At 46.0% G+C, this 144,179-nt stretch overlaps 1 protein-coding gene across 1 annotated transcript; it reads left to right on the top strand.

Annotated features, from left to right (window-relative positions):
• The first annotated feature begins 40,149 nt into the window (after positions 1 to 40,149).
• Positions 40,150 to 90,818, top strand: LOC138664538 (uncharacterized). Its single transcript, XM_069751363.1, has 6 exons — positions 40,150 to 40,208; positions 88,004 to 88,060; positions 88,138 to 88,212; positions 88,530 to 88,725; positions 88,880 to 89,042; positions 90,014 to 90,818. The coding sequence occupies exons 4-6, from the start codon at positions 88,653 to 88,655 to the stop codon at positions 90,816 to 90,818; spliced, it is 1,041 nt and encodes a 346-aa protein (XP_069607464.1). The 5' UTR covers positions 40,150 to 40,208; positions 88,004 to 88,060; positions 88,138 to 88,212; positions 88,530 to 88,652.
• The last annotated feature ends 53,361 nt before the right edge of the window (positions 90,819 to 144,179 follow it).

Consider the following 144,179-nt stretch of genomic DNA (forward strand, 5'->3'; position numbering starts at 1 on the left):
TTTTAGGAGATCCCATAATCTTGATCACAAAAACGTAATGGGCCTTAAAGAAGATCCCATAGTATTGATAAAAAGAATATATACTGTATATATGCATAGATACAACCTGGTAGTTGGTCATAGAAGCATGTTCCCTAGAATTGTATTCTCAAGGCGGATGGACAAGTCGGAATATCCAATAATATGCGCACCTAGACCGCCATCTGTCAGGCTCAGATATAGGCTCCTGCATGGAGTCAAGCTGGTATAATGACCCAAAAGCATAGTGGGGAGTGAGGAAACGCCCCACGCGTATCGCTGCTGCAGCAGCTTCGTCAGGGGTGCCCACATACCCAACACACATCCTCCATCCCATAGTTCCGTGTCCATATACCCATTATGACATCATCTTCGCCATGGCAACCATTCTGACATCATAGTCACCATGGCAACTTATTATGACATCATCATCACCATGGCAACCATTATGACATCACCATTACAACCTATTATCATATCATCGTCATCACCATGGTAACCATTATGACATCACCGTTGCCATTGCAGCCTATTATGACATCATGGTCGCCATAGCAACCATAATGACATCATCTTAGCCATGGCAACCATTATGACATCATTGTTGATACACACACATACACACATACACTTGTTTTATATATATAGATAGACTTGCTGAAGAGACCTGCATTGCCCGGGCATAGTAACTAACTGTGGTTAGTTATAACAAATTATAATGATTAACCTCTATCCCATAGTCCTGTGCCCATATACCCACCATACATATCCTCCATCCCATAATCCCATGCCCATATACCCATCACACGTACTCCATCCCATAGTCCCGTGCCCATATACCCATCATACATATCCTCCATCCCATAGTCCTGTGCCCATATACACATCACACATCCTGCATCCCATAGTCCCATGTCCATTTACCCATTCTCCATCCCATAGTCTCGTGCCCATAAACCCATCATACATATCCTCCATTTTAAGGCTAGCGGAATGCACCAAATAATTAGAGAAAAGGAATAAGGTTCGCAGCCCGGGGTCATTGAGAAACACGTGATGGTGTCTCTGCGGTGTAGGATGTTTTGATCTCCCCGAGTTCATTCATCCTTATGTCTATAGTCCTTTTACTAGGCACTGCTCCTAATAGCCAGTTTCCTACTCCACACTGATGAGGGGCAAATACCCCGAAACAGCTGTCTGTGGATGGATACCATGTTTTGGCATAGGTGGTTTTCCTTTATGGATGCTGCCCTTGCGTGGTTGTTCCTTCCCTGTGAAAGACTTGGCTATTTATTGCTTGCGTTGAGAAACACGTGATGGTGTCTCCGCGGCTTTTCTACATGCATTTGCATATTTCCCATAAGGGATGGGGGCAGTGTTGTGGATCACTGCGTTGAGAAACACATGATGGTGTCTCTGCGGTGTTGGATGTTTTGATCTCCCCGAGGTCATTCATCCTTATGTCTAAGGTCATCTGGCGTAGGCACCCTATTACTCTCCTTCTTGGTCAAATAGCCCTTACACAGCCTGGAGGTGTGTTTGGGGTCATTGTCCTGTTGAAAAATAAATAATGGTCCAACTTGTTGTGAATTCTGTGGCTGAATTCACTCCTGTGGTCACAAGTGGTACTGCAGCTTCTGAGCTTCCTCCCTCAGGTGTTCTGGTGAGCTCGTTAACTGCTTCATTACTTAACTCCGCTGATGCTGCTATCCTTGCTCCTTGTCAATGTTTCAGTGTTGGATCTGAGCTTCTCCTGATTGTTCCTGTGACCTGCTGCTCTGTATAGCTAAGTGCTTTTTGCTTTTTTGTTGCTTTTTTTCTGTCCAGCTTGTCTTTTGTTTTGCTGGAAGCTCTGAGACGCAAAGGGTGTACCGCCGTGCCGTTAGTTCGGCACGGTGGGTTTTTTTTGCCCCCTTTGCGTGGTTTTGCTTTAGGGTTTTTTGTAGACTGCAAAGTTCGCTTTACTGTCCTCGCTCTGTCCTAGAATATCGGGCCCCACTTTGCTGAATCTATTTCATCCCTACGTTTTGTCTTTTCATCTTACTCACAGTCATTATATGTGGGGGGCTGCCTTTTCCTTTGGGGAATTTCTCTGGGGCAAGTCAGGCCTATTTTTCTATCTTCAGGCTAGCTAGTTTCTTAGGCTGTGCCGAGTTGCCTAGGTAGTTGTTAGGCGCAATCCACAGCCGCTTTTAGTTGTGTTTAGGATAGGATCAGGTGTGCAGTCTACAGAGTTTCCACGTCTCAGAGCTCGTTCTTGTATTTTTGGGTATTTGTCAGATCACTGTGTGCGCTCTGATCGCTAAGCACACTGTGTTTCTGGATTGCCTTCATAACACCTGTCATTAGCAAACATAACAGTACAAGGAGCCAGGATAGCAGCATCAGGCGGAGTTAAGTAATGAAGCAGTTAACGAGCTCACCAGAACACCTGAGGGAGGAAGCTCAGAAGCTGCAGTACCACTTGTGACCACAGGAGTGAATTCAGCCACAGAATTCACAACAGTATACTGGATTATGGGTTTGTAGCCATGGCAACCCCAACACGACCACATCATGCAGATTATGCAACACCAGAAAGCGAATAACTTCCTGATGTGCAGGAGCCATGCACATGGTCAGCTGGGCCCAGTATTGAGGTTTATTCTTGGCCAAAGGTGTAGCATCAATTCCTCTCAATGGAATAGGACACCGCAAAGGCTCCAAGAAAAACCCACAACGTTTAGCATAATCCAAATCCATCAGATTCAGGGCAGCGCCCGAATCCACAAACGCCATGACAGAAAACGACGACAAAGAGCATATCAAGGTAATTGACAGAAGGAATTTGGACTGTACAGTACCAATGACGGCAGACCTAGCGGACCGCTTAGTGCGCTTAGGACAATCAGAAATAGCATGAGTGGAATCACCACAGTAGAAACACAGACCATTCAGACGTCTGTATTCCTGCCGTTCAACTCTAGTCATAGTCCTATCGCACTGCATAGGCTCAGGTTTAACCTCAGGCAGTACCGCCAAATGGTGCACAGATTTACGCTCGCGCAAGCGTCGACCGATCTGAATGGCCAAAGACAAAGACTCATTCAAACCAGCAGGCATAGGAAATCCCACCATGACATCCTTAAGAGCCTCAGAGAGACCCTTTCTGAACAAAGCTGCCAGCGCAGATTCATTCCACTGAGTGAGTACTGACCATTACCTAAATTTCTGACAATATACTTCTATATCATCCTGACCCTGGCACAAAGCCAGCAAATTTTTCTCAGCCTGATCCACTGAATTAGGCTCATCGTACAGCAATCCGAGCGCCAGGAAAAACGCATCGACACTACTCAATGCAGGGTCTCCTGGCGCAAGAGAAAATGCCCAGTCTTGAGGGTCACCGCGCAAAAAAGAAATAATAATCAAAACCTGTTGAATAGGATTACCAGAAGAATGAGGTTTCAAGGCCAGAAATAGCTTACAATTATTTTTGAAACTTAGAAACTTAGTTCTATCTCCAAAAAACAAATCAGGAATAGGAATTCTTGGTTCTAACATAGATAGCCGCTTTTAGTTGTGTTTAGGATAGGATCAGGTGTGCAGTCTACAGAGTTTCCACGTCTCAGAGCTCGTTCTTGTATTTTTGGGTATTTGTCAGATCACTGTGTGCGCTCTGATCGCTAAGCACACTGTGTTTCTGGATTGCCTTCATAACACCTGTCATTAGCAAACATAACACCAACTAAACGCAAACCGGATGGAATAGCATGCCGCTGCAAGATGCTGTGGTAGCCATGCTGGTTCAGTATGCATTCAATTTTGAATAAATCCCCAACAGTGTCACCAGCAAAGCACCCCCACACCATCACACATCCATGCTTCACGGTGGGAACCAGCCATGTAGAGACCATCAGTTCACCTTTTCTGCGTTGCACAAAAACACGGTGGTTGGAACCAAAGATCTCAATTTTGGACTCATCAGACCAAAGCACAGATTTCCACTGGTCTTATGTCCATTCCTTGTGTTCTTTAGCCCAAACAAGTCTCTTCTGCTTTTTGCTTTGCACTAGAACTCTGTGTGGCATTGACCTGGTCTCTAATCTGAGCTGCTGTTAACCTGCAATTTCTGAGGCTGGTGACTCGGATAAACTTATCCTCAGAAGCAGACGTGACTCTTGGTCTTCCTTTCCTGGGGCGGTTCTCATGTGAGCCAGTTTCTTTGTAGCACTTGATGGTTTTTGCCACTGCACTTCGGGACACTTTCAAAGATTCCCCAACTTTTCGGACTGACTGACCTTCATTTCTTAAAGTAATGATGGCCACTCATTTTTCTTTACTTAGCTGCTTTTTTCTTGCCATAATGCAAATTCTAACAGTCTATTCAGTAGGACTATCAGCTGTGTATCCACCACCACCAGACTTCTGCACAACACAACTGATGGTCCCAACACTATTTACTGTATAAGGCAAGGAATCCCATTTATTAAACTTGACAGGGCACACCTGTGAAGTGAAAACCATTCCCGGGGACTACCTCTTGAAGCTCATCAAGAGAATGCCAAGAGTGTGCAAAGCAGTCATCAAAGCAAAAGGTGGCTACTTTGAAGAACCTAGAATATAAGACATAATTTCAGTTGTTTCACACTTTTTTGTTAAGTATATAATTCCACATGTGTTAATTCATAGTTTTGATGCCTGCAGTGTGAATGTACAATTTTCATAGTCATGAAAATATAAAAAAATATTTAACCCCTTACCGGCATCGGACGTACTATACCATCCGATGCCGGCTCCCCTGCTTTGATGCAGGGCTCCGCAGTGAGCCCGCGTCAAAGCCAGGACATGTCAGCTGTTTTGAACAGCTGACATGTGCCCATAATAGGCGCGGGCAGAATCGCGATCTGCCCGCACCTATTAACTAGTTAAATGCCGCTGTCAAACGCAGACAGCGGCATTTAACTACCGCTTCTGGTCGGGCGGCCGGAAATGACGTCATCGCCGACCCCCGTCACATGATCGGGGGTCGGCGATGCTTGTATATTGTAACCATAGAGGTCCCAGAGACCTCTATGGTTACTGATGACCGGTGGCTGTGAGCGCCACCCTGTGGTCGGCGCTCACAGCACACCTCCATTTCTGCTACATAGCAGCGATCAGCAGATCGCTGCTATGTAGCAGAGCCGATCGCGTTGTGCCTGCTTCTAGCCTCCTATGGAGGCTATTGAAGCATGGCAAAAGTTAAAAAAAAAAGTTTAAAAAAATGTGAAAAAAATAAAAAAAAATAAAAGTTTAAATCACCCCCCTTTCGCCCCAATCAAAATAAATCAATAAAAAAAATATCAAATCTACGCATATTTGGTGTCACCGCGCTCAGAATCGCCCGATCTATCAATTAAAAAAAAGTATTAACCTGATCGCTAAACAGCGTAGCGGGAAAAAAAATCCAAACGCCAGAATTACGTTTTTTTGGTCGCCGCGACATTGCATTAAGATGCAATAATGGGCGATCAAAAGAACGTATCTGCACCAAAATGCTATCATTAAAAACGTCATCTCGGCACGCAAAAAATAAGCCCTCAACCGACCCCAGATCATGAAAAATGGAGACGCTACGAGTATCGGAAAATGGCGCTTTTTTTTTTTTTTTTAGCAAAGTTTGGAATTTTTTTTCACCACTTAGATAAAAAATAACCTAGTCATGTTAGGTGTCTATGAACTCGTACTGACCTGGAGAATCATAATGGCAGGTCATTTTTAGCATTTAGTGAACCTAGCAAAAAAGCCAAACAAAAATCGCGGCGGCCATTTTCCTGAAGCCGAGATCTAAATCTGCGAACTCGGTTTCAGGAAAATGGCCGCCGTGATCTCCATCTGCCATACCGCCTCCTCATCCCCGTACCTCTGTCGCCGCCGCACCTCTGCCGCCGCCACACCACTGCCGGTAAGTCTGCATTATGACTATAAGACTCTTTTTTGGGGGGGAAAAAGTGCGTCTTATAGTCGGGAAAATACAGTACATCCTCCATCCCATAGTCCCTTGCCCATATACCCATCATACACATCCTCCATTCCATAGTCCCAAGCCTATATTCCCATCATACATATCCTCCTACCCATAGTCCCGTCCCCATATACCCATCACACATATCCTCCATCCCATAGCCCTGTGCCCATATACCCATCACACATCCTCCGTCCCATAGTCCTGTGCCCATATACCATCATACATATCCATCCCATAGTCCCATGCACATCATGCACATCCTCCATTCCATAGTCCCATGCCCATATACCCTTCCTACATCCCATAGTCCCGTACCCATATACCCATCATACATATCCTCCATCCCAAAGTCCCGTACCCATATACCCATCACACATCATCCATCCCATAATCCCGTGCCCATATACCCATCATACATATCCTCCATCCCAAAGTCACGTGCCTGTATACCCATCACACATCCTCCATCCCATAGTTCCATGCCCATATACCCATTATGACATCACCTTCGTCATGGCAATCATTCTGACATCATATTTGCCATGGCGACTTATTATGACATCATCGTCACCATAGCAACCATATGACATAAACGTCACCATGGCAACCATTATGACATCACCGTCACAATTGCAACCTATTATGACATCATCGTCGCCATGGCAAACATTATGACATCATATTCGCCATGGCAATCTTTATGATATCATTGACAGCATGGCAATCATTATGACATCATCATTGATACACACACATACACTCGTTTTTTATATATATACTAGTTGAAAAGCCTGGTGTTGCCCGGGTTTAGTAACTAACTGTGGTTAGTTATAACAAAATATAATGATTATCATCCATCCCATACTCCCGTGCCCATATACCCACCACACATATCCTCCATCCCATAGTCCCGTACCCATATACCCATTATACACATCCTTCATCCCGTAGTCCCATGCCCATATACCCTTCCTCCATCCCATAGTCCCGTACCCATATACCCATCATACATATTCTCCATCCCATAATCCCGTGCCCATATACCCATCACACATCCTCCATCCCATAGTTCCGTGCCCATATACCCATTATGACATCATCTTCGCCATGGCAACCATTCTGATATCATCGTTGCCATGGCAACTTATTATGACATCATCGTCACCATAGCATCCATTATGAGATAACTGTCAGCATGGCAATCATTATGACATCATCATCGCCATGGCAACCATTATGACATCATATTCGCCATGGCAATCTTTATGATGTCATTATCACCATGCAAAAAGGTCAGGGGGATCTTAGTACAAGTACTGTAGAGTTCTCAGAAAAAAATCACAAGATGTATGTAGACTAATCCGAGGACTCAAAGGTAATCCAAGCAAAATATATTTATTAAAGTCACAACCGATCATACAGGATGCCAGGGCATCCTGTATGATCGGTTGTGACTTTAATAAATATATTTTGCTTGGATTACCTTTGAGTCCTCGGATTAGTCTACATACATCATTGTCACCATGGCAATCATTATGACATCATTGTTGATACACATACACTCGTTTTTTATATATATACTAGCTGAAGAGCCTGGCGTTGCCCTAGCATAGTAACTAACTGTGGTTAACAAATTAGAATGATTATCATCCATCCCATAGTCCCGTGCCCATATACCCATCACACATATCCTCCATCCCATAGTCCCGTACCCATATACCCATCATACACATCCTCCATCCAATAGTCCCATGCCCATATACCCTTCCTTCATCCCATAGTCCCGTGCCCATATATACATCATACATATCCTCCATCCCATAGTCCCATGCCCATATACCCATCACACATCCTGCATCCCATAGTCCTGTGCCCATATACCCATCATACATATCCTCCATCCCATAGTCCTGTGCCCATATACCATCACACATCATTCATCCCATATTCCCGTGCCCATATACCCATCATAAATATTTTCCATCCCATAGTCCCGTGCCCACAAACCACGAAAAACCAACAGGAAAGGGTACACTATTGTCGATATCCAATAAATTCACAAGAAAGGGGTGCCATACCTAGTCTATAATAATAACCACATGAAAAAGGACATAGGAAAGACTAGACCAATGAGGTATGCACACCCAGATATAAAAAATTAGACAATGAGTCTAAAAACATTTAAAAATATGTGAAACACCAAAACCACATCCCCACTATTAGGAAACATACACCTTAATAAGGCAAGAGCCTGTTCAACCAACAATATACAAATTGCAGAGCCTGCTACATAGATGAATGCCTATGAGAACCCTTGCTCATATCAGTGGGTAAATCCTAACAGTCCAGCTACCAGTCACCAAAATTGTAAGGGAAATGTACCTAATATGCATTCAAAAGAGCACTCTAGATAAATGCCCAATATAAAGGGCTTTCGGGAGATCCCATAATCTTGATCACAGAAACGTAATGGGCCTTAAAGGGAACCTGTCACCCCGTTTTTTGAGATTGAGCTATAAATACTGTTAAATAGGGCCTGCGCTGTGTGTTCCTATAGTGTATGTAGTGTACCCTGATTCCCCATGTATGCTGAGAAATAACTTACCAAAGTCGCCGTTTTCGCCTGTCAATCAGGCTGGTCAGGTCGGGAGGGCGTGGTGACATCGGTGGTTCTTCCTCAGCTTTACGTTGGTGGCGTAGTGGCGTAGTGGTGAACAAGCAGCGCGCGATCTGCGCTGTAATCCCTTGCATCGGTGGGGGCGGCCATCTTCCTGGGGCCGCGCGTGCGCAGATCGAGTGCTCTGCTGCACGGGGCTTCAGGAAAATGGCCGCGGGATGCCGCGCGTGCGCATTAGAGATCGCGGCGGCCATTTTCCCAAAGCCGAGATGCAAACTCGGCTTTGGGAAAATGGCCGCCGCGATCTCTAATGCGCACGCGCGGCATCCCGCGGCCATTTTCCTGAAGCCCCGTGCAGCAGAGCACTCGATCTGCGCACGCGCGGCCCCAGGAAGATGGCCGCCCCCACCGACGAAAGGGATGACAGCGCAGATCGCGCGCTGTGTCTTCACCACTACGCCACTACGCCACCAACGTAAAGCTGAGGAAGAACCAGCGATGTCACCACGCCCTCCCGACCTGACCAGCCTGATTGACAGGCGAAAACGGCGACTTTGGTAAGTTATTTCTCAGCATACATAGGGAATCGGGGTACACTACATACACTATAGGAACACACAGCGCAGGCCCTATTTAACAGTATTTATAGCTCAATCTCAAAAAACGGGGTGACAGGTTCCCTTTAAAGAAGATCCCATAGTATTGATAAAAAGAATATATACTGTATATATGCATAGATACAACCTGGTAGTTGGTCATAGAAGCATGTCTCCTAGAATTGTATTCTCAAGGCGGATGGACAAGTCGGAATTTCCAATAATATGCGCACCTAGACCGCCATCTCTCAGGCTCAGATATACAGTAGGCTCCTGCATGGAGTCAAGCTGGTATAATGACCCAAAAGCATAGTGGGGAGTGAGGAAACGCCCCACGCGTATCGCTGCTGCAGCAGCTTCGTCAGGGGTGCCCACATACCCAACACACATCCTCCGTCCCATAATTCCGTGTCCATATACCCATTAAGACATTATCTTCGCCATGGCAACCATTCTGACATCATACTTGCCATGGCAACTTATTATGACATCATCATCACCATGGCAACCATTATGACATCAAGATTACAACTTATTATGATATCATCGTCATCACCATGGCAACCATTATGACATCACCGTTGCCATTGGTGCCTATTATGACATCATGGTCACCATAGCAACCATAATGACATCATCTTAGCCAAGGCAACCTTTATGATATAATCGTTACCATGGCAACCATTATGACATCATTGTTGATACACACACACATACACACATACACTTGTTTTAGATATATATATAGATAGATTAGCTGAAGAGACCTGCATTGCCCAGGCATAGTAACTGTGGTTAGTTATAACAAATTATAATGATTATCCTCTATCCCATAGTCCCGTGCCCATATACCCACCATACATATCCTCCATCCCATAGTCCCATGCCCATATACCCATCACACTTCCTCCATCCTATAGTCCCGTGCCCATATACCCATCATACATATCCTCCATCCCATAGTCCTGTGCCCATATACACATCACACATCCTCCATCCCATAGTCCCATGCCCATTTACCCATCATACCCATCCTCCATCCCATAGTCTCGTGCCCATAAACCCATCATACATATCCTCCATGTTAAGGCTAGCAGAACGCACCAAATAATTAGAGAAAAGGAATAAGGTGCGTTCGCAGCCTGGGGTCCACCGTGCAGAGATGGAACCTGCTGCTAAGCAATGACGAACTATATGGCGGTAGAATGAGGTTACACACACGGGTTAGCTTCACCCTGTGTGAAAGAAGCGAACCCTGTTGTGTCACAGGGCCGCAATACCGCATGTAACAGAAATAATAATAAAGTAACAGGAGAGTGCATGCAGTGCTGCACTGGTGGACACCACTAACCACCCAGACTTGGTTTAGGAAAGCGCGGAGATAGCGCACGACGGTCACAGTAATAGACGCTGTTTGTGTACTAGTGTTGGTAACAAGTCGGGAGCTAGATTACAATCATCCTCCTTACGCGAGTATTCAAACACAAGGGAGGGGATGTTTAAAGAGCAACTTTCACTCACAACATACACAAGAGTATACTAGCGCATGGCCGTGTGGCCATACGAACCTTTTATAGCTGCAGCAAGTTCAGGACCTTCCTAGAGGACCAATGAGAACTGCTACAGTAACTGAGCAACTTCAGGACCTTCCTAGAGGACAAATAGGAGCTGCTGTAGTACCTGAGCATGTGACCCAGGCCTCCACTAAGTGGTCTTCGTTTGGGCATGCTCAGAAGGGAAAAAGCAGGACTTAGTCCCAGAGATGTCTGCTCCCCGCTGATCAGTACAGGCTACAATGGCAGAGCCTGAAAAGGCAGCAGTAACCCTTTGCACAGAATCAGAATGAGTGAGACGCTGGGACTGATGTCTCCGCTGAGCAGGCTCCACTGCGGCTGCTGCAGAATGGGAGACTGCAGCAGACATGGTTTCAGATTCCCTCTGTGCAACGTCGGGAACTCAACTCCTAATGTGACCCCCCCTTGGGCCTCGCTATGCTCAAAGGCTGCAATGAGCAGCGGAGCCCGAATGCGCTCTACAGGTTCCCAGGTTCTGTCCTCAGGACCGTGGCCCTTCCACTCCACCAGATAGTATTTTTTGCAATGTACTACCTTGCACCCCACGATAGCATTCACCTCGTACTCATCCGTGGACGAACCCGATGTCCCAGCAGATGACTCAGAAAACCGGGACATATAGACGGGCTTTTAAGAGGGAAACGTGGGAGGTGTCGGTGATACCAAGGTGCAGAGGAATATCCAAACGGTAGATCACAGGGTTAACCTGTTCCAGAACCTTGAAAGGATCAATGTAGCAAGGTCCAAACTTAGTGGACTCAAGTCGCAGCCTGATGTTACGGGCAGAGAGCCACACTAAGTCGCCAGGAGCGAAGGTCGGAGCGGGGCGCCGATGAGCATCGGCAGAAACCCTCATTCTCTCCTTGGAAGCCCGAATGGCATCCTGTGTGCGGTCCCAAATGTCACATGCCTCCACTTCCCAGTCTGCCACCCTGGAATCAGTGGATGACACGGTCATGGGCACAGGGACACACGGATGCTGGCCGTAATTAAGGAGAAAAGGAGTCTGCCCAGTGGAATCGGCTATGGCATTGTTCAGAGCAAATTCTGCCCAAGGTAGCAAAGATGCCCAGTCATCCTGCCTAGCAGAGACAAAATGTCCCAAATATGTCACCAGAGTCTGGTTGTTCCTCTCTACCAACCCATTCGTCTCGGAATGATATGCAGAGGAGAGATTTAGTTCTATGCTGAGTAGACGACAGAGCTCTCTCCAAAACCGAGACGCGAACTGGGGACCCCGGTCACTGACAATTTTACCAGGCATGCCATGTAAACGAAAAATGTGTTTAGTGAACAACGCCGCCAAGGCCCGTGCAGAAGGTAACCGTGGAAGCGGCACCAAGTGCACCATCTTAGAGAAATGATCGGTGACAACCCAGATAACGGTGCAGTTACGAGACTTGGGTAAGCTCACCACGAAGTCCATCCTGACCATCTCCCAGGGCCTGTCTGCCACCGGCAGGGGGTAAAGTTGCCCAGCAGGCCGTTGCCGAGGAGACTGATTCTTCGTGCAGGAGACACGCCCGAATATAGTCCCCAAAGTCACGGGCCATATGCGGCCACCAGTACGTCCTCGCCAAGAGCTCAGATGTCCTCTTGGTCCCAAAATGTCCACCCACCCTGGACGAGTGAGCCCAAGAGAGAACCTCCGGTTGCAGATTAGATGGAACAAAAGTCTTGCCTGGGGGCACAGATTCTAGCGAAACTGGAGCCACAGCTCTCAGGCTCTCAGAATGGACAATAAGCCATGGCTCCTCCTCCTCAGATGACACTACGGAGCGAGAGAGAGAGCGTCGGCATGAATGTTCTTCTCCCCGGAGAGAATGGAACCGGGAGAAGAACAGGGGCCATCTAGCCTTGCGAGAATTCAGCCACTGGGCAGTCTGTAAGTACACCAAGTTCTTGTGGTCTGTGAACACTTGGAAGGGAAAGCGAGCTCCCTCCAAGAGGTGTTTCCACTCTGAGAAAGCCAACTTCATGGCTAGCAACTCCCTGTCCCCGATGGAATAATTCCTCTCCGCTGGTGAAAAGGTCTTGGAGAAGAAGAAGAAGCAAGGATACTTCCGACCTTGAGCATCCTTTTAGAAGAGGACTGCTCCAGCACCAACGGATGAGGCATCCACCTCCATAATAAATGGCTTATCTACATCGGGGCGATGTAGAATGGGAGCACTAGTGAAGTGTGACTTAATCGAGAGATAGGCCTTGGAGACCTCCTCCGACCACAACTTGGGATTTGCTCCCTTCTTGGTGAGGGCAACCAAGGGAGCTGCCAAACTTTAGAAGTGTGGGATGAACTGGCGATAGTAATTAATGAACCCCATAAATCGCTGCACCGCTTTAAGAGAATGGGGTTCTTGCCAGTCCATCACATCCTGTAGCTTGGCAGGATCCATAGCCAATCCCTGGGCAGAGATGATGTAGCTAAGGAAAGGCAAGGACTCCTGCTCAAACACACTTCTCCAACTTGGCGTAGAGGGAGTTTGCCCATAAGAGGTCGAAGACTTTGCGAACATCTCTCCGATGGGAGTCAATATCTGGAGAGTAGATGACAATATCATCCAGATAGACTATGACCGAGGTGGTGAGCATCTCCCGGAAGATGTTGTTCACAAAGTCTTGGAAAACGGCTGGGGCACTACAGAGCCCGAAGGGCATCACCAGATATTCATAGTGCCCATCCCTGGTGTTAAAAGCCGTCTTCCATTCGTCCCCCTCACGGATGCGAATCAGGTTGTAAGCACCCCGCAGATCTAACTTAGTAAATACCCTTGCTCCGCATAGCCTATCAAAAAGTTCAGATATCAGGGGTAGTGGGTATTTATTCTTAACGGTGATGGCGTTAAGACCCCTGTAGTCTATGCATGGACGTAGTTCTCCATTCTTCTTCTGCACGAAGAAGAACCCAGCCCCTGCAGGTGACACTGACTTCCTAATGAATCCTCTTGCCAGATTCTCTTGAATGTACTGGGACATTGCCTCCATCTCCGAAAGTGATAACGGATAGACTCAACCTCGGGGAGGCTCTGCACCAGGCAAGAGGTCAATAGGACAGTCATAGGGGCGGTGAGGTGGAAGAGTCTCTGCAGCCCTTTTGGAGAACACATCCGCATAGGACCAATAGTGCTAGGGGAGAGAGGAAAGATCTGCGGGTACCTCTGTAGTAGCAACCTGAACGCACTCCCTCTGACATCTACCCTCACAGGATTTACTCCATCCCAAAATTTTCCCTGAGGACCACTCTATATGAGGATAATGATAACGAAGCCATGGTATCCCCAACAGGACCTCATCAATTCCCTCAGGAATGACTGATAGGGAGATAGTCTCCTGATGTGATGGAGACATAGAAAGAGTGAATGGAATGGTTTGATGTGTAATCTGTGAGGGTAGTGTCGACCCATTTACCAGTCGAACGGTCACAGGTTTGGTGAGCATCACCAGGGGAATTGTGTGGCGCTGGGCAAAAGCAGATGACATGAAATTGCCTTCCGCTCCGGAGTCCAGGCAAAGCTCTACCATAAGAGTGGATGGGCCTATAGTAATTGTCCCCTTGAAGGACAATTTAGAGGAAAACGTCTCTGTGTCTAGTGTACCTCCTCCAACTACCACTAGACGCCGACGTTCCCTTGACCGCTGAGAACACTTGGAGGCAAGATGTCCTGACTTCCGGCAAACATGACAGACCTTAAGTGCACGAGCGGGCCGGAACTTAGATCCCGCACCCAACACCTCTACGGCCTCATGTGACTCGGACGCCTGGACAGGAGATTCCTGAGGTTTGGCGAAGGTGGGAGCCAGCCGAAACCTCTGCCTACACTGGGCTCGCTCCATCCTTTGCTCGTGAAAACGAAGGTCTATGCGGGTTGACATAGCTATAAGCTCCTCCAGTGTGGCGGGAATCTCCCTAGTGGCCAAGGTGTCCTTCACATGGTCAGCCAGCCCTCTCCAAAATACCGGGATAAGGGCTTTATCCCACCATTAAAGCTCAGACGCTAATGTCCGGAAGTGGACGGCAAAATGGCTGACCATGGACGAACCCTGAGTCAATGCCAGCAGTTGGAGTGCCGTATCATTTGTGACTTGGGGTCCTAAAAAGACCTGTTTCAGAGTGCTCAAAAACCGAGGAGCACTCTGCACCACATGATCGTCGCGCTCCCACAGCGGCATAGCCCACTTCAATGCCCTGTCCCACAGCAGAGAAATTATGAATCCCACCTTTGCCCGCTCTGTGGGAAAACGTGCAGCCAGGAGCTCGAGGTTTATACCGCACTGGCTCACGAAATCCCTACAGGATTTACTGTCACCAGAGTATCTCTCTGGCAGCGGGAGGTGAGATAAGGTCGGAACAGAGATGGCAGTGGGTAAAGTTGCCGCAGCCACGCTAGCAGCCTGTTGTGAATTCTGTGGCCAAGCTCCCTCCTGTGGTTGAGAGTGGTACTTCGGCTGGTTCTGTCTATGAGCTTCCTTTGGTGGATGAGAGTGGTACTGCGGCTTCTGAGTTTCCTTCCTCAGGTGGTGAGGTTAAGTCGTTAGGTGCTGCTCTATTTAACTCCACCTGGTGCTTTGGTCCTGGCCTCCAGTCAATGTTCTAGTATTGGTCTTGCTTCCTCCTGGATCGTTCCTGTGGCCTGTCTATCCTGCATAAGCTAAGTTTTGCTTGTGTTATTTTTGCTTGCTATTTTTTCTGTCCAGCTTGCTTTATTGGTTTTTCTTGCTTGCTGGAAGCTCTGAGACGCAGAGGGAGCACCTCCGTACCGTTAGTCGGTGCGGAGGGTCTTTTTGCCCCTCTGCGTGGTTGTTTGTAGGTTTTTGTGTTGACCGCAAAGCTATCTTTCCTATCCTCGGTCTATTCAGTAAGTCGGGCCTCACTTTGCTAAATCTATTTCATCTCTGTGTTTGTATTTTCATCTTACTCACAGTCATTATATGTGGGGGGCTGCCTTTTCCTTTGGGGAATTTCTCTGAGGCAAGGTAGGCTTATTTTTCTATCTTCAGGGTTAGTTAGTTTCTCAGGCTGTGCCGAGTTGCATAGGGAACGTTAGGCGCTATCCATGGCTACCTCTAGTGTGGTGTGTTAGGATTAGGGATTGCGGTCAGCAGAGTTCCCACGTCTCAGAGCTCGTCCTTTGTTTTTGGTAATTGTCAGGTCACTTTGTGTGCTCTGAACTTCAATGTCCATTGTGGTTCTGAATTACCTGTTCAGAACAGTACTGGAGGCCCAAAGTACTAATGCTTCTCAATAGAGGGAAAAGAGAAGTTCTGAGACCATTTTTTTTCTTTGCACTGTGTTCTGTCTTTCTTTTCCCCTTTATATCAGGGTGATTCAGAACACAGGTGTGGACATGGACATTCAAGGTCTGTTCTCTTTGATGGATAATCTCGCTATAAATGTACAGAATATTCAAGATTTAGTGGTTCAGAATCCTATGTTAGAACCTAAGATTCCTATTCCTGAGTTATTTTCTGGAGATAGAGCAAAGTTTTTGAATTTTAAAAATAATTGTAAACTATTTCTGGCTTTGAAACCCCGCTCCTCTGGTGACCCAGTACAACAAGTTAAGATCATTATTTCTTTATTACGTGGCGACCCTCAAGACTGGGCATTTTCCCTTGCGCCAGGAGATCCTGCATTATGTAATATTGATGCGTTTTTTCTGGCGCTCGGATTGCTGTACGACGAACCTAATTCAGTGGATCAGGCAGAGAAAAATTTGCTGGCTCTGTGTCAGGGTCAGGATGAGATAGAGATTTATTGTCAGAAGTTTAGAAAGTGGTCCGTGCTCACTCAATGGAATGAATGTGCGCTGGCAGCTATTTTCAGAAAGGGTCTCTCTGAAGCCCTTAAGGATGTCATGGTGGGATTTCCTATGCCTGCTGGTCTGAATGAGTCTATGTCTTTGGCCATTCAGATCGGTCGACGCTTGCGCGAGCGTAAATCTGTGCACCATTTGGCGGTATTATCTGAGCATGAACCTGAGCCTATGCAGTGCGATAGGACTTTGACCAGAGCTGAAAGGCAAGAACACAGACGTCAGAATGGGCTGTGTTTCTACTGTGGAGATTCCACTCATGCTATCTCCGATTGTCCTAAGCGCACTAAGCGGTTCGTTAGGTCTGCCACCATTGGTACGGTACAGTCGAAATTTCATTTGTCCGTTACTTTGATCTGCTCTTTGTCTTCCTATTCTAAAGTATAAAAGTCTTGCACTCAACTTCAGTCTCATTGATTAGTGAAGTTTATTGATGCAAGGTAGCACTAGAAACGTTTCAGCTCATATAGAGCTTTCATCAGTCACGTGCTGGGCCTTAAGAGTGTGTATCGGACATGTCACGGGTTGATATATGGGACATATATGGTACTGCCAAAAAGGGTTGGAAAGATGAGATGGTGGTCTTGTGTTTAATGCTTAAATTACAAGATAGAAGAGCTCATAACAATAAGTATCTCTGGAAAAGATCAGGGGCCTCAAAGTAATCAGCATAAGAATATGGGCTTCTATGCATAGTATCCGTAGAAAGAGGTGATAGCCTCAACCCTGGCCGAGTAGAAGCAGGGGCTGCTGTATAGAGCCGCCTGTGTGTGGGAAGCGTCCCCTGAGACGCGGAGTCCACCGCTCGTCTCTGCACCACAGATATAGCAGTGCACACGGTGTTCATTTGTATATGTCTTCCTATTCTGTCATGGCATTTGTGGATTCAGGCGCTGCCCTGAATTTGATGGACTTGGAGTTTGCTAGGCGCTGTGGGTTTGTCTTGGAGCCCTTGCAGTGTCCTATTCCATTGAGAGGAATTGATGCTACGCCTTTGGCCAAGAATAAGCCTCAGTATTGGACCCAGCTGACCATGTGCATGGCTCCTGCGCACCAGGAGGATATTCGCTTTCTGGTGTTGCATAATCTGCATGATGTGGTCGTGTTGGGGTTGCCATGGCTACAAGTCCATAACCCAGTATTAGATTGGAAATCAATGTCTGTGTCCAGCTGGGGTTGTCAGGGGGTACATGGTGATGTTCCATCTCTGTCTATCTCATCATCCACCCCTTCTGAGGTCCCAGAGTTCTTGTCTGATTACCGGGATGTATTCGATGAGCCCAAGTCCAATGCCCTACCTCCGCATAGGGATTGTGATTGTGCTATCGATTTGATTCCTGGTAGTAAGTTTCCTAAGGGTCGACTGTTTAATTTATCTGTACCTGAGCACGCCGCTATGCGGAGTTACGTGAAGGAGTCTTTGGAGAAGGGTCATATTCGCCCGTCATCGTCACCATTGGGAGCAGGGTTCTTTTTTGTGGCCAAGAAGGATGGTTCGCTGAGACCTTGTATTGATTACCGCCTTCTAAATAAAATTATGGTCAAATTTCAGTACCCCTTGCCGCTGCTGTCTGATTTGTTTGCTCGGATTAAGGGGGCTAGTTGGTTCACCAAGATAGATCTTCGTGGTGCGTATAATCTTGTGCGTATTAAACGGGGCGATGAATGGAAAACAGCATTTAATACGCCCGAAGGCCATTTTGAGTACCTGGTTATGCCATTCGGACTTTCTAATGCTCCATCAGTGTTTCAGTCCTTTATGCATGACATCTTCCGAGAGTACCTGGATAAATTTCTGATTGTATACTTGGATGATATTTTGGTCTTCTCGGATGATTGGGAGTCTCACGTGAAGCAGGTCAGAATGGTGTTCCAGGTCCTGCGTGCTAATTCTTTGTTTGTGAAGGGGTCAAAGTGTCTCTTTGGTGTTCAGAAGATTTCATTTTTGGGGTTCATTTTTTCTCCTTCTACTATCGAGATGTACCCTGTTAAAGTTCAGGCCATTTATGATTGGACTCAGCCAACATCTCTGAAGAGTCTGCAGAAGTTCCTGGGCTTTGCTCATTTTTATCGTCGCTTCATCGCTAATTTTTCTAGCATTGCTAAACCGTTGACTGATTTAACCAAGAAGGGTGCTGATGTGGTCAATTGGTCTTCTGCTGCTGTGGAAGCTTTTCAGGAGTTGAAGCGTCGTTTTTCTTCTGCCCCTGTGTTGTGCCAACCAGATGTTTCGCTTCCGTTCCAGGTCGAGGTTGATGCTTCCGAAATTGGAGCAGGGGCTGTTTTGTCGCAGAGAAGTTCTGATTGCTCGGTGATGAAACCATGCTCCTTCTTTTCCAGGAAATTTTCGCCTGCTGAGCGAAATTATGATGTTGGCAATCGAGAGTTGCTAGCCATGAAGTGGGCATTCGAGGAGTGGCGTCATTGGCTTGATGGAGCTAAGCATCGCGTGGTGGTCTTGACTGATCACAAAAACTTGACTTATCTCGAGTCTGCCAAACGGTTGAATCCTAGACAGGCTCGTTGGTCGCTGTTTTTCTCCCGTTTTGACTTTGTGGTTTCGTACCTTCCGGGCTTTAAAAATGTGAAGGCGGATGCCCTGTCTAGGAGTTTTGTGCCCGACTCTCCGGGTTTATCTGAGCCGGCGGGTATCCTCAAGGAAGGAGTAATTGTGTCTGCCATCTCCCCTGATTTGCGGCGGGTGCTGCAAAAATTTCAGGCTAATAGACCTGACCATTGCCCAGCGGAGAAACTGTTTGTCCCTGATAGGTGGACGAATAAAGTTATCTCTGAGGTTCATTGTTCGGTGTTGGCTGGTCATCCTGGAATCTTTGGTACTAGAGATCCTTTTGGTGGCCGTCTCTGTCGCGGGATGTGCGTTCTTTTGTACAGTCCTGTGGGATTTGTGCTCGGGCTAAGCCCTGCTGTTCTCGTGCCAGTGGGTTGCTTTTGCCCTTGCCGGTCCCGAAGAGGCCTTGGACACATATCTCTATGGATTTTATTTCGGATCTCCCCGTCTCTCAAAGAATGTCGGTCATTTGGGTGGTTTGTGATCGCTTCTCTAAGATGGTCCATTTGGTGCCCTTGTCTAAATTGCCTTCCTCCTCTGATTTGGTGCCGTTGTTTTTCCAGCATGTGGTTCGTTTACATGGCATTCCAGAGAACATCGTTTCTGACAGAGGTTCCCAGTTTGTTTCGAGGTTTTGGCGAGCCTTTTGTGCTAGGATGGGCATTTTTTGTCTTTTTCCTCGGCTTTCCATCCTCAGACAAATGGCCAGACTGAACGAACCAATTAGACCTTGGAAACATATCTGAGATGTTTTGTTTCTGCTGATCAGGATGATTGGGTGTCCTTTTTGCCTTTGGCTGAGTTCGCCCTTAATAATCGGGCCAGCTCGGCTACTTTGGTTTCGCCGTTTTTCTGCAATTCTGGGTTCCACCCTCGTTTCTCTTCAGGGCAGGTTGAGTCTTCGGACTGTCCTGGTGTGGATACTGTGGTGGATAGGTTGCAGCAGATTTGGACTCATGTAGTGGACAATCTGACTTTGTCCCAGGAGAAGGCTCAACGTTTCGCTAACCGCAGGCGCTGTGTGGGTCCCCGACTTCGTGTTGGGGATTTGGTTTGGTTGTCATCTCGTTATATTCCTATGAAGGTTTCCTCTCCTAAATTTAAGCCTCGTTTCATTGGTCCATATAGGATTTCTGAGGTCCTTAATCCTGTGTCTTTTCGTTTGACTCTTCCAGCTTCTTTTTCCATCCATAACGTGTTCCATAGGTCATTGTTGCGGAGATACGTGGCACCTGTGGTTCCATCTATTGATCCTCCTGCTCCGGTTTTGGTTAAAGGGGAATTGGAGTATATAGTGGAGAAGATTTTGGATTCTCGTGTTTCGAGACGGAAACTCCAGTATCTGGTTAAGTGGAAAGGTTATGGTCAGGAAGATAATTCCTGGGTCTTTGCCTCTGATGTCCATGCTGCCGATCTGGTTCGTGCCTTTCATGTGGCTCATCCTGGTCGGCCTGGGGGCTCTGGTGAGGGTTCGGTGACCCCTCCTCAAGGGGGGGTACTGTTGTGAATTCTGTGGCCAAGCTCCCTCCTGTGGTCCAGAGTGGTACTTCGGCTGGTTCTGTCTATGAGCTTCCTTTGGTGGATGAGAGTGGTACTGCGGCTTCTGAGTTTCCTTCCTCAGGTGATGAGGTTAAGTCGTTAGGTGCTGCTCTATTTAACTCCACCTGGTGCTTTGATCCTGGTCTCCAGTCAATGTTCTAGTATTGGTCTTGCTTCCTCCTGGATCGTTCCTGTGGCCTGTCTATCCTGCATAAGCTAAGTTTTGCTTGTGTTATTTTTGCTTGCTATTTTTTCTGTCCAGCTTGCTTTATTGGTTTTTCTTGCTTGCTGGAAGCTCTGAGACGCAGAGGGAGCACCTCCGTACCGTTAGTCGGTGCGGAGGGTCTTTTTGCCCCTCTACGTGGTTGTTTGTAGGTTTTTGTGTCGACCGCAAAGCTATCTTTCCTATCCTCGGTCTATTCAGTAAGTCGGGCCTCACTTTGCTAAATCTATTTCATCTCTGTGTTTGTATTTTCATCTTACTCACAGTCATTATATGTGGGGGGCTGCCTTTTCCTTTGGGGAATTTCTCTGAGGCAAGGTAGGCTTATTTTTCTATCTTCAGGGCTAGTTAGTTTCTCAGGCTGTGCCGAGTTGCATAGGGAGCGTTAGGCGCTATCCACGGCTACCTCTAGTGTGGTGTGTTAGGATTAGGGATTGCGGTCAGCAGAGTTCCCACGTCTCAGAGCTCGTCCTTTGTTTTTGGTAATTGTCAGGTCACTTTGTGTGCTCTGAACTTCAATGTCCATTGTGGTTCTGAATTACCTGTTCATAACAGCAGCCTGAACAGCTATTGCGGTAAAATCTACAGCTGAGGTTGCACGCTCGAGAGCCGCCAACCTGACCTCCAGCAGCTGGATGTACCCCTGCAATCGCTGTTCGTCCGTCATTACTTAGCCAGACCCTGGTGCTAGTATAATGTTAGGGCTAGCGGAACGCACCAAATAATTAGAGAAAAGGAATAAGGTTCGTTCGCAGTCCGGGGTCCACCGTGCAGAGAGGGAACCTGCTGCTAAGCAATGACGAACTATATGGCAGTACAATGAGGATACACATACGGGTTAGCTTCACCCTGTGTGAAAGAAGCGAACCCTGTTGTGTCACAGGGTCGCAGTACCGCACGTAACAGAAATAATAATAAAGTAGCACGAGAGTGCATGCAGTGCCGCACTGGCAGACGCCACTAACCACCCAGACTTGAGTTAGGAGAGCGCGGAGATAGCGCGTGGCTCCGCACTGGCGGTCACAGTAATAAACACTCTTTGTGTACTAGTATTGGTAACAAGTCGGGCGCTAGATTTCAATCATCCTCCTTACCCGAGCATTCAAATACAAGGGAGGGGATGTTTAAAGAGCGACTTTAACTCACTTCACACACACGTAAACTAGCGCATAGCCGTGCGACCGTGCAAACCTTTTATAGCTGCAGCAAGTTCAGGACCTACCTAGAGGACCAATGAGAGCTGCTACAGTAACTGAGCAACTTCAGGACCTTCCTAGAGGACCAATAGGAGCTGCTGCAGTACCTGAGCATGTGACCCCAAACCTCCACTGAAAGGTCTTCCTTTGGGCATGCTCAGAAGGGAAAAAGCAGGACTTAGTCCCAGAGACGTCTGCTTGCCGCTGATCAGTACAGGCTACAATGGCAGAGCTTGGAAAGGCAGCAGTAACCCTTTGCACAGAATCAGAATGAGCGAGACGCTAGGACTGACATCTCCACTGAGCAGGCTCCACTGCGGCTGATGCAGAATGAGAGACTGCAGCAGACATGGTTCGAGATTCCCCCTGTGCAGTGGCGGGAACTCGACTCCTAACACTCCATCCCATAGTACCGCGCCAATATACCCATCACACATCCTCCTTCCCATTGTCCCCTGCCCATATACTCATCATACATATCCTCCATCCCATAGTCCCGTGCCCATATACCCATCGCACATCCTCTATCCCATAGTTCTGTGCCCATATACCCATTATGCCTTTTAGAATCTGTTTTGCTTTTAACCATCCGCCATCTTGTTGTGGTTTCTGGCTGCTAGTCTTTTTCCCCTGGTGCTGGGTTGTCTTTGGTCAGGTGATTGTATCACCCTTTATTACCCAGCACCTGCCTCCCAGTCCTTGCTGGACAACAGTGTTAATCCGCTGGAGTTCTGGCTAGATGCTTTGATAGCTTTCTGTGTTTGATATTGTGCAGTTCTGGGACCCCCAGTTCTGCTATCCTTAGTTTCTGTTTTCTGTTGGTTTCTGCAGCATTCTCTGTATTTTCTATTAGGAGGTGACCTGTTTTTATACCCAGTCCTTAGATCTTTTAGGGACCTCCTTCCCCCTATCTATAGGTCTTCGCTTGAGATTAACCTAGGATCGTCGGTGGGTCTATTCGCAAGGAATGGGTCGCTCACTCATTCGTAGGGTATCAGCCTAGTCTCAGTGCAGAGTCAGTTTTCCCTTTTCTATCCTAGTTCTGTGTTGCAGTTCTGTAACAGTTTGTCCAGCCACAAATATAAAAAAAAAATATTTTCCTGGATTCCTTGAATATGTGCAGCATCCAAGAACTTGCTCAACGCTTGCAAGGGTTAACTTTGGAAGTAGCCGACCTGCAACAACACATGAGTAATTACTCTGGAGCACGCAATGAAGAACCTAAGGTAGGATTACCTGAGGTTATTTCTGGTAAACGGCAGGAATTTTTTACGTTTAAAATGCATGTTTACTATATTTTCGGCTTAGACCCAGATCCTCAGGGAGTGAATTACAGTGTGTGGGGATTATTATGTCTTTATTGCGAAGTGAACCCCAAATCTGGGCATTTTCATTACATCCTGATGATCCTTGTTTGACATCAGTAGAAGCATTTTTTTCTGCTATGGGGTTGTTATATGATGATCCTGATTGGGTCACATCAGCTGAGGCAGAGCTCAGACAGCTTAAACAGGGTTCTGTTGATGCTAAGAGTTTTTGCACCCCGTTCAGATGATGGTCCGTTAAGGTCAGGTGGAATGACCCAGCGCTCAAGAGTCAGTTTTTAGCAGGTTTGAATGAAAGAGTTAATGATTTGCTCATTGCATATCCTGCACCTCATACTTTGTAAACTGCTATGCAGTTAGCTATCCGTGTGGATAGAAGTTTGAAAGGCAGAGAAAATGAAGAGAAGGCTCTTATAATGCTGGACCCAGTCTCTCAGGATAGCCCCGTCAACAGCGGTGAACCGATGCAACTTGGGGCGATGTCCTCTCATTCCCAGAAGAGGGAGAAGAGGTTTTCTGAAGGGCTATGCTTGTATTGTGATAAGGCTGACCATTTTATTAAGCAATGTGAGGTTCTCATAAGGAAAGAAAAAAAAGAAGGTCAGTAGGAGTAACACTCCAGTTCGTATTGCGTTTCTATTGTCCGCAGGAGTTTTTTTTTCTGGTAATACCACATATCATGGTCATTCCATTGCTTTTCAGGTAATGATGGATTGTGGTTCTGCACTTAATTTGATTGATCAACAATTCCTAGACAAATATAAGTTTGATTCTGAACTATTGTCATCTCCTATTCCTGTTGTGGCTATTGATAACACTCCTTTGGAACATGGGTGTATTTCTCGAAAGGTTACCAGGTTCCCACTTATTGTGAACTAGATGGTGGCCCGACTCTAACGCATCGGGTATTCTAGAATATGCATGTCCATGTAGTATATTGCACAGCCACGTAGTATATTGCACAGCCACGTAGTATATTGCACAGCCACGTAGTATATTGGCCAGTCACGTAGTATATTGCCCAACCACGTAGTATATTGCCCATATTGCCCAACCGCGTAGTATATTGCCCAGTCACGTAGTATATTGCCCAGTCACGTAGTATATTGCCCAGTCACATAGTATATTGCACAGCCACGTAGTATATTGCCCAGCCACATAGTATATTGCCCAGCCACATAGTATATTGCACAGCCACGTAGTATATTGCACAGCCACGTAGTATATTGCACAGCCACGTAGTATATTGGCCAGTCACGTAGTATACAGCACAGAGCCACGTAGTATATTGCCCAGCCACATAGTATATTGCCCAGCCACGTAGTATATTGGCCAGTCACGTAGCATATTGGCCAGCCACCTAGTATATTGCCCAGCCACGTAGTATATTGCCCAGTCATGTAATATATTGCCCAGCCACATAGTATATTGCCCAGCCACATAGTATATTGCCCAGCCACATAGTATATTGCCCAGCCACATAGTATATTGCACAGTGACGGAGTATACAGCACAGAGCCATGTAGTATAGAGACTTAAAATAAAAAATAACCATATACTCACCTTCCGAAGGCCCGTTGAAGTCCTGCTATACTCACCATCCACCGCCTTTCCCGCTCCTCGGGACGCTCCGGTGACCGCTCCATTGCAAGCGGCAGCTTCCGGTCCCAGGGCTGGTATGAGCAGATCCTATGATGACGTCGCGGTCACATGACCGTGACATCATGGCAGGTCCTTGTCGCATACAATCCTTGCCACCGGAACCTGCCGCTTGCATGGAGCGGTCACCAGAGCGTCACGTGGAGCTGGAAAGGCAGCGGATGGTGAGTATAGCAGGTTTTTTTTTATTATTATTATTTTTAACATGACATATTTTTACTATTGATGCTGCATAGGCAGCATCAATAGTAAATAGTTGGGGACACACAGGGTTAATAGCAGCGGAAACAGAGTGCGTTACACCGCGGCCCGTTACCGCTGCCACTAACCCTGTGTGAGCGGTGACCGGAGGGGATTATGGAGCGGGCACCGGGCAGTGAGTGCAGGGGAGTAGGGGAGGGACTATTTGGACTGTGCCCATCACTGATTGGTCGCGGCAGCCATGACAGGCAGCTGCCGAGACCAATCAGCGGGATTTCCGCTACGGAAGTTGAGGACAGACAGACGGAAGTACCCCTTAGACAATTATATATATAGATATGGAACATCAGGAATGTATAGACTTGTTTGTCCTTGCTAAATTACCTTGCCCAGTCGTCCTGGGTTTACCCTGACTAAAAATGCACAATCCTTTGCTGGACTGGTCGTCTAGTACTATAAGGTCCTGGGATCAGGGGTGTTAAGGTAATTGTTGTAATGTTCACATTGCTGCTGTTGTGAAGAAGGAGCTACCTGAAGCCATTCAGGATTTCTGGAGGGTATTTTCGGAGGTTGAGTCGCAAGCTCTACCACCCCATAGAGATTACGACTGCGCTATTGAATTCATGTCTGGATTTTCGGGAGATTAAAAAGATCATTGTGCGCAATCCTTCCCCGTTGCCGCTAATTCCGGATTTATTTAACCAACTAACAAGAGCGAAGTGGTTCTCTAAGATTGACCTTCGTGGGGCATATAATTTGCTGCGGGTGAAGGAGGGCGATGAATGGAAGACAGCCTTTAACCCCTCTCTGACCTTAGACATACTATCCCGTCGAGGTGACCTGGGCCTATCAGACCCTCGACGGGATAGTACATCATAGCGATCGGCTGCACTCACGAGGGGAGCGCGGCCGATCGCGGCCCGGTGTCAGCTGACTATCGCAGCTGACATCCGGAACTATGCTGGAGCAGTCACGGACCGCCCTCGGCACATTAACTCCCGGCACACTGCGATCAAACATGATATGGTATAGGGAAGCATCGCGCAGGGAGGGGGCTCCCTGCGTGCTTCCCTGAGACCCCCGAAGCAACGCGATGTGATTGCGTTGCTGCGAGGGTCTCTTACCTCCTCCTCCCTCCAGCAGGCCCGAATCCAAGATGGCCGCGGCATCCGGGTCCTGCAGGGAGGTGGCTTCACTGCGCCTGCTCAGAGCAGGCGCCGGGAAGCCTGGAGAAGTGCATATCAGATTGCTGATCTGACAGTGCACAGCAAAGTGTAAGATCAGCGATCTTACACAATAACATGATGCCCCCCCTGGGGCAATGTTATAGAGTAAAAAAAAAAAAATTTCACATGTGTAAAAAAATGTAAAAAAAAATTCCAAAAAAATTCCCAAAAAAAAAAAATACATTTCTTTATCTAAATAAAAAAAAAAACAATAAAAGTACACATATTTAGTATTGCCGCGTCCATAACGACCCCACCTATAAAACTATATCACTAGTTAACCCCTTCAGTGCACAGCGAAAAAAAAAAAACGAGGCAAAAAACAATGCTTTATTCTCATACCGCCAAACAAAAAGTGGAATAACACGCGATCAAAAAGACTGAGATAAATAACCATGGTACCGCTGAAAACGTCATCTTGCCCGCAAAAAAAGAGCCACCATACAGCATCATCAGCAAAAAAATAAAAAAGTTATAGTCCTCAGAATAAAACGATGCAAAAATAATTATTTTTTCTATAAAATAGTTTTTATCGTATAAAAGCACCAAAACATAAAAAAAATATAAATGAGGTATCGCTGTAATCGTACTGACCCGAAGAATAAAACTGCTTTATCAATTTTACCAAACGCGGAACAGTATAAACGCCTCCCCCAAAAGAAATTCATGAATAGCTGGTTTTTGGTAATTCTGCCTCACAAAAATCGGAATAAAAAGCGATCAAAAAAGTCACGTTCCCGACAATGTTACCAATAAAAATGTCAACTCGTCCCGCAAAAAACAAGACCTCACATGACTCTGTGGACCCAAATATGGAAAAATTATAGCTCTCAAAATGTGGTAACTAGGGTTGAGCGAAACGGGTCGTTCATTTTCAAAAGTCGCCGACTTTTGGCAAAGTCGGGTTTCATGAAACCCGATCCGACCCCTGTGCGGGGTCGGCCATGCGGTACGCGACTTTCGCGCCAAAGTCGCGTTTCAATGACGCGAAAAGCGCCATTTCTCAGCCAATGAAGGTAAACGCAGAGTGTGGGCAGCGTGATGACATAGGTCCTGGTCCCCACCATCTTAGAGAAGGGCATTGCAGTGATTGGCTTGCTGTCTGCGGCGTCACAGGGGCTATAAAGGGGCGTTCCCGCCGACCACCATGTTACTGCTGCTGATCTGAGCTTAGGGAGAGGTTGCTGCCGCTTCGTCAGGGTCCATTAACCACCAAACCGCTTGTGCTGTAGCGATTTCCACTGCCCAACACCACCTTCGGTGTGCAGGGACAGTGGAAGCTACATTTTTTTTTTTTCCCTCAGCGCTGTAGCTCATTGGGCTGCCCTAGAAGGCTCCCTGATAGCTGCATTGCTGTGTGTACGCCGCTGTGCAAACCAACTGCTTTTTTCAAAGCACAAATCCTCTTGTTCCTTCCTTTCTGCACAGCTATCTTTTTGGTTTGTACACACTTTTTATTTAATTTGTGCATCAGTCCACTCCTTATTGCTGCCTGCCATACCTGGCTGAGATTACTGCAGGGAGATAGTAATTGAAGGACACTCCCTGTTTTTTTTTTTTTTGTGGGAGATTAAGATTGACATTTCTGCTAGAGTGCCATCCCTGTCTGTGTCATCTCTCACTCAGTGGGCCATAGAAAGCCTATTTATTTTTTTGCTTGAGTTGGGTTCTAAAATCTACCTGAAAAAATCACTACATCAATCAGTGGGAGAAAAATATTGGCCTCAGGGCTTGTGTGCCACTCCTGACTCCTGTGTGCATCATCACTCACTCAGTGGGCCATAGAAAGCCCATTTTTTTTTTTTTTTGCTTTATTTGGGTTCTAAATTCTACCTGAAAAAATCAATAAATCAATCAGTGGGAGATTAATATTGGCCTTTGGGCTTGTGTGCCAGTCCTAAGCGTGCCATCTCTCTCTCTCAGATAGTGGGCCATAGAAAACATATTTATTTTTTATTTTTTTTAATGGGTTTATAAATTTTCCCTGGAAAAAAAAAAAAAAAGTGGGAGATTAATATTGGCCTCTGGGCTTGTGTGCCAGTCCTGAGCGTGCCATCTCTCTCACAAATAGTGGGCCATAGAAAGCCTATTTATTTATTTTTTTTTGGTTTTATAAATTCTCCCTTAAAAAAAAAGGGAGATTAATATTGGCCTTTGGGCTTGTGTGCCAGTCCTAAGCGTGCCATCTCTCTCTCTCAGATAGTGGGCCATAGAAAGCCTATTTATTTTTATTTTTTTTTAATGGGTTTATAAATTTTCCCTGGAAAAAAAAAAAAAAGTGGGAGATTAATATTGGCCTCTGGGCTTGTGTGCCAGTCCTGAGCGTGCCATCTCTCTCACAAATAGTGGGCCATAGAAAGCCTATTTATTTATTTTTTTTTGGTTTTATAAATTCTCCCTTAAAAAAAAAGGGAGATTAATATTGGCCTTTGGGCTTGTGTGCCAGTCCTAAGCGTGCCATCTCTCTCTGTCTCTCAGATAGTGGGCCATAGAAAGCCTATTTATTATTTTTTTTATTGGGTTTATAAATTTTCCCTGGAACAAAAAAAAAAAAGTGGGAGATAAATATTGGCCTCTGGGCTTGTGTGCCACTCCTGACTCCTGTGTGCGTCATCTCTCACTCAGTGGGCCATAGAAAGCCTTTTTTTGTTTTATTTGTTTTCTAAATTCTCCCTGAAAAAATCATTTTATTTTCTTTGGTTTCTAAATTCTTCCTGAAAAAATCATTTTATTCTATTTTTTTTTTTCCTAAAGTCTCCCTGAAAAAAAAACAAAAAAAAACAAATCAGTGGGAGATTAATATTGCCCTTTCTGCTTGTGTGCCAGTCTTGACTCCTGGGTGTGCCATCTCTCTCTCTCTCTCCAATTGTGGGCCATAGAAAGCCTATTATTTTTTTAGCTTGATTTGGGTTCCAAAATCTACCTGAAAAAATCACTACATCAATCAGTGGGAGATAAATATTGGCCTCTGGGCTTGTGTGCCACTCCTGACTCCTGTGTGCGTCATCTCTCACTCAGTGGGCCATAGAAAGCCTTTTTTTGTTTTATTTGTTTTCTAAATTCTCCCTGAAAAAATCATTTTATTTTATTTGGTTTCTAAATTCTTCCTGAAAAAATCATTTTATTCTATTATTTTTTTTTCCTAAAGTCTCCCTTAAAAAAAAAAAAAAATCAAATCAGTGGGAGATTAATATTTACATTTGTGCTTCAGTGACAGTCCTGCGTGTGTGGCATCTCTCTCATTTGTTGCCACCAACAACAGAGTGTGTAACATTGTGCCTGATTTTCGTTGTGGTCTCACTCACCTGTAAAGGGGTAGCTAAATCATACTGAAGTTATAGCTCACCGTGTAATTTGTGTGACAGCAACAAATACCGTTAGTTTGTTTACGTTTTTAAAACAATGAGGAAGTATGGTGGAAGAGGTCGTGGCCGGGGGCGTTCATTGTCAGCTGGTAATGAGGGTAGTGGTAGTGGTGGAGCATCAGCTGGTCGTGGGAAAAAAAATATTGCACCTAAGTCTGGAGCTGTGGAGCCAGGTTCGTCGTCTGGCTACACAAGGCCTCGAACGCTCCCTTTTCTGGGAGTAGGAAAACTGCTTTTAAAGCCGGAGCAGCAAGAGCAAGTTTTGGCTTATGTTGTTGACTCAGCCTCTAGCTCTTTTGCCTCCTCTCGTGAAACTGGTAAATGTCAAAGCAGCGCGTCGTTAGTGGATGTTCACGGTCAGGGACAAGTCGCTTCCTTGTCCTCTTCAGCAAAAACAACAACAGAGAAGAATGCAGCAGGCGACACAACGGGTTACTCCATGGAGCTCTTTACACATACCGTCCCTGGCTTAGAAAGTGAAGCAGTTAACAGTCCATGCCCATTACAAGTTGAATCTGACATGGAGTGCACTGATGCACAGCCACAGCCAGACTACTATGCTGGTCCTTTGACTCAGACCACAACATTGCCCTCGCAGGGTGCTGATCAAGAATCAGACCCTGATGAGACTATGTTGCCCCATCACGAACGCTATACCACCGACCGACACGGTGACACAGACGAAGTTGCACACGAGCTACAAGAAGAGGTAATAGATGACCCAGTTCTTGACCCCGATTGGCAGCCATTGGGGGAACAGGGTGCAGGCGGCAGCAGTTCTGAAGCGGAGGAGGAGGGGCCGCAGCAGGCATCAACATCGCAACAGGTTCCATCTGCCGGGCCCGTATCTTGCCCAAAACGCGTGGCAAAGCCAAAACCTGTTGGAGGACAGCGTGGCCATCCGGTTAAAGCTCAGTCTGCAATGCCTGAAAAAGTATCCGATGCTAGAAAGAGTGCATAGTAACATAGTAACATAGTAACATAGTTAGTAAGGCCGAAAAAAGACATTTGTCCATCCAGTTCAGCCTATATTCCATCATAATAAATACCCAGATCTAATGCCAGTGCAGTCTGGCATTTTTTTAAACAACATCCAATTGATCAGCGCAAAGTCATCTGTCAAAAATGTTCAACTACCTTAAGCAGAGGACAGAATCTGAAAAGTCTCAATACAAGTTGCATGCATAGACATTTAACCACCATGCATTTGCAAGCCTGGACTAACTACCAAACGTCCCTTAAGGTTGTAGCACCCTCGGCCAATGAAGCTAGTCAGCAACGCAACATCCCTTCCGGCAGTGTAGGGCCACCATTTTCCGCACCACCTGCAGTATCTGTGCAGGTTTCTTTGCCAGGCCAAAGCAGTCAGGGTCAGGGAATCACCAGTTTCGTAGTAGGAAACACTGCATCTAGGGCACCGGTGGCAACAATACCATCTCCCACCGTCTCTCAGTCTGCCATGTCCACCGGCACCCCCGCTAGTTCCACGATCTCCAGCTCTCCAGTCCAGCTCACCCTACATGAGACTATGGTTAGAAAAAGGAAGTACTTAGCCTCGCATCCGCGTACACAGGGTTTGAACGCACACATAGCTAGACTAATCTCGTTAGAGATGATGCCCTACCGGTTAGTTGAAAGCGAAGCTTTCAAAGCCCTGATGGACTACGCTGTACCACGCTATGAGCTACCCAGTCGACACTTTTTTTCCAGAAAAGCCATCCCAGCCCTCCAACAGCATGTTAAAGAGCGCATCGTCCATGCACTCAGGCAATCTGTGAGCACAAAGGTGCACCTGACAACAGATGCATGGACCAGTAGGCATGGCCAGGGACGTTACGTGTCCATCACGGCACACTGGGTAAATGTGGTGGATGCAGGGTCCACAGGGGACAGCAAGTTTGGGACAGTTCTGCCTAGCCCACGGTCTAGGAAACAATTGGCTGTAGCCGTTCGCACCCCCTCCTCCTCCTCTTCGTCCTCCTGCAGAAGCGAGAGCTCGTCCACAGACCGCAGTCGCACAACCACTCCATCCGCAGCTGCCACTGTTGCACACCAGGTCTCCCATTATGGGGCAGCTACTGGCAAACGTCAGCAGGCTGTATTGGCTATGAAGTGTTTGGGCGACAACAGACACACCGCGGAAGTTCTGTCCGAGTTCTTGCAGAAAGAAACGCAGTCGTGGCTGGGCACTGTAGATCTTGAGGCAGGCAAGGTAGTGAGTGATAACGGAAGGAATTTCATGGCTGCCATCTCCCTTTCCCAACTGAAACACATTCCTTGCCTGGCTCACACCTTAAACCTGGTGGTGCAGTGCTTCCTGAAAAGTTATCCGGGGTTATCCGACCTGCTCCTCAAAGTGCGTGGACTTTGCTCACATATCCGCCGTTCGCCCGTACACTCCAGCCGTATGCAGACCTATCAGCGTTCTTTGAACCTTCCCCAGCATCGCCTAATCATAGACGTTGCAACAAGGTGGAACTCAACACTGCACATGCTTCAGAGACTGTGTGAACAGAGGCGGGCTGTTATGTTTTTGTGGGAGGATACACATACACGGGCAGGCAGTAGGATGGCAGACATGGAGTTGTCAGGTGTGCAGTGGTCGAAGATTCAAGACATGTGCCAAGTCCTTCAGTGTTTTGAGGAATGCACACGGCTGGTTAGTGCAGACAACGCCATAATAAGCATGAGCATCCCCCTAATGCGTCTGCTGATGCAAAGTTTGACGCACATAAAGGATCAGGCGTCTGCAGCTGAGGAAGAGGAAAGCCTTGATGACAGTCAGCCATTGTCTGGCCAGGGCAGTGTACAGGACGAGGTAGCGGGCGAAGAGGAGGAGGAGGATGATGGGGATGATTATATTTTTAATGAGGAAGCTTTTCCGGGGCCACTGGAAATTGGTGGCGCGGCAAGGCCGGGTTCTGGTTTTTTGAGGGACACAAGTGACGTGGATTTGCCTGAAACTGCCCCTCAACCAAGCACAACCGCAGATTTGAGAACTGGAACTTTGGCCCACATGGCGGATTATGCCTTACGTATCCTCAAAAGGGACACACGCATAACTAAAATGATGAATGATGACGATTACTGGTTGGCCTGCCTCCTTGATCCTCGCTATAAAGGCAAATTGCAAAATATAATGCCACATGAGAACTTGGAACTAATATTAGCAACCAAACAATCAACTCTTGTTGACCGTTTGCTTCTGGCATTCCCTGCACACAGCGCCCGTGATCGTTCTCACACGAGCTGCAGGGGCCAGCAGACCAGAGGAGTTAGAGGGGCAGAAATCAGAAGTGGCGTTGGCCAGAGGGGTTTTCTGACCAGGTTGTGGAGTGATTTTGCTATGACCACAGACAGGACAGGTACTGCAGCATCAATTCAAAGTGACAGGAGACAACATTTGTCCAGTATGGTTACAAACTATTTTTCATCCCTTATCGATGTTCTCCCTCAACCGTCATTCCCATTTGATTACTGGGCATCAAAATTAGACACCTGGCCAGAATTGGCAGAATATGCATTGCAGGAGCTTGCTTGCCCGGCAGCTAGTGTCCTATCAGAAAGAGTATTCAGTGCTGCAGGTTCAATACTAACAGAAAAAAGGACTCGTCTGGCTAGCCAAAATGTAGATGATCTAACCTTCATTAAAATGAACCACAACTGGATTTCGAAATCTTTTGCCCCACCTTGCCCGGCTGACACCTAGCTTTCCTATGAAAAGGTCTTGCCTGTGGACTATTCTGAATGCCTTTTCCAATCTCGTAATTTTCTGCACCTGATTGTCCAGCATACGACATGTTTACACCTCACTAAATGGCCAAACTCCCCACACGGGGCCGTGGTATCGACACTTGGCGACAGCACCCGTGAGAGTGCAGTTTGTCTGAAGAGGTGGGTGAGCCCGCTTTTGGTCGACGGCACTGCCACTGGGTCCCTCCTAGTACAATAAAGTGTCTCTGGCGGTGGTGGTGCGCACCCAACGTCAGACACACCGTTGTAATATGAGGGGCCCTGGGCCTGTACCGCCGGCCACAAGACAGTTTCCCCCCACCCCAGCTCAAACAGTGCTCTACCACTTGCAAAATTATCTCACAGCTCCACCAATGTTTAGTCTATGCGCTGACATCCTTCAATGCCTGCCACTGACAATACCATTGTATTGACATTTTTGTTATGTTAGGCCTTCGATGCCTGTCTGTGGTCACTCCTTCCACTAGGCCTCCACTGACCACACCACTGCTGCCCGTGTACCCCTGTAACCAATTTAAAATTGCCTACAGCCATGTGTTATTATTTTAGGCCTTCGATGCCTGTCTGCGGTCACTCCTTCCACTAGGCCTCCACTGACCACACCACTGCTGCCCGTGTACCCCTGGAACCAATTTAAAATTGCCTACAGCTATGTGTTATTATTTTAGGCCTTCGATGCCTGTCTGCGGTGACTCCTTCCACTAGGCCTCCACTGACCACACCACTGCTGCCCGTGTACCCCTGGAACCAATTTAAAATTGCCTACAGCCATGTGTTATTATTTTAGGCCTTCGATGCCCGTCTGCGGTGACTCCTTCCACTAGGCCTCCACTGACCACACCACTGCTGCCCGTGTACCCCTGTAACCAATTTAAAATTGCCTACAGCCATGTGTTATTATTTTAGGCCTTCGATGCCTGTCTGCGGTCACTCCTTCCACTAGGCCTCCACTGACCACACCACTGCTGCCCGTGTACCCCTGGAACCAATTTAAAATTGCCTACAGCCATGTGTTATTATTTTAGGCCTTCGATGCCTGTCTGCGGTCACTCCTTCCACTAGGCCTCCACTGACCACACCACTGCTGCCCGTGTACCCCTGGAACCAATTTAAAATTGCCTACAGCCATGTGTTATTATTTTAGGCCTTCGATGCCTGTCTGCGGTGACTCCTTCCACTAGGCCTCCACTGACCACACCACTGCTGCCCGTGTACCCCTGGAACCAACATCAGAAAATATAAAAATAAGTATTTTGCTTATAAAAAAGAAAATACTGGAGAGATATCAAATGCAGACATTTTAACATTAAAAACAAACACATACAACAAAAATCTGGTACAGTACTAAAAATGGCCACCAGCTACAATAACTTTCTCCTGCAAGTAGTTAACTGAAAGGTTTTTTCAATTTTAAACACAGATATGGCATCCACCGAGTGTTGTCCTGTCGCGTCTTCTTTATATTATTGCCAAGAAGATGCAAAACAATGAAAATAATAAAATAATTATTTACCAAAAAAATAGAGTAAGTCAACACCACATTGCAAATAAACATTCATTACAAATAAAGAAGCAGGGCGCGTCCGAGGGTGAGTATATACCTAATAAGAATATAATCACCCTCGGACGCGCCCTGCTTCTTTCCGACAGCCTTCCTTCCTAAGAATCAGCCCTTCCGTGGTGTAGAGAGAGGGTTTGTTACACTCCAAGGTGTTCCCCAGGTTGCCTTTCCTGAGCTTCGATCTTCCGGCTCTCGTTTAGTAGTTGTTGGAAACTACGCTGCATTAGGCCTACAAATTGGGTATGGGGTGTAGAGAGATGGTGTGTTACACTCCAAGGTGTTCCCCAGGTTTCCTCTCCATTGCTTCGATCTTCCGGCTCTCGTTTAGTAGTTGTTGGAAACTACGCTGCATTGGGCCTACAAATTGGGTATGGGGTGTAGAGAGATGGTGTGTTCCACTCCAAGGTGTTCTCCAGGTTGCCTTTCCTGAGCTTCGATCTTCCGGCTCTCGTTTAGTAGTTGTTGGAAACTACGCTGCATTAGGCCTACAAATTGGGTATGGGGTGTAGAGAGATGGTGTGTTCCACTGTAGAGAGATGGTGTGTTCCACTCCAAGGTGTTCCCCAGGTTTCCTCGCCAATGCTTCGATCATCATGCTCTCGTTTAGTAGTTGTTGGAAACTATGCTGCATTAGGCCTACAAATTGGGTATGGGGTGTAGAGAGATGGTGTGTTACACTCCAAGGTGTTCCCCAGGTTTCCTCTCCATTGCTTCGATCTTCCGGCTCTCGTTTAGTAGTTGTTGGAAACTACGCTGCATTAGGCCTACAAATTGGGTATGAGGTGTAGAGAGATGGTGTGTTACACTCCAAGGTGTTCCCCAGGTTTCCTCTCCATTGCTTCGATCTTCCGGCTCTCGTTTAGTAGTTGTTGGAAACTACGCTGCATTAGGCCTACAAATTGGGTATGGGGTGTAGAGAGATGGTGTGTTCCACTGTAGAGAGATGGTGTGTTCCACTCCAAGGTGTTCCCCAGGTTTCCTCGCCAATGCTTCGATCATCATGCTCTCGTTTAGTAGTTGTTGGAAACTACGCTGCATTAGACCTACAAATTGGGTATGGGGTGTAGAGAGATGGTGTGTTCCACTCCAAGGTGTTCTCCAGGTTGCCTTTCCTGAACTTCTATCTTCAGGCTCTCATTAAATTGTGGTTAAACGGAACAACTGCATTTGGCGTACTAGTTGGTTTGGGGCCTACTATCGGTGTCTGCCGCTCCTTGCTGTTCTCCTGGTTTCCTGTCCTGAAATTCCGTTTTCAGGCGCTCGTTAAGTAGTTGTTAATGTTAGACTGCATTTGGCCTACTAGTTGGGTTGGGGCCTACTATCGGTGTCTGCCACTCCTTGCTGTTCTCCACTGAACAAAGCTGTGCCGCCTGTTTACTACTGTTGCCAATTTTGAACTGCATTTCGACTACTTACTGATTTGGGCCTACTCTCTGTGTCAGCCTCTCATTCCAGTTGTCCTCCACTGCAATGCCCCCTGATTAGTCCTGTGTTACCAATTTTGAACTGCATTTAGCCCACTTTATTCTTTGGGCCTATATCTGTGTTTCCTCCTCATCCTGCCCATTGCCCAGCCAGTGATAGATGAGTCTGCTGGTACATTGACCCATAACGCAACATTTCCCGTGCACGCTACACTGCAAGATTGTGACCCTGCTGAAAGTCAGGTCCCCCTTCCCGCATACCATACCACCTTACACGGGGACAAACAGGAAGGTGCAGATGAAAGTGCAGGTTCCTTCATCAGGTGGGGGGAGGAATACTAGTTGGCGACGTCACTGGCACAGGGCCTCTCATGGTACGCAAAAGTGTTGCTGCCGGTGGGAGGCGCCCCCGCCGTGCAAACACACCGCTGTACTTTGAGGGGCCCTGTGCCAGTGCCAATGCCAACGAGTGGGCCCCCCCTGCTTGCTCAGGTTCACAGCACTTGCAAAGTTGAAATACTTACCTCTCCCTGCTCCACTGCCGTGACGTGGTCCAGATTTCCTGGGCCCACTAATTACTTGAACCAGCCCTACCCACCACAACTTTAGCCAAATGACCCCCAATTTCAAATGCCTTCCAATTATTATAAGGTAAATTACGCTTGACAAGCTTCATTAAGAAGAATGGATGGTTTTGACATTAAAATGGGCACTCTAGGTGTTTTCCTGGCCCCCACTCACTGCCGACTATGCTGCCCCATTGACTTGCATTGGGTTTCGTGTTTCGGTCGATCCCGACTTTACGTCATAATCGGCCGATTTCACTCGACCCGACTTTTGAGATAGTCGGGTTTCGCGAAACCCGGCTCGACTCTAAAAAGGTCAAGGTCGCTCAACTCTAGTGGTAACGCAAAAAATATTTTTTGCAATAAAAAGCATCTTTCAGTGTGTAACGGCTGTCAATCATAAAAATCCGCTAAAAAACACGCTATAAAAGTAAATCAAACCCCCCTTCATCACCCCCTTAGTTAGGGAAAAATTAAAAAATTAAAAAAAAATGTATTTCCATTTTCCCATTAGGGGTAGGGCTAGGGTTAGGGCTAGGGTTACGGTTAGGGTTAGGGATAGGGCTAGGGTTAGGGCTAGGGCTAGGATTAGGGCTTGGATTAGGGTTGGGGCTAGGGTTAAGGCTACAGTTAGGGTTGGGGCTAAAGTTAGGGTTAGGGTTGGGGCTAAAGTTAGGGTTGGGGCTACATTTACGGTTGGGGATAGGGTTGGGATTAGGGTTAGGGGTGTGTCAGGGTTAGAGGTGTGGTTAGGGTTACCATTGGGATTAGGGTTGGGGGTGTGTTTGGATTAGGTTTTCAGTTACAATTGGGGGGTTTCCACTGTTTAGGCACATCAGGGGTTCTCCAAACGCGACATGGCTTTCGATCTGAATTCCAGCCAATTCTGCGTTGAAAAAGTAAAACAGTGCTCCTTCCCTTCCGAGCTCTCCCGTGTGCCCAAACAGGGGTTTACTCCAACATATGGGGTATCAGCGTACTCAGGACAAATTGGACAACAACTATTGGGGTCCAATTTCTCCTGTTACCCTTGGGAAAATACAAAACTGGGGGCTAAAAAATAATTTTTGTGGAAAAAAAGAATATTTTTTATTTGCACGGCTCTGCGTTATAAACTGTAGTGAAACACTTGGGGGTTCAAAGCTCTCACAACACATCTAGATGAGTTCCTTAGGGGGTCTACTTTCCAAAATGGTGTCACTTGTGTGGGGTTTCTACTGTTTAGGTACAGTAGGGGCTCTGCAAACACAATGTGACGCCTGCAGACCATTCCATCTAAGTCTGCATTCCAAATGGCGCTCCTTCCCTTCCGAGCCCTCCCATGCGCCCAAACGGTGGTTCCCCCCCACATATGGGGTATCAGCGTACTCAGGACAAATTGGACAACAACTTTTGGGGTCCAATTTCTCCTGTTACCCTTGGGAAAATACAAAACTGGGGGCTAAAAAATAATTTTTGTGGGAATTTTTTTTTATTTTTATTATTACGGCTCTGCATTATAAACTTCTGTGAAGCCCTTGGTGGGTCAAAGTGCTCACCACGCATCTAGATGAGTTCCTTAGGGGGTCTATTTTCCAAAATGGTGTCACTTGTGGGGGGTTTTAATGTTTTGACACATCAGTGGCTCTCCAAACGCAACATGGCGTCCCATCTCAATTCCTGTCAATTTTGCATTGAAAAGTCAAACGGCGCTCCTTCCCTTCCGAGCTCTCCCATGCGCCCAAACAGTGGTTTACCCCCACATATGGGGTATCAGCATACTCAGAAGGGTTAATAAACTTCTTGAATGTGGTTTTGAGCACCTTGAGGGGTGCAGTTTTTAGAATGGTGTCACAGTTGGTTATTTTCTATTGTATAGACCCCTCAAAATGACTTCAAATGTGATGTGGTCCCTAAAAAATATTGGTGTTGAAAAATGAGAAATTGCTGGTCAACTTTTAACCCTTATAACTCCCTAACAAAAAAAAATTTTGGTTCCAAAATTGTGCTGATGTAAAGTAGACATGTGGGAAATGTTACTTATTAATTATTTTACATGACATATCTTTGTGCTTTAAGGGCATAAAAATTCAAAGTTGGAAAATTGCTAAATTTTCAAAGTTTTCCCCAAATTTCCATTTTTTTCACAAATAAACGCAAGTTATATCGAATAAATTTTACCACTATCATGAAGTACAATATGTCACGAGAAAACATTGTCAGAATCGCCAAGATCCGTTGAAGCGTTCCAGAGTTATAACCTTATAAAGCGACAGTGGTCAGCATGGCAAAAGTTGGCCTGGTCATTAACGTGCAAACCACCCTTGGGGGTAAAAGGGTTAATACCCCGGAAGGTCATTTTGAGTGTCTGGTGATGCCTTTTGGCCTTACCAATGCGCCTGCATTTTTTCAAAATTTCATTAATGACATTCTGAGGTCGTTGATCGGTAGGAGTGTTATTGTTTATTTGGATGATATTTTGATCTTATCACCTGATCTTGAGTCGCATTGGCAGAGAGTCGGCGAAGTTCTACAGATTTTGAGCGAAAACTCACTCTTTGCTAAATTGTGCTAAGAAGTGCGAGTTTGCAGTACAGAAAATTAATGTTTTGGGGTATCTTGTCTCCAGTGATGGGATTGAGATGGATCCGGTGAAGGTTCAGGCAGTGCTGGAGTGGCCTAGGCCTGAATGTTTGAAGTCAGTTCAGAGATTTTTAGGGTTTGCAGTAGCGTAGCTACCAGGGGGGCAGAGGGTGCGGTCGCCCCGGGCCCCTTGCTCTGAGGGGGCCCACTCAGAGTTACTGCAGCTGTTAACTATGCGGGCTTATGCAGCACTCCGATGTAGTTCTCTCCACTGTAGTGTGGGGAGACATAATCTCCCTGCACTACCGCTGTCTGTTCTATAGCACACGCCCCCATTGCACCCTGTGTGTCTGCACGAGAGACTGCACGAGAGCCCAGAGCACTGGCTGCTTCTTCCGGCTGGAGAGGAGCAAGACAAGACAAGGTGGTGCTGTATTTAGAGCTTGGGTTGTGTCTGTGCAGTGAGGAGGGGGCAGGACGCTGCTCCCCTCCTTACAAGTCCTGGATTGTTTATTTTCTTGTAGTGGTCTTGTATCTGAGGCAGGGCACCATTGACAAAATAAAAAAAATAGTGTTTTAGTAGCCCATTGGGGCTCAGCCACATGTTGGTTCTACTGAGAACCATTATCCAGGAGAACCAAAACTGTTTTTTCATTTTTTTTGCTGCTACATTGAAGATCGGTAAATGCCTGGAATGTTTGGGTGTAGCAGCTGTATATTACACACTGTTTGCTAGTGCTGCTTTAAAGTCTCACTCTCTATCTATCTATCTATCTATCTATCTATTATCTATCTATCATCTATCTATCCATTATCTATTATCTATCTATCTATTATCTATCTATCTATTATCTATCTATCTATCTTCTATCTATCCATTATCTATCTATCATCTATCTATCCATTATCTATCTATTATCTATCTATCTATCTCATATCAATCTATCTATCTATCTATCTATCTATCCATTATCTATCTATTATCAATCTATCATCTATCTATCTATCTATTATCTATCTATCTATCTATCTATCTATACACACACACCCTGTGACTTGGTCCTGTAGCCGGGGTGAGGGTCCTATCATCTCATATTGTAAATCCAGGGTGGCAAGCATGAAAACCCAATTATATAAGTTTTTATTAAAAAAAATAATCCCCACAAAGTTAAGGATGAATATATATATGATAAAGAGCCAAATAGAAGAAAATACAAACAGTCAGTAGGTACGTATAGATGATCACATATAGACCCCTGAACGTATACTCAGTCTGGACATCAAGACCCCCCAAAGGCAGAAAAGGGAATAAAAGAGAAGACCTACCAGGGGGTGCACTTTCTTCTTTACATGAGTAATATTTTACCTCTCTCTCTTCTGATTCCCTCTTTCTTTCCGGTCCCCTCTTTGGGGTATTGTCTTTCTATTTCTATGTCTAGTATTTCTTTTAGGGTTACCTGGGTACATTAAGGGAGCTATTCACATACGCTGGCCTCTATACACACCTACTGGCTGTTTCTGTTTTCTCCTATTTAGCCCTTTGTCATATACGTCAGGACTGTGCAAGTTGTAGCCCACAAATAGGGACCGACAGAGACCAGAATCAAAGGCATGGGAGGTACAGCGGGGGCCATTATACAGTGTTAGAGCTAATTCGGGGGTCATTATACAGCAGGTGAGCTAATGCGGGAGCCAGTATACTGCGTGAGAGCTAATGCAGGGGTCATTATACAGTATGGGAGCTAATGTGGAGCCAGCATACAGCATGTTAGCTATTTTTGGGACCCATCATACAGTGTTAGAGCTAATTTGGAGGCCATTATACAGCAGATGAGCTAATGCGGGGGTCATTATACAGCATGGGAGGAAATGTAAGGGTCATTATACAGCATGGGATCTAATGCGGAGGCCATTATACAGTACAGTTTAAAGGCTACTGTGGGGGCCATCATACAGTATGGGGACCTATATACAGTGTGGGGGCTACTGTGAGGGCACAAAAGAGACATTCTACTTTGTAAATGTCCCAATGATGGCATTATTATGTGAGGCAATATGAGCAGCATTGCTTTTGTATCACACAGCAGGAGCAATAGTAGGGACACATGCAACAGCAGTGGCTCAGTATTGGGTTGAGTAGTTTGTGCAGGTTGGAGATAGATGGGTACTGGGCTGGAAATGTGAAAGAGGTCAAATTTGTCTTTGTTGTAATCTCTGCAGAGGAGACCTGGTTGGAGAAGTCGTCATATTGGTCTGAGTAAGGTGTAAAAGTGAATGGTTATCAAAAAGAACATCACCTGTAAGTTATTGTCTGTAACTGTATTGTAAACTCTTGTATATTCTGCAGCACTGGTATCTACCATTATGACGTCAACATATGGCGGTAATATCAGTATTGTTTTTTGTATAGAGATTTTTTCAGTTACAGCACTATAATCTGCTGAGGTTCTCCTATAACCACAAATAGAGTGCGCCACCTCAGTTGCAATCAGGGCTACTGGTTAGAGGCCCACTCAGATTTTTCGCCCCCCCTGAGCTGAACCCCTAGCTACGCCCCTGAGGGTTTGCTAATTATTACAGAAAATTCATAAAGAATTTTTCTGTGATCGCTAAACCTATAACTGATCTCACCAAGAAGGGTTCTAATACTGTCCAATGGTCTTCTGAAGCTGTTAAAGCTTTTGAGCATCTCAAGGAGAGATTTAGCTCTGCTCCTGCTTTTATCCAGACAGATGAGACCAAGCCATTTCTGGTAGAGGTTGATGCCTCTTCAGTAGGGGTGGGGGCAGTTCTGTCCCAGGAGGGAGAGGATGGGGTGCATCCCTGTGTTTTCTTTTCTAAAATTTTTTCGGAGACTGGGCTCAACTGTGATGTTGGGAACAGAGAGTTGCTGACTATTAAACTTGCGTTTGAGCATTGGCGACATTTTTTGGAGGGGGCTAGACATCCGATACAGGTTTTTACTGATCATAAGAATCTGATATATCTGGATGCTGCTAAACGTTTGAATGCCCGTCAAAATAGTTGGGCACTGTTTTTTGCCCAGTTTCATTTCTCCGTAACATATATCCCTGGGACAAAGAATGTTAAAGCAGAATGTTAAAGCGGATGCTTTGTCTCGTAGTTTCTCTCCAGCAGTTAATACTGAGAAGGAGGAATGTATTTTGCAGAAAGGGATGGTGGTGGTAGCATTGGGTTCTGAGTTGGAGAGTGGCATCCTAGAGGCCCAGAATCCTTCACCAACTAACACTCCGTATGGTAACTTATTGGTGCCTAGAACCTTGCGGAGAGCTTTGTTTGCTGAATGTCATGAGCCTCGGTTGGCTGGTCATCCAGGGATTTCAGAAACTAGAAAGTCGATTGTTTGAAGTTTCTGGTGGCCAGGGTGGCAAAGAGAAATCATCAAGTGGGTGCGTCAGTGTACTATGTGCACTAGGTTGAAGGCCTCACATGCCCCGGCTGCAGGGTTGCTGTGCCCTTTGGAGGTTCCTAGTTCGCCATGGTCACATCTTGCTATGGATTTTATCACCGATTTGCCAGTCTCTGAGGGTTTTTCTGTCATCTGGGATGTTGTGGACCTATTTAGTAAGATGTGTCATCTGGTCCCGTTCAATAAATTACCCTGTGCCAAGACTCTAGCTAAGGCATTAGTGAAATAGATTGTCAGGCTCCATGGGGTTCCCACGGACATTGTTTCCGATAGAGGACCTGAGTTTGTGGCTCGCTTTTGGCGTGCTTTTGTGACAGATTAAAGGTTCATTTGTCATTTTCGTCAGGTTATCATCCGGAGTCCAATGGTTAGACCAAAAGGAAGAACCAGGATGTCGGGCAGTTTTTGAGATATTTTGCAGCAGACAATCAGGAGATGTGGTCGGACTATCTACCACTAGCTGAGTTTGCTGTTAATAATCATGTCTTCCTCTGCTGGGTGTTCTCCTTTTTTTGCTGTACAGGGAGCCATCCATCTTTCGGTCCATTTTCTAAGATTAGGGCAGCAGTGCCTGAGGAAGAGAGTTTTTCTGGAAATTTGGACAGGGTTTGGACCAATGTACGCCATAATCTGAAAGAGGCAAATTTGTAGGACCCTTCAAAGTGGTTCAGGTTGTCAACTCGGCAGCAGTGAGATTAGATATCCCCTCATCCTGGAGAATTAATTCAGTTTTTCATGTATCTTTACTGAAGAAAGTTGATACACCAGATAAGGAGGCGATGCTGACTGTTCCTCCAGTTAATGAGGATGGCAAGTTTGAGATTTCACGCATTTTAGATTCCAGGTGGCACAGAGGAAGGTTGCAGTATCTCGTGTCCTGGAAGGGTTTCGGTCCCGAGGCTAATTCGTGGGTGAAAGCTGAGAACGTCTCGGTCTCAAAGCTGATTAAGGCTTTTCACAGGAGATTTCCGAATAAGGCTCGGCCAAGAGGCCTCGTAAAAAGGGAGGTACTGTTAGAATCTGTTTTGTTTTTGACCATCGACCATCTTGTTGTGGTTTCTGGCTGCTGGTCTTTTTCCCCTAGTGCTGGGTTGTCTTAGGTCAGGTGATTGTATCACCCTTTATTACCTAGCACTGGCCTCTCCAGTCCTTGCTGGACAACAGTGTTAATCCGCTAGAGTTCTGGCTAGGTGCTTTGATAGCTTTCTGTGTTTGATATTGTGCAGTTCTGGGACCCCCAGTTCTGCTATCCTTAGTTTCTGTTTTCTGTTGGCTTCTGCAGGCTTCTCTGTATTTTCTAATAGGAGGTGACCTGTTTTTATACCCAATCCTTAGATCTGTTAGGGACCTCCTTTCCCCTATCTATAGGTCTTTGCTTGAGATTAACCTAGGATCGTTGATGGGTCTATTCACAAGGAAAGGGTCGCCCACTCCATCATAGGGTATCAGCCTAGTCTCAGTGCAGGGTCAGTTTTCCCCCTTCTATCCTAGTTCTGTGTTGCAGTTCCATAACAATGCTATCATCTTTGCCATGGCAACCATTCTGACATCATGGTCGCCATGGCAACTTATTATGACATCATCGTCACCATGGCAACCATTATGACATAACCGTCACCATTACAAAATATTATGACATCATCACCATGGGAACCATTATGACATCATCTTCGCCATGGGAACCTTTATGCTATCATTGTCGCCATGGCAACCATTATGACATCATCGTTAATACACACACACACACATACATGGCATAGTAACTAACTGTGGTTAGGTATAATAATTTATAATGATTATCCTCCATCTTATAGTCCCGTGCCAAAATATCCTTATCTTACCCATCGTACATCCCATAGTCCCGTGCCCTTATACCCATCATACATATCCTCCATCCCATAGTTTCGTGCCCATATACCCATCACACATCTTCTATCTCATATTTCCGTGCCCATATACCCATTATGACATCATCTTCGCCATGGCAGCCATTCTGACATCATCATCACCATGGCAACCATTATGACATCACTGTCGCAATTGTAACCTATTATGACATGAAATACCCAAAGATTAAAGACTAAAATTATCATATGGTATACTTCCAAAAAATACATGACTCCAAAGAAGAAGGGAAGTACAAGACCGAAAAGTAAAATCAAGATATTTTATTCACAATAAGTTAAAATCAAAAATCATCAGTGTACATAAGGGACTCAAACAGGGCAAAGTGAGCTCCAAGCAACCCATGGCATAGGTAGTGATAACAATCACATGCAAATTCCAATTTGCCAAGTGGTTTCAATACATATTACACACGTTGAAACAGCAGGTTCTGGATTATAAGGAATAGGTTTCACAGTAAATACACAAACTGCCTATACAATCAGAAACTACAAACTATTAAAGTGCAAGTGCATGGCCTCCAAAAGGTATATCAGTACATGGGGTCTATTGAAGGAGATCCTATAAAGGCTAAGAATGGCTTTTAGTACAGTGCAAGTGCGTAATTCCAAGATAAATGTAAGTACAAGAAAGCCATTCATAAGTGCCAATATAAATATTAAAAAGGCAGTAACACCATATTATTACCTGCGTTTATGGGGATTGCTGGGAGAGAGGAAACCCCGACGCGCGTTTCGCATGTAGCTTCTTCCTGTGGGTTATGGTAGTAAGGGGGACAAGGTGCCAGCTTTTTAAGTGCAGTGGTGGGTATGGCGCTGGCATCCATCAGACACAAAACCGGAAGCGGCGGGTCTGGCGTCCCACGTCATCAACTCCCGCCCACCTCCGACGCGTCAGAAGAGGGGAGGGAGAGGACGATGTCCTAATACAGAACTATGGCTCACTGAAGCCAAAGACATTTTTTCGGAGAAGGCATTTTCGCAAAAGAAATATACACCCACATATACTTCAGCCTTCAAAGATTTGAATAGAGTGTATAAGGAACAAATAGTCTCTTGGTGGGAACTACAAAGCCTAGAGAACTATATCAAAAACGGTATTGTCCCAAGAGGTTTACGCATCTCCCTCATCCCAGCAGCACGGTGCAGGACCCCCCAGCTTATGAGCCTCTGGGAAAAGGAGGCGACTTGCAGCTCTCTGAGGTTTATGCAGATCCTGGTTAATGAGGAAAAAAATAACTTGGAGAGGTTGAACAACAAACTTAAAGAACAAATCGAAATTACAAAGAAATTTAAATCTGAAAGTGACTTCACTGTCAAGGAGAGTCAATTACAGAACTCCACTGAAAAATTTCAGTATAACCTAAAGGAAAGAAAGCATAAACAAAACCTCAGAGATCTGCAAGATTATAAAGACAATAAAATATATCTGGTGGTGGTGGACAGAACGGACAGAGGAGAGAGGAAGACAGATCTGTCCTCCACGGAGACAGACCTCTCAGACACAGAGGCCAGAGGGTCTACCCAAAGGGGTCAACAGAGGGGGAGGGGGAGCGGATTCCGCAGAGGAGATAGATTTCAGTCCTCCATCCCTAGGACTGTTTTTTTAGACCAGCGTTATCAACTCCGAAGCCGCAATCCCTTCAACAGGGAGGAGAGTCACAGGTTTTAAACCTATCAGATAGACAACTTACGACTGCCGAAATGTCGGTCATTTTTAAGGGACTGTCATTTGTACCCAGCTCTGACTTTGTACTTTTTGACATGATTAAGGACTTAAATCTGTTCGTCAGGAAACTTAAGTTCTTCAAACAGAAGGATAGAAAAACGTGCTGCGAACTAAGTATTCCCTCTGATATGTTATCTGACGTACAACTCCTGGCAGGCCTGGATACTACGCCAGCCACAAATGATGGACATGGCCCCTTTGCCCAACTCATAAATCCTAGCAAAAAGATGGCACCGGTTGGGGGGATCTATCTGCCATCGACGTCTTCCTGAATCTCAGTACCAGTGATATTAAAGAATTTGCCCATAATCAATCCCGACATAATCTTAGTAGGGAACAAATGGATGCTCTTCGGGGATTGGAAATGGATAAATCACTGATTTTCAAACCATTTGATAAGGGTGGTAATGTGGTCGTGATGGGGATTGACAAGTATAGGGATATGTGCTTATCACTATTAAATGACCAGACTACATATGCTCGTGTGACACAAAACCTAACCACTAAATGTCTGTCAGACTTAAGGACGATTCTGTCCAAAGCAAAAAATGAGAAACTAATTAGTGAAGACGAGTTTTCATTTCTCTTACCCCTTCATCTGGTTATGCCCACCTTTTATGCCCTCCCAAAGGTCCACAAGGGCCTGGATCCACTTAAAGGCAGACTTATCGTCTCGGGGATAGGGAGTGTTGGGCAAAATGTGGGCATTTACATTGACAGAATCTTGAGACCGTTTGGGACCTCACTCCTCTCCTATGTGAGAGACACCATGGATCTACTTCGGAGACTAGAAGGCATCTCCCTCGAACCTGGCACCCTCGTAGCCATCATTGATGTTGAGGCTCTGTATTCCTCAATTCCACATCATTGCGGAATTCGGGGGGTACAACATTTCCTCAATACTAGGGGATGTCAGTACAGGGCTCATAACGAGTTGGTTATCACCCTCCTTGACTTTGTGTTGAACAACAATTATTTTTGCTTTGACGGCAAAATCCTCCACCAGCTCAGGGGCACCGCCATGGGTAGTCCATGTGTGCCAACTTACGTTAATCTGTTCCTGGGCTGGTGGGAGGATAGCATTGCCTTCTCGGAGACATACGAGGATTCCCTGGCCCTTGTTGACCTATGGGTCAGGTATATTGATGATATCTTTATACTCTGGAGGGGCACAAAAGATGCCTTCTGTGACTTTATTGCATCTCTAACCAGGAATGAGATTGGTTTAAGATTCACATATGAGATACAAGAGGATAAGTTACCCTTCCTCGATATCCTCATCACAAAATCAGAGAGGGGAGACTGTCTAGAAACTACTGTTTACAGGAAACCTACTGCAACCAACTCATTATTGAGATGGGATAGCCACCATCCTTATTCCCTGGAAAAGGGAATCCCAAAAGGTCAGTACTTGAGGCTACGTCGCAACTGCTCCAGTCAGGGGGATTTCAAAACCAAGGCGGATGACCTCAGGCAGAGGTTCCTGACTAGGGGATACCCAGACTGGATTCTGAGGGAGGCCTTCTGGTATGCCAATGGACTAGAGAGGGGAACTCTCTTTACGCCCCGAAGTATGGAGGAGGAAACATCCAAGGAAACTAGATTGATTTGGACTTTTAATAATGGGGCAGCGTCTGTCAGGAACATCCTGAAGAAACATTGGGAGATATTGGGGATGGATGGGGATCTGGAGGACGTTCTTGGGAAAGAACCAAATATCGTCTACCGGAGGGGAAGGACTTTGGGAGACAGACTTGTACACAGTCACTTCACCAAACCCAAGTAGGAGACATGGTCACCTAAAAAAAACAGCAGGTTGTTTCAAATGCGGGACCTGCGTGGCGTGTGAATCCATTATCACCGGAAAGGAATTTTTTGATGACAACACACAACAGACCTTTGTCATTAGAGAATTCATTAACTGTAAAACTACTGGTATCATCTATAGGGCCATGTGTGTGTGTGTGGTATTACCTATATAGGAAAAACCACCAGAGAGTTCAGAAGACGGGTGGGCGAACACCTTGGTGACGTACGCAACAAGAGAGATACCCCGATTGCTAAGCATGTTAATGGTACACATGGAGGTGACTCCAAGGTACTACTACGGTTTATGGGAATTGACAGAGTACATATGCCCCCTAGGGGGGGGATTTTGATCGGATACTTCTACAGAGAGAGGCAAGTTGGATTTTTCTCCTGGATACATGCCAACCCTGGGGCTTAAATGAGCAACTCAGTTATGGCTGCTTTCTAAAATCTATGCCTTCATCTCCTCCCCATCCTCGTCCCCCCGTGTTTCCCTCCCTCCCCATCCCCTCCCTCCTCCCTTCCCCTCTCCCACACTCTACATTTATGCCTTTTATGTGTTTGTGTTTATGTATGAGACTACATTTTGGTTTTGTTTAACGGGCCCCTAGCCAGACAACATGGCCAAATAAAGCAAGATGATGGTCTACAATGACCCTATTGGGATCTAGCCACTGCCACTTCCCAGACTAGCCCTATCTATCTACTTTTTGACTAAGTGTCGACCCGATTGCTGGATGTGACACCATTATTCGGATATTGGGCTACCATATATTTGGGCACTCAACTGTTTTATTTAGTTGGTCTATGCTCCTCACTACCTACTCATATATGTCTCATGGTCTCTGCATCGTACAAGTCCATAATGGGTCATATGTCTATGTCTTATTGTGCCCACTGGCTTTCTTATAAGTGTTACATGGCAACCTTCATCTGTTCCACTAGTGAGCTTACTAGCTATCCGGACTTGAAAAACTTATTAATTTGTCCCCATTTAACATCATTTTGTCCCCTTGCCTTCCTCTAGGAGGTTATATATATGTGTAATCCCCCCCGTGTATTTACTTTCATTGATTATGGTCTGGCACTTCAACGATTCAGCGCCTCGGCACCATCTGGTGCTAATGTTGGGATTGGCGCCGTGTAGTGACGCATTCAATATGACATCATGTGTGCCAACCAGCATGCGTTCCAATGTGTGGAATGCATAGACCGAAGTAACAGGCCGACACTGACCAGGATGTGACGTATACAACATGGCGGGTCAACATCCGTTATACACGCGCTCCACGTGTAGGTACACTTTGCCGCTCCGATACCTCGGTACTTTTGTGCGGTGAGTACATCTCCCTACTTCCACACTCAGCCCCCTCCGACTACCCTGTGCTCTACCCCTATGAGCGCATTTACAGGAGGTAGGGGCGGGTACCGGTAAAACTGTGACGTGTCTAATGTGGCGCTTGAACTGTGAGTACACATGTGCCTGATGCGCTATGCGCAAATACTGGACGGGCACGCCAGCGATCCTACATACTGGGAATATGCATCTCCATCTTTTCTTAATGCGGCGTTATCTGGGTCCATTCCGTTCTTTACCAGCTACTATCATTTTTACGTCATCCAATGTGGGAGGGCCGATTTGTATTTAAAAAGAGACTTCTTTGAGACAGGTGAGGACTTATCTTAGACTACGGACACAGATAGTCATTTTTACTTTGGGGCACCTAGCCACTGCGGGACCCATGATATGTACGGACTTCTATTTGGACTATTGCCTATTGGCACGTACCTCTATTGAACTCCCCTGATGATTCTCCGTGACTGGAGTTGAAACGCGTAGGGAGGAAAAGGATATTAGTTTGGGAGAAGAAAGAACCTTGTCTTCATTTACACTTTGGTGTGGCAGTTACCCATAATAGGGTCCATTTGGGGCCTGTCCTTGTGAGGACAGGAGTTACACAGGGGTACACAGGGTAGATAGTACATTCTGAGCCCTGCCTCTATTCCACAACCCCGGACCCTATTCCTACAGCTGGAAGTATACCATCGTATGTCCGTCATCTTTGGTGAGACCAATCCACATTTTAATCTTGAGTACTGGTTCACTTGAGCACTTATTTTTGTTTTTGTTTGTGTCTAATTTTTGGTGTGCAATATTTTAAACTTGTTTAATTAAAAACTATGTTTTAATAGTGGATATCCTCCACAGCTGATTCTACTTTTGACCCAGAGGGTATGTCTATCGTGTGGCTACTCTACACTGTCGCTTTTTGTGATCATCTTTACCATGGCAACCATTATGCCATCTTGTTGATACACACACACTTGTTTTATATATATAGATAGACTAGCTGAAGAGCCTGACGTTGCCAGGGCATAGTAACTAACTGTGGTTGGTTATAGCAAACTATAATGATTACTAGCTATTGAGCCCGTTCTACGCCCGGGTGGCGAGCATTTATATTGGTAAATTGTCTCCGTCCTGGTATGTGCTGCTCCATCCTGTGCCCCCATCCTGTCATGTGCTGCTCCATCCTGCGTCCCCATCCTGTCATGAGCTGCTCCATCCTGCGCCCCCATCCTGTCATGTGCTGCTCCATCCTGCGTCCCCATCCTGTCATGTGCTGCACCCATCCTGCGCCCCCATTCTGTCATGTGCTGCTCCCATCCTGCGCCCCCATTCTGACATGTGCTGCTCCCATCCTGCGCCCCCATTCTGACATGTGCTGCACCCATCCTGCGCCTCCATTCTGACATGTGCTGCACCCATCCTGCGCCTCCATTCTGTCATTTGCTGCTCCCATCCTGCGTCCCTATCTTATCATGTGCTGCTCCCATCCTGCGCCCCCGTTCTGTCATGTGCTGCTTCCATCCTGCACCCTTGTTCTGTCATGTGCTGCTGCCATCCTGCGCCCCCGTTCTGTCATGTGCTGCTCCCATCCTGCGCCCCCGTTCTGTCATGTGCTGCTTCCATCCTGCGCCCCCGTTCTGTCATGTGCTGCTTCCATCCTGCACCCCCGTTCTGTCATGTGCTGCTGCCATCCTGCGCCCCCGTTCTGTCATGTGCTGCTTCCATCCTGCACCCCCGTTCTGTCATGTGCTGCTCCCATCCTGCGCCCCCGTTCTGTCATGTGCTGCTTCCATCCTGCACCCCCGTTCTGTCATGTGCTGCTCCCATCCTGCGCCACCGTTCTGTAATTTGCTGCACCCATCCATATGCCCCATATGCTGCTCCATAAAGGTTTATGGCCCCCATAAGATGATCCATAGTATATGCCCCGTACAATGCTCCATAAAGGTTTATGGCCCCCATAAGATGCTCCATAGTGTATGCCCCCGTACACTGCTCCATAAAGGTTTATGGCCCCCTGTTGTGAATTCTGTGGCAGAGCTCCCTCCTGTGGTCACGAGTGGTACTTCGGCTGGTTCTCTCTGTGAGCTTCCGTTGGTGGAGGAAAGTGGTACTGCGGCTTCTGAGTTTCCTTCCTCAGGTGATGTGGTGAAGTCGTTAGGTGCTGCTCTATTTAACTCCACCTAGTGCTTTGATCCTGGCCTCCAGTCAATGTTCTAGTATTGGACCCGTTTCCTCCTGGATCGTTCCTGTGGCCTGCTGCTCTGCATAGCTAAGTTCCTCTTTGCTATTTGTTTGCTGTTTTTTTCTGTCCAGCTTGTCAATTTGTTCTTTTCTGCTTGCTGGAAGCTCTGGGACGCAGAGGGTGTACCTCCGTGCCGTTAGTTCGGTACGGAGGGTCTTTTTGCCCCCTTTGCGTGGTATTTGTAGGGTTTTGTGTTGACCGCAAAGTTACCTTTCCTATCCTCGCTCTGTTCAGAGAGTTGGGCCTCACTTTGCTAAATCTATTTCATCTCTACGTTTGTCTTTTCATCTTAACTCACAGTCATTATATGTGGGGGCTGCCTTTTCCTTTGGGGTATTTCTCTGAGGCAAGGTAGGCTTATTTTCTATCTTCAGGCTAGCTAGTTTCTCAGGCCGTGCCGAGTTGCATAGAGAGCGTTAGGCGCAATCCACGGCTGCCTTTAGTGTGGTTGGAGAGGATTAGGGATTGCGGTCAACAGAGTTCCCACGTCTCAGAGCTCGTTCTTGTTTTTTGGATTATTGCCAGGTCACTGTATGTGCGCTGACCTCTATGTCCATTGTGGTACTGAATTACCTTTCATAACAGTACTGGAGGCCAAAAGTACTAATGATTCCCAATAGAGGGAAAAAAGAAGTTCTGAGACCATTTTTTTTTTCTTTGCACTGTGTTTTGCCTTTTTTTTCCCCTAGACATTTGGGTGGTTCAGGACACAGGTGTAGCAATGGACATTAAAGGTCTGTCTTCATGTGTGGATCAGCTCACGGCAAGAGTACAAAATATTCAAGACTTTGTGGTTCAGAATTCTATGTTAGAACCGAGAATTCCTATTCCTGATTTGTTTTTTTGGAGATAGAACTAAATTTCTGAGTTTCAAAAATAATTGTAAACTATTTCTGGCTTTGAAACCTCGCTCCTCTGGTGACCCAGTTCAACAAGTTAGGATCGTTATTTCTTTTTTGCGTGGCGACCCTCAGGACTGGGCATTTTCTCTTGCGTCAGGAGATCCTGCATTAAGTAATATCGATGCATTTTTCCTGGTGCTCGGATTGCTGTACGATGAGCCTAATTCTGTGGATCAGGCAGAGAAGAATTTGCTGGCTCTGTGTCAGGGTCAGGATGAAATAGAGGTATATTGTCAGAAATTTAGAAAGTGGTCCGTACTCACTCAGTGGAATGAAGGTGCGCTCGCAGCTATTTTCAGAAAAGGTCTCTCTGAAGCCCTTAAGGATGTCATGGTGGGATTTCCTATGCCTGCTGGTCTGAATGAGTCTATGTCTTTGGCCATTCAGATCGGTCGACGCTTGCGTGAGCGTAAATCTGTGCACCATTTGGCGGTATTACCTGAGCTTAAACCTGAGCCTATGCAGTGCGATAGGACTTTGACCAGAGTTGAACGGCAAGAACACAGACGTCTGAATGGGCTGTGTTTCTACTGTGGTGATTCCACTCATGCTATCTCTGATTGTCCTAAGCGCACTAAGCGGTTCGCTAGGTCTACCACCATGGGTACGGTACAGTCAAAATTTCTTCTGTCTGTTACCTTGATCTGCTCTTTGTCATCGTATTCTGTCATGGCATTTGTGGACTCAGGCGCTGCTCTGAATTTGATGGACTTGGAGTGTGCTAGGCGTTGTGGATTTTTCTTGGAGCCCTTGCAGTGTCCTATTCCATTGAGAGGAATTGATGCTACGCCTTTGGCCAAGAATAAGCCTCAGTACTGGACCCAGCTGACCATGTGCATGGCTCCTGCACATCAGGAGGTTATTCGCTTTCTGGTGTTGCATAATCTGCATGATGTGGTCGTGTTGGGGTTGCCATGGCTACAAGTCCATAATCCAGTATTAGATTGGAAATCCATGTCTGTGTCCAGCTGGGGTTGTCAGGGGGTACATGGTGATGTCCCATTTCTGACTATTTCGTCATCCACCCCTTCTGAGGTTCCTGAGTTCTTGTCTGATTACCGGGATTTATTTGATGAGCCCAAGTCCGATACCCTACCTCCGCATAGGGATTGTGTTTGTGCTATCGATTTGATTCCTGGTAGTAAATTCCCAAAAGGTCGACTGTTTAATTTATCTGTGCCTGAGCACGCCGCTATGCGGAGTTATGTGAAGGAGTCTTTGGAGAAGGGGCATATTCGCCCGTCGTCGTCGCCATTGGGAGCAGGGTTCTTTTTTGTAGCCAAGAAGGATGGTTCACTGAGACCTTGTATAGATTACTGCCTTCTAAATAAGATCACGGTTAAATTTCAGTACCCCTTGCCATTGTTATCTGATTTGTTTGCTCGGATTAAGGGGGCTAGTTGGTTCACCAAGATAGATCTTCGTGGTGCGTATAATCTTGTGCGTATTAAGCGAGGTGATGAGTGGAAAACTGCATTTAATACGCCCGAGGGCCATTTTGAGTATCTAGTAATGCCATTCGGACTTGCCAATGCTCCATCAGTGTTTCAGTCCTTTATGCATGACATCTTCCGAGAGTACCTGGATAAATTCCTGATTGTGTACTTAGATGACATTTTGATCTTCTCGGATGATTGGGAGTCTCATGTGAAGCAGGTCAGAATGGTGTTTCAGGTCCTGCGTGCTAATTCTTTGTTTGTGAAGGGATCAAAGTGTCTCTTTGGTGTTCAGAAGGTTTCATTTTTGGGGTTCATCTTTTCCCCTTCTGCTATCGAGATGGACCCTGTTAAGGTCCAAGCCATCCATAATTGGACTCAGCCGACATCTCTGAAAAGTCTGCAAAAGTTCCTGGGCTTTGCTAATTTTTATCGTCGCTTCATCTGCAATTTTTCTAGTATTGCTAAACCATTGACCGATTTGACCAAGAAGGGTGCTGATTTGGTCAATTGGTCTTCTGCTGCGGTGGAAGCTTTTCAAGAGTTGAAGCGTCGTTTTTCTTCTGCCCCTGTGTTGTGTCAACCAGATGTTTCGCTTCCGTTCCAGGTCGAGGTTGATGCTTCTGAGATTGGAGCAGGGGCTGTTTTGTCGCAGAGAAGTTCTGATTGCTCGGTGATGAAACCATGCGCCTTCTTTTCCAGGAAGTTTTCGCCTGCTGAGCGAAATTATGATGTGGGCAATCGAGAGTTGCTGGCCATGAAGTGGGAATTCGAGGAGTGGCGTCATTGGCTTGAAGGAGCTAAGCATCGCGTGGTGGTCTTGACTGATCATAAGAACTTGACTTATCTCGAGTCCGCCAAGCGATTGAATCCTAGACAAGCTCGTTGGTCGTTGTTTTTTGCCCGTTTTGACTTTGTGATTTCATACCTTCCGGGCTCTAAAAATGTGAAGGTGGATGCTCTGTCTAGGAGTTTTGTGCCCGACTCTCCGGGTGTATCTGAGCCGGCGGGTATCCTCAAAGAGGGAGTAATTGTGTCTGCCATCTCCCCTGATTTGCGGCGGGTGCTGCAAAAATTTCAGGCTAATAAACCTGATCGTTGCCCAGCGGAGAAACTGTTTGTCCCTGATAGGTGGACGAATAAAGTTATCTCTGAGGTTCATTGTTCGGTGTTGGCTGGTCATCCTGGAATCTTTGGTACCAGAGAGTTAGTGGCTAGATCCTTTTGGTGGCCATCTGTGTCACGGGATGTGCGTACTTTTGTGCAGTCCTGTGGGATTTGTGTTCGGGCTAAGCCCTGCTGTTCTCGTGCCAGTGGGTTGCTTTTGCCCTTGCCGGTCCCGAAGAGGCCTTGGACACATATCTCTATGGATTTTATTTCAGATCTTCCCGTCTCTCAAAAAATGTCAGTCATTTGGGTGGTCTGTGATCGCTTCTCTAAGATGGTCCATTTGGTACCCTTGTCTAAATTGCCTTCCTCCTCTGATTTGGTGCCATTGTTTTTCCAGCATGTGGTTCGTTTACATGGCATTCCAGAGAATATCGTTTCTGACAGAGGTTCCCAGTTTGTTTCGAGGTTTTGGCGAGCCTTTTGTGGTAGGATGGGCATTGACTTGTCTTTTTCCTCGGCTTTCCATCCTCAGACTAATGGCCAGACCGAACGAACCAATCAGACCTTGGAAACATATCTGAGATGCTTTGTTTCTGCTGATCAGGATGACTGGGTGTCCTTTTTGCCTTTGGCTGAGTTCGCCCTTAATAATCGGGCCAGCTCGGCTACCTTGGTTTCACCGTTTTTCTGCAACTCTGGGTTCCATCCTCGTTTCTCTTCAGGGCAGGTTGAGTCTTCGGACTGTCCTGGTGTGGATACTGTGGTGGACAGGTTGCAGCAGATTTGGACTCATGTAGTGGACAATTTGACTTTGTCCCAGGAGAAGGCTCAACGTTTCGCTAATCGCAGACGCTGTGTGGGTCCCCGACTTCGGGTTGGGGACTTGGTTTGGTTATCTTCTCGTCATATTCCTATGAAGGTTTCCTCTCCTAAGTTTAAACCTCGTTTTATTGGTCCGTATAGGATTTCTGAGGTTCTTAGTCCTGTGTCTTTTCGTCTGACCCTTCCAGATTCTTTTTCCATACATAACGTATTCCATAGGTCATTGTTGCGGAGATACGTGGCACCTATGGTTCCATCTGTTGATCCTCCTGCCCCGGTTTTGGTGGAGGGGGAGTTGGAGTATATTGTGGAGAAGATTTTGGATTCTCGTGTTTCAAGGCGGAAACTCCAGTATCTGGTTAAGTGGAAGGGTTATGCTCAGGAAGATAATTCCTGGGTCTTTGCCTCTGATGTCCATGCTCCCGATCTTGTTCGTGCCTTTCATATGGCTCATCCTGGTCGTCCTGGGAGCTCTGGTGAGGGTTCGGTGACCCCTCCTCAAGGATGGGGTACTGTTGTGAATTCTGTGGCAGAGCTCCCTCCTGTGGTCACGAGTGGTACTTCGGCTGGTTCTCTCTGTGAGCTTCCGTTGGTGGAGGAAAGTGGTACTGTGGCTTCTGAGTTTCCTTCCTCAGGTGATGTGGTGAAGTCGTTAGGTGCTGCTCTATTTAACTCCACCTAGTGCTTTGATCCTGGCCTCCAGTCAATGTTCTAGTATTGGACCTGTTTCCTCCTGGATCGTTCCTGTGGCCTGCTGCTCTGCATAGCTAAGTTCCTCTTTGCTATTTGTTTACTGTTTTTTTCTGTCCAGCTTGTCAATTTGTTTTTTTCTGCTTGCTGGAAGCTCTGGGACGCAGAGGGTGTACCTCCGTGCCGTTAGTTCGGTACGGAGGGTCTTTTTGCCCCCTTTGCGTGGTATTTGTAGGGTTTTGTGTTGACCGCAAAGTTACCTTTCCTATCCTCGCTCTGTTCAGAGAGTTGGGCCTCACTTTGCTAAATCTATTTCATCTCTAAGTTTGTCTTTTCATCTTAACTCACAGTCATTATATGTGGGGGCTGCCTTTTCCTTTGGGGTATTTCTCTGAGGCAAGGTAGGCTTATTTTCTATCTTCAGGCTAGCTAGTTTCTCAGGCCGTGCCGAGTTGCATAGGGAGCGTTAGGCGCAATCCACGGCTGCCTTTAGTGTGGTTGGAGAGGATTAGGGATTGCGGTCAACAGAGTTCCCACGTCTCAGAGCTCGTTCTTGTTTTTTGGATTATTGCCAGGTCACTGTATGTGCGCTGACCTCTATGTCCATTGTGGTACTGAATTACCTTTCATAACAGCCCCCATAAGATGCTCCATAGTATATGCCCCCGTACACTGCTCCATAAAGGTTTATGGCCCCCATAAGATGCTCCATATTATATGCCCCGGACACTGCTCCATAAAGGTTTATGGCCCCCATGAGATGCTCCATAGTATATGTCCCCGTACACTGCTCCATAAAGGTTTATGGCCCCCATAAGATGCTCCATAGTATATGACCCCGTACACTGCTCAATAAGGGTTTATGGCCCCCATAAGATGCTCCATATTATATGCCCCGTACACTGCTCCATAAAGGTTTATGGCCCCCATAAGATGCTCCATAGTATATGCCCCCGTACACTGCTCCATAAAGGTTTATGGCCCCCATAAGATGCTCCATAGTATATGCCCCATACACTGCTCCATAAAGGTTTATGGCCCCATAAGATGCTCCATAGTATATGTCCCCGTACACTGCTCCATTATGGTTGATGGCCCCATAAGATGCTCCATAGTATATGCTGTTATGATCCGGTGACCTTGGAGCCACATGAAACTTTCTCTGGAGTAGGTGGAAACTGTACTGACCGCAAATCCTAAACTAACACCGCAACTAGAAGTAGCCGTGGGGTGTGCCTAACAAACCCTAGACACCTCGACACAGCCGGAGGACTAAATACCCCTATAGATGGAAATAGGAATTCTACCTTGCCTCAGAGCAGAACCCCAAAGGATAGGCAGCCCCCTACGAATATTGACTGGGAGTAGGAGAGGAAAGACACATGCAGGCAGAAAACAGGATTTAGCAAAAGAGGCCACTCTAGCTAAATAGGAAAGGATAGGACAGAATCCTAAGCGGTCAGTATTAAAACCCTTCCAAAAATATCCACAGCAGATAATACAAAAAATTCCACCATCTAACTAAAGACGTGGAACGTTTATCTGCAACTCCAGAGAATCCAACAAGACTGAGAAAATACTGACACAACCTAAGCTGGACAAGAAAAACAAATGAATAGCACTGAATTATCAAGCACACAGCATGTGTGCCACAGAAACAAAACCAGACACTTATCTTTGCTGAATTGGCAGCAAGACAGGAGGAACCAGACAGAGGTCCAACACCTCCCAACAACCATGGACAACTGGCAAGGACTAATGAATCCTGCACACCTAAATACCCCAGTCAGAACTGCAATCAGCAGGTACACCTGACCAGGACTGCAACCCAGGGACAACTGCATTACCACCTACAACCACCGGAGGGAACCCAAAAGCAGAATTCACAACAGTACCCCCCCTTGAGGAGGGGTCACCGAACCCTCACCAGAGCCCCCAGGCCGATCAGGACGAGCCAGATGAAAGGCACAGACCAAATCAGCAGCATGGACATCAGAGGCAAAAACCCAAGAATTATCCTCCTGGCCATAACCCTTCCATTTGACAAGGTACTGAAGCCTCTGCCTCGAAAAACGAGAATCCAAAATCTTCTCAACCACATACTCCAACTTCCCATCAACCAACACAGGGGCCGGAGGATCAACAGAGGGAACAACGGGCACCACATATTTCCGCAATAAAGATCTATGGAAGACATTATGGATAGCAAAAGAGGCCAGAAGCGCCAATCGAAAAGACACCGGATTAATAATCCCAGAAATCCTATAAGGACCAATAAACCGAAGCTTAAACTTAGGGGAAGAAACCTTCTTGGGAACATGACGGGAAGACAACCAGACCAGATCCCCAACCCGAAGCCGGGAACCAACACACCGACATCGGTTAGCAAAACGTTGAGCCTCCTCCTGAGACAACACCAAATTGTCCACCACATGAGCCCAAATCTGCTGCAACCTGTCAACCACAGAATCCACACCAGGACAGTCAGAAGGCTCAACCTGCCCAGAAGAAAAACGAGGATGAAAACCAAAATTACAAAAGAAAGGCGAAACCAAAGTAGCCGAACTAGCCCGATTATTAAGGGCAAACTCGGCCAATGGCAAGAAGACCACCCAATCATCCTGATCAGCAGACACAAAGCATCTCAAATAAGTCTCCAAAGTCTGATTAGTTCGCTCGGTCTGGCCATTTGTCTGAGGATGAAATGCAGAAGAAAAAGGCAAATCAATGCCCAGCCTAGCACAAAAGGCCCGCCAAAACCTAGAAACAAACTGGGAACCTCTGTCGGACACAATATTCTCCGGAATGCCATGCAAACGAACCACATACTGAAAAAACAACGTAACCAAATCTGAAGAGGAAGGCAATTTAGGCAAAGGCACCAAATGAACCATCTGAGAGAACCGGTCACAAACAACCCAGATAACCGACATCCTCTGGGAAACCGGAAGATCAGAAATAAAATCCATAGAAATATGCGTCCAGGGCCTCTCAGGGACCGGCAATGGCAAAAGCAACCCACTAGCACGGGAACAACAAGGCTTGGCCCGCGCACAAATCCCACAGGACTGCACAAAAGAACGCACATCACGTGACAAAGAAGGCCACCAAAAGGACCTACCAACCAAATCTCTGGTACCAAAAATACCAGGATGACCAGCCAACACAGAACAGTGAACCTCAGAAATCACTCTACTAGTCCATCTGTCAGGAACAAACAGTTTCCCCACTGGACAGCGGTCAGGTCTGTCAGCCTGAAATTCCTGAAGAACCCATCGTAAATCAGGGGAAATCAGGGGAAATGGCAGAAAGGACCAACCCTTCTTTCAGAATGCCGACCGGTTCAAGGACCTCAGGAGAATCAGGCAAAAAACTCCTAGAGAGGGCATCAGCCTTAATATTCTTAGAACCCGGAAGATACGAAACCACGAAATCAAAACGGGAAAAAAAAACAAGGACCATCGAGCCTGTCTAGGATTCAGCCGTTTGGCAGACTCGAGGTAAATCAGATTCTTATGATCGGTCAAGACCACAATACGGTGTTTAGCTCCCTCAAGCCAATGTTGCCACTCCTCAAACGCCCACTTCATAGCCAACAACTCCCGATTGCCGACATCATAATTTCATTCAGCAGGCGAAAACTTACGGGAAAAGAAGGCACACGGTTTCATCAAGGAACCAACAGAATCCCTCTGAGACAAAACGGCCCCTGCCCCAATCTCAGAAGCGTCAATCTCAACCTGAAACAGAAGAGAAACATCCAGTTGGTGCAACACCGGAGCAGAAGTAAATCGGCGTTTAAGCTCCTGAAAGGCAGAGACAGCCGCAGAGGACCAATTCGCCACATCAGCGCCTTTCTTCGTCAAATCAGTCAAGGGTTTAACCACGCTGGAGAAGTTAGCAATGAAACGGCGATAAAAATTTGCAAAACCCCAAAATTTCTGAAGGCTCTTCACAGATGTGGGTTGAATCCAATCATGAATGGCTTGAACCTTAACCGGATCCATCTCCATAGATGAGGGAGAAAAAATGAAGCCCAAAAAAGAAACCTTCTGCACCCCAAAGAGACACTTAGACCCCTTCACAAACAAAGCATTGTCATGAAGGATCTGAAATACCATCCTGACCTGTTCCACATGAGACTCCCAATCATCGGAAAAAATCAAAATATCGTCCAAATATACAATCAAGAATTTATCAATATAAGTCCGGAAGATATCATGCATGAAGGACTGAAAAACAGATGGAGCATTAGTGAGCCCGAATGGCATCACAAGGTATTCAAAATGGCCTTCGGGCGTATTAAACACAGTTTTCCATTCATCACCCTGCTTAATACGAACAAGATTATATGCCCCCCGAAGGTCAATCTTAGTAAACCAACTAGCCCCCTTAATCCTAGCAAACAAATCGGAAAGCAAAGGTAAAGGGTATTGAAACTTGACCGTGATCTTATTCAAGAGGTGATAATCAATACAGGGTCTCAAGGAGCCATCCTTCTTAGCAACAAAAAAAAATCCCGCTCCCAACGGTGAAGAAGATGGCCTGCAGGAGTGGACAGGTGTATCTACTAATTGCAAAACTGACTGGGGTATATAGCTTTGCAGGATCCTTTAGTCAGTGCCAGTTGTCCATTGTTCTGGAAGGATTCACTTCCCTGCTGGTCCCTCCAGTTTGCTGTGCTTTTCTACTAAGATAAGTCCTGCTTGGTTTTTTCTGTCCACCTGCAGTGGACTTTATAGTTCCGTGCATTTTTCATGTTTTTGTTTTGTCCAGCTTAGTCTGTGAAGGATTTTTTGCAGCCTAGCTATTTCTCTGGAGATGCAGATATACCCCCCATGTCTTAAGTCAGATGTGGTGATCTGTATTTTCTGCGGTGGATATTTTCTAGTGTTTTTGTACTGACCGCATAGTACTCTGTTCTTTTCTTTCTTTTTAGCTAGTATGGCCTCCTATGCTAAAATCTGATTTCATATCTGCGTATGTTATTTCCCTCTCCTCTCACAGTCAATATTTGTGGGGGGCTATCTATCCTTTGGGGATTTTCTCTGAGGCAAGATAGGTTTCCTGTTTCTGCCTTTAGGGGTAGTTAGATCTTAATCTGTGCCGAGGGGTCTAGGGAGTGTTAGGTACCCCCCACGGCTACTTCTAGTTGCGCTGCTAGATCAGGGTTTGCGGTCAGTACAGGGACCACGTTCTCCAGAGTCCGTCTCATGCTGCTCCTAGGCCACCAGATCATAACACCTGTCTGTCCCGTTCCAGCGCTGCGCGTCGCTCCGTGTTCCGGGTCCTCTGGCTGTGACTGTTCAGTCAGAGGGCAGCGCGCATTAAGCGCGTCATCGCGCCCTCTGAACTGTGAACGTCACAGGCAGAGGACCCGGAATATGGAGCGGCGCGCAGCGCTGGAACGGGACAGACAGGTGAATATACCTATACTTACCCTCCTGCCACGTCCCTGCCTCTTCATTGAAGATCGCGGTGTGCGTTCAGTGCTTACGCATACCGCAATCTCCTGGGAGCTCTGTGGGTCTGTGAGTCACTCTGTGAGTCACTCTGTGGGGTCCAGACTGCGCCGGCGCTTGCGCTTGCGCAGTCTATAAAGGCTTCGGACAGAGTGACGCTCCCAGCGTTATATTATAGATCTTCCATCCCATAGTCCTGTGCCCATATACCCATCATACACAACCTTCATCCCATAGTCCCGTGTCCATATACCCATCATACATATCCTCCATCCCATAGTCCTGTGCCCATATACTCATCACGCATCCTCGATCCCATAGTCCTGTGCCCATATACCCATCATACACATCCTTCATTCCATAGTCCCATGCCTATATACCCATCCTCCATCCAATAGTCTCGTGTCCATATACCTATCATACATATCCTCCATCCCATAGTTCCGTGCCCAAATACCCATCACACATCATCCATCCCTTAGTCCCATGCCATATACCCATCATACATATCCTCCATCCCATAGTTCCGTGTCCATATACCCATTATGACATCATCTTCACCATGGCAACCATTCTGATATCATTGTCGCCGTTGCAACTTATTATGACACCATTGTCACCATGGCAACCATTATTACATAGCCGTCACCTTTACAACCTATTATGACATCATCGTCACCATGGCAACCATTATGGCATCACCGTCACCATTGCAACCTATTATGACATCATCTTTGCCATGGCAACCATTATGACATCATCTTCGTCATGGCAACTTTTATGAGATCATCGTTGATACACACACACATACACTCGTTTTTATATATATATATAGACTAGCTGAAGAGTCCAGTGTTGCCCGGGCATAGTAAATAACTTTGGTTAGTTATAAGAAATTATAATGATTATCCTCCATCCCATAGTCCCGTGCCCATATACCCATCATACATATCCTCCATTCCATAGTCCCGTGCCCATATTCCCATCATACACATCCTCCATCCCATAGTCCCATGCCCATATACCCATCGTACATATCCTCCATCCCATAGTCTCGTTCCCTTATACCCATCACACATCCTCCATCCCATAGTCCCGTGCCCATATACCCATCATACATAACCTTCATCCCATAGTCCTGTACCCATATGCTCACCATACACATCCTCCATCCATTAGTCCCGTGCCCATATGCCCACCATACATATCCTCCATCCCATAGTCTTGTGCCCATATACCCATCACACATCCTCCATACCATAGTTCCATGCCCATATACCGATCATACATAACCTTCATCCCATAGTCCCGTGCCCATATACCCATCATACACATCCTCCATCCCATAGTCTCGTGTCCATATACCCTGTTGTGAATTCTGTTGTCAAGCTCCCTCCTGTGGTCATGAATGGTACTTCGGCTGGTTCTGTCCATGGGCTTCCTCTGGTGGGTGTGAGTGGAGCTGCGGCTTCTGAGTTTCCTTCTACAGGTGATGAGGTTAATTCGTTAGCTGGCTGCTCTATTTAACTCCACCTAGATCATTGCTCCATGCCACCTGTCAATGTTCCAGTATTGGTCTAGTTCTCTCCTGGATCGTTCTTGTGACCTGTCTTCCCAGCTGAAGTTAAGTTCCTGCTTGTTTTTCTCTGGTTTGCTATTTTTCTGTCCAGCTTGCTATTTTGATTTTTGTCTTGCTTGCTGGAAGCTCTGGGACGCAGAGGGAGCGCCTCCGCACTGTGAGTCGGTGCGGAGGGTCTTTTTGCGCCCTCTGCGTGGTCTTTTTGTAGGTTTTTGTGCTGACCGCAAAGTTACCTTTCCAATCCTCTGTCTGTTCAGTAAGTCGGGCCTCACTTTGCTAAATCTATTTCATCTCTGTGTTTGTAATTTTCATCTTTACTCACAGTCATTATATGTGGGGGCTACCTTTTCCTTTGGGGAATTTCTCTGAGGCAAGGTAGGCTTTATTTTTCTGTCTCTAGGGCTAGCTAGTTTCTTAGGCTGTGTTGAGTTGCATAGGGAGCGTTAGGAGCAATCCACGGCTATTTCTAGTGTGTGTGATAGGATTAGGGATTGCGGTCAGCAGAGTTCCCACGTCTCAGAGCTCGACCTATATTATTAGTAACTATCAGGTCATTCCGTGTGCTCTTAACCACTAGGTCCATTATTGTCCTTACCACCAGGTCATAACAGTACAGGTGGCCATAAGTATTACTGCATCTCAATAGAGGGATAAGAGAAGTTCTGAGACCATTTTTTTTTCTTTGCAGTGTGTTTTGTCTCTCTTTTCCCCTTTACCTCTGGGTGGTTCAGGATACAGGTGTAGATATGGACATTCAAGGTCTGTCCTCTTGTATGAATAATCTCACTGCAAGGGTACAAAACATTCAAGATTTTGTGGTTCAGAATCCGATGTTAGAGCCTAGGATTCCTATTCCTGATTTGTTTTTTGGGGATAGGTCTAAGTTTCTGAATTTCAAAAATAATTGTAAATTGTTTCTTGCTTTGAAACCTCGCTCCTCAGGTGACCCTGTTCAACAAGTAAAAATCATTATTTCTTTGTTACGTGGCGACCCTCAAGACTGGGCATTTTCCCTTGCGCCAGGAGATCCGGCATTGCGTGATGTTGATGCGTTTTTTCTGGCGCTCGGATTGCTTTATGATGAACCTAATTCAGTGGATCAGGCAGAGAAAATCTTGCTGGCTCTGTGTCAGGGCCAGGATGAGGTAGAAATATATTGTCAGAAGTTTAGGAAGTGGTCTGTACTCACTCAGTGGAATGAATGTGCCCTGGCAGCAATTTTCAGAAAGGGTCTCTCTGAAGCCCTTAAGGATGTCATGGTGGGATTTCCCATGCCTGCTGGTCTGAATGAGTCTATGTCTTTGGCCATTCAGATCGATCGACGCTTGCGTGAGCGTAAACCTGTGCACCATTTGGCGGTATTATCTGAGCATAGACCTGAGCCTATGCAATGTGATAGGACTTTGACCAGAGCTGAACGGCAAGAACACAGACGTCGGAATGGGCTGTGTTTTTACTGTGGTGATTCCACTCATGCTATCTCCGATTGTCCTAAGCGCACTAAGCGTTTCGCTAGGTCTGCTACCATTGGTATGGTACAGTCGAAATTTCTTTTGTCCGTTACTCTGATTTGCTCTTTGTCATCCTATTCTGTGATGGCATTTGTGGATTCAGGCGCTGCCCTGAATTTGATGGACTTGGAGTTTGCTAGGCGCTGTGGTTTTTTCTTGGAGCCCTTGCAGTATCCTATTCCATTGAGAGGAACTGATGCTACGCCTTTGGCCAAGAATAAGCCTCAGTACTGGACCCAATTGACCATGTGCATGGCTCCTGCACATCAGGAGGATATTCGCTTTTTGGTGTTGCATAATCTGCATGATGTGGTCGTTTTGGGGTTGCCATGGCTACAGGTCCATAATCCAGTATTGGATTGGAAATCTATGTCTCTGTCCAGCTGGGGTTGTCAGGGGGTACATGGTGATGTTCCATTTTTGTCTATTTCGTCATCCACCCCTTCTGAAGTCCCGGAGTTTTTGTCGGATTACCGGGATGTATTTGATGAGCCCAAATCCAGTGCCCTACCTCCTCATAGGGATTGCGATTGTGCTATCAATTTGATTCCTGGTAGTAAGTTTCCTAAGGGCCGACTGTTCAATTTATCTGTGCCAGAGCACGCCGCTATGCGGAGTTATGTAAAGGAGTCCTTGGAGAAGGGTCATATTCGCCCGTCGTCGTCACCATTGGGAGCAGGGTTCTTTTTTGTGGCCAAGAAGGATGGTTCTTTGAGACCTTGTATTGATTACCGCCTTCTTAATAAGATCACAGTCAAATTTCAGTACTCTTTGCCGCTGCTGTCGGATTTATTTGCTCGGATTAAGGTGGCTAGTTGGTTCACCAAGATAGATCTTCGTGGTGCGTATAATCTTGTGCGTATTAAACAGGGTGATGAATGGAAAACAGCATTTAATACGCCCGAGGGCCATTTTGAGTACCTGGTTATGCCATTCGGGCTTTCCAATGCTCCATCAGTATTTCAGTCCTTTATGCATGACATCTTCCGAGAGTACCTGGATAAATTCCTGATTGTATATTTGGATGATATTTTGGTCTTCTCGGATGATTGGGAGTCTCACGTGAAGCAGGTCAGAATGGTGTTCCAGGTCCTTCGTGCGAATTCTTTGTTTGTGAAGGGGTCAAAGTGTCTCTTTGGAGTTCAGAAGGTTTCATTTTTGGGTTTCATTTTTTCCCCTTCTACTATCGAGATGGACCCTGTTAAAGTCCAGGCCATTTATGATTGGACTCAGCCGACATCTGTGAAGAGTCTGCAAAAGTTCCTGGGCTTTGCTAATTTTTATCGTCGCTTCATCAGTAATTTTTCTAGTGTTGCTAAACCGTTGACTGATTTGACCAAGAAGGGTGCTGATGTGGTCAATTGGTCTTCTGCGGCTGTGGAAGCCTTTCAGGAGTTGAAGCGTCGTTTTTCTTCTGCCCCTGTGTTGTGCCAGCCAGATGTTTCGCTTCCGTTTCAGGTCGAGGTTGATGCTTCTAAGATTGGAGCAGGGGCTGTTTTGTCGCAAAGAAGTTCTGATGGCTCGGTGATGAAACCATGTGCCTTCTTTTCTAGAAAGTTTTCGCCTGCTGAGCGCAATTATGATGTTGGCAATCGAGAGTTGTTGGCCATGAAGTGGGCATTCGAGGAGTGGCGTCATTGGCTTGAAGGAGCCAAGCATCGCGTGGTGGTCTTGACGGATCACAAGAATTTGACTTATCTCGAGTCTGCCAAACAGTTGAATCCTAGACAGGCTCGTTGGTCGCTATTTTTCTCCCGTTTTGATTTTGTGGTTTCGTACCTTCCAGGCTCTAAGAATGTGAAGGCTGATGCCCTGTCAAGGAGTTTTGTGCCCGACTCTCCGGGTGTTCCTGAGCCGGCGGGTATTCTCAAAGAGGGGGTAATTTTGTCTGCCATCTCCCCTGATTTGCGGCGGGTGCTGCAAAAATTTCAGGCTGATAGACCTGACCGTTGCCCAGCGGAGAAACTGTTTGTCCCTGATAAATGGACTAGTAGAGTTATCTCTGAGGTTCATTGTTCGGTGTTGGCTGGTCATCCTGGAACCTTTGGTACCAGAGATTTGGTGGCTAGATCCTTTTGGTGGGCGTCTTTGTCACGGGATGTGCATTCTTTTGTGCAGTCCTGTTGGACTTGTGCTCGGGCTAAGCCCCGCTGTTCTCGTGCCAGTGGGTTGCTTTTGCCCTTGCCGGTCCCGAAGAGGCCCTGGACGCATATCTCTATGGATTTTATTTCGGATCTCCCTGTCTCTCAAAAGATGTCGGTCATTTGGGTGGTTTGTGATCGCTTCTCTAAGATGGTCCATTTGGTACCCTTGTCTAAATTGCCTTCCTCCTCTGATTTGGTGCCATTGTTTTTCCAGCATGTGGTTCGTTTACATGGCATTCCGGAGAACATCGTTTCGGACAGAGGTTCCCAGTTTGTTTCGAGGTTTTGGCGGGCCTTTTGTGCTAGGATGGGCATTGATTTGTCTTTTTCCTCGGCTTTCCATCCTCAGACAAATGGCCAAACCGAACGAACTAATCAGACTTTGGAAACATATCGGAGATGCTTTGTTTCTGCTGATCAGGATGATTGGGTGTCCTTTTTGCCTTTGGCTGAGTTCGCCCTTAATAATCGGGCCAGCTCGGCTACTTTGGTTTCGCCGTTTTTCTGCAATTCTGGTTTCCATCCTCGTTTCTCTTCAGGGCAGGTTGAGTCTTCGGACTGTCCTGGTGTAGATACTGTGGTGGATAGGTTGCAGCAGATTTGGACTCATGTGGTGGACAATTTGACATTGTCCCAGGAGAAGGCTCAACGTTTCGCTAACCGCCGGCGCTGTGTGGGTCCCCGACTTCGTGTTGGGGATTTGGTTTGGTTGTCGTCTCGTTATGTTCCTATGAAGGTTTTTTTCTCTCCTAAGTATTCATTGGTCCGTATAAGATTTCTGAGGTTCTCAATCCTGTGTCGTTTCGTTTGACCCTTCCAGCTTCTTTTGCCATCCATAATGTATTCCATAGGTCATTGTTGCGGAGATACGTGGCGCCTGTGGTTCCATCCGTTGATCCTCCTGCCCGGGTGTTGGTTGAGGGGGAGTTGGAGTATGTGGTGGAGAAGATTTTGGATTCTCGTATTTCGAGACGGAAACTCCAGTACCTGGTCAAGTGGAAGGGTTATGGTCAGGAAGATAATTCCTGGGTCTTTGCCTCCGATGTTCATGCTGCCGATCTGGTTCGTGCCTTTCATTTGGCTCGGCCTGGTCGGCCTGGGGGCTCTGGTGAGGGTTCGGTGACCCCTCCTCAAGGGGGGGGTACTGTTGTGAATTCTGTTGTCAAGCTCCCTCCTGTGGTCATGAATGGTACTTCGGCTGGTTCTGTCCATGGGCTTCCTCTGGTGGGTGTGAGTGGAGCTGCGGCTTCTGAGTTTCCTTCTACAGGTGACGAGGTTAATTCGTTAGCTGGCTGCTCTATTTAACTCCACCTAGATCATTGCTCCATGCCACCTGTCAATGTTCCAGTATTGGTCTAGTTCTCTCCTGGATCGTTCTTGTGACCTGTCTTCCCAGCTGAAGTTAAGTTCCTGCTTGTTTTTCTCTGGTTTGCTATTTTTTTGTCCAGCTTGCTATTTTGATTTTTGTCTTGCTTGCTGGAAGCTCTGGGACGCAGAGGGAGCGCCTCCGCACCGTGAGTCGGTGCGGAGGGTCTTTTTGCGCCCTCTGCGTGGTCTTTTTGTAGGTTTTTGTGCTGACTGCAAATTTACCTTTCCTATCCTCTGTCTGTTCAGTAAGTCGGGCCTCACTTTGCTAAATCTATTTCATCTCTGTGTTTGTAATTTTCATCTTTACTCACAGTCATTATATGTGGGGGCTGCCTTTTCCTTTGGGGAATTTCTCTGAGGCAAGGTAGGCTTTATTCTTCTGTCTCTAGGGCTAGCTAGTTTCTTAGGCTGTGTCGAGTTGCATAGGGAGCGTTAGGAGCAATCCACGGCTATTTCTAGTGTGTGTGATAGGATTAGGGATTGCGGTCAGCAGAGTTCCCACGTCTCAGAGCTCGTCCTATATTATTAGTAACTATCAGGTCATTCCGTGTGCTCTTAACCACTAGGTCCATTATTGTCCTTACCATCAGGTCATAACAATACACATCATGCACATCCTCCATCCCTTATTTCTGTGCCCATATACCCGTCACACATCCTCCATCCCTTAGTTCCGTGCCCATATACCCATTCTGACATCTTCACCATGGCATCCATTCTGACACCATTGTGGCCATGGAAACTTATTATGACATCATCATCACCATGGCAACCATTATGACATAACCATTACCATGACAACTTATTATGATATCACCATTACCATTGCAAACTATTATGACATCATCGTCGCCATGGCAACCGTTATGACATCATCTTAGCAATGGCAATCTGTATGATATCGTTGCCATGGCAACCATTATAACATCATCGTTGATACACACATGCACACACACTCCGTTTTATATATATATAATATATATATGTATATATATATGTATATATACATATATATATATATATATATATATATATATATATATATATATAGATACTGTGTATATATATATCTATCTATCTATCTATCTATCTATATATATATATATATATATATATATATATATCTACTATATAAAGCTGAATGTGTGTATGTGTGTGTGTGTGTGTGTGTGTGTGTGTGTATGTGTGTGTGTGTGTATGTCCGGGATTGGCATCTGCACCGTCGCAGCTAAAGCCACAAAATTTTGCACAGTCACACGTCTGGAACCCGAGAGCGTCATAGGCTATATTGTGAGGCGAAAATTTAACCCCGCGCGTTCCAATTCACCAAACAATTTTGCCCCCATCTACATAATGGGGAAAAAAGTGAAAGGAAAAGTGTTGGAAGCGTCGCAGCTACAGCAACAAAATTTTGCACAGTCACATGTCTGGACCCTGAGAGCGTCATAGGCTACGTTGTGAGGTGAAATTTTAACCCCGCGCGTTCCAATTCACCAAACAATTTTGCCCCTATCTACATAATGGGGAAAAAAGTGAAAGGAAAATTGTTGGAGGCGTCGCAGCTACAGAAACAAAATTTTGCACAGTCACACGTCTGGACCCTGAGAGCGTCATAGGCTACGTTGTGAGGTGAAATTTTAACCCCGCGCTTTCCAATTCACCAAACAATTTTGCCCCTATCTACATAATGGGGAAAAAGTGAAATGAAAAGTGTTGGAGGCGTTGCAGCTACAGCCACAAAATTTTGCACAGTCACACGTCTGGACCCTGAGAGCGTCATAGGCTATGATGTGAGGTGAAATTTTAACCCCGCGCTTTCCAATTCACCAAACTATTTTTCCCCTATCTACATAATGGGGAAAAGTGAAAGGAAAAGTGTTGGAGGCAAATTGACAGCTGCCAGATGTGAACAAGGGGGACTTAAAGAATGAGAGCGATGGCGCCAAAGAGTATATACCGATCAGTTGCTAAGGTGGGGCCTGACATGAGATACTCACCACACATGGGGATATGAACACACACACAAAATGCGCCACACACTACCACGTGCTTAAACACATATACCACCCTCAGCACACATTTCACCACACATACACCAACCTCGCCACATAAAAGTCGAAACACAAAAGTTGCCGCTCAAAACTCACCACGCGCAAAACTCGCCACATGCAAAAACTATGCTCACGCAAAACTCGCCACAAGTGCAAAACTCACCTCATAGAAAACTCGCCACACGCAAAACTTGCACACGCGGAAAAATTGCCACATGCACAAAAGTTGCAACACATGCAAAAGTTGCCTCACACAAAACTTGCACATACTCAAAAGGCACCAGACATAAAACTCACCACGCGCAAAACTCGCCATGCGCAAAACTTGCTGCACACAACTTGCTACACTAACCTGTCACATGCAACTCGACACACAAAAAGTTGCTACACGCATGTTGCCACACAAAACTCATCTCACAAAAGTCGCTACATGCATGTCGCCACACACAACTCAACACACACAACTTGACAGACGAAACTCGCCCTAAAACACACACAAGTCTGGTATTAGCCTTCAAAAATAAAAATCTGATTCATAAGCAGACAAACTACAAGAGCAACAAATGTACCATATAGGAAATACAGCAGCTGTCAGTCACATGACCTGTCTATTATGTGTATGTGTGAGCTAATATATACTGCCAGGGGGAGGGCTTCCTGTTGGCTGGGGATTTATCAGGCTGCCAATTTATCTTACAAATACTGAGGTAAAAATACTGAGCAGATAACGTGTTAACGAGGTCTAATACAGGAGATCACACAGGTATATACTATATACAGGGGAGATGACACACAGATATATACTATATACAGGAGAGATGACACACAGGTATATACTATATAGAGGAGGAGATGACATACAGGTACATACTATATACAGGAGGAGATGACATACAGGTATATACTATATACAGGAGGAGATGACACACAGGTATATACTATATACAGGAGCAGATTACCTACAGGTATATACTATATACAGGAGGAGATGACATACAGGTATATGCTATATATAGAAGATGACATACAGGTATATACTATATACAGGAGGAGATGACACACAGATATATACTATATACAGGGGAGATGACACACAGGTATATACTATATACAGGAGGAGATGACATACAGGTATATACTATATATAGAAGGAGATGACATACAGGTATATACAATATATAGGAGGAGATGACACACAGGTATATACTATATATAGGAGGAGATGACATACAGGTATATACTATATATAGGAGGAGATGACATACAGGTATATACTATATACAGGGGAGATGACACACAGCAGGTATATACTATATACAGGGGAGATGACATACAGGTATATACTATATACAGGAGATGACATACAGGTGTATACTATATATAAGGGAGATGACAAACATGTATATACTGAGGTGAAAATGAGAGGTGCGAGGTGAAAATGAAAAGGTGTGAGTGCAAAATGAGAGGAGTGAGAGAAAATAGTGTAGTGATCGGAAAATGACAGATGTGAGGTCGAAATGACAAGTGTTAGGAGGGAGAAAATGAGAGATGTGAGGGGGAAAATTAACCCCTTCATGACCGGGGGATTTTTCGTTTTTCCGTGTTCGTTTTTCGCTCCCCTCTTCCCAGAGCCATAACTTTTTTATTTTTCTGTCAATTTGGCCATGTGAGGGCTTATTTTTTGTGGGACGAGTTGTACTTTTGAACGACATCATTGGTTTTAGCATGTCGTGTACTAGAAAACGGGAAAAAAATTCCAAGTGCGGTGAAATTGCAAAAAAAGTGCAATCCCACATTGGTTTTTTGTTTGGCTTTTTTGCTAGGTTCACTAAATGCTAAAACTGACCTGCCATTATGATTCTTCAGGTCATTACGAGTTCATAGACACCAAACATGACTAGGTTATTTTTTATCTAAGTGGTGAAAAAAAATTCCAAACTTTGCTAAAAAAAAAAAAAAAAAAAATTGCGCCATTTTCCGATACTCGTAGCGTCTCCATTTTTCATCATCTGGGGTCGGTTGAGGGCTTATTTTTTGCGTGCCGAGATGACGTTTTTAATGATAGCATTTCGGTGCAGATACGTTCTTTTGATCGCCCATTATTGCATTTTAATGCCATGTCGCGGCGACCAAAAAAACGTAATTCTGGCGTTTCGAATTTTTTTCCCGCTACGCTGTTTACCGATCAGGTTAATACTTTTTTTTAGTTGATAGATCAGGCGATTCTGAGGGCGGCGATACCAAATATGCGTAGATTTGATATTTTTTTTATTGATTTATTTTGATTGGGGCGAAAGGGGGGTGATTTAAACTTTTATGTTTTTTTTATTTTTTTCACATTTTTTTAAACTTTTTTTTTTAACTTTTGCCATGCTTCAATAGCCTCCATGAGAGGCTAGAAGCAGGCATAGCACGATCGGCTCTGCTACATAGCAGCGATCTGCTGATCGCTGCTATGTAGCAGAATTGCACGTGTGCTGTGAGCGCCGACCACAGGGTGGCGCTCACAGCGACGGGCAATCAGTAACCATAGAGGTCTCAAGGACCTCTATGGTTACCATTCACAAGCATCGCCGACCCCGATCATGTGACGAGGGTCGGCGATGACGTCATTTCCGGCCGCCCGGCCGGAAGCGGTAGTTAAATGCCGCTGTCTGCGTTTGACAGCGGCATTTAACTAGTTAATAGGTGCGGGCAGATCGCGATTCTGCCCGCGCCTATTACGGGCACATGTCAGCTGTTCAAAACAGCTGACATGTCCCGGCTTTGGTGCGGGCTCACCGCGGAGCCCTGCATCAAAGCAGGGGAGCCGGCATCGGACGGTATAGTACGTCCGATGCCGGTAAGGGGTTAAAGATGTGATTGGGAAAATGAGAGGCGTGATGGGAAAATAAGACAAGTGAGGTGCTATAACTATCCACAGTTATTTACTATGCCCAGGCAACGCCGGGCTCTTCAGCTAGTCTAATATATAAAGCTGAATGTGTGTATGTGTGTGTGTATGTGTGTATGTCCGGGATTGGCATCTGCACCGTCGCAGCTACAGCCACAAAATTTTGCACAGTCACACGTCTGGACCCCAAGAGCGTCATAGGCTATGTTGTGAGGCAAAATTTTAACCCCGCGCATTCCAATTCACCAAACCATTTTGCCCCTATCTACATAATGGGGAAAAAAGTGAAAGGAAAAGTGTTGGAGGCGTCGCAGCTACAGCCACAAAATTTTGCACAGTCACACATCTGGACCCTGAGAGCATCATAGGCTATGTTGTGAGGTGAAATTTTAACCCCGTGCTTTCCAATTCACCAAACAATTTTGCCACCATATCTACATAATGGGAAAAAATGATAGGAAAAGTGTTGGAGGCAAATTGACAGCTGCCAGATGTGAACAAGGGGGACTTTAAGAATGAGAGCGATGGCGCCAAAGAGTATATACCGTACAGTTGCTAAGGTGGGGCCCCGACATGGGATACTCACCACACACGGGGATATGAACACACACACAAAATGCGCCACACACTACCATGTGCTTGAACACATATTACCCTCAGCACACATTTCACCACAAATACACCAACCTCGCCACATAAAAGTCGAAACACAAAAGTCGCCACTCAAAACTCGCCACGCGCAGAACTCGCCACATGCAAAAACTAGGCTCTTGCAAAACTCGCCACAAGTGCAAAACTCACCTCATGGAAAACTCGCCACACGCAAAACTTGCACACGCGGAAAAATTGCCACATGCACAAAAGTTGCAACACATGCAAAAGTTGCCTCACACAAAACTTGCACATACTCAAAAGGCACCACACATAATACTCGCCATGCGCAAAACTTGCTGCACACAACTTGCTACACTAACCTGTGTGTGTGTATGTGTGTGTGTGTGTATGTATAATAATAATAATAATTTTTATTTATATAGCGCCAACATATTCCGCAGCGCTTTACAAATTATAGAGGGGACGTGTACAGACAATAGACATTACAGCATAACAGAAATACAGTTCAAAACAGATACCAGGAGGAATGAGGGCCCTGCTCGCAAGCTTACAAACTATGAGGAAAAGGGGAGACACGAGAGGTGGATGATAACAATTGCTTTAGTTATTCGGACCAGCCATAGTGTAAGGCTCAGGTGTTCATGTAAAGCTGCATGAACCAGTTAACTGCCTAAGTATGTAGCAGTACAGACACAGAGGGCTAATAACTGCATAAAGTGAATGAGAACATGATGCGAGGAACCTGATTGTTTTTTTTATAAATAGGCCACACAGGGATCGTTAGGTTAATGCATTGAGGCGTAGGCCAGTGTATGTGTGTATGTCCGGGATTGGCATCTGCACCGTCGCAGCTACAGCCAAAAAATTTTGCACAGTCACACGTCTGGACCCCGAGAGCGTCATAGGCTATGTTGTGAGGCGAAATTTTAACCCCGCGCGTTCCAATTCACCAAACAATTTTGCCCCTATCTACATAATTGGGAAAAAAGTAACATAGTAACATAGTAACATAGTTAGTAAGGCCGAAAAAAGACATTTGTCCATCCAGTTCAGCCTATATTCCATCATAATAAATCCCCAGATCTACGTCCTTCTACAGAACCTAATAATTGTATGATACAATATTGTTCTGCTCCAGGAAGACATCCAGGCCTCTCTTGAACCCCTCGACTGAGTTCGCCATCACCACCTCCTCAGGCAAGCAATTCCAGATTCTCACTGCCCTAACAGTAAAGAATCCTCTTCTATGTTGGTGGAAAAACCTTCTCTCCTCCAGACGCAAAGAATGCCCCCTTGTGCCCGTCACCTTCCTTGGTATAAACAGATCCTCAGCTAGATATTTGTATTGTCCCCTTATATACTTATACATGGTTATTAGATCGCCCCTCAGTCGTCTTTTTTCTAGACTAAATAATCCTAATTTCGCTAATCTATCTGGGTATTGTAGTTCTCCCATCCCCTTTATTAATTTTGTTGCCCTCCTTTGTACTCTCTCTAGTTCCATTATATCCTTCCTGAGCACCGGTGCCCAAAACTGGACACAGTACTCCATGTGCGGTCTAACTAGGGATTTGTACAGAGGCAGTATAATGCTCTCATCATGTGTATCCAGACCTCTTTTAATGCACCCCATGATCCTGTTTGCCTTGGCAGCTGCTGCCTGGCACTGGCTGCTCCAGGTAAGTTTATCATTAACTAGGATCCCCAAGTCCTTCTCCCTGTCAGATTTACCCAGTGGTTTCCCGTTCAGTGTGTAATGGTGATATTGATTCCCTCTTCCCATGTGTATAACCTTACATTTATCATTGTTAAACCTCATCTGCCACCTTTCAGCCCAAGTTTCCAACTTATCCAGATCCATCTGTAGCAGAATACTATCTTCTCTTGTATTAACTGCTTTACATAGTTTTGTATCATCTACAAATATCGATATTTTACTGTGTAAACCTTCTACCAGATCATTAATGAATATGTTGAAGAGAACAGGTCCCAATACTGACCCCTGCGGTACCCCACTGGTCACAGCGACCCAGTTAGAGACTATACCATTTATAACCACCCTCTGCTTTCTATCACTAAGCCAGTTACTAACCCATTTATACACATTTTCCCCCAGACCAAGCATTCTCATTTTGTGTACCAACCTCTTGTGCGGCACGGTATCAAACGCTTTGGAAAAATCGTTCCAAATCGTTCCAAGTGAAAGGAAAAGTGTTGGAGGCGTCGCAGCTACAGCTACAAAATTTTGCACAGTCACACGTCTGGACCCTGAGAGCGTCATAGGCTATGTTGTGAGGTGAAATTTTAACCCCGTGCTTTCCAATTCACCAAACAATTTTGCCCCTATCTACATAATGGGGAAAAAGTGAAAGGAAAAGTGTTGGAGGCGTCGCAGCAACAGCCACAAAATTTTGCACAGTCACACGTTTGGACCCCGAGAGCGTCATAGGCTATGTTGCGAGGTGAAATTTTAACCCCACGCTTTCCAATTCACCAAAAAATTTTGCTCCTATCTACATAATGCGAAAAAATGAAAGGAAAAGTGTAGGAGGCAAATTGACAGCTGCCAGATGTGAACAAGGGGGACTTAAAGAATGAGAGCGATGGCGCCAAAGAGTACATACCGTACAGTTGCTAAGGTGGGGCCCCGACATGGGATACTCACCACACACAAGGATATAAACACACACACAAAATGCGCCACACACTACCACATGCTTGAACACATATTACCCTCAGCACACATTTCACCACAAATACACCAACCTCGCCACATAAAAGTCGAAACACAAAAGTCGCCACTCAAAACTCGACACGCGCAGAACTCGCGACATGCAAAAACTAGGCTCTTGCAAAACTCGCCACAAGTGCAAAACTCACCTCATGGAAAACTCGCCACACGCAAAACTTGCACATGCGGAAAAATTGCCACATGCACAAACGTTGCAACACATGCAAAAGTTGCCTCACACAAAACTTTCACATACTCAAAAGGCACCACACATAAAACTCGCCATGCGCAAAACTTGCTGCACACAACTTGCTACACTAACCTGTCACATGCAACTCAACACACAAAAAGTTGCTACATGCATGTTGCCACACAAAACTCATCTCACAAAAGTCGCTACATGCATGTCGCCACACGCAACTCAACACACACAACTTGGCAAACGAAACTCGCCCTAAAACACACACAAGTCTGGTATTATCCTTCAAAAATAAAAATCTGATTAATAAGCAGACAAACTACAACAAATGTACCATATAGGAAATACAGCAGCTGTCAGTCACATGACCTGTCTATTATGTGTATGTGTGAGCTAATATATACTGCCAGGGGGAGGGCTTCCTGTTGGCTGGGGATTTATCAGGCTGCCAATTTAGCTTACAAATACTGAGGTAAAAATACTGAGCAAATAATGTGTGAACGAGGTCTAATACAGGAGGAGATGACACACAGGTATATACTATATACAGGAGAGATGACACACAGGTATATACTATATAGAGGAGGAGATGACATACAGGTACATACTATATACAGGAGGAGATGACACACAGGTATATACTATATACAGGAGCAGATGACCTACAGGTATATACTATATACAGGAGGAGATGACACACAGATATATACTATATACAGGGGAGATGACACACAGGTATATACTATATACAGGAGGAGATGACATACAGGTATATACTATATATAGGGGAGATGACACACAGCAGGTATATACTATATACAGGGGAGATGACATACAGGTATATACTATCTACAGGAGATGACATACCGGTGTATACTATATATAAGGGAGATGACAAACGTATATACTGAGGTGATCAGGTGAAAATGAGAGGTGTGAGGTGAAAATGAAAAGGTGTGAGTGCAAATTGAGAGGAGTGAGGAAAAATAGTGGAGTGATCAGAAAATGACAGATGTGAGGTTGAAATGACAAGTGTTAGGGGGGAATGAGAGGAGTGAGGGAGAAAATGAGAGGTGTGAGGGGGAAAATGAAAGATGTGATTGGGAAAATGAGAGGCGTGATGGGAAAATAAAACAAGTGAGGTGCTATAACTAATCACAGATATTTACTATGCCCAGGCAACGCCGGGCTCTTCAGCTAGTATATATATATATACACTGCTCCAAAAAATAAAGGGAACACTTAAACAACAGAATATAACTCCAAGTAAATCAAACTTCAGTGAAATCATACTGTCCACTTAGGAAGCAACACTGATTGACAATCAATTTCACATGCTGTTGTGCAAATGGAATAGACAACAGATGGAAATTATTGGCAAATATCAAGACACACTCAATAAAGGAGTAGTTCTCCAGGTGGGGACCACAGACCACATCTCAGTACCAATGCTTTCTGGCTGATGTTTTGGTCACTTTTGAATATTGGTTGTGCTTTCACACTCGTGGTAGCTTGAGACGGACTATACAACCCACACAAGTGGCTCAGGTAGATCATCCAAGATGGCACATCAATGTGAGCTGTGGCTAGAAGGATTTCTGTGTCTGTCAGCGTAGTGTCCAGAGGCTGGAGGCAGTACCAGGAGACAGGCCAGTACACCAGGAGACGTGGAGGGGGCTGTAGGAGGCCAACAAACCAGCAGCAGGACCGCTACCTCAGCATTTGTGCAAGGAGGAACAGGAGAAGCGCTGACAGAGCCCTGCAAAGTGACCTCCAGCAGGCGACAAATGTGCATGTGTCTGCACAAAAGGTTAGAAACCGACTCCATGAGGATGGTCTAAGGGCCCAACGTCCACAGATGGGCTTGTGCTCACAGCTCAACACCGTGCAGGTCACTTGGCATTTGCCACAGAACACCAGGATTGGCAAATTCGCCACTGGCGCCCTGTGCTCTTCACAGATGAAAGCAGGTTCACACTGAGCACATGTGACAGACGTGACAGAGTCTGGAGATGCCATGGAGAGCTATCTGCTGCCTGCAACATACTTCAGCATGACCGGTTTGGCAGTGGGTCATGTTGTGAATTCTGTTGTTGAACTCCCTCCTGTGGTCGTGAATGGTACTTCGGCGAGTTCTGTCCATGGACTCCCTCTGGTGGCTGTGAGTGAAGCTGCTGCTTCTGAGGTTCCTTACACAGGTGACGTGGTTTATCCTTTGGTTGGCTGCTCTATTTAACTCCACTCAGATCGTTACTCCATGCCAGCTGTCAATGTTCCTGTGCTGGTTCAGTTCGCTCTTGGATCTCTCTGGAGACCTGTCTCTTCCTGCAAGAAGCTAAGTCCCCGTTTGTTATTTTCTGTTCACGGTTTTCGAGTCCAGCTTGCTTTCTTGATTTTGTCTTGCTAGCTGGAAGCTCTGGGATGCAGGGTGGCGCCTCCGCACCGTGAGTCGGTGCGGGGGTCTTTTTGCACACTCTGCGTGGTCTTTTGTAGTTTTTGTGCTGACCGCAAAGATACCTTTCCTATCCTCTGTCTATTTAGTTAGTCTGGCCTCCCTTTGCTATAACCTGTTTCATTTCTGTGTTTGTGACTTTCATCTTTACTCACAGTTAATATTTGTGTGCCTTTTCCTTTGGGGAAATTTCTCTGAGGCAAGGTAGGCTTTATTTTCTATCTCTAGGGCTAGCTAGTTCTTAGGCTGTGCCGAGGCGTCTGGGCCTGTTAGGTATGCTCCACGGCTATTTCTAGTGTGTGTGATAGGATTAGGGATTGCGGTCAGCAAAGTTCCCACTTCCCAGAGCTTGTCCTGTGAGTTTAACCATCAGGTCATTCCTGGTGCTCCTAACCACCAGGTCATAACAGGGTCAGTAATGGTGTGGGGTGGCATTTCTTTGAAGGGCTGCACAGCCCTCCATGGGCTCGCCAGAGGTAGCCTGACTGCCATTAGGTACCGAGATGAGATCCTCAGACCCCTTGTGAGACCATATGCTGGTGTAGTTGGCCCTGGGTTTCTCCTAATGCAGGACAATGCCAGATCTCATGCAGCTGGAGTGTGTCAGCATTTCCTGCAAGATGAAGGCATTGAAGCTATGGACTGGCCCGCCCATTCCCAGACCTGAATCCGATTGAACACATCTGTGACATCATGTCTCGCACCATCCACCAATGTCACGTTGCACCACAGACTGTCCAGGAGTTGGCAGATACTTTAGTCCAGGTCTGGGAGGAGATCCCTCAGGAGACCATCCGCCGCCTCATCAGGAGCATGCCCAGGGGTTCTAGGGAGGCCACACATTACCTAGCATGATTTCCTTGTCTTGAGGCATTTCCACTGAAGTTGGATCAGCCTGTAACTTACCATATATACTCGAGTATAAGCCGAGATTTTCAGCCCAAATTTTTGGGCTGAAAGTGCCCCTCTCGGCTTATACTCGAGTCACGGTCGGCGGTGGGGTCGGCGGGTGAGGGGGAGAGGGCGCTGAGGCATACTTACCTAGTCCCAGCGATCCTGGCGCTCCCCCTGCCGTCCCACGGTCTTCGGTGCTGCAGTTCTTCCTCTATCAGCGGTCACGTGGGACCGCTCATTAGAGAAATGATTAAGCGGCTCCACCTCCCATAGGGGTGGAGCCGCCTATTTATTTCTCTAATCAGCGGTAACGGTGACCGCTGATAGAGGAAGAAGCTGCGGCACCGAAGACAGCTGTCCGGGAGAAGGAGCCGGACGCCAGGACCAAGTAAGTATGTAATATTCACCTGTCCGCGTTCCAGCCGCCGGGCGCCGCTCCATCTTCCCGGCGTCGCTCCATCTTCCCGGCGTCTCTGCGCTCTGACTGTTCAGGTCAGAGGGCGCGATGACGCATATAGTGTGCGCGGCGCCCTCTGCCTGATCAGTCAGAGCGGAGACGCCGGGACGAGACGCCGGAACGAGACGTCGGGAGCTGCAAGCAAGAGAGGTGAGTATGTTTTTTTTTTTTTTTTTACTGCAGCAGCAGCAGCGACAATGGCAGAGCTTTCTATGGGGCAATATGAACGGTGCAAGAGCACTATATGGGGCAGAGCTTTCTATGAGGCAATATGAACGGTGCAAGAGCACTATATGGGGCAGAGCTATAGGGCAATAATGAACGGTGCAGAGCACTATATGGGGCACAGCTTTAGGGCAATAATGAACGGCGCAGAGCACTATATGGGGCACAGCTATAGGGCAATAATGAACGGTGCAGAGCACTATATGGGGCACAGCTATAGGGCAATAATGAACGGTACAAGAGCACTATATGGGGCAGAGCTATAGGGCAATAATGAACGGTGCAGAGCACTATATGGGGCACAGCTATAGGGCAATAATGAACGGTGCAGAGCACTATATGGGGCACAGCTATAGGGCAATAATGAACGGCGCAGAGCACTATATGGGGCAGAGCTATAGGGCAATAATGAACGGCGCAGAGCACTATATGGGGCACAGCTATAGGGCAATAATGAACGGCGCAGAGCACTATATGGCACAGCTATGGGGAAATAATGATCTATTTTTATTATTGAAATTCACCGGTAAATGCTGCATTTCCACCCTAGGCTTATACTCGAGTCAATAAGTTTTCCCAGTTTTTTGTGGCAAAATTAGCGGGGTCGGCTTATACTCGGGTCGGCTTATACTCGAGTATATACGGTAATTTTCCACTTTGATTTTGAGCATCAATGCAACTCCAGACCTCTGTGGGATATTAGTTGTGATTTACCTTGATCATGTTTATGTTTTATTGTTCTCAACACATTCCACTACGTAATGAATAAAGATTTACAACTGGAATATTTCATTCAGGGATATCTAGGATGTGGGATTTTAGTGTTCCCTTTATATTTTTAGGGCAGTATATATATATATATATATATATATATATATATATATATATATATATATATATATATATATATATATATACATACTATATATTTCTATTTCAAAAATCACAAATGAGGAAAATGAGCTGTGGCAAAACTTTGGAACTTTGGGCACCCTTGAAGAATTGTGTGCTTAGATAACTGACCAAGGTTTAGGACGTTAATTATCCTGTTAGGGTTATGGTTTGTTCACTATCATTATTAGGAAAGGCCAGGTAATGCAAATTTCTCAACCTTATAAAAACCCAGCCTCCTTTAACCTTGTGCCAAAAACAGCAGCCATGGGTTCTTCTAAGCAGCTTATTATCACTCTGAAAATGAAAATGGTGGAGGCCCACAAAGCAGGAGAAGGCTAGATGAAGATAGCAAAGCGTTTTCATGTTGCCCTTGAAATGTAATTAAGAAATGGTAGTTAACAAGAACAGTGGAAATCAAGATAAGGTCTGGAAGACCAATCAAAATTTCAGTGAAAGCTGCTCATAGGGCTGCGAGAGAGGCAAACCAGAACCCTCACTTGACTGCAATAGACCTTCAGAAAGATTTAGGAGACTCTGGAGTTGTGGTACATTGTTCTACTGTCCAGAGACAGCTGCACAAATAAGGCCTTCATGGTAGAGTCATCGGAAGAAAACCTCTCCTGTGTCCTCACCATACAATTCAGGATCAGAAGTATACAAAATAATATCTAAACAAGCCTGATGCATTTTGGAAACAAGTCCTGTGGTCCAATGAGATTAAAATAGAACTATTTGGCCACAATGATCAAAGGTATGTGTGAAGAAAAAACAATTTCAGGAAAACAACATCTCACCAACCATTAAGCATCAATCATGCTTTGGGGTTGTGTTGCAGCCAATGGCAAGGGGAACACTTCAAGGGTAGAGGGAAGAATGAATTCAAAATCCACAATAGACTAAGTCAAAAGGAGCAATCTGAAGGTTTTATAATAGCCCTCACAGTCCCCTGATCTGAACATCACTGAAAATTTGTGGTTAGCAATTCATACAAGATGATCCAGGAATCTCACAGAACCAGAAGAATTTTCCAAGGAAGAATGGATGAAAGTCCCTCAAACAAGAACTGAAAGACACTAGGCAGGTAACAAAAAGCAATTACAAGCTGTAAAACTTTGAAAAAAGTGTGATACTAGGTACTAATTATACAGGGTGCCAAAATGTTTGCATCAGGCCATTTTCCTTTGTGTAATTTTTAAAATACAAAGGAAATGTGTCATCTTTACCTCTAGATTGTCACGACTCAGCTGTCGGGTGACCCGGGACCAGGGGCTCCTTCCCTGTCTCTACCACTAGGAGGAGCCCTAGCTCGCCCTATTCCCCTGGGATACTCCTGAAGGTGAACATGCTGCTTCAGCCACACTTGCCTTATCTCCTGAATCAGCCCTTTGTCTGTTCTCTTCCCCCACCCAGGGAAAAGGGGCCATACTGTGCACCACAGTACACCATCCCGACAAACAAGGCAACACAAACAAGAGAAAAACTGAAATACCAAGCATACAAATATTCACTCACATATAACAGAGGAATGTACTGGGGAGTGGAGGAATAACCAAAGTAAGAGGAGGGATGAGGGAATGTGCACACGTCAGGATTTCTGGCTTTTTTTTGCGCGTTTTTGATGCGTTTTTTTCTTGTGTTTTTTGCAAATGCATAGAATAGCGGGAAAAACAAAAAAATGCAAAATTAATGAACATGCTGCTTTTTTTTACTGTGATGCGGTTTTTTTCACGGAAAAAAACGCATCATGTGCACAAAAATTGCAGAATGCATTCTAAATGATAGGATACATATGTCTGCAGTTTCTAATGCGGGTTTATCGCGTTTTTATAGCGAAAAAATGCGAAAAAATATTTTCTCATGACATATTGTACTTCATGATAGTGGTAACATTTCTTTGATATGATTTGCTTTATTTATGGAAAAAACAAACATTTTGTGAAAATGTTGAAAATTTTGCAATTTTCCAACTATGAATTATCATGCCCTTAAATCACAGAAATATGTTACACAAATACTTAATTAGTAACATTTCCTACATGTCTAATTTACATCAGCACAATTTTGGAACCAACATTTTTTTTGTTAGGAAGTTATAAGGGCTAAAAGTTTACCAGCAATTTTTTATTTTTATGCACCATTTTTTAGGGACCACATCACATTTGAAGTCACTTTGAGGGGTCTATATGATAGAAGATACCCAAAAGTGACACCATTCTAAAAACTGCACCCCTCAAGTTGCGCAAAACCACATTCAAGAAGCTTATTATCCCTCCAGGTGCTTTACAGGAATTTTTGGAATGTTTTTTAAAAAATGAACATTTAACTTTTTTTCATAAAAAATTGACTACAGATCCAATATTTTTTATTTTGCCAAGAGTAACAGGAAAAATTGGACCCCATAAGTTGTTTTGTAGGTTGTCCTGAGTATGCTGATACCCCATATGTCAGGGTAAACCACTGTTTGGGCATATGGCAAGCTCGGAATTGGCTGGAATTGAGATCAGACACCATGTCACATTTGGAGAGCCCCTAAACAGTGGAAATTCCCCACAAGTGACCCCATTTTGGAAACTAGGCCCCCAAAGGAACTTATCTAGATGTGTGTTGAGCACTTCGAACCTCCAAATTTTTCACCGAAATTTATATTGTAGAGCCCTGAAAATAAAAAAAAATCATATTTTTTCCATAAAGATTAATTTTTGCCCCCAATTTTTTTTCCCAAGGGTAACAGGAGAAATTGGACCCCAAAAATCATTGTGCAATTTGTACTGAGTACGCTTATATCCCATACGTGGGGGTAAATCACTGTTTGGGCGCATTGGCAGAGGTTGGAAGGGAATGAGAGCCTTTTGACTTTTTAAACACAATATTGGCTGGAATTGAGATCAGACACCATGTCGCATTTGGAGAGCCCCTGATGTGCCTAAACAGTGGAAATTTCCCAGACGTCACCCCATTTTGGAAACAAGACCCACCAAGAAACTTATCTAGATGCATGTTGAGCACTTTGAACCCCCAAGTGCGCCACAGAAGTTTATAATGTAGAGCCGTAAAAATAAAAAATCATATTTTTTCCACAAAAATGATCTTTTTGACCCCAATTTTTTATTTTCCCAAGAGTAACAGGAGAAATTGGACCCCAAAAGCCGATCCACCATATGTCAAGGTAAACCACTGTTTGGGCATATGGCAAAGCTCGGAATTGGCTGGAATTGAGATCAGACACCATGTCACATTTGGAGAGCCCCTGATGTGCCTAAACAGTGGAAACGTCCCACAAGTGACCCCATTTTGGAAACTATACCCACCCAGGAACTTATCTAGATGTATAGTGAGCACTTTGAACCCCCAAGTGCTTCACAGAAGTTTATAACGTAGAGCCTTGAAAATAAAAAATCATATTTTTTCCACAAAAATGATCTTTTTGTCCCCATTTTTTATTTTCTCAAGGGCAACAGGAGGAATTGGATCCCAAAGGTTGTTGTGCAATTTGTCCTGAGAATGCTGATACCGCAAATGTCAGGGTAAACCACTGTTTGGGCATATGGCAAAGCTTGGAAGGGAAGGAGTGCCATTTGACTTTTTCAACGCAAAATTGGCTGGAATTGAGATCGGACATCATGTCACATTTGGAGAGCCCCCAATGTGCCTAAACAGTGGAAGTCCCCCCACAAGTGACCCCATTTTGGAAACTAGGCCCCCCAAGGAACTTATCTAGATGTATAGTGAGCACTTTGAACCCCCAAGTGCTTCACAGAAGTTTATAACGTAGAGTCTTGAAAATAAAAAATCATATTTTTTCCACAAAAATTCTTTTTGCCCCCATTTTTTTATTTTCTCAAGGCAACAGGAGAAATAAGACCCCAAAAATCATTGTTCAATTTGTCCTGAGTATGATAATACCCCATATTTATGGATAAACCACTGTTTGGGCGCATGGCAGAGCTTGGAAGGGAAGGAACGCCATTTGACTTTTTCAGCGCAAAATTGGCTGGAATTGAGATCGGACACCATGTCGCGTTTGGAGAGCCCCTGATGTGCCTAAACAGTGGAAACCACCACAAGTGACACCATTTTTGAAACTAGATCTCCCAAGGAATGTATTTAGATGCATGGTGAGCACCTTAAACCCCCAGGTGCTTCACAGAAGTTTATAACGTAGAGCCATGAAAATAATAAAATCACATTTTCCTCACAAAAATGTTATTTTAGCCCCAAATTTTGCATTTTCATAAGGGTAACAAGAAAAATTGCACCATTCAATTTGTTGTGCAATTTCTCTTGAGTATGCTGATACCCCGTGTAGGGGAATACTGCTTTTGGGGCACAGTGAAAAGCTCAGAAGGGAAGAGGCGCCATATTGGAGTTCAGATTTTGCTGGAATGGTTTGAGGGTGCTATGTCACATTGGCAGAGCCTCTAAGGTGCCAGAAGAACAGAAACTTCCGATATGTGAACTCATTTTACAAACTAAACTCCCCAATGAATTCATCTAGGGGTGCAGTGATCATATTGACACCACATGTGCCTCACAGAATTTTATAACCCTGAGCGGTGAAGAAAGAATAAATTACATTTTTACTACTAAAATGTTTTAGCCCCAAGTTTTTAATTTTTCTAAGGGCTAATAGAAATTTTTTACAACAAACAGAGGTCCATTTTCTCCTGAGTAAGCTATTACCCTACATGTAATTTGGAAATATTTTCCAGGCACAGTGCAAAGCTCAGAAGCAAGAAGTGCCAGATTTTACTGTTGTGGTTTGCAGGTGCCATGACCCACGGGGAAAACCCGTTAGGTGCCAGAATGGCAGAACCTCCCATAAGTGACCCCGTTTAATGAATTAGGCTACGTTCACATTTGCGGTGTGCGCCGCAGCGTCGTCGCCGCAAGACAACGCATGCATCGTGCGGCCCTATCTTTAACATTGGGGCCGCATGGACATGCGTTGTCATGCGTTGTGTTGCATTTTGCAACGCATGCGTCGTCTTGCCGCACCTGGCAGGGCGCGGCAAACGCAACATGTAGCATTTTTTCGGCGTCGCCTACTTTTTAAAAAACGCATGCGTCGTGTTTGCGTCGTCGATGCGCCTAATTCCCCATTCTGGATGACACTTTTTGCTTTACTCTGCATTGTGTTGTATCTGCTATTGTATTCAATTGCAATGTATGGCGTTGTGGTATGGCTTGTTGAGTTTGCATTGTCCTATGAGTGAACATTCCATTGTGGTAGTAATGTTTTTTTTGTTTAATTTTTTGCTATGTTATTGTATGTGGCAGTGTTTGCTTTTAATTTGTTTTTTTTTTTTTTCTTTTTTTCCTTGCAGACTAACTTGCAAGAATGGCGTCGGAGTCACCAGCTAGCCAATCGGCACAGGAGTTCGGTGAGTAATTATGTCCAGTTGCTTACTATTCGCTGTCATTTTTAGCCTTGGCACTAATTTTAAAACAATTTTTACAGGCTTCTTCAAGTGAGGAGGAAGGGACCCAGCAGGAGCAGCGAGCTCGGGGCCATGGTGTGGCGTCAAGCGGGCAAGTAAGGTTTTTTTTTTTTTTTGTTTTTTTTTTAATTTCTTTTCTTTACTAACATCCTGCTGTGAGGAAGGATGGCTATTCTTTCACTTGTGATGTTGACAAAGCTTAGGGCTGCAAGTATTGGGGGAAGGAGACATTTTAGGTGAACTCCCAGCACAAGAACAAACATAAATACATAGAAACCAGAGAACAGTTACATACATCAGATGGCATATACTTCAAATACAGGACAGGGCAAAAGTACATATCATGACAGGTGCTGGTGGTTGTTGTTAATATTTTCAAATATTTAACCTTACTGTTTTCCGATTATTCTAGGTTTCACAACGGGGACACGATGAGAGTATTGATGTTGACCTCCTAATTACAAGTATACAGGAGCATGGCCCGTTGTGGGACAGCCGTGACCCCCGACACGCGGACCAGGTGGTGTTGAGGCGGATGTGGGTTGAGGTGGCAAAAGCGCTGTGGGATGGCTTTGACAGCGCTTCAGCCAAGGACAAAGGCAACTTTGGTGAGTATTGCTGATACGCCGCTATGACCCATCAGGCCAGGATAAAAACAACCGTGTGTGATGTGATCAACGCCTTCAACTTTGCATCACACACGGTTGTGTTATCATTTTTAAATGTTAAATATGTAACCATTTTTGTTGTTTACATTCACAGTCAAAAAGTTGAAGACCAGATGGCGATCCATGAAGGACCGTTTCAATAAGGGCCTCCGTAATGAGGAGAAGCCAACTCGCAGTGGTGCTGCTGCGGCCAGGTCTGTGCCCTACAAATACAACAGGGCGTTACAGTTCCTGAGACCGGTCCTTGGCCGCCGACAGTAAGTATTTCTGTTACTGCACAATATGCATTTCCACATACCATATTGCCCAGCCACATAGCATATTGCACAGCCACATCGTACATTGCCCAGCCACGTACATTGCGCATCCACATAGTATATTGCCAGGCCACTATATCGCAGCCACATAGTACATGTTCTAGCCACGTATCCACATAGTATATTTTACAGGCACACAGTGTATTGGCCATCCACGTAGTCAGCGTAGCATATTGGGCATCCACTTTTTCCTTAGTGGGATGGTATATTGCTAGTGTTGAGCGATACCTTCCGATACTTGAAAGTATCGGTATCGGATAGTATCGACCGATACCCGAAAAGTATCGGATATCGCCGATACCGATACCCAATAGCAATACAAGTCAATGGGACACCAAGTATCGGAAGCTATCCTGTATGGTTCCCAGGGTCTGAAGGAGAGGAAACTCTCCTTCAGGCCCTGGGATCCATATAAATGTGTAAAATAAAGAATAAAAATTTAAAATATTGATATACTCACCCTCTGACGCGCCCTGGTTGTAACCGGCAGCTTCCGTTCCTTTGAATGAGCGCTTGAAAGACCTTAGATGACGTTGCGGCTTGTGATTGGTTGCGTGAGCGGTCACGTGACCGACACGCAACCAATCACAAGCCGCGACGTCATCTAAGGTATTTCAAGCGCTCATTCAAAGGAACGGAAGCTGCCGGTTACATCGGTAAGGTCCAGGCTGCGTCGGAGAGGAGAGTATATCAATATTTTTTATTTTGATTTTTTATTTTAATATCGATCCCGATACCGATTCCCAATATCACAAAAGTATCGGAACTCGGTATTGGAATTCCGCAAAGACTGAGAGACAGAGGATTGTAATCTATTGTTGTGTGACGTAATTTAAACTTTATTATTACAGGATTTGGCGTATGTGAGAGGTTATTATTTGAAGACTAATGTTGCCCTTTTCTTTTCACAGAACACACAGCAGCACCCTCGAGCCTGTTTGCCCATCTGGGGCGGTCCGTCATGAATCGCCATCTGACCCGTCACAGCCATCCCACAGCGCGAGCAGGCTTGTACCACTTTCTGGTGAACCGGCAGCCAGTCCATCAGGTGTTCCCCTGCCCGAGGCCTCTGGCGCTCCTTTTTTCGGGTATTCCCGTCAGCGTCAGCGGGCCTCGGACAGGCCGCTAATGCCCGAATTTTTGCATTTGAGCACGGTGTTCCAGAATTGTTTCAAGGCGCTGGGCGATAGAATGGACACTGCTCTGTCCAATATCGACCGGCGCCTTGAAACAATGGAATCCGAGCTCTCGAGGCCGGCAAAACATTTTTTTAGTGCCATTGCTAAGGGCATGGTGGAACACCTTACGCCGGAACTCCAGATTTCGGTGATGCAGGCCTGCAACACTGCCTATGTGAGGGCTCTGCAGCAGGGTCAGAGAATGCAGTCAGCGACTACAATGCCCGTAGTACCATCGCTGGCTAGCATGACTCTGACTCCTGCTGCAGAGCCGCTCCAGCCATCCCACCGAGGTCCGCGTGCGGAGGGACGCCACCACAGACAACATTACCAGAGCCAGTCGAGAACAAGTGGGAGACTTGTTTTGCCTCCTCCCTCCCCTACAGAGGTTGCTGTCTCGTCGCCAGCATACATTGAGGGCTTTGAATTGCCCTCTAGCCTATTGGAATATGGCTCCACATCCTCCTCCTCTTCCTCTCCCCACTCCCAAGCAGAGACTTACCACTCACCCATGATAGCTGAGGTTGATACCCCATAGTTTTATTTCCCACCTTTTTTCCTGTTTCCCCAAATAAAACTTTTAGATTTCAAACAATATGTGTTTTTATTGGGCAGTATACTTCTCGGCAATTCACACCGTGCGCCGTCTACACATATCTTGTGTTTCAAAACACCTCATATATATGCAATGTCAGACACAATTTTATCAATTTTACATTTGCCTTTTTTTGGGTGTCTCTCATTGCTGTATGAGGTGTTTACAAACACTTTATTAGGCCTGTTTCATACGTCAGTGTCTCCAGTACGTGAGGTGACAGTTTCCTCACATACCGGAGACACTGACACACGTAGACCAAATCAATGCATCTGTTCAGATGTCATTGATTTTTTGCGGACCGTGTCTCCGTTTTCCAAACACGGAGACATGTCAGTGTTCGTGGGAGCGCACGTATTACACGGACCCATTAAAGTCAATGGTTCCGTGTAAAACACATACCGCACACGGACGTTGTCCGTCTGCAGTCTGTGTGCGTGCAGTAGACAGCGCTACAGTAAGCGCTGTCCCCCCCACATGGTGCTGAAGCCGCCATTCATATCTTCCCTGCAGCAGCGTTTGCTGCATAGAAGATATGAATAATAGTGTTTAAAAGAAAGATCTGTCAAAATGCCCTCCCACCCCCTGTGTGCCCTCCCACCCCCTGTGCACCCCCCCTGCTGTTCTGAAAATACTCACCCGCCTCCCTCGCAGTGTCCTGTCCTGGGAGCACCTTCTACTGTATGCGAACACGTGGGGCCGCCGATTAGAGTCATGAATAGGCGGCTCCACCTCCCATACGGGTGGACCCGCCTATTCATGACTGTAAATAAGCGGCCCCACGTGACCGCATACAGTAGAAGGTGCGCCCAGGACAGGAAGCAGCGATAGCCAATAAGGGACCCGGGTGAGTATTTTCAGAACAGCGGGGGGGGGGGGGGGGCGCACAGGTGGTGGGAGGGCGGGGGGAACATAGATCTTTATTTAAAACACTATTATTCATATCTTCTCTGCAGCAAACGCTGCTGCAGGGAAGATATGAATTGCGGCTTCAGCACCAGATGCTGGTACGTGTGGTACCCAGCACGGTGCGTGTGGTACCCAGTGGGCACACGGGCGGCACACGTGTGCCCCACGTGTGCCACACTGATGTGCCACAGAAACATAGGGGCACACGGATAATTCCGGTACCGATTGTTTCCGGTCCCGGAATTATGTGGACGTGTGAGACTGCCGTTAGATTGTATATATAGAATAAGGTCAGTGCTCCGGTGGTTGCAATGGTCACATGGCAAAGTGTTGACACTATTTGAATCAGGATGTTTTTCTGCATCCTAACTTCAATACTTTTGACTCGCAAGAGTGGAGTGAACAAGATCGGCTCCCTCGTTGGCAAGCTGGACACTTTCCAAATACTTGCATCTTCACCCGTCTTCCTGGTGTGCGGTTGATGATCTGCTTTTTTCCGGCACTGCAGCAGCATGTTCCAAGGCTGTGTGAGTGGCACAACCCATGCACAACCGAAACCCATTTGTTGGCCTCGCCATGGTGTGGTGCCAGTCACATTGCCGCGGCACATGCAGCTGTGGCGGGTGAAAATGTATGATCAGCCAGCGCACTCAATGAAGCCATGTTCCACATTAAACTATTCTGGAATCCTGACAGTTTGTCAAGGAGGGAGCCGATCATGTTCGCTCAACTATTGAACACACGGCCAAACAAAACAAAAGTGTGGGGGTTTTGCAGACCATTTGGGAGCTGGTGATCACCAGAGTACATTTTGTGCAGTACACCGTTTAGCGCAGTTGGTAGAAAAATGTACTTTGGAGAAGTGTTGAAAAATTAAAAATATTTTTTATTAAACAACAACTTTTTAAAAAAAGGGTAGCAAGTTTAGTCAAAACACAAACATTTATGAAGTATAGGTAGATGTCAAATTGGAAATTACATTACCCACCTACACTGATGACATTTATTGCACATAATACTGTATAAATATTTTATTATCATTATATTATATTTTTAGCACAGTTACAGTAAAGGTATATATTGTTGTAGTTAAAACCAGAAAAAAGTACAACAGTAAAACATAAACACTACACCATTGTATCTTGCCATGCTACACGGCCAACATCTGAAACAAAATAGGAAGCAAATCGATCCCTCATCTGCGCAATTTCAACACTTGTCCTCAGAGGATGATCTTGGTAATCGGGCAATGGGTTTGGTATGGGTTCATCGAGTTCCACTTTCAGTCTCTCTTTGGCCATAATATAATTGTGGAGAACCACACAAACCTTCACCACCTCATCCACTGTCTCAATTTTCAGATTAATGGCGGATCCTAATATACGCCATTTGGAGACAAGGATGCCAAAGGCGCACTCCACAGTTCTTCTGGCTCTGGACAGTCTGTAATTGAAAATACTTTGTGTGGTCCAAGCCCCGACTGGAGTAGGGTTTCAGTAGGTTGGCACACATTTGAAATGCCTCATCCCCAACCACAACAAATGGCATTGCCGGGCCTTCGGTGTTGGGAAGAGGTCGTGGCTGGGGGAAATTAAAATTGTTCCCATATAATCTTTGGCCCATATCAGACTCCTTAAATGTTCGTGAGTCATTTGCACGGCCAAATGCTCCAATGTCCACGGCGAGAAACCTGCAGTCCGCACCTGCAATTGCCATGAGCACGGTGGAGAAGTATTTTTTATAATTAAAAAAGAGAGATCCACTTCTTGCAGGCTTTGTAATCCGAATGTGCTTCCCATCAACAGCTCCTATACAGTTAGGGAAAGAACACACTTGCTCAAATTTATTGGCGTTGGCCTCCCATATTTCACTTGTAGGGACGGGTAAAAATTCAGCACGGAGATTGTCCCACAAAGCACGGCATGTGTCGGAAATAATTCCAGAAAGAGTCGAGACTCCAATCCTGAATTGAAAATGCAGGGATCTCAAGGTCTCTCCAGTAGCCAGGAAACTGCCAAGAAGAAAAACAAAGAAATTACATTAAAGTACATTGTATTTTAAAAATTACATTGACCATACTAAACCCAAAACAAATTCCAAAAAAAGGAGAAAAAAAAAAGGAAGAACATATCACAGTCATTCAAAGAGCTACGTACCGTAGAGTAACCAGCAGCCGTTCCTCTGCGGAAATTGATCTCCGGAGCTGCGTGTCCTGCCTGGTAATGGCTCCTTCCACAAGACGCAGAAGATAGCGGAAGCTGTCTTGAGACATCCTGGTATATTCAAAATATTTTTCCAGGTTGTCATTAAGCTCGCCAAACAAGCAATGGTACGCTCCACGGCTCTCCCGGACTTCCACAATAGGGTGTAGCCAAAAGCGACGATGACTCCTTCTCCGTTTATCCCTTTTCCTTTGATGATAACAGGCGATAGCATAGGCATTAGCCAAGGCAAAATCCACCTCCATATCCATGTAGATACTCTCCATGGGACGCTCCATCATGATGCTGTAAACACAAGCAAAATGGGACGAATTCATCTCTGCCAGGGTATATATACACAATTACATTACACCCACCCTCTTCTATCCATTGGTAGTCTTTATCTAGTGTCTAGACACAATTTTTTTTTTTTTTTTTTTTTAAGAATGACATCAATTAAGGAAAACGCATGCATCTGAAAACGCTGCGTTTTTTTGTCAAAATGCAAATGTTTTTTTAAAAAACGCAGCGTTTTGAGACGCATGCGTTGAATGCATGCGATACAAAACCATGCGTTTTGCATGCGTTTTCATTGCGTTGTGCGTTGCGGCGACTACGCTGCGGCGCACACCACAAATGTGAACGTAGCCTTACACCTGAATTACACCTCTCAATTAATTCTTCTAGGGGTAAAGTGATCATATTGACACCATGGGTGTGTCACAGAATTTTATACCATTGGGCAGTGAAGACAAAATAACTACATTTTTACTACCAAAATGTTGTTTTAGCTAAAGATTTTGCATTTTCACACAAGAAGTGGGTAAAAATGGCTCCAAAATTTGTCCCACAATTTCTACTGAACGTGGCAATACCCCATAAGTGGCTGTACAGTGCTACTTAGCCTTACAGAGAGACTCGAGAGGAATGAAGCACTATTTGCCTCCTGGGGTGCAAATTTTTCTAGACCAGATGACGATTTTGACTCCATGGGTATTTTCCAGAAACAAGCAGCAATGAATGTTGCCGAGTGAAAATTCCAAACTACCATTGTAGTGAGCAGTACGCTCTAGTGACCAGTATGTTATGCCCAACCTGTGCTTCTTGAGGCATGCACTCATAAGTTAGGTGGGCTCCCATCGCTTCAAAAATGCCAATCGTGGACGCAATATGTGGTTTAGGTACACTGTGGGGCTCAGAAGGGAGGGGGTCATTTGGATTTGGGAACGGAGAATTAGCTGAATTTATTTTGGCGGGTGAGTAGCGATTTTGCTTTTCCAGAGCTACCAGTAATGTAGAAACCCCCTATATTTCCATTAACCAATGGCGGAACTGAGTGAGGGCTTGCTTTTTTTGTGAATTGAGTTGAAGCTTTTTTTAAGTGTGGTGATAGTTTTCACATGTACCAGAGACAGGTACACAAGTAGACCCATTCAAGTGAATGGGTCTGTGCACATGTCAGTGTGTTTCCACGGATCATGTGTCCGGGGGCAAAACACACTGACATGTCCATTTTGGGACATAAAATATCCCACACGTGCACACAGATAACACATGGATGTCATCCATGTGACACGCATTGGCGCCGGGGAAGAAGCGTTACAGTAAGTGCTGTTCCCCAGTGCCAGGTGCTGCTCATGGCTTTCATCATTCTCCCCTACACTGCCGGCGATCGGAGCGAGCAGGGGAGAATGATGAGAGTTATATTTAAGTGATAAAAGAGACAGCAGGCTGTGGCTGATGGGACTATTAGTCCCATCAGCCTACCCTTGCTGCCACTAATAACAGTGACAGCAGGAACGGCTGATGTGGATATTCATCAGCCACCGCCTGCGCTATAAATAAATAAATGAAAAAAACTATGTGGGTTCCCCTGTATTTTCTATAACCAGCAAGGCAAAATTCACAGCTTGTGGCTGCAGCCCTCAGCTGTCAGTTACAGCAAGATTAGTTATCAAGAAAAGAGGGGTCCCCATGCTGTTTTTTAAAATGATATAAATAAATAAGTAATTTTAAGATATAGTGTGGGGTCCCCTCCATTTTTGACAACCAGCCTTGCTAAAGCTCACATCTGTGGACTGGTATTCTCAGACTGGTAAGGGGCTATGGATATTGACCCCCCCAGCCTAAAAATAGCAACCTGCAGCTGCCCAGAAAAGGCACATCTATTAGATGCACCAATTCAGGCACTTTGCCAGGCTCTTCCCACTTGCCCTGTAGTGGTGGCAGGTGGGGTTCATATTTGTTGTGTTGATGTCACCTTTGTATTGTCAGGTGACATCAAGCCCACAGCTTAGTAATGGAGAGGTGGCTACAAGACACCTATCAATTACTAATCCTATAGTTGCATGGTAAATAAAGACACAGTGAGAACAAAGTTATTTTATTAGAAATAAAACAAAACACACTTTTCCATTTTTAGTTAAAAATAACAAACACAGTAATACTCACCTAACACCTAATTCCACCGAAGCCCTCGTTCTCCTGTAATAAAACAAAAATAAAAATCAACAATATCCCTCACCTGTTGGTCTTTCTGTCCCACGCCGTAATCCATGTCTGGGGGAGAAATAGCTTTCAACCTGGACATTGCCAAGATGCGACCGTCCAGGCTGAGAACCACTGGTGACTGAGCTGCTGCGAGCTCAGCGTCAGTGATCGGCGGTGATGTCGTCGACGTTACTTCCGGTCACTGAGGCTCAATTCCCAGCCGAGCTGAACTGTGGTGATTACGTTGAGATCCGGTGACCTCAGTGAGATTCCCGCTAGCACCGTGAACTAGCGGGATCTCACCAAGGTCACCACAGTTCAGCTCGGCTGGGAATGGAACCTCAGTAATGGATAAGTATCTTATAACATCAACCTCAAAATATGTAGCCCCCAGCTATGAGTTTTGCCTGGTTGTAGAAAATACAGGAGGAACCTATGTTGTTTTTTCATTTATTTACTTATTTAAAGCACAGGAGGCGGCTGATGAATACTCCCATCAGCTGCTCCTGATGTCACTGTTATTAGCGGCAGCAGGGATAGGCTGATGGGAGTAATAGTCCCATCAGCCGCCTCATGCTGTCTATTTAATCACTTAAATTTAACTCACATTTTGAGAGCTATAATTTTTCCATATTTTGGCCTACAGAGTTATGTGTCATCTTGTTTTTTGCAGGAAAAGTTGATGTTTTCATTGGTACCATTTTTGGGCACATGACATTTTTTGATCGCTTTCTATTCTGATTTTTGGGAGGCGGAATGAACAAAAAACAGCAATTCAGGAATTTCTTCTTTGGGGCGGGTGGCGGGTTTATGCCGTTCTAGGTGTGATAAAATTGATAAGGCAGTTTTATTCTTCGGGTCAGTACGATTATAGCGATACACAATTTATTTAGTTTTTTATGCTTTGGCGCTTTTATACAATATAACTATTTTATAGAAGAAATAATTATCTTTGCATCGCTTTACTCTGAGAGCTATAATTTTTTTATTTTCCTGCTGATGGAGCTGTATGGCAGCTTGTTTTTTGCGGGACAAGATGACATTTTCAGTGGTACTATATTTATTTTTGATTGCATATTATTGCACTTTTTGTTCGGCGCTATGATAAAAAAGCATTGTTTTTTGCCTTGTTTTATTATGCTGTTCACTAAAGGGGTTAACTAGTGGGATAGTTTTATAGGTTAAGTTGTTGCGGACGCGGCAATATCAAATATGTGTACTTTTATTGCATATATTATTTTTCATTCAAATATTTATTTAGAGATAGAATATATTTAGATTTTTTTATTATTTTTGATTTTTTTTAAATATTTTTACAAGTATTTTAAAAATTTTTTTTACTTTTTTCAAACTTTTTACTTTGTGTGTGTGGGCGATCTCGATGATGTAATATTCCGTTCCAGGTCAAATAGGCCCAGGGCACATGGACTGAATATTACATGCGATGTCAGAAAGGGGTTAAAAAGAAGAAGTGCTTCTTTTCAGCTCAGGATTAGGAGTAATCAGACACTGCGATCTTCTGGTTCCTCTCTGTTGCAGTAACCCCATGACAGTACCCCGTCTTTTACGAGGGACCTCTGGAACCTCAGGACTGGGTTTTTTGGGGTGTGCTACGTGAAAAGACTCGATCAGTCTGGCTGCATGGATGTCAGACGCTGGTACCAACATCCTCTGCTCAGGACTGTACCCCTCCAATGTACCACATACTTAAGCGACCAACGAATTAAACAAGAATTCAAGATTTTTGCAATCTGTAACTCCATGTTTCCATTGACAATGACAGGATATGGTCGTAGTGGTCATGGTATCGAAGATGTAGCATTTTTTGAGGAGAGATTGATGAATTACATTATGAATCCTAAAGGTGGGCGGCAAAGAAAGGTGGAATGCTACTGGATTGACGATGGCTACCATCTTCTAAGGATCGATAAACCTGGGATCCAGTTTCCAAGATGGAACCTTCAACTTAATGTTCCTAGAGGACAGCCACACCAAGTCAGCAACACACAGGTCCAGACCCACCAAACGTCTCCAATCAGCCACACACTTATATTTGGATCCCATCTTCCTCTAATAATTAGTAACCCCCTGCCATACGGATGTAATAGATGATGAAAACCGTTCCTCTTCAGGTAATGTAGAAGGACGATATTTATTAAATTAACTAAACTAAGGATGGAACCCAAAAAGTCAAAAACGGGGACTTACCAGTAGAGATTAGCGGTGTTCGAGTCGAACTGTTCGCCAATTTCAAATTCGAGCTGTTTTGTGTTCGAGTCGTTCGACGAACTTGTAGAATTTGCTTAAAATTCGGCTGTTTGAGTTTCTGTTCGATAACTGTTCGTTCACCAAAAGCCTAACTTGATTTTCACATTACAACTGTCTATCAATGTTAATAGACTGTTTCAGTGTATAATGTGCGTGAGGGCAGGGCGGGGGATAGATCTGTGCTGAAATAATGCCGATCTCCATTTTTTTTTTCTTGACCGCATTTACAGTGGGGCGGTGCAGTCTCTCAGCCTATCAGCAGTGCACACACACACACAGCAAAGTGCATGTGATGCACACAAGCAAGGGCATGTGTCATTGGCTATGTATGCCACATGTCCTTGCCCTATAAGAACCAGCCATTTTCCCCGTCGCCACCATTTCCTCACTGCTGCAGCTTAGGGTACCGTCACACAGTTGCATTTTGATCGCTACGACGGCACGATTCGTGACGTTCCAGCGATATACTTACGATCTCGCTGTATCTGACACGCTCCTGCGATCAGGGACCCCGCTGAGAATCGTACATCGTAGCAGATCGTTTGAAACTTTCTTTCGTCGTCTAGTGTCCCGCTGTGGCGGCATGATCGCATGGTGTAACAAAGGTGTGCACGATATTGTGTACGATGTGCGCATAGTAACCAACAGCTTCTACATCGCAAATACGTTGTGAAGTTATCGCTCCAGCGTCGTGCATTGCGAAGTGTGACCGCAGTCTACGACGCTGGAGCGATATTGGAGCGATGCTGGAGCATCACGGATCGTGCCGTCGTAGTGACCAAAGTGCCACTGTGAGACGGTACCTTAAGTGTTAGACAGCAATGCTGCTGCTGTGGGCGCTATACAGTATAAGGCCGGGATCACACACAGCGAGATACGGCTGAGTCTCGCAGGTTAAAACCAAGCTTTGGCACCGGCACTCCGGATCGGAGCGTGCGGCCACATAGCAATACATGGAGCTGCACGCTCCGCTCCGGAGTGCCGGTCCCAAAGCTTGTTTTTAACCTACGAGACTCGGCCGTATCTCGCCGTAGTGTGACTCCAGCCTAAGAGTGTAAATTGCGAGCGAATTTGCAGTTAGATAGAGAGATAGGTTTAGGGAGTTGGGACTAGTTGTAATATCAGCCCTTTTCAGGGTAGGTTTACAGCAGTTCATAGCACTTTTTGCCAGGCAGGTCTGTGCCAGTGCTATGCAAGTGTTTGTCACAGCATTTGGTGTAATCTAGCTCACCCAATCCTATTGGGCTAGTAGCACTTTGTGGTAGTCATCTGAGTAGCCCGCCTGTAAAGCTAGCTACACCACCTGTGTATCTAAATTTTTACTGCATCTAACCCAGTAAATCATTTTGAGCTTAGTAGCAGTGTCTGCACGTCAGCGGAGTAGCCTGGCTGTGAAGCTAGCTACACCGCCTGTGTATCTAAATTTTTTTTACTGCATCTAACCCAGTAAATCGTTTTGGGCTTAGTAGCAGTGTCTGCACGTCAGCGGAGTAGCCCGCCTGTGAAGCTAACTACACCGCCTGCGTATATAATAATTTTTTACTGCATCTAAGTCAGTAAATCGTTTTGGGTTAGAACCACAGTTTGGCCACTCAGCTCTGCTCGGTTTCCATCCATCGTTTTTTGTGCCAACAACTACAGAGTTGCCAATTAATTAAGCACCAAAATGAGTGGCAAAAGGCCTGCTGCTAGTGGAAAGGGGAATAGGAGTGTTGGAAAGGGAAAAAAAGGTTGTGTCCGTGGGGTAGGTGGTAAAGCAACAGTGACATCTGCAGAAGAAAGACCATCTTCCAGCCAAAGTAAGATGTCTACTTCTTTTCGTGGACAATCTGATATGATCCCTTTCTAACGACCATCGCTACAAACATCGCTACAAATTCCAGATGAGGCACAAAAAGAGCAGGTGCTTGAACGGATATCAAGTGCTCCTTCAACTGGGCTCTGATCCACCTCAACTTCAACATTACAAATACTCCAGTCCTCAGAGTTGTCACCCCAATCGCACTTGCTTCCTCACAGCTCCCAAGTCTCCAGCTGCCCGTCTGAGCATGGGGTAACACACATGGTTGAGTCTGTAGAGCTGTTTACGCATACTATAGCCTGGGAATCAGAGGTCTGCTCCAGAGCTTCTGTGAATTCAGACGAGTAAATGATCTGCACTGATGCCCAGAATCTTTGTGAGTCAGATCCAGGCCCAGATGAAGAAGGTTCTGAGCTTAATGTAGGCCCTCGTTCCCAAACTGTAACTCCTGTTGGTGGAGACAATGAGGAAGATGATGATGAGACTGAGATACCTGATTGGAATGAAAACTTGACTTTTCGGTCAGGGCAGGAAGAGGTTGGCTCTGAGGACGACGGGTATGAGAACACACAGGGTGATGATGACGAGGTTGAAGACCCCACTTACTGTCATCCCACAGTCTGCCAGTCCATGAGGTCAGCAGAGGAGTTGTGGAGGAGGATGCTAGTGACGACGAGGTTAGGTTGGGCCTTCCTGGACACAGACGGAGTACTGGAAGCACGTCAACAACTGCATCCAACATTTTGCCCCGTATTCACATTGTAGGGATTTCACTCACTCAGCTGCGACGGCTGACACTCAGGAGACGTGTTCCTTTAAAGTTCACTGGGTTTATTGCTTCATAAACCATGTGGCAAACAACAGAAAACAAATAGCCTTTGGTTCAGGTAAAGAAAAACAAGTGTCCAGTTCATCCGGCTCAGTCCTGAAGCCGTAACACACTCAGGAGGATTTCACCTCCACACATACCTACCTGTGTTAAGCATTAGGCTTTCTTTTATATGTCTAACCACACCCAGAACCCATCACATGACCAGACATGTGGTTGTGACATCACCACAGGTCCTGAAACACATATAGGTAGCCATGGTTACATCACAGCAACAAGCCATCTATAAGACACATATCTCCCATCGATTAGACATCCTTTAGCCACGCTACATACCTCCCCCTCTGCCTAAAGCCGTGGGGCTTGGCACTTTCTCCCACTAGACAAGGGATTCTTGACAGGGCATCAGCATTACCGTGCAGCTTTCCGGCCCTATGTTCCACATGGAAACAGAAGTCCTGCAGGGCTAAGAACCAACGGGTGACCCTAGCATTTCTACCCTTCGTTTCCCTCATCCACCTAAGTGGGGCATGGTCGGATATCAGTCTAAATTTACGTCCCAGCAAATAGTACTGTAATGTGTCGACTGCCCATTTTATGGCCAAGCACTCCTTTTCAACGACTGAGTAGTTCTTTTCAGACGAGGACAGCTTCCTACTCAGATAGAGAACAGGATGCTCTTCTCCATGTAGTTCTTGGGAAAGGACTGCTCCCACCCCAACATCTGAGGCATCTGTCTGAAGAATAAACTCTTTCTTGAAGTTTGGGGCCATCAGAACGGGTTGCTTACATAAAGCCTCTTTCATTTCTTGGAAGGCTGAATCTGTTTCTTCGGACCACTTAACCATTACTGATTTTGTCCCTTTTAGCAGGTCAGTCAGAGGCGCCGCCATTGTGGCGAAGTTTGGGATGAACCTCCTGTAATATCCCACGATTCCCAGGAAGGCTTTAACTTGCTTCTTGGAAACTGGTTTTGGCCATGTTTGAATTGCCTCCACTTTACTGATTTGGGGTTTTATTTCTCCATGACCCACTATGTATCCAAGGTACTTAGCTTCTTCTTTACCCAATGCACACTTCTTCGGGTTTATTGTAAATCCGGCCTCTCTTATAGCATCAAACACCGCTTGGACTTTCTCCAGATGACTCTCCCAGTCCGGGCTAAAGATGACGATATCATCTAGGTACGCAGCAGCGTATGCCTTGTGGGGTGCAAGGACTCTATCCATAGCCCTTTGGAAGGTGGCCGGAGCTCCCTGTAGGCCAAATGGCATCCGGACATACTGGAAGCATCCATCTGGTGTAGAAAACACCGTCTTCTCCTTGGCTTCCTGTGCCATGGGGATCTGCCAATACCCCTTCGTCAAATCCAAGGTGGTTATGTACCTGGCGGGCCCAAGCCTTTCGATGAGCTCATCAACTCGGGGCATGGGATATGCGTCGAACTTGGAGACCTCATTCAACTTCCTATAGTCGTTGCAAAATCTCCACTCCCCATCAGGTTTTGGGACCAGGACAATTGGGCTCGACCAACCGCTCTTGGATTCCTCAATGACTCCAAGCTTCAACATACGCTCCACTTCCTTGGAGACTATTTCTCGACGGGCCTCAGGAATTCTATAGGGCTTCACGTTCACGCGCACATGGGGCTCTGTCAGGACCTCATGCTCTATGACCTTCGTGTACCCAGGCAACTCGGAAAACAGGTCCCTGTTTTTCTGGAGTAACTCCCGGCATTGCTGTTTCTGGGACTCCGATAGCGTCTCCGCTATAGTAACTGCTCCAACCTCATCTTCTGGGTTGCTTAACAACGATGGAGTTACTGTCGGCTCTCTATCTTGCCACGGCTTGATAAGGTTGACATGGTATACTTGGAATGGTTTCCGTCTTCCTGGTTGGTGAATTTTATAGTTTACTTCACCAAGTTTCTCGACAACCTCATATGGCCCTTGCCATTTGGCCAAGAACTTGCTTTCCACTGTCGGAACTAACACAAGAACTCGGTCTCCCGGACTGAATTGCCTCACTCTTGCAGACCGGTTGTAGACCCTGGCCTGAGCTTCTTGTGCTTGGAGAAGGTGTTCTTTCACGATAGGCATCACCTTTGCAATCCTCTGCTGCATCAGGGCCACATGCTCAATGACGCTTCTGTGGGGCGTGACTTCGGCTTCCCAGGTTTCCTTGGCTATATCCAGGAGTCCTCGTGGATGTCGGCCATACAGAAGCTCAAACGGTGAGAAACCTGTGGAGGCCTGTGGAACTTCACGAATGGAAAACATCAAAGAGGGTAAGAGACAATCCCAGTCTCTACAGTCTTTCTCTATAGCTTTTCTCAGCATGCTCTTCAGTGTCTTGTTAAATCTCTCAACAAGGCCATCTGACTGGGGATGGTACACCGAGGTCCTCAACTGGGAGATTTTCAGGGCTTTGCATAGTTCCCTCATCACCTTGCTCATGAAAGGTGTCCCCTGGTCAGTCAGGATCTCCTTCGGCAGACCTGTCCGGGAAAAGACATGGACCAACTCGCGAGCTATACTCTTTGAAGAAGAATTTCTCAAGGGAATTGCCTCAGGATAGCGTGTGGCGTAGTCCAGGATGACTAATATATACTGATGGCCCCGGGCTGATTTAACTAAGGGACCGACCAAGTCCATGGCAATTCTCTCGAATGGCACCTCAATAATGGGCAGTGGCACAAGGGGGTTCCGGAAATGAGGAGTGGGAGCAGTTAGCTGACATGTAGGGCAGGACCTGCAATAGTTCACTATTTCCCGGTGGCACCCAGGCCAATAGAACCTCTGCACAACCCGTTCCTGCGTTTTTTCCACCCCTAGGTGTCCACCCAAGATGTGTGAATGGGCCATGTCCAACACCTTCCGTCTATATGGACCCGGCACTACCAACTGCTGTACCAACTCCTCCCTTATTTTCGCGACCCGGTACAACAACTCCCTGCTCATTAGAAAATGGGGAAATCTTGTGTCTGCCCCCGGCTCCTGTACCACCCCGTCAATAACTGTGACATTATTAAAGGCTTCCCTCAGAGTGGGGTCCCTATGTTGGGCAGTCCCAATATTTTCACCGGATACCTCTAACTCCAGAATGTCAGATGCAGGGGACACTTCCTCCTCATCTCCAGCCAGGACACAAAAAGGAAATCTGTCTGACTCGGGGTGTGGCACCACCCTTCCCGGGTTCACTGGTTCCCTACTCTTGCTAGGGAGCTCAGAACCTTTCCCCCACAAATCCCAAAACAAACAGAAATCCCGGCCAATAATTATAGGGTGCAACAAGTCCTGAACGACGCCGACTATGTGGGACTCCGTGCCACATGTCGTTTCAATGTTCACACTGGCCACAGGGTAGTCCTTTGCATCACCATGTATGCACCGCACTCCGACCTTCTTTCCCGGGAGCAGGTGGAGAGGAAAAGTGGCCCTCACCAGGGTCACTAGGCTCCCCGAGTCTAACAGTGCCGTTACTGCTTGACCGTTCACCTTCACGGGACATGCTTGAGGTCCCTCGTTGGGCGGAGAGTTCACACTGCAAGCTGGATACGCATAGTATGAACAACGGCGTCCCATGCTGCAGTCCATCTGCTCAGTGGTTTGGGAACAACGGGCAGCTATATGTCCTGGCTTGTGGCACCTCCAACAAATAATATCACCCGTGGGGACCTTGGGCACCACCTCCCCCGCCCTTTGTGACCTTGGACGCACCACCCCTTTTTGGGACTCAGCTGCCTTCTGGGATCCCCAGTACGGCATGGGCTGCCTCCCGAAGGAGCCTTCCAACCCTTGGTACCTCTCAACCAGTCCGATCAGCTCGTCGGCATTCTGGGGATCACCCTGGGCAACCCAAGACTGTATAGGCCTCGGGAGGGAATGGACAAACCGATCCATCATCACCCGTTCTACCATCTGTGCAGGCGCAGAGGACTCTGGCTGCAGCCATTTCTGGACCAGGTGCAACAGATCAAACATTTGGGAACGAGGTGGTTTGTCCCGGTGATAGCCCCAGGAGTGAACTCGCTGTGCCCTGACAGTCAGTGTCACCCCCAAACGTGCGAGAATCTCGGCTTTCAATTTGTGATACTCTTTGGCATCCTGCAAGGTCAAATCATAGTACGCCTTCTGGGGTTCTCCCGTCAGGTATGGCGCAAGTACCTCTGCCCACTGCTCTGGCGGAAGTTTTTCCCTCTCAGCGACCCTCTCAAACACCGTCAGGAAGGCCTCAACATCATCCCCGGGAGTCATTTTCTGCAATGCGCGTCTTACCGTTTTCCGGACGTGGGTGTCATCAGCCAAACCTGGGGTTGGGGCGCTCGCCTTGCCCTGGATGGCGGTTGCCAGAAGCTGCATCTGCTGCTGATGCTCCTGCTGGCTCTGCTGCATCTGCTGCCGTTGCTCCTGCTGGCTCTGCTGCATCTGCTGCTGGCTCTGTTGTAACTGCTGCCGTTGCTCCTGCTGGCTTTGTTGCATCTGCTGCCGTTGCTCCTGCTGGCTCTGTTGTATCTGCTGCATCAACAGCCTGTTGGTCTCTTGCTGCCTTTTCTCCTGCTGTGACTGCATCTGGACCAATTGTTTCAGCAGGTCCTCCATTTTCTCCGGCAATGCTTGCTGGCTTGCAACAGCCTTGACCCAGGACATTCAAAATAAACTCACGTCTCCGCTGGGAACGCTGCTCGCACGTCTACCACCAATTGTAGGGATTTCACTCACTCAGCTGCGACGGCTGACACTCAGGAGACGTGTTCCTTTAAAGTTCACTGGGTTTATTGCTTCATAAACCATGTGGCAAACAACAGAAAACAAATAGCCTTTGGTTCAGGTAAAGAAAAACAAGTGTCCAGTTCATCCGGCTCAGTCCTGAAGCCGTAACACACTCAGGAGGATTTCACCTCCACACATACCTACCTGTGTTAAGCATTAGGCTTTCTTTTATATGTCTAACCACACCCAGAACCCATCACATGACCAGACATGTGGTTGTGACATCACCACAGGTCCTGAAACACATATAGGTAGCCATGGTTACATCACAGCAACAAGCCATCTATAAGACACATATCTCCCATCGATTAGACATCCTTTAGCCACGCTACAACATGTAAAGCGCCATGGAATAAATGGCGCTATAAAAATGTATAATAATAATAATCCTCAACCACAACTGTGCCTCTGAGCACAAGTCGTGGTGGCTCTTCAGGTCATATGGGCTCTAAGCCTTGCATAACCTGGGCATTTTTTGAGATCGCAAAGGATGACCCAACTCATGTTATCTGTAAGATTTGTCGCCAAAATCTCAGTGGAGGCCAAAAAATGAACAGTTTGAGTACTTCATGCATGAACCGTCACATGGATATGAGGCATACGTTGCAATGGGAAGCTCACTGTGCTACAATGCGGCCTAGTGGGCCAGGCCAACCACCGTCTGCCCCATCAAGTGTATCCGCAGCCCCTTCATCCTCTGTGACTGAGGACAGCAGTCGCACATGGTTTTGGACGCAGACCTTCCACCTCTTTACCCGCAACAGCCAGTGTGATTGGCAGGTCGTCAGTACATTTGCAAGTGGAAACACATGCTCGTGTTGAGCGCTCTCCGACATCAAGACCACCACATTTTGATCAAGGCAGCATAATATCTCCGCCTGCACCTTCCTCAGAGACCAGCAGTTTGCCGGGGACACCCTACTCAACCCCGTCTAAGCACGGCAGCCAGCCCTCAGTCCCTCAGATGTGGACAAGTAAAAGACCATTTCCTCCTAGCCATGACAAAGCTAAGAGGTTGAATTTCACCATCTGCAAACTGTTGGCTACAGAAATGCTGCCTTTCCGCCTGGTGGACACAGAGGATTTTCAAGACCTTATGTCCGTCGCAGTGCCCCAGTACCAGATGCCCAGTCGCCACTACTTCTCAAAGAAAGCTCTGCCTGCGCTACACCAGCATGTCGCACACAACATCACCACTTCCTTGAGAAACTCTGTGTGTGACAGGGTGCATTTCACCACAGACACTTGGACAAGTAGACATGGACAGGGGCGTTACATGTCGGTGACTGGGCACTGGGTAACTCTGGTGACAGCAGGAGAAGGGGCTGCTGTCCAAGTCCGTCCCCACAATTTGCGTGTCGATCCTCTGTATCTATAAGTTCCTCCACTGCTTCTGCCTCCTCAACCTCCTCTCGGTCCTCCACCTGCCCCCAAAGCCTGTCTGGTAATGCCACCCATGTTCTTACTACGCAGAAGGAATCCTGCACACCTCCTTACTATGCTGTCACCAGGGCTCAATGGCATCAGGTGGTATTTACCTTGAAATGTCTGGGAAATGTGAGTTACATAGCTGAGGAGTTGTGGTGAGCTCTGGAGACCAAGTTCCATCAATGGTTGTCTCCACTGAACCTGAAACCAGGGAAGGCCGTGTGCGACAATGTTGCAATCCTGGGTGCGGCCCTTCGCCGGGGCAATGTCACACACGTGCCTTGTATGGCTCACGTTTTGAACCTGGTTGTCCTGCAATTTTTATCTCACTATCCCGAACTAGATGGGCTTCTGCAAAGGGCACGGTCGCTGTGTGCTCACTTCCGTCGTTGGCATCCCGCAGCTCGACGACTTGCATCTCTACAGAAGTCGTTGGGCCTGCCAGTTCACCGGCTGAAATGCGATGTGACCACACGGTGGAATTCAACTCTGCACATGTTGCAGCGACTGTGGCAGCACCGACGAGCCCTGGTGCAATATGTTTTGACATATAGCCTGGGCCAACGAGATCCAGAGGTGGGGCAAATCACGCTGCAGGAGGGGTCTCAGATCAGGGACCTATGCACCCTTCTGCACAGTTTTGAAATAGCGACGAAGATGTTTACTGCTGACTATGCCATTATCAGCATGACTATTCTGGTCATTTACATGCTGGAGCACACCTTAAACAGTATTCGGAGTCAGGTGGTGGGACAAGAGGAGGAGGAACAGGAGGAGTCCTATGCAGAAGGGATAATATCTCCAAGGTCCAGACGGTCAGCAGCACCAAGGCGGCTGGCATTGGAGGGTGGGGGAGAGGGATTAACAAGGGCGCATGGTAGCAGCCAAACTGTTGAGGAAGGTGCAAGAGCCGAGGAAGAAGTGGAGGACGAACTGGCGCTGGGCATGGAAGACTCATCAGCTGAGGGAGACCTTGATCAAATTACTGTTGTGCGAGGTTGGGGGAACAGGGCAGAGGAAGGAAGCATGATTCTCACCTCGACGCCACCAAGACAACAAGGACTTGGTCCTCCTGGATGCGCAAGACACAGGAGTGCCTTCTTGCTGCACTACCTGCCACATGACCCTCAGATTGTCAGAATCTGAAGTAATGCCGACTGCTGGGTTGCCATGCTCTTAGATCCCCGGTACAAAAGTAAATTTGGCGAAATAATTCCTGCCATAGAAAGGGATTCACGCATGCAGGAGTGTCAGCAGAGACTGTTACAGAATCTTACATATGCTTTTCCACAAAACACCAGTGGTGCACGTAGTGAATCTCTGAGTTCTAACTTGCCAATCATGGGACTGTCGAGTCATCACTCAAACCGTAACAGTAACATCGTATCTGGTGGTAACAGCAATTTTTTCCAATCGTTTCAAGAATTTTTTAGATCATCCTTTGCAAAGCCACAGGAGACAAGAAGTCTGACGCATAGCCAATGCCTAGAGATGATGGTACAGGAGTATCTCCAAGTTAACATCGATGCCATGACTGTGGAACTGGACCCTTGCTCATTTTGGGCTTCCAATCTGGAAAAATGGCCTGAGCTCGCCACTCACTCCTTGAATCTTGTCGTGCCACGCAGCCAGCGTTCTCTCTGAACGTGTGTTCAGCGCTGCTGGTGGTGTGCTGACAGATAAGCGCACGCGGCTGTCCAGTGAGAATGTATACAGACTAACGTTCATCAAGATGAACAAATCCTGGATCCACAAGGACTTTTCTACCCCTGTGTCATCCTGGGGAGACTAAAAGCTTGATGATTTTTGAAAATCACCTCACCAACCATTTTAAGAAACTCTGGGGAAATTGATGCCACTTAAGTGGTGTCTGTGGCCCAATGCTAGTCAGCAGAGTAGCCCACCCATGAAGCAAGCTACACCGCCTGTTTATCTAATTACTAATTTGTAACTGCATGTAGCTCAGACAATACTTTGGGCCTAGTAGCAGTGTCTGCTACTCAGCAGAGTACCTCACGCATGAAGCAAGTTACACCGCCTGTTTATCCAATTACTGTATTTTCTGGTGTATAAGACGACTGGGCATACAAGACGACCCCCAACTTTTCCATATAAAGTATGGAGTTTGGGATATACTCACCGTATAAGATGGGGGTCATCTTATACGCCCAGTCGTCTTATACGGCGTGTGCAGTCCAGATGGTTCCCAGGGTCTGGAGGAGAGGAGACTCTCCTTCAGGCCCTGGGATCCATATTCATGTAAAAAAAAGAATAAAAATAAAAAATATGGATATACTTACCCTCCAACGGCCTCCGGTTCTCAGCGGTGCAAGCGGTGGCCTCTGTTCCTAAGGATGCATAAACATACAGCGCCTGTTTATCTAAGTACTAATTTTTAACTGCATCTAGTCCAGGCAATACTTTGGGCCTAGTAGCAGTGTCTGATACTCAACAGAGTACCCCACCCATGAAGCAAGCTACACCGCCTGTAGATCTAATTACTAATTTTTAACTGCATCTAGCCCAGGCAATACTTTGGGCTTAGTAGCAGTGTCTGCTACTCAGTAGAGTACCCCACCAATAAAGCAAGCTACATCGCCTGTAGATCTAATTACTAATTTTTAACTGCATCTAGCCCAGGAAATCCTTTTGGGCCTAGCAGCAGTTTTTGATACTCAGCCGAGTACCCCTCCCATGAAGCAAGCTACACCGCCTGTTTATCTAATTACTAATTTTTAACTGCATCTAGCCCAGGCAATACTTTGGGCCTATATAAATAGGAGAAAAACTGGAGTAACCAATAAATAAGTAAGAAAGTACAAAATTTATTTTAAAAAAAATCAAAGAAAAACACATGTAATAAAATTGTCAATCAGGACAAGGACACGGAAGTACATACAGTAGTGAGGTGCACATGGGAGTTCAGAGGTAGTACATCTATCTGATTTACATTTGAATGCTTGTCCATGTGCTAGGTAAGTAGAGCCAAAAATAAGGCACAATAAATAAAGCCCATAATAAATTCTGTATAACAATGCGGGGATCCACAGCAGCAGTGGGAGCTCTATAGCAAGGTTTAAAGCCAAATGTAAGGCAAAAAAAAAAAAGTCAGGGTAAATCAACATAGATCAAGCCCAGCTGGAGATCCGCAGAGTAAAGGGACTGTATCATAAATTAAGGGCAAAACTTACCAGGCCCAGTGCACAACACTACTCAGATGGTAATGAGCCCCAAATGATGGCGGGTGACCCCGACGTACGTTTCGTGTCTATACCAGACACTTCCTCAGGGGGTGTGATGTAAGTGTGAATAGAAGGACCTTATATTGCCATGACAATGGGTCACAGGGTATATCACATGGTTGTGATCACCCTATGAGAAGCGGCGCTGTCGGCGCGTGTGCAGTGCGTCCCCACAGGTCCTAGCATCCAGACAGAGCGTCAGGTAAAGATGCCCGACTGAATGCCGGAAGCGGGGGACAACAGCGCACACGCGCACGGCCACATATAAACAAAGTGGAGGTATCTGAACTTACAAAATGTGCCAGAATATCAAATCATGTTGGTACACATAAAATCCATACATATTATCAATATAATAAGGTGGCATACAAATTCTGATATAAAGAGAGAACAGCATACTATATAAATATAATAAAATGATGGCACAATATATTTCTCTGCTTGTTTTTCAGTGATGGGTTGCACGGCAGAATGTTCATAATAGGGTCCAAAAAAGAGACGAATAACCACATAAAAATATAACTAAAAATAAAGAGAATACATAGAAAGAGTTAAAACAATAAAAATTAAACCACACACAAAAGAACCATCAATGGGTGAATATATGAGCATAAATCAGGAAAAGAAGAGAGACTAATTATTCATAGAAATGAAGCAAAGCACAAAGACTCATTAAGGCCCTTGGGGGCCACAGTATCCAGCTTAACAATCCACTTTGCCTCTCTTTGGGCCAGGATTTTCTTGTAATTACCCCCTCTAATACCTAGATGAGTAACGTCTATTCCCCTGATTTTCAATGTTTTGGCATCACAATTGTGATATGCCCTAAAGTAGCGGGGGATAGTTTTTAATTGGAGGGGGTCGACCACTGTCTTGGCCGCGCAAATGTCCCGCACGTGCTCACGTACGCGGATGCGTAATTCTCTGGAGGTCAAACCTATATATATTTTAGAACATCCGCAAGTAGCGTAGTATATAACATTACTGCTACCGCAGGATATTCGTTGTCTTATCTGAAATTGTTGTGACCCATCTGAAGATTGAAAAGAAGAGCAGCGCAGGACATTTGCGCAGGCAAGACAGTGGCCGCAGGGAAAGCAGCCCGGAATAGGGCCCTTAGTACCAAAAGGATAAGCCATTTTAGGTACATAATGGCTATTAACGAGGAGATCATTCAAATTTTTAGATCTCCTTGATGTCATCAGTGGGAAGTCGCCAATGGCGGGACCCAGGGAGGACTCAGCACCAAGAACAGCCCAATGTTTGGCTAGAATGTCTCTCATTTTATACCATTCGTGGTTAAATGTAGAGATAAAACGAATTTTCTGACAGTCACTGCCAGTTAATGTTTCCTTTTTACGTGGATATAACAAATCATCACGGGGGGTCTTCCTTGCTCTGTCGTATCCTTTCTTTATACACCTGTTACTGTACCCTCTATCTTGAAAGCGAGTTTTCAAGTCGAGGGCTTGTTTCTCAAATCGGTCATTGGTGGATCAGATCCGCCTCATCCTCAGAAACTGTCCGACTGGGACAGCCCGAATAGTAGCAGGCTTATGTGATGAGTCGGCATGTATAAGAGAGTTTACTGATGTTGGCTTTCTGTAGACATCTGTCTGAACCGATCGATTGGTATCGATCAGTAGAGAGATGTCCAGAAAGTCAATAGTAGCCGAACTATATTTATAACTTAATTTAACCCCTTAAAGACCGCCGATACGCCTTTTAAAGGCGGCCGCTAAGGGTACTTAAACCACAGCGCCGTTAATTAACGGCGCTGTGGAAAAAGTACCGTAAATAGCGCCCCCCAGAGTCACATTTTCTCCGTCGTCTCGGCTGCCGGGGGTAGCTGAGACCCCAGAGAACATGATTCGGGTTTTTTTTTACCGACCCCGCATTTGCGATAGCCGGTAATTAACCGTTTACCGGCGATCGCAAAAAAAACCAAAACGCGATTTCTTTTTAATTTCTCTGTCCTCTGATGTGATCGCACATCAGAGGACAGAGAAATGGGGTCCCAGGTACCCCCCAATACTTACCTGTCTCCCCCGGTGCTCCTCGTGGCTCCCGATGGGCGCCGCCATCTTCAAAATGGCGGGCGCATGCGCAGTGCGCCCGCCGGCCGGCACCGGGAGAATCTTTGGGGTCTCGGCTGCCGGGGGTAGCCGAGACCCCAAAGAACATGATCGGGGTCGGTTTTACCGACCCCTGTTTTGCTATCGCCGGTAATTAACTGTTTACCAGCAACCTCAAAAAAAAAAAAAAAAGCAAAGTGTAATTCTCTGTCCTCTGATGTGATCGCACATCAGAGGACAGAGAAATAGGGGGATTCGGGGACCCTATTATACTTACCGGTGTCCCTGGGTCCTCCTGCTGCTCCTCCTGGCCGCCGGCGTCTTCTTGGCAAAAGAAAATGGCGGGCGCATGTGCAGTGCGCCCGCCATCTGTCGCCATCTGCTGGCCGGCAGGAGAAGAGCAGTTGGGGCTAAAATTAGGGTTAGGGTTAGGGCTAGGGTTAGGGCTAGGGTTAGGGCTAGGTTTAGGACTAAATTCAGGGCTAGGGTTGGGGCTAAATTTAGGGTTAGGGTTGGGGCTAAATTTAGGGTTAGGCTTTTACACTAACGGTACGGGGCCGTCGCAATGCGTCGGCCCGACATACCGACGCACGTTGTGAAAATTGTGCACAACGTGGGCAGCGGATGTAGTTTTTCAACGCATCCGCTGGCGAATGTATGTCCTGGGGAGGAGGGGGCGGAGTTACGGCCACGCATACGCGGTCAGAAATGGCGGACACGACGTACAAAAAAACGTTACATTGAACGTTTTTTGTGCCGATGGTCCGCCAAAACACAACTGATCCAGTGCACGACGGACGCGATGTGTGGCCATCCGTCACGATCCATCAGCAATACAAGTCTATGGGCAAAAAACGCATCCTGCGGGCACATTTGCAGGATCCGTTTTTTGTCCAAAACGACGGATTGTGACGGATGGCAAACGACACAAGTGTGAAAGTAGCCCTAGGGCTAGGGTTGGGGCTAAAGTTAGGGCTAGGGTTGGGGCTAAAGTTAGGGTTAGAGTTGGGATTAGGGTTAGGGTTTGGCTTAGGGTTGGTATTAGGGTTAGGGTTGGCATTAGGGTTACGCTTGGGATTAGGGTTAAGGTTAGGGTTGTGATTAGGGGTGTATTGGGATTAGGGTTAGGTTTGAGGTTAGGGTTGAGATTAGGATTAGGGGTGTGTTGGATTTAGGGTTTTGATTAGGGTTATGGTTAGGGTTGACATTAGGGTTGTTTTGGGGTAAGGGTTGTGATTATCGTTAGGGTTAGTGATTAGGATTATGGATCGGGTTGGGATTAGGGTTAGGGGTGTGTTGGGGTTAGGGTTGGAGCTAGAATTGGGGGGTTTCCACTGTTTAGGTACATCAGGGGGTCTCCAAACACGACAGCCAATTTTGCTCTCAAAAAGTCAAATGGTGCTCCCTCCCTTCTGAGCTCTGCCGTGCGCCCAAACAGTGGGTTACCCCCACATATGGGGCATCAGCGTACTCGGGATAAATTGGACAACAACTATTGGGGTCCAATTTCTCCTGTTACCCTTGTGAAAATAAAAACTTGGGGGCTACAAAATCTTTTTTGTGGAAAAAAAATATTTTTTTATTTTCACGACTCTGCATTCTAAACTTCTGTGAAGCACTTTGGCATTCAAAGTTCTCACCACACATCTAGATAAGTTCCTTGGGGGGTCTGGTTTCCAAAATGGAGTCACTTGTGGGGGGTTACTACTGTTTAGGTACATCAGGGGCTCTGCAATCGCAACATAACGCCCACAGACCATTCTATCAAAGTCTGCATTCCAAAACGGCGCTCCTTCCCTTCCGAGCTCTGCCGTGCATCCAAACAGTGGTTTACCCCCACATATGGCACATCAGTGTACTCGGGATAAATTGGACAACAACAATTGTGGTCCAATTTCTCCTGTTACCCTTGTGAAAATAAAAACTTGGGGGCTACAATATCTTTTTTGTGGAAAAAAAAAATATTTTTTATTTTCACGACTCTGCATTCTAAACTTCTGTGAAGCACTTGGGCATTCAAAGTTCTCACCACACATCTAGTTAAGTTCCTTGGGGGGTCTAGTTTCCAAAATGGGGTCACTTGTGGAGGGTTTCTACTGTTTAGGTACATCAGGGGCTCTGTAAACGCAACATAATGCCCGCAGACCATTCTATCAAAGTCTGCATTCCAAAACGGCGCTCCTTCCTTCCGAGCTCTGCCGTGCGCCCAAACAGTAGTTTACCCCCACATATGGGGTACCAGCATACTCAGGACAAATTGGACAACAACTTTTGGGGTCCGATTTTTCTTGTTACCCTTGTGAAAATAAAAACTTGGGGGCTAAAATATCTTTTTTGTGGAAAAAAAAATATTTTTTATTTTCACGACTCTGCATTCTAAACTTCTGTGAAGCACTTGGGCACTCAAAGTTCTCACCACATGTCTAGATAAGTTTCATGGGGGGTCTAGTTTCCAAAATGGGGTCACTTGTGGGGGGTTTCCACTGTTTAGGCACATCAGGGGCTCTCCAAACGCGACATGGCGTCCGATCTCAATTCCAGACAATTCTACATTGAAAAAGTAAAATGGCACTCCTTCTCTTCCAAGCTCTGCGGTGCGCCCAAACAGTGGTTTACCCCCACATATTGGGTATCGACGTACTCAGGAGAAATTGCACTACAACTTTTGTGGTCTAATTTCTCCTGTTACCCTTCTGAAAATAAAAATTTGGGGGCAAAAAGATCATTTTTGTAGAAAAAATGCGATTTTTTATTTTCACGGCTCAACGTTATAAACTTTTGTGAAGCACATGGGGGTTCAAAGTGCTCACCACACATCTAGATAAGTTCCTTAAGGGGTCTAGTTTCCAAAATGGTGTCAATTGTGGGGGGTTTCTACTGTTTAGGCACATCAGGGGCTCTCCAAACGAGACATGGCATCCGATCTCAATTCCTGCCAATTCTACATTGAAAAAGTAAAACGGCACTCCTTCTCTTCCAAGCTCTGCGGTGCGCCCAAACAGTGGTTTACCCCCATATATGGGGTATTGGCGTATTCAGTAGAAATTGCATAACAAAATTTATGGTTACATTTCTGTTTTTACACTTGTGAAAATAAAAAAAATGGTTCTGAATTAAAATGTTTGCAAAAAAAAGTTAAATGTTCATTTTTTCCTTCCACATTGTTTCAGTTCCTGTGAAGCACGTAAAGGTTTAATAAACTTCTTGAATGTGGTTTTGAGAACCTTGAGGGGTGTAGTTTTTAGAATGGTGTCACACTTTGTTATTTTCTATCATATAGACCCCTCAAAATGACTTCAAATGTGATGTGGTCCCTAAAAAAAAAAGGTGTTATAAAAATGAGAAATTGCTGGTCAAATTTTAACCCTTATAACTCCCTAACAAAAAAAAATTTTGTTTCCAAAATTGTGCTGATGTAAAGTAGACATGTGGGAAATGTTATTTATTAACTATTTTTCGTGACATATCTCTCTGATTTAAGGGCATAAAAATAGAAAGTTTGAAAATTGCTAAATTTTAAAAATTTTCGCCATATTTCCATTTTTTTCATAAATAATCGCAAGTAATATCAAAGAAATGTTACCACTAACATGAAGTACAATATGTCACGAAAAAACAGTCTCAGAATCAGCGGGATTCATTGAAGCGTTCCAGAGTTATAACCTCATAAATTGACAGTGGTCAGAATTGCAAAAATTGGCTCGGTCATTAAGTACCAAATTGGCTCTGTCACTAAGGGGTTAATATTAAGTGTATTGTTGTTCAAAGATGTCATATACTCCTCGAGCTGATCCACCGTCCCGTCCCACAACAACAGTACATCATCTATGAATTGTAGCCAGCACAGCACATGGGAGGCGGCCTGCCATGTATGGACTGGGGTAAAATGTAAAAAATATAGAATAGTTAAATAGACACAGAAGGAAAAAACCCCATTGCATATTTAATATGCCAAAAGTGGGGATACTAAGTAGTATCAACCCACATTCACAATATTTTATTGACTCCGTAATGTAACTATATAAATAGGAGAAAAACTGGAGTAACCAATAAATAAGTAAGAAAGTACAAAATTTATTTCAAAAAATCAAAGAAAAACACATATAATAAAATTGTCAGGACAAGGACACGGAAGTACATACAGTAGTGAGGTGCACATGGGAGTTCAGAGGTAGTACATCTATCTGATTTAGATTTGAATGCTTGTCCATGTGCTAGGTAAGTAGAGCCAAAAATAAGGCACAATAAATAAAGCCCAAGTATTGTATAACAATGCGGGGATCCACAGCAGCAGTGGGACCTCCGACCTGGACGGCCCGATGTGCAACTTGATCCTCGAGCTGATGCCCTTTGTCCTTACCCACAACTTCTTCGTATTTAACCCCTTCATGACCCAGCCTATTTTGACCTTAAAGACCTTGCCGTTTTTTGCAATTCTGACCAGTGTCCCTTTATGAGGTAGAAAAATATTTAGAATTGAGAGTCCTTTATGAGGTAATAACTCAGGAACGCTTCAATGGATCCTAGCGGTTCTGAGATTGTTTTTTCGTGACATATTGGGCTTCATGTTAGTGGTAAATTTAGGTCAATAAATTCTGTTTTTATTTGTGATAAAAACGGAAATTTGGCGAAAATTTTGAAAATTTCGCAATTTTCACATTTTGAATTTTTATTCTGTTAAACCAGAGAGTTATGTGACACAAAATAGTTAATAAATAACATTTTCCGCACGTCTACTTTACATCAGCACAATTTTGGAAACAAAATTTTTTTTTGCTAGGAAGTTATAAGGGTTAAAATTTGACCAGCGATTTCTCATTTTTACAACGAAATTTACAAAACCATTTTTTTTAGGGACCACCTCACATTTGAAGTCAGTTTGAGGGGTCTATATGGCTGAAAATACCCAAAAGTGACACCATTCTAAAAACTGCACCCCTCAAGGTGCACAAAACCACATTCCAGAAGTTTATTAACCCTTCAGGTGTTTCACAGCAGCAGAAGCAACATGGAAGGAAAAAATGAACATTTAACTTTTTAGTCACAAAAATGATCTTTTAGCAACAATTTTTTTATTTTCCCAATGGTAAAAGGAGAAACTGAACCACGAAAGTTGTTGTCCAATTTGTCCTGAGTATGCTGATACCTCATATGTGGGGGTAAACCACTGTTTGGGCACACGGCAGGGCTTGGAAGGGAAGGAGCGCCATTTGACTTTTTGAATGAAAAATTATCTCCATCGTTAGCGGACACCATGTCGTGTTTGGAAAGACCCTGTGTGCCTAAACATTGGAGCTCCCCCACAAGTGACCCCATTTTGGAAACTGGACCCCCCAAGGAACTTATCTAGATGCCTAGTGAGCACTTTAAACCCTCAGGTGCTTCACAAATTGATCCGTAAAAATGAAAAAGTACTTTTTTTTCACAAAAAATTTCTTTTCGCCTCAATTTTTTCATTTTCACATGGGCAATAGGATAAAATGGATCCTAAAATTTGTTGAGCAATTTCTCCCGAGTACGCCGATACCTCATATGTTGGGGTAAACCACTGTTTGGGCACATGGCAGGGCTCGGAAGGGAAGGCACGCCATTTGGCTTTTTAAATGGAAAATTAGCTCCAATCATTAGCGGACACCATGTCGCGTTTGGAGAGCCCCTGTGTGCCTAAACATTGGAGATCCCCCACAAATGACCCCATTTTGGAAACTAGACCCCCAAAGGAACTAATCTAGATGTGTGGTGAGCACTTTGAACCCTCAAGTGCTTCACAGAAGTTTATAACGCAGAGCCATGAAAATAAAAAAAAAATTTCTTCTCTCAAAAATGATTTTTTAGCCCGCAATTTTTTATTTTCCCAAGGGTAACAGGAGAAATTTGACCCCAATATTTGTTTTCCAATTTCTCCTGAGTACGGTGATACCCCATATGTGGGGGTAAACTACTGTTTGGGCACATGCCGGGGCTCGGAAGTGAAGTAGTGACGTTTTGAAATGCAGACTTTGATGGAATGCTCTACGGGCATCACGTTGCGTTTGCAGAGCCCCTGGTGTGCCTAAACAGTAGAAACCCACCACAAGTGACCCCATTTTGGAAACTAGACCCCCAAAGGAACTTATCAAGATATGTGGTGAGCACTTTCAACCCCCAAGTGCTTTACAGAAGTTTATAACGCAGAGCCGTGAAAATAATAAATACGTTTTCTTTCCTCAAAAATAATTTTTTAGCCCAGAATTTTTTATTTTCCCAAGGGTTACAGGAGAAATTGGACCCCAAAAGTTGTTGTCCAGTTTCTCCTGAGTACGCTGATACCCCATGTGTGGGGGTAAACCACTGTTTGGGCACACGTCGGGGCTCAGAAGGGAAGTAGTGACTTTTGAAATGCAGACTTTGATGGAATGGTCTGCGGACGTCACGTTGCGTTTGCAGAGCCCCTGGTGTGCCTAAACAGTAGAAACCCCCCACAAGTGACCCCATTTTGTAAACTAGACCCCCCAAGGAACTTATCTAGATATGTGGTGAGCACTTTGAACCCCCAAGTGCTTCACAGACGTTTACAACGCAGAGCCGTGAAAATAAAAAATCATTTTTCTTTCCTCAAAAATTATGTTTTAGCAAGCAATTTTTTATTTTCTCAAGGGTAACAGGAGCAATTGGACCCCAGTAATTGTTGCGCAGTTTGTCCTGAGTGTGCTGGTACCCCATATGTGGGAGTAAACCACTGTTTGGGCACACGTCAGGGCTCGGAAGTGAGGGAGCACCATTTGACTTTTTGAATACAAGATTGGCTGGAATCAATGGTGGCGCCATGTTGCGTTTGGAGACCCCCTGATGTGCCTAAACAGTGGAAACCCCGCAATTCTAACTCCAACACACCCCTAACCCTTATCCCAACTGTAGCCGTAACCCTAATCACAACCCTAACCCCAACACACCTCTAACCACAACCCTAACCCCAACACACCCCTAACCCTAACCACAACCCTAATTCCAACTCAACCCTAACCCTAAGGCTATGTGCCAACGTTGTGACTTCGTATGAGATTTTTCAGCACCATTTTTGAAAAATCCGCGGGTAAAAGGCACTGCGTTTTACCTGCGGATTTACCGCGGATTGCCAGTGTTTTTTGTGCGGATTTCACCTGCGGATTCCTATTGAGGAACAGGTGTAAAACGCTGCGGAATCCGCACAAAGAATTGACATGCTGCGGAAAATACAACGCTGCGTTTCCGCGTGGTATTTTCCGCACCATGGGCACAGCGGATTTGGTTTTCCATATGTTTACATGGTACTGTAAACCTGATGGAACACTGCTGCGGATCCGCAGCCAAATCCGCACCGTGTGCACATAGCCTAATTCTAAAGGTATGTGCACACGCTGCAGAAAACGCTGCGGATCCGCAGCAGTTTCCCATGAGTTTACAGTTCAATGTAAACCTATGGGAAACAAAAATCGCTGTACACATGCTGCAGAAAAACTGCACGGAAACGGAGCGGTTTACATTCCGCAGCATGTCACTTCTTTCTGCGGATTCCGCAGCGGTTTTACAACTGCTCCAATAGAAAATCGCAGTTGTAAAACCACAGTGAAATGCGCAGAAAAACCGTGGTAAATCCACGATAAATCCACAGCGGTTTAGCACTGCGGATTTATCAAATCCGCTGCGGAAAAATCCGCAGAGGACCAGAATACGTGTGCACATACCGAAACCCTACCCCTAACCCTACCCCTACCCCTAACCCTAACCCTACCCCTAACCCTACCCCTAACCCTAGTTGTTACCCCAACCTTAGTGGAAAAAAAAAAACAAATTATTTATTTTATTATTGTCCCTACCTATGGGGGTGACAAAGGGGGGGGGTTATTTACTGTTTTTTTTTATTTTGATCACTGTGATAGGTTTTATCACAGTGATCAAAATTTACTTTGGAACGAATCTGCCGGCCGGCAGATTCGGCGGGCGCACTGCGTATGCGCCCGCCATTTTGGAAGATGGCGGCGCCCAGGAAAGAAGACGGACGGACCCCGGGAGGCTAGGTAAGTATAAGGGGGGGGGAGATCAGAGCACGGGGGGGCATCGGAGCACGGGGGGTGGATCGGAGCATGGGGGGGTGGATCGGAACACGGGGGGTGGATTGGAGCACGGGGTGGGGGATCGCTGTGCGGGGGGGTGGATCGGACCATGGGGGGGTCGCTGTGCGGGGGGATCGGAGTGCGGGGGGTGGGATTGGAGCACGGGGGGTGGGATTGGAGCACGGGGGGAGCGGACAGGAGGACGGGGGAGCGGAGCACAGGACGGGGGGAGCGGACCACCGATCGGAGGGCTGGGGGGGAGATCGGTGGGGTGGGGGCACATAAGTGTTTCCAGCCATGGCCGATGATATTGCAGCATCGGCCATGGCTGGATTGTAATATTTCACCAGTTTTTTAGGTGAAATATTACAAATCGCTCTGATTGGCAGTTTCACTTTCAACAGCCAATCAGAGCGATCGTAGCCATCGGGGGGTGAAGCCACCCCCCCTGGGCTAAAGTACAACTCCTTAACTTAAGTTAACCCTTTCACCCGATCTGCAGGGACGCGATCTTTCTGTGACACAGCACCGACTTTCATGACGCATACGCTGTGTCACAGGTCGGGAAGGGGTTAAGGACAACTAATATCTACAGAGGCGTGGCACAGCCATGGGCGCGGCCTGTGCACCTTCGTATGCTAATCTCTTCCTGAGAGCCTGGGGGAAATCTTTATTTGGCGGCGAAGGCGCGCAGGCCGCCTCCCATGTGCTGTGCTGGCTACGATTCATAGATGATGTACTGTTGTTGTGGGACGGGACGGTGGATCAGCTCGTGGAATATATGACATCTTTGAACAACAATACACTTAATATTAAATTAAGTTATAAATATAGTTCGGCTACTATTGACTTTCTGGACATCTCTCTTCTGATCGATACCAATCGATCGGTTCAGACAGATGTCTACAGAAAGCCAACATCAGTAAACTCTCTTATACATGCCGACTCATCACATAAGCCTGCTACTATTCGGGCTGTCCCAGTCGGACAGTTTCTGAGGATGAGGCGGATCTGCTCCACCAATGACCGATTTGAGAAACAAGCCCTCGACTTGAAAACTCGCTTTCAAGATAGAGGGTACAGTAAAGCCCCCGTCACACAAAGCGAGATCGCTAGCGAGATCGATGCTGAGTCACAAGTTTTGTGACGCAACAGCGACCTCAGTAGCGATCTCGCTATGTGTGACACGTAGCAGCGACCAGGCCCCTGCTGTGAGATCGCTGGTCGTGTCGGAATGGCCTGGACCTTTTTTTGATCGTTGAGGTCCCGCAGGGTAGCACACATCGCTGTGTTTGACACCTTACCAACGACCTCATGACAGGACGTCCCTCATTGAGGTCTGTTAATCGTCATGAAATAGCTGCCATGTGACATCGCTGTACAGGTCGCTACAGGTCGCCGCATCGCTGCTGCGTCGTTGGGGAGATCTCACAGTTTGACATCTCACCAGCGACCACATAGCGACGCAGCAACGATCCCTGACAGGTCGTATCGTTGTCGGGATCGCTGTAGCGTCGCTAAGTGTGACGGGGCCTTAACAGGTGTATAAAGAAAGGATATGACAGAGCAAGGAAGACTCCCCCGTGATGATTTGTTATATCCACGTAAAAAGGAAACATTAACTGGCAGTGACTTGCAGAAAATTCATTTTATCTCTACATTTAACCACGAATGGTATAAAATGAGAGACATTCTAGTCAAACATTGGGCTGTTCTTGGTGCTGAGTCCTCCCTGGGTCCCGCCATTGGCGACTTTCCACTGATGACATCAAGGAGATCTAAAAATTTGAATGATCTCCTCGTTAATAGCCATTATGTACCTAAAATGGCTAATCCTTTTGGTACTAAGGGCTGGGCCGTATTTGCCACTAGGCACGCGAGGGCACGTGCCTAGGGCGGCGACATTGCGGGGGGGCGGCATCTGAGCAAGGTGTGTTTTTTTTTTTTTTTTAATAAGTCCCTGCCCAGGTCAAAAACGCGCCCGACGGCGCATATTCATGACCTTAATTAGCGGTACCACATGACCACTCACTCAGGACGAAGGCGCTGCGGCGCCGCGGGACAGAGCCGGAGCCGGAGGGATGTCGGCGCGGCGTGTGGGACAGACCGGCAGCTGACAGGTGAGTATGAGGGACGGGGGGCGGGGGGAGGATGGGAAGCCACCCGCGCCATTCAAGATGGCCCGGGAGAAGGAGCGGGGAGGGCGTGGAGAGATGAGCCATGCATAGGGAGGGGGGAGGGGGAATTATGAGCGCCATCAGCCATGCATAGGGAGGGGAGGGGGGGAATTATGAGCGCCATCAGCCATGCATAGGGAGAGGGAGGGGGAATTATGAGCGCCATCAGCCATGCATAGGGGGGGTGAATTATGAGCGCCATCAGCCATGCATAGGGGGGGGGAATTATGAGCGCCATCAGCCATGCATAGGGAGGGGAGGGGGAATTATGAGCGCCATCAGCCATGCATGGGGGGGGGAATTATGAGCGCCATCAGCCATGCATAGGGAGGGGAGGGGGGAATTATGAGCGCCATCAGCCATGCATAGGGAGAGGGAGGGGGAATTATGAGCGCCATCAGCCATGCATAGGGAGGGGAGGGGGGGGAATTATGAGCGCCATCAGCCATGCATGGGAGGGGGGGAATTATGAGCGCCATCAGCCATGCATAGGGAGGGGGGGGGAATTATGAGCGCCATCAGCCATGCATAGGGAGGGGGGGAATTATGAGCGCCATCAGCCATGCATAGGGGGGGGAATTATGAGCGCCATCAGCCATGCATAGGGAGGGGAGGTGGGAATTATGAGCGCCATCAGCCATGCATAGGGAGAGGGAGGGGGAATTATGAGCGCCATCAGCCATGCATAGGGAAGGGAGGGGGGGAATTATGAGCGCCATCAGCCATGCATAGGGAGGGAGGGGGGGAATTATGAGCCATCAGCCATGCATATGGGGGGGAATTATGAGCCATCAGCCATGCAGAGGGGGGGAGGGGGGAATTTTGAGCCATCAGCCATGCATAGGGAGGGAGTGGGGGGGAATTATGAGCCATCAGCCATGCATAGGGAGGGGGGGGGAATTATGAGCCATCAGCCATGCATAGGGAGGGGGGGGGGAATTATGAGCCATGCATACAGGAGGAGGGGAGGGGGATATGAGCCATGGCCATTATACAATATGGAGCATCATGTGGGGTCATTATACAGTATTGAGCATCATGTGGGGCCATTATACAGTATGGAGCATCATGTGCGGTCATTATACAGTATGGAGCATCATGTGCGGTCATTATACAGTATGGAGCATCATATGCGGTCATTATACAGTATTGAGCATCATGTGCGGCCATTATACAGTATGGAGCATCATGTGTGGTCATTATACAGTATTGAGCATCATGTGCGGTCATTATACAGTATGGAGCATCATGTGCGGTCATTATACAGTATGGATCATCATGTGTGGCCATTATACAGTATGGAGCATCATGTGGGGTCATTATACAGTATGGAGCAACATGTGCGGTCATTATACAGTATGGAGCATCATGTGCGGCCATTATACAGTATGGAGCATCATGTGTGGTCATTATACAGTATTGAGCATCATGAGCGGTCATTATACAGTATGGAGCATCATGTGCGGCCATTATACAGTATTGAGCATCATGTGGGGCCATTATAAAGTATGGAGCATCATGTATGGCCATTATACAGTATGGAGCATCATGTGCGGTCATTATACAGTATTGAGCATCATGTGCGGCCATTATACAGTATGGAGCATCATGTGTGGTCATTATACAGTATTGAGCATCATGTGCGGCCATTATACAGTATGGAGCATCATGTGTGGTCATTATACAGTATTGAGCATCATGTGCGGTCATTATACAGTATGGAGCATCATGTGCGGCCATTATACAGTATTGAGCATCATGTGGGGCCATTATAAAGTATGGAGCATCATGTATGGCCATTATACAGTATGGAGCATCATGTGCGGTCATTATACAGTATTGAGCATCATGTGCGGCCATTATACAGTATGGAGCATCATGTGTGGTCATTATACAGTATTGAGCATCATGTGCGGCCATTATACAGTATGGAACATCATGTGGGGTCATTATACAGTATGGAGCATCATGTGCGGTCATTATACAGTATTGAGCATCATGTGGGGCCATTATACAGTATGGAGCATCATGTGCGGTCATTATACAGTATGGAGCATCATGTATGGCCATTATACAGTATGGAGCATCATGTGCAGTCATTATACAGTATTGAGCATCATGTGTGGCCATTATACAGTATTGAGCATCATGTGTGGTCATTATACAGTATTGAGCATAATGTGAGGTCATTATACAGTATGGAGCATCATGTAGGGCCATTATACAGTATGTGGAGCACTGCGTAGCCATTATACAGTATGGAGCACTGCGTGGCCATATTTTTTTGGTTTTAATTATTGTATATGAAACAGTGTGATCAGCAGTGCTGAATGGGTGTGGTTGGGACTTGGATATGGGTGTGATTAGTTGTGAAATGGGTGTGGTCAGAGGCGTGGCCCAAAATTTGCCGCGGCGCACTACGTGCGCCGCAACCTTTACACCTTTTTCCCTTCTTCAAAAGTTGGGGGGTATAGTACCGCATTTCCCAGATCACAGCAAGTACCGCAAATCCCATAGGGAATGAATGAAACCAAATGCAGTGTTGCCGTAAGTGATCCGTTACGCGGCAGATGCAGAAAAACTGCCCGATCTGCTGCAAAAGGCTACTTTCACATCAGCGATTCTTGCCAAAGTCACTGCGGATAGTGTCGTACTCACCAATGGGGGAGGCAGCACTAAAAGTGCCTAGGGCAGCAGAAACTCTAAATACGGCCTATTCCGGGCTGCTTTCCCTGTGGCCACTGTCTTGCCTGCGCAAATGTCCTGCGCTGCTCTTCTTTTCAATCTTCAGATGGGTCACAACAATTTCAGATAAGACAACGAATATCCTGCGGCAGCAGTAATGTTATATACTACGCTACTTGCGGATGTTCTAAAATATATATAGGTTTGACCTCCAGAGAATTACGCATCCGCGTACGTGAGCACGTGCGGGACATTTGCGCGGCCAAGACAGTGGTCGACCCCCTCCAATTAAAAACTATCCCCCGCCACTTTAGGGCATATCACAATTGTGATGCCAAAACGTTGAAAATCAGGGAGATAGACATTATTCATCTAGGTATTAGAGGGGGTAATTACAAGAAAATCCTGGCCCAAAGAGAGGCAAAGTGGATTGTTAAGCTGGATACTGTGGCCCCCAAGGGCCTTAATGAGTCTTTGAGCTTTGCTTCATTTCTATGAATAATTAGTCTCTCTTCTTTTCCTGATTTATGCTCATATATTATACATAGTTATTAAGGTTGAAGGAAGACTATATGTCCATCTAGTTCAACCCATAGCCTAACCTAACATGCCCTAACATGTTGATCCAGAGGAAGGCAAAAAAAACCCATGTGCAAAGAGTAAGCTCCACATTGGGGAAAAAAATTCCTTCCCGACTCCACATACGGCAATCAGACTAGTTCCCTGGATCAACGCCCTATCAAGGAATCTAGTGTATATACCCTGTAACATTATACTTTTCCAGAAAGGTATCCAGTCCCCTCTTAAATTTAAGTAATGAATCACTCATTACAACATCACATGGCAGAGAGTTCCATAGTCTCACTGCTCTTACAGTAAAGAATCCGTGTCTGTTATTATGCTTAAACCTTTTTTCCTCCAACTGCAGAGGATGCCCCCTTGTCCCTGTTTCAGGTCTATGATTAAAAAGATCATCAGAAAGGTCTTTGTACTGTCCCCTCATATATTTATACATTAAAATGAGATCACCCCTTAGTCTTCGTTTTTCCAAACTAAATAGCCCCAAGTGTAATAACCTATCTTGGTATTGCAGACCCCCCAGTCCTCTAATAACCTTGGTCGCTCTTCTCTGCACCCGCTCCAGTTCAGCTATGTCTTTCTTATACACCGGAGACCAGAACTGTGCACAGTATTCTAAGTGTGGTCGAACTAGTGACTTGTATAGAGGTAAAATTATATTCTCCTCATGAGCATCTATGCCTCTTTTAATGCATCCCATTATTTTATTTGCCTTTGTAGCAGCTGCCTGACACTGGCCACTGAATTTAAGTTTGTCATCCACCCATACACCCAGGTCTTTTTCATTGACGGTTTTGCCCAGAGTTTTAGAATTAAGCACATAATTATACATCTTATTACTTCTACCCAAGTGCATGACCTTACATTTATCCCCATTAAAGCTCATTTGCCATTTATCAGCCCAAGCTTCTAGTTTACATAAATCATCCTGTAATATAAAATTGTCCTCCTCTGTATTGATTACCCTGCAGAGTTTAGTGTCATCTGCAAATATTGAAATTCTACTCTGAATGCCCCCTACAAGGTCATTAATAAATATGTTAAAAAGAAGAGGGCCCAATACTGACCCCTGTGGTACCCCACTGCTAACCGCTACCCAGTCCGAGTGTGCTCCATTAATAACCACCCTTTGTTTCCTATCCCTGAGCCAGCTCTCAACCCACTTGCACATATTTTCCCCTATCCCCATTATTCTCATTTTATGTATCAACCTTTTGTGTGGCACCGTATCAAAAGCTTTTGAAAAGTCCATATACACTACATCCACTGGGTTCCCTTGGTCCAATCCGGAACTTACCTCTTCATAGAAACTGATCAAATTAGTCTGACATGAACGGTCCCTAGTAAACCCGTGCTGATACTGGGTCGTGAGGTTATTCCTCTTCAGATACTCCAGTATAGCGTCCCTTAGAATGCCCTCCAGGATTTTACCCACAGTAGAGGTTAAGCTTACTGGCCTATAGTTTCCGAGTTCAGTTTTTGTTCCCTTTTTGAATATTGGCACCACATTTGCTATACGCCAGTCCTGTGGCACAAACCCTGTTATTATGGAGTCTTTAAAGATTAAAAATAATGGTCTATCAATGACTGTACTTAATTCCTGCAGTACTCGAGGGTGTATCCCATCCGGGCCCGGAGATTTGTCAATTTTAGTGATTTTTAGACGCCGCCGCACTTCCTGCTGGGTTAAGCAGGTGACATTTAATTGGGAATTTTTATCACTAGACATTTTGTCTGCCATGGGATTTTCTTGTGTAAATACTGATGAAAAAAAGTCATTTAGCATATTGGCTTTTTCCTCATCCTCATCCACCATCTCACCCAGACTATTTTTAAGGGGGCCAACACTATCATTTTTTAGTTTCTTACTATTTATGTAGTTAAAGAATATTTTAGGATTATTTTTACTCTCTCTGGCAATGAGTCTCTCTGTCTCAATCTTTGCTGCCTTGATTTGCTTTTTACAGAATTTATTTAATTTTCTGTATTTATTTAATGCCTCCTCACTACCTACTTCCTTTAATTCTCTAAATGCTTTCTTTTTGTCACTTATTGCACCCCTTACAGCTCTATTTAGCCATATTGGTTTCCTCCTATTTCTAGTATGTTTATTCCCATACGGTATATACTGTGCACAGGTCCTATCCAGGATGCTAATAAACGTCTCCCATTTTCTCTGTGTATTTTTGTGTCTCAGGATATCGTCCCAGTTAATTGCACCAAGATCCTCTCTCATCATTCACCCATTGATGGTTCTTTTGTGTGTGGTTTTATTTTTATTGTTTTAACTCTTTCTATGTATTCTCTTTATTTTTAGTTATATTTTTATGTGGTTATTCGTCTCTTTTTTGGACCCTATTATGAACATTCTGCCGTGCAACCCATCACTGAAAAACAAGCGGAGAAATATATTGTGCCATCATTTTATTATATTTATATAGTATACTGTTCTCTCTTTATATCAGAATTTGTATGCGACCTTATTATATTGATAATATGTATGGATTTTATGTGTACCAACATGATTTGATATTCTGGCACATTTTGTAAGTTCAGATACCTCCCCTTTGTTTATATGCAGCCGTGCGCGTGTGCGCTGTTGTCCCCCGCTTCCAGCATTCAGTCGGGCGTCTTTACCTGACGCTCTGTCTGGATGCTAGGACCTGCGGGGACGCACTGCACAGGCGCCGACAGCGCCGCTTCTCATAGGGTGATCACAACCATGTGATACACCCTGTGACCCATTGTCATGGCAATATAAGGTCCTTCTATTCACACTTACATCACACCCCGTGAGGAAGTGTCTGGTATAGACACGAAACGTACGTCGGGGTCACCCGCCATCATTTGGGGCTCATTACCATCTGAGTAGTGTTGTGCACTCGGCCTGGTAAGTTTTGCCCTTAATTTATGATACAGTCCCTTTACTCTGCGGATCTCCAGCTGGGCTTGATCTATGTTGATTTACCCTGACTTTTTTTTTTTTGCCTTACATTTGGCTTTAAACCTTGCTATAGAGCTCCCACTGCTGCTGTGGATCCCCACATTGTTATACAATACTTGGGCTTTATTTATTGTGCCTTATTTTTGGCTCTACTTACCTAGCACATGGACAAGCATTCAAATCTAAATCAGATAGATGTACTACCTCTGAACTCCCATATGCACCTCACTACCAGGGGCGGATTATAAGAGGGTCAATCTGGGCGGTAGCCCAGGGCCCAGTGGTGTGGGGGGGCCCTGGCTGGGCTACCGCACACAGATTGCCCGCTGGCCGCCGCCATCATCAGGGCACTCGCAGCAAGTCTCATCATCATATGACAGTGACTCAGCACAGTGCACACAGTGAGTCACTGTCTCACTGACACAGTGCAGTGGCACCCCCGGCCGTGACCCACCCACCCAGCCGCCCGCCTGCTGCCCCTGTCAGAAGACTGGTTTGTTTGTATGTGTTGCCGCCGCCGGCGCGAGTGCCGGGCCCGTGCGGCCGGCCGCCGTGCCCCTGCCGTGCCGTCACTCTCGATCACTGAGGACACTGCCCATGCCGTGCCGGGAGCCCCCCCGGACCCGGTGGGCAGAGAGAGGGGGCCCGCATCGGGCCCCGTCTCATCTGCTCACTGGGCCCCTAGCGGCGCTGCCTGCGTCGGTTAGTTTCCTATTGCCGTGCGGGCGCGCCCGCACGGCAATAGTTAACGTCGGCCGCAGGCGCAGCGCACACGTCGCCGGCGTCTGACGTCATTGTCAGTCGCCGGCGAGTGCGCGCTGCTGGAGGGGAGGGAGCTCACCGCCTGGATCGTTGGTAAGGTGAGGACTGGAGAATTTTTTTTTTTTTAATAATCTGAGTGGAGATATAATAAATATAACGGTGGAGAAGTCGGGAGTGGGGGTGATGGGGGTGTGTGATTGGGGGGGGTGGCAGGTGCAGAATGCTGGGAGCAGGAGGACACAGTCTGGGACTGGGGCAGTCTGATATCTGGACACACTGGGTCTGGGGGGGCAATGATGCTGGAGGAGGAGGGAACACAGTCGGGACTGGGGGGGCCTCAAATGATTGCTATTTCTGGACACTGGGGCCTGGTGGGGGGCAATGCAGGAGACACTGGGGGGGAAATGCTGAAGGACACAGTCTGGGGACTGGCTGGGCAGATGATTGCTGGACATACTGGTGCAATGATGCTGGAGGAGGAGGACACAGTCGGGACTGGGGGCCTCAAATGATTGCATTGCTATTGCTGGACACTGGGGGGGGGGGCAATGCAGGAGACACTGGGGGGGAAATGCTGGAGGACACAGTCTGGGGACTGGCTGGGCAGATGATTGCTGGACATACTGGGGCAATGCTGGAGGAGGACACAGTCTGGGGCAGATGATTGCTGGAGACACTGACTGGGGCAATGCTGGAGCCTGAGGACACAGTCTGGCTGGGGCAGATGATTGCTGGACATACTGGGGCATATTGCTGGACAGGACACACTGGGGGCAATGCTGGACATACTGGGGCAGATTGCTGGATACACTGTGTGGAGGTAATATGCTGGACACACTGGGGGTAATATGCTGGCCACACTGGGGCAGATTGTTGAACATACTGTCATGGGACAGGATGGAGACAGATGGGGCAGGATGGGTAAATCATATGGGGCAGGATGGATACTCATGAGTGCAGGATGCGAGAATATATTGCAGGAGCCAGGAATGAGATAAACGGGGCCAGGGTGGGAAATATTATTTCCGTAGGGGCTAATTAAGGGATATTATTACTGCAGTGATGTATTTATTTTATTTTTTGCGTATACTTTTTTTAAATGGGGGGGCGGTCCTGTTACTGTGCAGAGTGACACTATATCGCCTTTTTTTCTTCATGTGGTGTAATGTTGAAATTGTGAAAATTTAAGTAATGTGTTCTGCAAGCGGAGCTCGAGATAACTGTGTTATTTCCTGCAGAAACAACAAACAAGCCCTGGCTGGAATAAATGATGGCAGTCTGTGCTTCATGACAGATGAAGGACTTCACCGCTAGAGACGTCACTGGTGAGTCAGTGTTATCTATACACTGACACTATACACTGTAAACCAGGGGTGTCAAACTGCATTCGTCGAGGGCCTCAGCTCAGACCGTGCGTGTTTTCAAGATTTCCTTTGCGTTACACAAGGCGCTGGGATCATTCTGTGCAGGTGATTAAATTATCACCTGTGCAATACAAGGAAATCCTGAAAACATGACCTGTTTGCGGCCCTCGAGGAATGCAGTTTGACACCTCTGCTGTAAACCATATACAGAGCTCCTGTGTATAATGTCGCCAGTGATCGCTGTATAACCTCTACACAGACACTGCATACCAATTACAGATCTCCTGTGAATACTGGCACTTATGGTGACAGTATTTTGTTTTTTTATTTATTTATTACTGTCAGGATTGTAGTATTCAGTCACTATGTGGTGGTAATATGTGGTCTGGAAATGGTGTTGTGGTATTTGTCCCTTGTGTGTGCTATTTGGTCACCAAGTGGTGGTAATATGTGCTCTTGACATGGTGTAGCGGTATTTGTTCCTTGTATGTGATATTATTCGGTCACTGGTGGTAATATGTGGTCTGGCATTTGTTCCTTGTGTGTGATATAATTTGATCACTGTGGTTGTAATATGGTGTCTGGTCATGGTGCGGTGCTATTTGTTCCTTGTATGTGATATTATTCGATCACTGGGGTTGTAATTTGTGGTCTGGTCATGGTGCGGTGCTATTTGTTCCTTGTATGTGATATTATTGGTCAAAATATACCTAAATTGTATTGCAGATTTTAACAAATATTTAATAGGTTACAGTAGAGTAGGACCCGGCCATTTTTCTGGAATAATCTGGCTCGGGTATGTCACATGACCCCCGTCACATGACCCCCGGGCCCCGTCACATGACCCCCGTCACATGACCCCCGTCACATGATCCGGGGGGCCCACAGTGTCTGAACAGCCCGGGGCCCTGGCTACCCTTAATCCACCCCTGCTCACTACTGTATGTACTTCCGTGTCCTTGTCCTGATTGACAATTTTATTATATGTGTTTTTCTTTGATTTTTTGAAATAAATTTTGTACTTTCTTACTTATTTATTGGTTACTCCAGTTTTTCTCCTATATATATATATATATATATATATATAGTTACATTACGGAGTCAATAAAATATTGTGAATGTGGGTTGATACTACTAAGTATCCCCACTTTTGGCATATTAAATATGCAATGGGTTTTTTTTCTTCTGTGTCTATAATACTTTGGGCCTAGTAGCAGTGTCTGCTACTCAGCAGAGTAGCCCACCCATGAAGCAAGCTACACCGCCTGTTTATCTAAGTACTAATTTTTAACTGCATCTAGCCCAGGCAATACTTTGAGGCCTAGTAGCAGTGTCTGCTACTCAACAGAGTAGCCCACCCAAAAAGCAACCGACACCGTCTGTAGATCTAATTACTAATTTTTAACTGCATCTAGCCCAGGAAATCCTTTGGGGCCTAGTAGCAGTGTCTGCTACTCAGCAGAATACCCCACCCATGAAGCAAGCTACATCACCTGTAGATCTAATTACTAATTTTTAACTGCATCTAGCCCAGGAAATCCTTTGGGGCCTAGTAGCAGTGTCTGCTACTCAGCAGAGTACCCCACCCATGAAGCAAGCTACATCACCTGTTTATCTAATTACTAATTTTTAACTGCATCTAGCCCAGGCAATACTTTGGGCTTAGTAGCAGTGTCTGCTACTCAGCAGTGTACCCCACCCATGAAGCAAGCTACACCGCCTGTTTATCTAAATACTAATTTTTAACTGCATCTAGCCCAGGCAATACTTTGGGCCTAGTAGCAGTGTCTGCCACTCAGCAGAGTACCCCACCCATGATGCAAGCTGCACCACCTGTTTATCTAATTACTAATTTTTAACTGCATCTAGCCCAGGCAATACTTTGGGCCTAGTAGCAGTGTCTGCCACTCAGCAGAGTACCCCACCCATGATGCAAGCTGCACCACCCGTTTATCTAATTACTAATTTTTAACTGCATCTAGCCCAGGCAATACTTTGGGCTTAGTAGCAGTGTCTGCTACTCAGCAGTGTACCCCACCCATGAAGCAAGCTACACCGCCTGTTTATCTAAATACTAATTTTTAACTGCATCTAGCCCAGGCAATACTTTGGGCCTAGTAGCAGTGTCTGCTACTCAGCAGAGTACCCCACCCATGAAGTAAGCTACACCGCCTTCTTCCTTTCTCAATCTAACCCCTCGGCTCTGGGGTGTCCGCTCTCCCTCCAGCACTCTCCTTCTCACAGGTGGACTACCGCGTGTACTCACACTGTGGTGAATCTTTTTGGCCCAGGCATAAGGAATCGTCAAGGTAATGGATATGTGCCCCCTTAGAAATGTCCATGATGACCCATTCAAGGAAGCAACTAAACGCCTCAAATAGTGAGCAGGATATGGAGCACCCCATGGGCAAACAGCGATCTATGTAGTATGCTCCTTTACAGAAGCAGCCCAATAGGTGGACACTATTCGGAGGCACAGGTAGTTACCGGAACGCTTCCTCAATGTCTGTTTTGGCCATTAGGGTGCCCCTTCTCAACTTCTTGACCTGCCTGATTGCCTCGTCAAAGGAGGTACAGTATATAGTACTGTACTTGGTTCCGCGTCAATGTTGTCGTTTACTTACCTGCCCCTTGGATATGACAAATGGTGGATTAGTCTGAATGTATTGACTTCCTTTTATGGCACAACTCCCAACGGGGATACCACTACGTCTTCTAAGGAAAGTGTTCTGAATGGACCCGCCATTCTACCTAAAGATATTTCTTTTTCTTTTTTATTTTGTCATGACGTCTGGGTGTTGGTAGGCTGATTTTAGATTTTTACTCCAGCCTTTCTTGATTTTAGAAGGGCATGACATGCCTATATCTGTGTCTCCTCCTCCTCCGTCTTAGAATGCGCACAGACACTGCAGGCGGCTACATACTCCCGGACATCCTGATGAACCTTTGGCCACCAAAAACGCTGAGTTTGAAGATTAGTGGTGGCTTTATAACTAGGATTTAAGGCCAAGACCAAATCATGACGTTTACTAAGGACTCTTAGGGTACCGTCACACACTGCCATTTCGATCGCTACGACGGTACGATTCGTGACGTTCCAGCGATATCGTTACGATATCGCTGTGTCTGACACGCAGCAGCGATCAGGGATCCTACTGAGAATCGTACGTCGTAGCAGATCGTTTAGAACTTTCTTTCGTTGCTGGATCTCCCGCTGTCATCGCTAGATCGGTGTGTGTGACACCGATCTAGCGATGCGTTCGCTTGTAACCAGGGTAAACATCGGGTTACTAAGCGCAGGGCCGCGTTTAGCAACCCGATGTTTACCCTGGTTACAAGCATAAAACTAAAAAAAAAAAACAGCACATACTTACATTCTGGTGTCCGTCAGGTCCCTTGCCGTCTGCTTCCCGCACTCAGTGACTGCCGGCCGTAAAGTGAAAGCAGAGCACAGCGGTGACGTCACCGCTGTGCTGTGCTTTCACTTTCACTTTACGGCCGGCAGTCAGTGAGTGCGGGAAGCAGACGGCAAGGGACCTGACGGACACCGGAATGTAAGTATGTGCTGTTTGTTTTTTTTTACGCTGGTAACCAGGGTAAACATCGGGTTACTAAGCGTGATCCTGGGCTTAGTAACCCGATGGTTACCCGGGGACCTCGGGATCGTTGGTCGCTAGAGTTGAGCGACCTTGACCTTTTTAGAGTCGAGCCGGGTTTCGCGAAACCCGACTATCTCAAAAGTCAGGTCGAGTGAAATCGGCCGATTATGACGTAAAGTCGGGATCGACCGAAACACGAAACCCAATGCAAGTCAATGGGGCAGCATAGTCGGCAGTGAGTGGGGGCCAGGAAAACACCTAGAGTGCCCATTTTAATGTCAAAACCATCCATTCTTCTTAATGAAGCTTGTCAAGTGTAATTTACCTTATAATAATTGGAAGGCATTTGAAATTGGGGGTCATTTGGCTAAAGTTGTGGTGGGTAGGGCTGGTTCAAGTAATTAGTGGGCCCAGGAAATCTGGACCACGTCACGGCAGTGGAGCAGGGAGAGCTAAGTATTTCAACTTTGCAAGTGCTGTGAACCTGAGCAAGCAGGGGGGGCCCACTCGTTGGCATTGGCACTGGCACAGGGCCCCTCAAAGTACAGCGGTGTGTTTGCACGGCGGGGGCGCCTCCCACCGGCAGCAACACTTTTGCGTACTATGAGAGGCCCTGTGCCAGTGACGTCGCCAACTAGTATTCCTCCCCCCCACCTGATGAAGGAACCTGCACTTTCATCTGCACCTTCCTCTTTGTCCCCGTGTAAGGTGGTATGGTATGCGGGAAGAGCAACCTGACTTTCAGCAGGGTCACAATGTTGTTGTGTAGCGTGCACGGGGAATGTTGCGTTATTAGTCAATGTACCAGCAGACTCATCTATCACTGGCTGGGCAATGGGCAGGATGAGGAGGAAACACAGATATAGGCCCAAAGAATAAAGTTGGCTAAATGCAGTTCAAAATTGGTAACACAGGAATAACCAGGGGGCATTGCAGTGGAGGACAACTGGAATGAGAGGCTGACACAGAGAGTAGGCCCAAATCAGTAAGTAGTCGAAATGCAGTTCAAAATTGGCAACCGTAGTAAACAGGCGGCACAGCTTTGTTCAGTGGAGGAGAACAGCAAGGAGTGGCAGACACCGATAGTAGGCCCCAACCCAACTAGTAGGCAAAATGCAGTCTAACATTAACAACTACTTAACGAGCGCCTGAAAACGGAATTTCAGGACAGGAAACCAGGAGAACAGCAAGGAGTGGCAGACACCGATAGTAGGCCCCAAACCAACTAGTACGCCAAATGCAGTTGTTCCGTTTAACCACAATTTAATGAGAGCCTGAAGATAGAAGTTCAGGAAAGGCAACCTGGAGAACACCTTGGAGTGGAACACACCATCTCTCTACACCCCATACCCAATTTGTAGGCCTAATGCAGTGTAGTTTCCAAGAACTACTAAACGAGAGCCGGAAGATCGAAGCTCAGGAAAGGCAACCTGGAGAACACCTTGGAGTGGAACACACCATCTCTCTACACCCCATACCCAATTTGTAGGCCTAATGCAGTGTAGTTTCCAACAACTACTAAACGAGAGCATGAAGATCGAAGCATTGGCGAGGAAACCTGGGGAACACCTTGGAGTGGAACACACCATCTCTCTACACCCCATACCCAATTTGTAGGCCTAATGCAGTGTAGTTTCCAAGAACTACTAAACGAGAGCCGGAAGATCGAAGCTCAGGAAAGGCAACCTGGAAAACACCTTGGAGTGGAACACACCATCTCTCTACACCCCATACCCAATTTGTAGGCCTAATGCAGCATAGTTTCCAACAACTACTAAACGAGAGCATGATGATCGAAGCATTGGCGAGGAAACCTGGGGAACACCTTGGAGTGGAACACACCATCTCTCTACAGTGGAACACACCATCTCTCTACACCCCATACCCAATTTGTAGGCCTAATGCAGCGTAGTTTCCAACAACTACTAAACGAGAGCCGGAAGATCAAAGCTCAGGAAAGGCAACCTGGGGAACACCTTAGAGTGGAACACACCATCTCTCTACACCCCATACCCAATTTGTAGGCCCAATGCAGCGTAGTTTCCAACAACTACTAAACGAGAGCCGGAAGATCGAAGCTCAGGAAAGGCAACCTGGGGAACACCTTGGAGTGTAACAAACCCTCTCTCTACACCACGGAAGGGCTGATTCTTAGGGAGGAAGGCTGTCGGAAAGAAGCAGGGCGCGTCCGAGGGTGATTATATTCTTATTAGGTACAGTGGGGCAAAAAAGTATTTAGTCAGTCAGCAATAGTGCAAGTTCCACCACTTAAAAAGATGAGAGGCGTCTGTAATTTACATCATAGGTAGACCTCAACTATGGGAGACAAACTGAGAAAAAAAAATCCAGAAAATCACATTGTCTGTTTTTTTAACATTTTATTTGCATATTATGGTGGAAAATAAGTATTTGGTCAGAAACAAAATTTCATCTCAATACTTTGTAATATATCCTTTGTTGGCAATGACAGAGGTCAAACGTTTTCTGTAAGTCTTCACAAGGTTGCCACACACTGTTGTTGGTATGTTGGCCCATTCCTCCATGCAGATCTCCTCTAGAGCAGTGATGTTCTTGGCTTTTCGCTTGGCAACACGGACTTTCAACTCCCTCCAAAGGTTTTCTATAGGGTTGAGATCTGGAGACTGGCTAGGCCACTCCAGGACCTTGAAATGCTTCTTACGAAGCCACTCCTTCGTTGCCCTGGCGGTGTGCTTTGGATCATTGTCATGTTGAAAGACCCAGCCACGTTTCATCTTCAATGCCCTTGCTGATGGAAGGAGGTTTGCACTCAAAATCTCACGATACATGGCCCCATTCATTCTTTCATGTACCCGGATCAGTCGTCCTGGCCCCTTTGCAGAGAAACAGCCCCAAAGCATGATGTTTCCACCACCATGCTTTACAGTAGGTATGGTGTTTGATGGATGCAACTCAGTATTCTTTTTCCTCCAAACACGACAAGTTGTGTTTCTACCAAACAGTTCCAGTTCGGTTTCATCAGACCATAGGACATTCTCCCAAAACTCCTCTGGATCATCCAAATGCTCTCTAGCAAACTTCAGACGGGCCCGGACATGTACTGGCTTAAGCAGTGGGACACGTCTGGCACTGCAGGATCTGAGTCCATGGTGGCGTAGTGTGTTACTTATGGTAGGCCTTGTTACATTGGTCCCAGCTCTCTGCAGTTCATTCACTAGGTCCCCCCGCGTGGTTCTGGGATTTTTGCTCACCGTTCTTGTGATCATTCTGACCCCACGGGGTGGGATTTTGCGTGGAGCCCCAGATCGAGGGAGATTATCAGTGGTCTTGTATGTCTTCCATTTTCTAATCATTGCTCCCACTGTTGATTTCTTCACTCCAAGCTGGTTGGCTATTGCAGATTCAGTCTTCCCAGCCTGGTGCAGGGCTACAATTTTGTTTCTGGTGTCCTTTGACAGCTCTTTGGTCTTCACCACAGTGGAGTTTGGAGTCAGACTGTTTGAGGGTGTGCACGGGTGTCTTTTTATACTGATAACAAGTTTAAACAGGTGCCATTACTACAGGTAATGAGTGGAGGAAAGAGGAGACTCTTAAAGAAGAAGTTACAGGTCTGTGAGAGCCAGAAATCTTGATTGTTTGTTTCTGACCAAATACTTATTTTCCACCATAATATGCAAAAAAATGATAAAAAAACAGACAATGTGATTTTCTGGATTTTTTTTTCTCAGTTTGTCTCCCATAGTTGAGGTCTACCTATGATGTAAATTACAGACGCCTCTCATCTTTTTAAGTGGTGGAACTTGCACTATTGCTGACTGACTAAATACTTTTTTGCCCCACTGTATATACTCACCCTCGGACGCGCCCTGCTTCTTTATTTGTAATGAATGTTTATTTGCAATGTGGTTTTGACTTACTCTATTTTTTTGGTAAATAATGATTTTATTATTTTCATTGTTTTGCATCTTTTTGGCAATAATATAAAGAAGACGCGACAGGACAACACTCGGTGGATGCCATATCTGTGTTTAACCCCTTCATGACCCAGCCTATTTTGACCTTAATGACCTGGCCGTTTTTTGCAATTCTGACCAGTGTCCCTTTATGAGGTAATAACTCAGGAACGCTTCAACGGATCCTAGCGGTTCTGAGATTGTTTTTTCGTGACATATTGGGCTTCATGTTAGTAGTAAATTTAGGTCAATAAATTCTGCGTTTATTTGTGATAAAAACGGAAATTTGGCGAAAATTTTGAAAATTTCGCAATTTTCACATTTTGAATTTTTATTCTGTTAAACCAGAGAGTTATGTGACACAAAATAGTTAATAAATAACATTTCCCACATGTCTACTTTACACCAGCACAATTTTGGAAACAAAATTTTTTTTTGCTAGGAAGTTATAAGAGTTAAAATTTGACCAGCGATTTCTCATTTTTACAACGAAATTTACAAAACCATTTTTTTTAGGGACCACCTCACATTTGAAGTCAGTTTGAGGGGTCTATATGGCTGAAAATACCCAAAAGTGACACCATTCTAAAAAATGCACCCCTCAAGGTGCTCAAAACCACATTCAAGAAGTTTTTTAACCCTTCAGGTGCTTCACAGCAGCAGAAGCAACATGGAAGGAAAAAATGAACATTTAACTTTTTAGTCACAAAAATTATCTTTTAGCAACATTTTTTTTATTTTCCCAATGGTACAAGGAGAAACTGAACCACGAAAGTTGTTGTCCAATTTGTCCTGAGTACGCTGATACCTCATATGTGGGGGTAAACCACTGTTTGGGCGCACGGCAGGGCTTGGAAGGGAAGGAGCGCCATTTGACTTTTTGAATGAAAAATTGGCTCCACTCTTTAGCGGACACCATGTCACGTTTGGAGAGCCCCCGTGTGCCTAAAAATTGGAGCTCCCCCACACGTGACCCCATTTTGGAAACTAGACGCCCCAAGGAACTTATCTAGATGCATAGTGAGAACTTTGAACCCCCGGGGGCTTCACAAATTGATCCGTAAAAATGAAAAAGTACTTTTTTTTCACAAAAAAATTCTTTTAGCCTCAATTTTTTTCATTTTCACATGGGCAACAGGATAAAATGGATCCTAAAATTTGTTGGGCAATTTCTCATGAGTACACCGATACCTCACATGTCGGGGTAAACCACTGTTTGGGCACATGGTAAGGTTCGGAAGGGAAGGAGCGCCATTTGACTTTTTGAATGAAAAATTATCTCCATCGTTAGCGGACACCATGTCGTGTTTGGAGAGCCCCCGTGTGCCTAAACATTGGAGCTCCCCCACAAATGACCCCATTTTGGAAACTAGACCCCCCAAGGAACTTATCTAGATGCATATTGAGCACTTTAAACCCTCAGGTGCTTCACAAATTGATCTGTAAAAATGAAAAAGTACTTTTTTTTTCACAAAAAAATTATTTTCGCCTCAGTTTTTCATTTTCACATGGGCAATAGGATAAAATGAATCCTAAAATTTGTTGGGCAATTTCTCCCGAGTACGCCGATACCTCATATGTGGGGGTAAACCACTGTTTGGGCACACGGCAGGGCTCGGAAGGGAAGGCGCGCCATTTGACTTTTTGAATGGAAAATTAGCTCCAATTGTTAGCGGACACCATGTCGCGTTTGGAGAGCCCCTGTGTGCCTATGCATTGGAGCTCCCCCACAAGTGACCCCATTTTGGAAACTAGACCCCCCAAGGAACTTATCTAGATGCATATTGAGCACTTTAAACCCCCAGGTGCTTCACAGAAGTTTATAATGCAGAGCCATGAAAATAAAAAATAATTTTTCTTTCCTCAAAAATGATTTTTAGCCTGGAATTTCCTATTTTGCCAAGGGTAATAGGAGAAATTGGACCGCAAATGTTGTTGTCCAGTTTGTCCTGAGTACGCTGATACCCCATATGTGGGGGTAAACCACTGTTTGGGCGCACGGCAGGGCTCGGAAGGGAAGGCACGCCAATTGGCTTTTTAAATGGAAAATTAGCTCCAATCATTAGCGGACACCATGTCACGTTTGGAGAGCCCCTGTGTGCCTAAACATTGGAGATCCCCCACATATGACCCCATTTTGGAAACTAGACCCCCAAAGGAACTAATCTAGATGTGTGGTGAGGACTTTGAACTTCCAAGTGCTTCACAGAAGTTTATAACGCAGAGCCATGAAAATAAAATAAAAATTTTATTTTCTCTAAAATGATTTTTTAGCCTGCAATTTATTATTTTCCCAAGGGTAACAGGAGAAATTTGACCCCAAAAGTTGTTGTACAGTTTCTCCTGAGTACGCTGATACCCCATATGTGGGGGTAAACCACAGTTTGGGCACATGTCGGGGCTCGGAAGTCAAGTAGTGACATTTTGAAATGCAGACTTTGATGGAATGGTCTGCGGGCGTCACGTTGCGTTTGCAGAGCCCCTGGTGTGCCTAAACAGTAGAAACCCCCCACAAGTGACCCCATTTTGGAAACTAGACCCCGAAAGGAACTTATCTAGATGTGAGGTGAGCACTTTGAACCCCCAAGTGCTTCACAGAAGTTTATAACACAGAGCAGTGAAAATAATAAATACGTTTTCTTTCCTCAAAAAAAATTTTTTAGCCCAGAATTTTTTATTTTCCCAAGGGTTACAGGAGAAATTGGACCCCAAAAGTTGTTGTCCAGTTTCTCCTGAGTACGCTGATACCCCATATGTGGGGGTAAACCACTGTTTGGGCACACGTCGGGGCTCAGAAGGGAAGTAGTGACTTTTGAAATGCAGACTTTGATGGAATGGTCTGCGGGCGTCACGTTGCGTTTGCAGAGCCCCTGGTGTGCCTAAACAGTAGAAACCCCCCACAAGTGACCCCATTTTGGAAACTAGACCCCCCAAGGAACTTATCTAGATATGTGGTGAGCACTTTGAACCCCCAAGTGCTTCACAGACGTTTACAACGCAGAGCCGTGAAAATAAAAAATCATTTTTCTTTCCTCAAAAATGATGTTTTAGCAAGCAATTTTTTATTTTCTCAAGGGTAACAGGAGAAATTGGACCCCAGTAATTGTTGCCCAGTTTGTCCTGAGTACACTGATACCCCATATGTGGGGGTAAACCACTGTTTGGGCACACGTCGGGGCTCGGAAGGGAAGGAGCACCATTTGACTTTTTGAATAAAAGATTGGCTGGAATCAATGGTGGCGCCATGTTGCGTTTGGAGACCCCCTGATGTGCCTAAACAGTGGAAACCCCTCAATTCTAACGCCAACACACCCCTAACCCTTATCCCAACTGTAGCCGTAACCCTAACCACAACCCTAACCCCAACACACCCCTAACCCTAACCACAACCCTAATTCCAACCCAACCCTAACCCTAAGGCTATGTACCCACGTTGCGGATTCGTGTGAGATTTTTCCGCACCATTTTTGAAAAATCCGCGGGTAAAAGGCACTGCGTTTTACCTGCGGATTTACTGCGGATTTCACCTGCGGATTCCTATTGAGGAATAGGTGTAAAACGCTGCGGAATCCGCACAAAGAATTGACATGCTGCGGAAAATACAACGCAGCGTTTTCGTGCGGTATTTTCCGCACCATGGGCACAGCGGATTTGGTTTTCCATAGGTTTACATGGTACTGTAAACCTGATGGAACACTGCTGCGGATCCGCAGCGGCCAATCCGCTGCGGATCCGCAGCCAAATCCGCACCGTGTGCACATAGCCTAATTCTAAAGGTATGTGCACACGCTGCGGAAAACGCTGCGGATCCGCAGCAGTTTCCCATGAGTTTACAGTTCAATGTGAACCTACGGGAAACAAAAATCGCTGTACACATGCTGCGGAAAAACTGCACGGAAACGCAGCGGTTTACATTCCGCAGCATGTCACTTCTTTCTGCGGATTCCACAGCGGTTTTACAACTGCTCCAATAGAAAATCGCAGTTGTAAAACCGCAGTGAAATGCGCAGAAAAACCGCGGTAAATCTGCCATAAATCCGCAGCGGTTTAGCACTGCGGATTTATCAAATCCGCTGCGGAAAAATCCGCAGAGGACCAGAATACGTGTGCACATATCGAAACCCTAACCCTACCCCTACCCCTAACCCTACCCCTAACCCTACCCCTAACCCTACCCCTAACCCTACCCCTAACCCTACCCCTAACCCTACCCCTACCCCTAACCCTACCCCTACCCCTAACCCTACCCCTAACCCTAACCCTAGTTCTAACTCCAACCTTAGTGGAAAAAAAAAAAAATTCTTTATTTTATTATTGTCCCTATCTATGGGGGACAAATGGGGGAAGTCATTTACTGTTTTTTTATTTTGACCACTGTGATAGATTATATCACAGTGATCAAAATTCACATTGGAACGAATCTGCCGGCCGGCAGATTCGGCGGGCGCACTGCGCATGCGCCCGCCATTTTGGAACATTGCGGCGCTCGGGGAAGAAGACGGACGGACCCCGCCAGGATCGGTAAGTATAAGGGGGGGAGATCAGGGCACAGGGGGGGGAGATCAGGGCACGGGGGGGGGAGGGATCGGAGCATGGGGGAGAGTGATCGGTGTGCGGGCGGGTGGATCGGTGTGCAGGGGGGGTGGATCGGTGTGCAGGGGGGGTGGATCGGAGCACGGGGGGGGATCGGAGTGCGGGGGGGTTTGATTGGAGCACGGGGGGTGTGATTGGAGCACGGGGGGTGTGATTGGAGCACGGGGGGTGTGATTGGAGCACGGGGGGAGCGGACAGGAGGATGGGGGAGCGGAGCACAGGACGGAGGGGAGCGGGCCACAGATCGCGGGGCTGGGGGGGCGATCGGAGGGGTGGGGTGGGGGCACATTAGTATTTCCAGCCATGGCCGATGATATTGCAGCATCGGCCATGGCTGGATTGTAATATTTCACCATTTTTTTAGGTGAAATATTACAAATCGCTCTGATTGGCAGTTTCACTTTCAACAGCCAATCAGAGCGATCGTAGCCATGGAGGGGTGAAGCCACCCCCCCTGGGCTAAACTACCACTCCCCCTGTCCCTGCAGATCGGGTGAAATGGGAGTTAACCCTTTCACCCGATCTGCAGGGACGCGATCTTTCTGTGACACAGCATATGCGTCACAGGTCGGATTGGCACCG

The sequence above is a fragment of the Ranitomeya imitator genome, chromosome 1 (assembly GCF_032444005.1).
Source record: "Ranitomeya imitator isolate aRanImi1 chromosome 1, aRanImi1.pri, whole genome shotgun sequence".
NCBI classification, from domain to species: Eukaryota; Metazoa; Chordata; class Amphibia; order Anura; family Dendrobatidae; genus Ranitomeya; species Ranitomeya imitator.

What these genes read in the sequence shown, in the direction of transcription:
- LOC138664538 (XM_069751363.1), top strand. Translation starts at nt 88,653, where the DNA reads ATGTGGGTTGAGGTGGCAAAAGCGCTGTGGGATGGCTTTGACAGCGCT. An exon ending in CAAGGACAAAGGCAACTTTG is followed by an intron (nt 88,726 to 88,879) that starts GTGAGTATTGCT and finishes TTACATTCACAG; the next exon opens with TCAAAAAGTTGAAGACCAGA. An exon ending in CCGGTCCTTGGCCGCCGACA is followed by an intron (nt 89,043 to 90,013) that starts GTAAGTATTTCT and finishes TTCTTTTCACAG; the next exon opens with AACACACAGCAGCACCCTCG.